The sequence below is a fragment of the Ambystoma mexicanum genome, chromosome 1q (assembly GCF_040938575.1).
Source record: "Ambystoma mexicanum isolate Mex_15411 chromosome 1q, UKY_AmexF1_1, whole genome shotgun sequence".
In the NCBI taxonomy this organism is placed as follows: domain Eukaryota; kingdom Metazoa; phylum Chordata; class Amphibia; order Caudata; family Ambystomatidae; genus Ambystoma; species Ambystoma mexicanum.
Genome location: NC_090922.1, coordinates 1326840862 through 1326985040, shown reverse-complemented (window position 1 = coordinate 1326985040; position 144179 = coordinate 1326840862). Strand labels below are relative to the sequence as shown.

Sequence of the window (144179 nt, the reverse complement as noted above, 5' to 3'; positions counted from 1 at the left end):
GTCATGGCATCTCTAACGATGTGTTTATTTACTGTTGAATGGTTCAGTCGAGTTCATCCATGCCGCAGGGGTCGGCTTGGGCAGGGCAGGCTGGTGGGCAGGCTGGTGGGCACATCCGTATGTTCCTGTACCAGGGTATTTGCTCGTCTGGTAGATAGGCAAACTCCTCTCGTGGCGGGTGTCTGGGCCGCGATCCTCTAGGCCAGGGACGTGAGGTAATTGGTGGGACTCTTTTGTCCCATTCTCCCACTTCAGTCCCCCCTCTGGTCGACTTGTCGACCACAAACATATCTTTTTCCCTATCTCCTCTTACTCTCCATATTTTAGTTACTCCCCCCAAGTGTCCATAGTGGTTGACATGGTCTTCAAATGACCAATACATATATACACAGGTTCCTCCAGGTGTGCAGTATACCCATTTCCCTACGTAGCTCCTTGGGTTTCTTGGGTTTTCGAGCTTCACAGATGGTGGGTCCAGGTGGTTGGTGATGATCTGTTTGCGCAGTTTTTCTCTTTCTTTTATTATTGTGTCTGTGTGCTGGCCATCATCTGTCGGCATCAAGGGGTGCATACCAACCATTTCGATCATTTCGTCTGTAGTGCGTGCGTTCCGGGCCTTCCAAAATCTTATTATGATCAGTGCAGCTCCAGCCAGTATTATGCATCCAACTATAATCTTCTGTCCGTCCGACAGCCAAGATGGCATCCATGACCATAACATTGAAAACCAGCTGTCATCCTCCTTCACTCCTTTACTTTCTTCCATCATTTTGGAGTTCATCTGGGCCAGTTCTGATACTGCGTCTGTCAGTGTACCATTGTCAGCATCGTTAGCAGGAATAAATGTGCAGCATGATTGTCCTATCTTTGCGCAAACTCCTCCTTCCATTGCTGTAAGGAGATCTAATACATATCTGTTCTGTAGTGCTACCATCTTTACTGCTCGCAGTTCCTCTTTTATTGCGTTGAATCCATTTACTGTAGAATTAATTGTCATCATCAGCTCCGATCAAGTTATCTGGAGCCATTTTGCGTTTGCGTAAGCTTGTAGTCCCGGATGTATTATTGACGAGAATAACATTGCTGCTCTGCTGAATAGTCTGTGTTCTGGTGGGATTGAAGTGAGTGCTGTTTCCGACCTTCCCCATAGGTAATTTCCTGTCAGAGGTTCTCCTTGTCTCTTCTTTCTATTCAGGACATTGTCGTGTTGTTGTTTTCATTCTCTGACCCCTTCTGAGGTTTTACAGATCTCTTCTTCCTCTTGTTTCCTTCATCCATTTTAGGGAAGTTCGCCATGTTCACATGTTTCTGGGGCACCACTAGTGATGGTACATTAACGTGTACCATTGTGCATATACCATTCCACAGAGGGGGTAGTGTGTGGTATGCCTTATTTCCACAGGCCCAGTAATGGTCCATTAATACTGCTGTTCCTGCTCCCCCCTCAGGTAACTCTATCACGCTTGCACAGTTGGTTTTGTATCCCACGTCCACTTCTCCTCTGTGCTGGTAGCATATCTTAGGTGCAGACAGCGGCAGTATGCTCATTGGGTCTTCATCCTTCTCCATCCACGTCAGCATGGGTACGTACTTGCCCCAGATTGTCCAACATCTGTTATTGTGTTCAACAATAGTTGTAATATTTTCTCTTGTTACCATGTTGCTGCCAATCACTCCTATGTCCCATTTGTTGTCCATGTACACCTTCCCTGTTATTGTTACCAGAGGTCTTTCCCAACATCCTTGTGTACCCGGAACTTCAGTGGCGTACCAGTCACATGGTAGGTATTGTAGGGTCACTTTCTTCGTTTCTCCCTTTTCAGGACCACTTGTCATGTATCGGAATGCTTCAGCATGCAAACTGCTCTTGTGGTAACTCAAATAAGTCTTGAGGAAGTTGTTTTCGTATGGATATGTGTCTCGCGTTTTCCACACCAGCCTCACCACCGTCCCTTGAAATCTCCCTCTCGTTTGAAATAGTGCCAGGTATATTATACATCGTGCTGTCTTTTCATCTATTTCCGTGGCAACGAATGTTCGAGAAGCGCTCATGGCGTATGGGATCAATGAGCAGACGTAGCAGCTGTCTTCTGTTGTCTGCTTACCTATTTGTGTCATGTGTTGGTACCACATGTTGTTCGAGACGTGTGCTGAATCTGTTATATAATTATCAACACCTTTATTGTCTGAGTATATGCTGCGTTTAACTCTATTTCCCTTATGTGGAGGCTTGCTAGTACCACCTGACGTAACACCTGTTGCAGCCGTGGGTGGGGGTACATTAGGTTTGGGTACAGCCAAAATATTGATAGCATAACCTTTCTGCCATACAGAGGCAGCCAGAAACCCAGTGATCATCAAAATCCCTATCATCTTTATTACAGAAGCTAGTCTCACCAGCATTTTGCTCTTACCTTGCTGCAGTCCGGCAGCTTATTCTTGCGACGTTAAAGTTGCCCGCCTGAAAATTCTCAATAAGCTTGTTATTAGTGTTAGTTGTTGTTTTCAAGCTCTCCCTATCAAGTAGTCGTTCAGTGCCCAGGCGAAGTGCTGTTCCCACGCCAATCTAAGCGATCTGTCTCTTAGGGCAGGTAAGTGTTGGTGAAGATGGGGCATTGATTGTTCTATGGCCAAGATAAATGCTGTGATGTAGTAGACACGTACCCTCCTTCTTTTTAGGTACTTTGGCCTTTTTATGTGATAGACAAATTGGTGTGATAGGGCTTCAGGGTAATTATCGTCTGAGGGTAGCATCTACTCCTGGGCAATGTACGCTGTTAGTTATCTGTTTTCTCAACAATACAATAATATGCGGTACCTGTATGTGCGAGAAAGAAAAAGAAAACATACAAGTGTTTATATGTGTATATGTGCAAGACAATGTCTTTCAATTGGGTGGTGGCTGTAGTGGGTAGGAGGTTTGTGGGCAGAGGGTTTTGGGGCTCAACTGGCGGAAGTCTCTTTACTCTTTGATCGTGTGACCATGGGGTGGGTGGTATGGGAATTACCAGTTTCTATTTCAGTAGTTGTCTCTGGGGAATCTGTGGGGTGGCAGGGTATGGAGACACTTAGGTCATCAGCTGTGGTAGAAGTCTCTTCCTCCGTGGGTGACGCTGTCGCTGTTCTTCCGATGGCCCTGTCGGTGACGCTAGGGCGGGTCTGGAGTTTGCAGATCTTCACGTCGTGTAGGTGATTCCAAGCACGTTTATCCTGCAACTTTACTGCTCTCGTAGATACCTCCTCCACCATGTGGGGGCCTGTGAAGCGCGGGCTGTTCCACTTCCTATTGAAATTGCGGAGTAGCACGTGGTCACCTTTAGCAATTTTGCACAGTTTTTCCTTTTCCAATTCTTTATCTGTGTCTTCTTGCTGATCATTCTTAGACCCGCCCCGCGTGCGCTCGAGCTGTTGAGACACAAACACTACACTAGTAATCAAAGAAGACACATATTGGTACATTTCATCACCAAGAACAGTTGCAGTGTTTTCATAGTCTGTGAATGCTCTTGATGTTGGCATTAGAGGAAGGCGCATTTGACGTCCGGTCACCACCTCGTGAGGAGTGAGGTGGTGGTCGGAGCCTGGTCTATTCCTCAGCTCAAATAGGGCTAGCGGAAGGCAATACAACCAACTCTTCTTTGTTGTTTGCTGTATCTTTGCAATTGCCTCCTTTAGTAGGCCATTCAGGCGTTCGCATATACCGTTGGCCTGTGGGTGGTATGCACATGCAAATTTATGCTTGATGTTCAGTAAGGATGTGATGTGCTGGAACATTTCATTAGCGAAATGCGGGCCGTTATCCGACCGCAGTACCTCGCACACTCCCCACCTGGGGAAAACCTCCCTCACCAGGAATTTAGCTGCTCTAAATGCATCTGGATGTGAGCAGGGACCTGCCTCAATCCACCTGGAGAATGGGCATACCACTACAATCATGTACCTATTACCTTGACATACGTTGATCATATCAACGTAAACAATATGGATGTGCAGGAAGGGTCCCTCTGGCCGGGGTATAGTACCTTTTATCACTTTCAGTGTGTGACCAGCCGTAAACTGTTGACATGTGAGACAATTGCTGATAAAATTTGTCACATGGGAATTTAACTCGGGACAGAACCAATCTTCCCTAATTCGTGCTGCAATAACTTCCTTGCCTGTGTGGGCTGGGTGGTGGAGTTGGCTCAGGGCGGTGTTCAATAGTGCCAATGGCATTACCATCTTTCCAGTGTTACCCTGACGCCATAGTGCGTCAGTTGGCGACATTGTACATCCTCTTTTTACCCATATTTCTTTTTCTGCCATTGGTGCAGCCGCTTGTAATTCCATTATCTGTGTGGCTGGGAGATGAGTGTACCCTTCTCTTATCAACATCTCTTTAGCTATCCCCCTCCCTCTCCCTCTCTCTGACTCTGGGGGGTTCCATATCTCACCAAAATATGCAGCATACTTCGCATGTGCGTCTGCTGCTGCATTTCCTTTTGAGATATGATCTTCTCCATTAGTGTGTGCGGTACATTTCACTAAAGCTAATTCTCGGGGGTCATTTATTACTTCAATTAATTCAGCTAATAAGAGAGCATGTTGCACTGGGGTGCCGTCAGCTCTCCTAAACCCTCTTCTCCTCCATTTTGTCAATCCTGAGTGGACAGTAGACGTGACATATGCGCTATCAGAATATAAAGTTACTCTTTTGTCAAAGCTTTCCTTCAACGCCAAGATCAGTGCAACCAATTCTGCTGCTTGAGCAGAGTAATGTTGTGGTAATTGTACGCATTTCACCGCCACACACACCAATTCCTCTGTCATTTTTATCACTGCTGCCCCAGTTCTCCTTATCCCATCACTCTGGTCTATTGTTGAAGACCCATCAATGAACAAGAGCTCTCCTCCATTTAGCGCATTCTCTTCAACTTTTCTAGTACATGAGTACATTTCGGTAGTCTGCGTACAATCATGTGCATAGTCGCCTTCCTCAATAACTTCCGCTATAAACCTTGCAGGATTAACTGTGCTGCATCTAACAATTGATAATTCTGGTCTAGATAAGATGATCTCATAACCTGACGCCCTCTGCGTGGTTAGTGTGGACTTAGGCTTGTTCAATATTGCAAATAGTGCATGTTCCACAAATAGTGTGGTTGGGCACCCCATTGTAATTGATGATGCTTTCTCTACCGCGAAGGCAGCTGCGGCGAGACCTTGTTCGCAAGGGAAATGACCTAACATAACAGGATCCAAGTGACCGCTGTAAAATGCTACTGGTTTGTATCCCATGCTTGTTTTTTGAGCCAACACTGCTTTCATTACTGCTGAGTCGCAATGTGAAAATATAAAGAATTGTCATTCATAATCTGGGGTGGCCAGTACCGGAGCAGTTGATATTGCATCTTTCAATTCATCAAAGGCCTCTCTCATTTCCATTGTCCACCCCAATTTTTTCTCCCCTTTGTTAGCTTCTCTTAATGCCTCAAGTAGGGGTCCAATGTATGAGCTGTAATCAAATACCCATGCTCTACAGTAGTTGCACAGTCCCAGGAACTGCTGCAGTTCCCTCACTGTTTGTGGCAATGGCGTGTTTGATATGGCCTGTGCTCTTTGTGGTGCAATCTTTCTTCCGTATTGGGATATGAGCTGACCAATGTATAGTACCTGTTCCTGACAGTACTGTAACTTTTCTTTGTCTACTTTGTAACCCTTTTCAGCCAATATTGTCAGCATCTTCAATGAGTCCTCTCTGCATTTTTTTTCGCTTGTGCTGCAAATTATTATATCGTCAACATACTGCAACACTGTGCTTTCCAATTCAATGTTTCCCAAGTCCATCTGTATTACTCTGTTGAAAATTGAGGGTGACTCGCAGTACCCTTGCGGCAACCTGGTGTGTTTCCATTTTGTGTTTCTGTACGTGAAGCTTGTCAGGTCTTGTGAATCTGGGTGCAGGGGTATTGAGAAAAAGGCATTTTTGAGGTCAATCACTGTAAATCGTGATGCCTCTGCTGGAATGCCACACAATATTGTGGCCGGGTTTGCTGGTATGGGGTATTCTGCTTCCACTATGTTGTTCAAGGGTCTGAGGTCCTGGATGAAATGCCAAGACCCTCCTTTAGCTTTACGCACTGGATATACGGCTGTGTTACATGGTGATTCTGATGGTACCAATATGCCATTATTTATAAGGGCCGTTATTGTTTCATATATGCCCTCATCTGCCTCTTTTGATAGTGGGTATTGCTTTACTCTAGGGAGTATTGCACCTTTTTTCAATTTTATTCTTACTCCCCCTATACTCTTTATGCACCCCACGTCATAGGGACTAGTAGTCCATAATGATGTTGGGACTTTTGCCATATCTTCCTCAAAGAAGGGAACTGGGGTGGATGTGGGTGCTTCAAGTGCCATTGCAATTTTCTGTGCCACTTGTTTGTATGTCACTCTTAGCCATATATCTACACTCATCATAAATACCATTTCACCTTCTTCCTTTTCTTCTGAAAAGAGCTCCTCGTCTGACACCTGGGTGAGCCTGCATCCCTCAGCTAGGGCTATCACTGCCCTCCATGCTTTTCCTTCCCTGTCTTGGGCATGTACTGCGATATAATCAGCAGTTGCTATAATGCTCTCCATGCTCAATGAAATCACCTTTCCTTCTGGTTCATTGTCTGTTGTTTCTGGTCTAAACAAATAGGCTGTTGGCCTCCTCCAGATCTTTCCTTCTATCCCTGGCATCCACACGAATGCCATGTCTGTTCCGTACTGGAACAGTTCGCCATCTACTGGCTCAGCCCTAATCACTGTCTGTCCACAGTATGCTTGCATAATTTGCCGTGCAGTGAGCATGTTTATTCCAGGAGTCGAACAAATTATGCCGTCCTCCGTAAAGGAGATCGTCATATTCAACCTGCTTATTATGTCTCTCCCAAGTATGTTTACTGTTGAGTCCCTTGAATATAAAAGCGGGACGGACATGTCATAATCCCCTATCAATAAGGGAATGCTATCAGTAAAGGGAACCAACCCCCTAGCCCCAGAGAATCCTTGGGTGTTCATGGCCTCACCTGACATCTTAAATTTACCTTCCCTTATGCAAGACCGGGTCGCCCCGGTGTCAACAAGGAATGATAATTTTTTGTCACCTATCGTTACCTCTATGCGTGGTTCCTCCGCACTATTAGGTGTTACCGACAGGATGGGACACACCAAGGCCGTCTGTGGGCTGTCCTATTGAGGGTATAATGATTGACCACTTCCTGTGTAAGGGTTGTGTCCCAGGACCGTCACCCTTCCCAGTTGTGTTTGTTGTAGTTGTGTATTGGTAGAGGTTATTTTATGGTCTTGAATTTGGGCAGGTTGCTGTACTTGCTGCACTTGAGGTTGTTGTGTTATCGCTACCTGTTGTTGTGGTAGTGAATATGTCTGTGGCTGCTGTTGTGTTACTAGTTGTTGCTGCACATCTCCCGGTTGCAGTGCCTGCTGTTGTTGGATGCCTGCTGTTCCCTTGTAGGCCCTTGTTGTCCCTGTTCTCCCCATGCTGGTGTACCAGGTCGCATTCTACATGTGCGTGACATGTGCCCTAGTAATCCGCAAATCCAACATACCGGTGGTTCCCTGGTCTGCCATGGAAAGCTCCCTGAATTGTCCTGGTATACTGGTTGCCCGGTGGGGTAGAAATTTCTGAATCCTCCCCCTTGCTGTTGTGTGTTATAGCCGTATCCCCTCCCCCTCATCATTCCTCCCCTTCCCCTGTTATAATTATAATATCCAGCTCCTGGCGTTGAGTATCCTCCTCCCATGTTAGTCGTGTATGGTTGGGGTGGTGGCAGCTGTTGTGCTACAATCTGTGATGATTGTATTTGGGAGGGATCTTGTGCAGTCACTGCTTGTGTGGGGTTTTGAGTCATTGTTGTAGGTGTAGTTATTAGTGCACCTTCCATCGTGTATTTAGTAAGTTTTTTCTGTACCAATTTAGCCTCTTCCGCTTTTCTATCCTCTTCCTTTTGTTTCATCTTTTCTTGTCATGTCCTACAATGATGTACTATCGTCAGTTGTATTTCTGGCCATGCTTTTGCTTCCATCCCTACTACCTTCTTCAGTTGTTTCTGCACTGCTTCTGGGGGCCCTTGTACTAGTATATGATAGAATATTGCTGGTGTTTTGTCCCATTGTTCTCTAGTTTCCATACGCCACTTCTCTTGAATTTCCTGGATATAATCAACAGGATCTTCGTTCTCACGCATCTTGCGTGATGTAATTGCTCCTATGTCTGATGTGTCTGGGTACTGTACCCTCAGCGCTTGCCATAATGCATGTCTGCAGTTTGCGAATGGTGCCCCATCGTGTGATGTGTTTGTTATTGTTACCCCGGGGAAGCCTGCTCTCTTCCAGATGTCATCTGCTGCATCCCCCAATATTGATATTAGGAGGCCCTTTACATCTCCTACTGCCAGTTTCTGTCCTGCGGTGTGTTTTTCCATTTCATATATCTATTTTCCCGCACCTCCACTTAATGATGGGAGCCTGCACTTTATATTTTCCTTGTCTGCATGCTTCCAAGGGACGTATTGTGGTCTAACCCCTCCCCTCTCGAGAAGTGGCATTAGGTTGTGTCCTGTTTTACCCCCTGGGTTCCCCAAAGTCGAGTCCGTGTACCCCTCCTCTTCTTCCGTGTCGTCTACATTGTCAATTGTGTCCATATTTCCCCTGCTCGTAACTGTTTCTCCTCCATCTCTACCCCTTCTTTTATCATTTCCTTTATTTGATGTGGGTGTGTGTATTCGTTCTTCCTGCCTGCGTCCAGGGAGATCTCTAAGCCTGCCTGCATAGGGTGTTAGTTCGTGAGGGGCGGGTGCGGGTGTAGGTGGGCATGTTGCACGGGATGAGTGTGGGGTGGTGGAGCATGTTGGACGGGATGATGAGGGTGTAGCTGCGCGTGTCTGCCTTCCCGCCATTCTTTGCTCTTCCCCCTCACTTCCCTCTAGTTCTTCCTTTCTCCTGCAGGCCCATGGTGATTCTCTATTTGTCCGGGTGATGTAAAATTTATCTAGGCTTTCCCTTTCACTATTTCTTCCTTCCTTTTCCATTCCTTCTTCTTCCTCACTACAAAAGTCATCCAGGATTGACAACCCCCAATCTGTCTTTTTCCCCCTAATCGTTACTGTTTTTAAGTCTATTAGATCCGTTCCTCCCGTTTCTTCTTTACCAATTGCTCCCCTTTGTGCTGATGTTGGTGCTACTTCTGTGTCTCTGCGTACATACCTCCTTACTTCACCCTCCCCTCTCCTATATTCTCTTTCCCCTTCTTTTTTCTCCGCTATTTCTCTACCAATTTCCTCTCTTTTCTTTATTAATTCCTCCATTACTTCACTACTCATCTTTTCCAATATCCTTTCCTCTTCTCTTTTCTTTTCCCATCTCTCTCTTTCCCGCACTAATATGCTCTCTATCATCCTCCCTTCTTCGTATTTCTTTGTTGTTTCTGATACTATTCTCCTTTTCCATACTTCCATTTCTTTTTCTTTCTCTTCTTCCTCTCTTTTCTTGTCACGCAGTGCCGCTCTTGATACTCTTTCTGCTACTGCCTTTACCCTTTCGGCTTCTCTCTTTCACTCCTCAGTTCGTTCCCTCATTTTTTCCAACTCATTCTTGCTTTCTTTCCTTTCCCGTGCTCTCTCTCATTCCTCTCTCTCAAGCTGCTTGATGAGTGCATTCTGCTCATCCCTTAATTCTGCTAATCGTTCCTCCAAAATCTCTTCCTTTTGTCGTAACAGCTCTTCCTCCTTCCTTTTTCCCTCTTCCCCTTTTATTTCACTCTTTCTGGTATTATCCTCGTCCATTTTCCTTGCTACCTCCTTCTCTTCTCCTGTTAATGAACCTCGTAATTTTAATAATACCTGCGCAGCTACCCACTCAACATGTCCTATTTCCGCGATCTGTTCTTCGCCAGTCCTCCCTTCCCCTGCGGGCTTCTTCGTACGAGCTGATCTCGTCGTACTAGCCTTCTCCCCTCCCGTGTGGCCACCTGTAGCTGTATATGGTGGCGGGCTGTATGCCGGGTTCGAGTACCCCTCAGCCGCCCTTAATTGTTCTCTTACTATTTCTGGTAGTTCTGTTAAAGGATATAACCCCCTCCCTCCTTTTTCACTACCTTCGCTAGGGGCATATCGTCGCTCTGTTCCTTTTTTATTTCCTTTTCGTTTAGGTTGTTACTCTTTTCTCCTCCCTCTTGTCCGTTCCCCGTGTTCTGTGCGCCTTCACTCTCTTTTTCCCCATTCTCTTCTTCCTCCTTAAGCTTCTTCTCTTCCGTTGTTTCCCCCATAGTGAACATTCCGTTTGGTCCTGGTCGGGACCCTTGGAACATCCTCCATAAGTTAAACACCTCCACGTGGTGTGTCAACTTCTTCCCCTTGTATGTGTTATGCAGATGGGTTAATAGTGAATGTTGGGTATATGGATCGAAACTGCCATTAGGCGGCCATGGTGTCGTCATTTTGTTGTCCGTCCCCTGTGTCCATTCTATACTGTATTTGATCAGTTTCTCCCTATGGGGTGACAGTGTTTTACATATATGCTGTAGCGGGGTAGTGAGGGTGTTCCCCCACCCTCCCGATCCTGTCCCGTATGACATAGTAGTACTTTACTTGTTATCCTAACCCTATGTGGTAGCGGTTATCTTGCTAACAGTGTACACTATACAATCTCAGATCTTTACCTGGCCCCGTAATTTTGGGGACTTGTGATCGTCCGCTAAAGAAAAATAGTAAGATATAGCATTTGCATTTGTATATTCTTTTCTTTCTTGTCTTCCTTCACCGAACACCTTTACGGCCCCTCTACGGCCGAGGCGCACGTAGCCCCCTGCGGCTGCGTGCCCTGTGTGACGTTCTTATACAGCCGTCCCACTTTGTTTTACCCCTCCTCCTCTTTCTTCACTTGTCATGGCCGGCGTTCTCCGTGCGCGGCCACGTCCCCCTCTTCACCTTGCCCCAATCTACTTGTTACCGTTTATTTTCGTCTCCACTCCCTTACCATTATTCTCTTCCACACCACTCTCCAAAAAATGCCTTGTGTTCGAGGTATCCTATGAAAGCCCTACTGGTGACGTCACCGATCTCTTCCAAAACTACTGGTAAGTTCTTTACATGTTTTTTAAAAGTACGAAATACGCTTGCAATCTAGCCCCGTTAACCCCACAGCTGTCCTCTTGTCACGCCTGGAACAAGGTAATCAACAATATAATCAGACTGCGCACGCTGCGTCGCCTCGCGTGTGATACGCCCCTCGACAGGAGGGCTTAACCAGCCAATTATCTTCCGTATTAGGCAACCAGCTAGCTACCGCCTACAGGGAAACGTCATCTATCTATCGAGTTTGCTGCTCGAACAATAGGGATCCTCATCTACTCATTGATCAATAATCACCAATTCGTAGGAAACCGCACACACACACACCCTTACAGGTGATCGCGACCTAGGCCAATCAGTGTCTACGAGCGGCCGCACGTGATGTTTTCGTGCTCCGCCCCCTCCTCTTTCGTAACGTAGTGGACTGCTCTCGCACTTGTCCAGCTACCATTCACTTCATCGTCAACACTAATTTATCAAACCTTCGCCGCGCACCTGTGTAACACCTCCCACCTCCCGTATTCTATTCCCTCGCCCTCCCTTACAATTTCACATTGCTTGTTGGGCGTGGCATACTCACCAAGTGCTCTTGATGCGGGGCCGCTCGACTGCGTGCACCGCTCCAAGCGGCTCGCCACCTCCCCTCGTCTGGACCACGTCTGGACACTCGCCAACCGCGGGCGGGATACTTCTCAACCGGCTCCCGAAGGCCAATATCCGGATTGCGCTGTCCGGTCTTCTCGCAGTTCGGCGATGGTCCTGTAGTCCTCAAAAGGGGGCAGCGGCAGAGGGGGCCGCGCCGCCGGGCCTCCTTGCAACGAGATCACTCGGAAAAATAAAATAAAAACCGATCTTAAACAGATCTCAGCAGTGCCTCCAACTTGTCGGGGGGGAAATTCTCCCGGGATCTGCTGGGCCGTCCGCGGACCCCCAGGCAGGGAGGCCCCAACTCCTCCCGCGTATCCCAAAAATGAGTATGAGGCACACGCAAGAAGCAAGGTGGTTCTGCTGTTTATTAAACACCGGCAGGGATGGGTCAAGGATCGTACGCGTCCGTCCTGACTCTCTCACAATTCGTGGGGCTCGCAGGCCCTTTTTACCTCAGTATGACGTGCTACTTGCGTCACCTGGGAAAGTTAGCAAAAAACCTATCGTCACTCTGGATTGGTTCCTCGAGTGGCAGGGTTAGTATAGCATACGTATAGAGAACGCTGTTAGTGGTTGAGGGTCAGTCAGGTGGTATACTTGGGTTGTCCCTTCTATTAGATACATGAAAAATTGTTACACGAAGACCCCTGATGATTGGCTAATGTTAATGGCGTCAGTGATAAGTGCCCCATGTTCTGATTGGTCCACTCGCGAGCCCCCCAGCCTGGGACCATCGTTGTTCCCAGCTCGCGGTGCACCTATCATTTGCAACAAAATGTAACTATGTGTTCATGCAGACAATGCGTGGATTTGTTCATATGCTCGAGAGCAGACTACTCCCACCGCTGCAGGTGTCCATTGAGTCATTTCATAGTTGTTGCCTGCGTCTCAAAACGTGGGACCCGGGCGCCTCCTCCCTCCTGGGTCTGGCACCCTGTCAGATTCGGCTTGGTCACGTGAGGAGAGACCGTGGTTGAGGCAGAATTCTGCACATTTAATGTTGCATTTTCCACTGTGTGTCTGGCTTAGTTTGCAGGTGTGACCTTGGCTTCGGCCTATGGTATGCGAGTTTGCAACATTGTTCCCTTGGCCGTCCGTTCCCGCCGGGCTCATTCTGCAGGGTCAGCAATTGTACTCTTGCTCGTTCAATGTTCGTGGAGGCTCTTGCTTGCGGCCTACTTGGGCCTGGTGCATAGGTGGGGATGTTTGATGCACGGCATTTTAAGTTACGGTATCATATTGCTTTATCCCCAGTATCATGTCTTCGTTATATTTCTCATTGTTATGCATGGGTTAGGAGAAGCGTCAGCAAGCATTTTAGATGTGTTCGTTGTGCATCTTGCATTTCTGCATTTTGAAAAACCTATGTGAAAAATAATAAAGATGCGCGTCAGTGGGTGTGTCCGTCACCTACGTCATAGCACTGAATATGTTCTTCGTGTGGATTGGTGTGGGAGTGTCCAGTGTGCATGTTTGCGCGGGTGTTCTGACAGTTGGCTAGGTCATCATGGCATCTCTAACGATGTGTTTATTTACTGTTGAATGGTTCAGTCGAGTTCATCCATGCCGCAGGTGTCGGCTTGGGCAGGGCAGGCTGGTGGGCAGGCTGGTGGGCACATCCGTATGTTCCTGTACCAGGGTATTTGGTTGTCTGGTAGATAGGCAAACTCCTCTCGTGGCGGGTGTTTGGGCCGCGATCCTCTAGGCCAGGGGCGAGAGGGGATTGGTGGGACTCTTTTGTCCCATTCTCGCACTTCACTTGTTTATAAGGGATTATTTCTTGCCAGCTGAGACCAAAGAGTTAATTCTGATTTCTGCGTGAAATAAACCATCACAGTAGGTGCTTGCTATGGATGCCAGCAAATTACACGTGTGTTACCCGTGAACGTTGCTAACCTTTGTCAGCACTCTGTAAGTTCCAAGTACGAGTATGGTCGTCCTTTTTGCATATACTTGCATAATAGCCTGGCAGTTAAGGGGTTAAGTGAAGTTCAGAGTTTGCACAAAGTCAGGTTTGTTGAGGCCAAGTGGCTGGTTCAACGTCTGCCAGTGATGTCACAGGTCTTTATCCTGTCAAGTTTATTTAATGAAGTACTATTAAATTGGGTGTGATAATAACCTCTTATTTGCATTGCTAAACATTGGCAAAAACTATGGTATAAAACACTACATTAAACAATCAGTGGCAAATTAAGCAGTCTTTGGAAATGAAACGGGTATGATTTTAATGTTTTTACTCCCTTCCCACGGCCTGTCCTACACATTTGCAAATCCAGCCCTATTGGCTTTTCTAAGACATATCATTGCTATTCTGTCCCTGAAGACCTTTCCTACTGCTTTCATTTTATAGTGTCTGGCAGATTACCAAGCTCCCTGTTAGCCCTGCAGCCTAATGTCTGTTTCCATTTCTTTTGCCAGCACCCATTATGCATGCTCCAGAAGACAGGCAGACCAATGAATCCTTGTTGATTGGATCCAACTCCAGGCGTCAGGGCTGGATTCAGGTTGGGTTTTCATGATACCCCTAATTAATATTCATGAGAAAAATTGCATATAATGAATCTAAATGTATGCACATTTTTCCTCATGCATATTAATGAGGGATATCCCGAAAACCCGTCAAGATCCTGGACCTCGAGGCCTGGAGTTGGACAACCCTGTTGTAAAGAATGCTATAGTTTCATACAATAGGGATTAAACTGAGATAACATGAGAGTTCTGAGAGCTGGGTAGTTTTGTAATAATACTGTACCACAGGATTACCTAAACCTTCACATCTTTCACAAATAGCGCTATGTTCAAATTGTTCTAATTTAGAACATCTTGCTCAGTCTAATAGCTTGTGCAACATATATTGTCATGCAAGCATTTGAAATAATGTATTCATTACTATTTAGCATCTATTTGACATGAAACATTTAAAAGCATACTGTTTAGTGACAGTACCCTACACCACTATACATTTAATTGCAAACTTTATCTTTTCCACGTCATGTGCCAGACATTTCCTTTCCATTCAAATCTCTGTGGTTTTAGCAACTAAACCCCCTGTATCCATTTTGTTTTGTCAACGGACAAGATCATTGTCTATGTTGGTCTGTCAAATGAGTGGCTCTAAATTTAGCCCTAATGTACATTGGGGTGGACTAATGAGGCAATATTATCCAAGGCAGTAGGCCTACCCTGCCTGTAATTGCCTGCTGCACAAGTAAAGAACCTGAGAGTAGTGAGTGTCCCTTAACATGGATGGTGATGTTGTAACTGGGCCGTTCGGCCAGCCCGAAGGGTAATATCACCATTAGCACCCGAATAGCTAGCACACAGGTGCTAAGGTATCGTTACATGATAAAAACAAGACCTTTTGCAGGTGTTTCTCAAGGATATGCACTTGTAAAGTTCCTTTTTTTGTTGATGACCAAGAAATCGTCAAATAAGAAAAGGGACTTAAAGGTACGGTGCCGCATGAGTTGAAGAACAGCACCAAAAGGTCTGTTTTTTACCTATAAAGAGTGAAGGGTGCCAAGGACCGGCGGAGACAGGGATGACTGAACAGCACATATGCTGCGTTGAACACAGGCTTATACCAGTGAATACAGCCCAGGTTCTGAGCTTCCTGATTGGATAGTGCCTCCCATCAGGTTGATAATAATCAACACATCTCTTATTGATCACTAGCAGTTGTACCCGTGCTAAAAAAAAAACAATTCAACACAGTTGTATTTATATTTTATACGCTTTACATTGTCTACGCCATAGAACCTACCCACATGACAAATGTCAGGTTTGTAACATATTGTGAAGTATGCTGAACATTTCGAACAGACACACACACATATCCACACATTTCCTTTATATAGAGAGAGATATAAAAAATGAGGTATCTGGCTTGCTGGATCAGCTCATTGCCTTACCTATGTGTGTACCCCTCTGCCAGATCCTCAGTGCGTGGGAACCTTGGTGCAGTCACGCAGCCTGACTGCACCTGTGTCAAACTATCTGTATGTTGCATTGCTACCTGATAAAGTGAGCCATATTTTGAACTATGCGTTTTACCTTAGCCAGGTGAAACATAGCGTACCTGAGTTATTTTAATTTCTTGAATGCCTGCCTTGGCCTGAATCAACTCCTCCATTGCTCACTGTACATGCTGGTGAGGTCTGGGTAGCAGCTAATCCTCCCAATGTTACATGTTACATAAACTGTTCCTCTCACCTCCCTTAATGTCCTCATGATCTCTGTAACTTAATGTTTTTCCTAATGGTCTTGGCAGGTCCCCTTGTACAAGACAAGATGAGGGCCCAAAGACCTATGCACTCTGACAATCAGGAACTTCTGAGTAAAACACTGCCGTCAGTAGGGTCTCTCTGATCTGCTTTCCCATGAACACCTTTGATGGTGTGCCAGCTGATGATTTTGGGACCACCAAAATGCTGACATTACTCCACCTTGCCACCCCTTCTTGATCTCCAATGCAGGCTACTGCTGTTCTGAGCTGCCAGTCATCCCTTGAACCGGCTCCTCCAGTGCTGGCATCCTGCCTTGGAGTTACCAATTCTCCCTCTATATGCATACATTTAAAATCTCGCATTGACTTATTTATTTTGGATTTAGAAAGCCGCCAACTGCAAAACAAAGTAAGTAACAGATTGGGGTGGAGGAGATAAGAAAAAGACGAGATAAAGAAGGCTGATTTTTCACAGGTCTAAGTAAATTCAGATCTGAGTAAATGCAGAGGAAGTGGGCCAAACAACAAGTTCAAGCTAAATTTAAACCCACACTAAGAGAAGCAGGATCCAGAAGCAGTCTAATGCATGGGATCAGTAGTTCATGATGGAGTTATTTCAATTAACTTTAACAAGTAGCATATCTCTAGCTTCACTGATATCTTTCAAGACTGCAGCAAAGATGAGGGTCACTTCTTGTTCACTCTCTCTAGTCTCCTCTGCGGGCAGATCAGGAGTGACAATGCTCGAAGTGGGACCCGTGTCGGAGCAACCAATGCTAGAGCATATTCTTCCACCATTCATCGTTTCTTACCCATTTTGCTCCACCTCAGTGGCGGCCCCCTTTCATGGGAGAATATGGTGCTCTTTCAAATTGAAAGAAAAGCAAAGAAAAATAGTTAAACAATGTCGTAGAGCTAGTACATGCTGATGAAAAGTGAGTTAAAACTAATGGCTGTGGGGGGGGGAAGGAGCAAATGGGATATTTCTTTGTGGTTCAGAGAAAACATTGGGACCACGGATATATAGATTCATAATATAAATACATATAGAATTGGAATATATTTTAACACACCAACCTGAAAACAAAAAATGACTTTGGCTACACTGACAAAAAATACTCTACCAATATTTCCACAAGGAATTCGCCAGGCAAACAAAGCAAGATCAACTGCTAATCATGAACAAGGGCTCTGTAGTTGCTGTTCGAGCATTATCATAACGCTACACTATAATAAATGTATTGTAAGCGATATTCAATCAACACTACAGCTAAGTCAATGGGCCTCATTACGACCCTGGCGGTAAGGGGTTAGCGCCATCGTTAGCTGCGCCGACCCCTTACCGCCAATCACGAGTTCCCTCTCCGCCATGGCGGATTTTACACCTGCTTCTAGCGGGTGTAAAAATCCATGGCGGTAAGGGAACTTGGTGTTAATTACGCCACCGTAATTTACGGTGGCGTAATTAACGCCTTCCCCACTCCCATTATGCCCTATGGGGCAAAAATGGGAATGGGGAAGGGTAAATGGGGATTGGGGATTTACCGCCCCGCCAAGGTCGGAATGGGGCGGTAAATCCCCTTACCGCCATGGTGTTAACGTAGTTAGCACCATGGCGGTAAAGTCACGGCCCTGGCGGTAACTTTCCGCCAGGGTCGTAATGAGGCCCAATGCCTAGTCTGGGATGCTGAGGAAAACCCTTATTGATGTATTTTTATATCCAGTTCAGTACTCTGGATGACAACCCTTGTATAACACCCCCCTCTTAGAATCCCCCTGACCCCACTGAGCCAAGAAGTAGGTTTGTTTTGCAAATTAAAAGGTTTATTTGAAAATGTAAACAATATATATATCACACTTCTATAAATAAATTGATAATGGATATTACACTTGTGAATATGAGCAGTAATCAGCAAGAGGTAACTATGAATAGGAACAGAAGAACAAGGTGGGAAAGAATGCTTTATATGGTTCAAGGAAACGCAAGGTGGAATAAAATGCAGTACAGAAATAACTTGTTATGATTTTAGCAAAAGGTAATTTGATCACTTTTTCTTTTGACAATTCACTCCCCCCCTATGCAATACCAGAAATGGAAGGGGAGCACACAGTCTTCAAGAATCCCAACAAATCACACTTTATAATGCAATACACAGTTCCAGTTCTCCCAGCAAACTTAGGGAAAACAGGGATGAGTTTTAAACACAGGCGAATTACTTTAATGTGGTTTGCAAGGAAGTGAATAGGTGCTAAAATTGCTTTCAATTCCCTCTAGAGGTTCAGGGTAGGTGATGGCTACTTTATATTAGTTCAGGCTCACTTTAACAATACTCTATGAATGATTAGCAGATTGCAAACGAATTTTAGCAAAGAGAAGCAAAAAGCTGCTGATTTCTACAGATGAAGAAATCGGGCCAAATCGCAAATCGCGGTAAATTTCGCGAGTGCGTGTCTCGCGATTACGGGAAAAATATAGGGATTAGGAAGTCGGTTCTGGGTTCGTTGGAAAGCCTAGATTCAAAGCTTTCAGATGAAATTTCGTTCCTAGCCCAAACGGTTCCAGAGATACGGCCGATTAAATAAAGGTAGTTTTTCGGATTTAAAGTAAACTGAAAATGACAGGTGACAGCTTGCAGCTGCAGAATTGACAGGTGACAGTTGTGCATCTTTAAAAATGACAGATGACACGATTTCTAGGAGGCAGTTCTACTTAGGTTAAAATAGTTTGGATTAGAATATTTTAACTAAGAGATTGGTTCTGCACAGTTCTGCTAGGTACTCACAATATAAATTTGAACTAGGCCTCATCACGGATCTGGTCAACACGTCCGGCTGCGGTTCTGTCTGCTCGGCGGGTCAATCAGGCACCGGTTCTGCTCACAGCGATCTGGGTCAGCTCTGCTCTGCTGGTCTAGCCTCTCTGGATTCTGGATGTAACACTGCTTTCTGGGCACTGCTATAGGTTCTTGCAAAAATTCTCGGCAAAATTCAAACAGCTTGCCCGGCTGTTGAATAGTTTGGTTGGTGTTGAGGCCTGCTGAAGAGGATTCAGCTGGTGGATTCAGGCATCTCTGCTACAAATTCTGGAGTTACTTTCTGCTACAGGTTCTGGAGATTGATGGATTTGAAGTCTGGATCTCTGGATAGGAAGTCGTCGGTCAGCATGCTCCGCAGCAAATGGAATTGAATGTCTCTACCTGTCCCAGCAGTCTCTTTTTATGTGTTTTGAAAATGGGTGTGTGCCTGGGCCTAGCTAAGCCTGCCCCTCTCTACTTGTCATTGGCCCAATTCTCCCCTCTCCCATGATTGGGGGAAGGAAATGGATTGTCATCATGATGAGGTCTGTTTATGGGTCAGAGGATCCTTCCCTGGTCAGTTTGCCCACAAATCTATATTTGATTCAAATACATCTTTCCCAGATACACAATTTGTTGAAATTACATGTACACATTATATATTCCTTATGGTCCATGCTTGTCCGCCTCTGATCTTCCTGGGGGCTTGCATTCAAAAATGACAACATTTTGCGCTTTTTAACTGGTTTTGCAATATCGGACATTTACCCAAAATTACACACATGTGCGCAAGGAGTATGGACATTAATTGATGAAGTGTCAGATTTTTAACATGCAGACATTTGGAGTAAAACCCTATTTTCCGCAAGCAACCCCCCAGAATACACCACAGGGTCCTAACGCCTCTTAAAATGTGCACCAAAAAATCACAAGAATAATGGTATTACTTATATAATTCTGACAAGTCCGTACTATGAATTATCCATTTTTTTAAAATTATGCCCTGGTCAAAAAGGGGTGTGGCTTCCCACATCACATGGTGGAATACTGGTTTATCCACTTCCCCCAAGCCAGCTTGTTCACAGAGGCACAGCTGCCCCCCAGTTTCTCCCAAGAGGAAGCTATTTTACGACGCCCCCAATCAATGTTCCCTCTAATTATTTTGCTCTATGTGCGGAACTGGTTTGCTGTTGTGTGCACATTATTTTCCATGTGCGCAACTGACTAATGAGGTAAGCCACTTTGAGAGCGTGCGTATGTAGTGAACTACCGTCACAGAAGAGAGTTTGGAAAGTAATTTCCTCTTCCCAGCCACTTCAATTCTTGACAAATCTTACAATCTTACTACACTTTTTACAAACACAAAGGCTAAAATAGAATATGTTATATGTGATTAAACAGAAAACTCAACCAGTCCAAGACTTCAACATCTGCCACAGTACCTTGCAAATGGTTTATGCCACTGCAAAATCACTCATGTGTACTACAAAACAAAAGTATATGTCGTCATAAACTGATGTGGCTGCCAAGAAATTCAGACAGGAGTTCAAGTGTCACTTAAATGAAGTAATTCAAGGGCCAGGAGAACATGCATCTAAAAATGTGTGTAATGATGAGAATTGCATCAGAATAGCTGCACCTCAGAATATGATGATCAAATATTCCTGTGCCTCTGCTTACTATCCACATTACGTTGTCCTTTGGGTATTGATAACACCAGCCTTACAGCTAAGAGACATATAGGCCATCCATTTTTACTCCCTAAATATGAAAATGTGCCCACCAAAAATGAGAAACAATGAACATTTTGTTTCATCAACCCACAAAGCTCCACTGATATTTTGTCGAATTGGTGACCAGTAGAGCAGTGGCATAGGAAGGAACTCTTCTAATATTAATGCCTGAACTCAACAGGAATTTTAAGGGGAAGAACATCTTTTAATAATCAGAAAGTATTCCTATTGGCAAAGCTAATCACTTTTTTACTCCCTGAAAAATCATTTGGCTCCAGGTAGGGAGCAAAATCTGATTAGAGCCTTGCTTGTAACCCCAACATAGAAAATGAAATGACAGGCGACATAAATATATAAGAATATCACATACATATGCCTTTTAAGTTAATGGCATCAATTCTTGAGAGATAAAACAGATTGATTCCCTTCATCTGTAAATGTGTATCCCTGTTCTGTAATTCTTTGTTATGAGTTAAATAAGATGCAGGTAGATGCTAGAGACGATACAGAGTGCATGGTTATATTGAAAAGACCTTAGCAGTCAAGCATAGAAAGAAAACGAAGGTGCTGTTGTCTAGACGGGTACTAGAATTTCCTATCCTTTAGCAAACGAGCAACACATTTCCTTCAGTGTACTGCCGAAACTTCTGACTTGGTTTTTTTAATTTGCTGCTTTGATCATCACCCGCAAGAAGTGATGACCTGTGTTCTTCCACTCTTACCCTTCCCAAGCCCCTGTGGTTGCCTACAATACTAGTTGATAGAGCACTGTAAAACGTGAGGGATTGTAGTAGTAAGCACTCACTGGGATATTTACAGAGCCACAATACTTTGCAAGCAAGGCATATTTAATGCCTCAACATATTACGTGCATTTTAAGAATGCCATGACTCTGCATGTACGCAATTATTTTGCAGCGCATACAAGATTGTTTGCAACATACCCCACACTGATATCATTGTGTAGGATTACACAGTGCTCAATGAAACAGTTTTTTGCATAGCAGCGAGTTACCATATAATGTATGATGGTCTATGCCCAAAGGAACTCTGAACACTTGGAAACGAGGCAGATTGTGTAAAATCATTCTCCTGTCTGACTATCCGGTGCCCTGATAATATGGACGGGTAATCCCAGGCATAGATCATACCAATTATCCCTTGTTGGCAAAGTAAATTATATTGCAATGTAGCTCTCTACTTATAGGGTAATGTTATTAATGCTAAAGTAGGAGCCGCTGAGCGTCACATTTGTCTTCTAAAAATCCTTATAGGGCAAATTCATATTTGAGTTTTATAATGTGTTCACTAGCAAGGGCGCGGCTTCAAAGCACTTGCGTCACATATGTACAAAGAAGAGGAAGTATGGGATAAGGTTACACATCGAGGTGGCCTGCTTATTTACAGTCAGTATCCAATATTTTAGCTGGTAGTTAGATTGTATCATGCTTTTGGTAAGACACAATGGCCCTCATCACGACCCTGGCGGAAAGGGGTTTACGCCGGCGTAATGCATGGCGTACCTTTCCGCCTGACTACGAGTTCCCGTAGCGCCATGGCGATTTTTACGGCTGCTTTTTGCAGCCGGAAAAATCCATGGCGCTACGGGACTTGTTGTTAATTACGCCACCGTAATTTACGGTGGCGTAATTAACGTCTTCCCCACTCCCATTATACCCTATGGGGCAAAAATGGGAATGGGGAAGGGTAAATGGGGATTGGGGACTTACCGCCCCGCCAAGGTCGGAATGGGGCGGTAAGTCCGCCAACCCCCATGGCGGAGTTGGCAGCTTTGCGCCATGGACCATGGTGCAAATTGCACCATGGTTCTCCGCCAGGGTCGTAATGAGGGCCAATGAGTAACAGAAATTCTGGCACTTGAACGTTATTCCTGTTATTCATATCATTCATATTACAACAAACATAAAACCATATCATATCAAGTGGATGTAGGTACACATCTGCTAACCTTTCTCAGAGCCAAGAGAGGAGGAGTCAAGGTTGTCCGGTACTATCTTAATGTGCTCTGGGGCAGAAGTTAGAGTCATAAGGTCAAATCGTGGTAGAATCAAGCTTAGGAGTCATAGGTGGGGAGGGAACATTATGGTTAATGTGTGCAGGCGTATCTTGGTTAGAATCTTCTGTTAATGGAGCCAGTTTTTCATATTAGTTTTTAACCTCATGTGTGTATTTTGCTTTTAGGGATTTTAGGTGTTTATTGTCACCCTTGCATAGTAGCGTAATGCAAATTAGCAGAATATCAAGACTAGTTGCTTATTTTAAGAGAAAGCTCATTTCAATTAATTGCTGTGGCTTGTGCTTTATTACATATTTTTGAATATCTGAGAATTGTCTGTGTGCGCTGCTAAAAATCTTCTGAGTGGCACCCAGAAGGAAGCTGGGCAAGCGCACATGCGCACAGCTTAGAAGGAACACTGCCCCCAATATAACATTTGCCTGAGTCAAGGAAGTTGCATTGTTCGGTCCCTTCCAGTTCCCAGGTGCTCCACCCCTAATCTAATCAGAGAGGCGTCAACTCCTTTTGGCAAGGGGCAGCAGGATGCAGCTAGGCCTGGGAAGAGTGGCTGTTGATCCAGTTTCAACTCCTGTCGGGGGTAGTTGTCAGGCAGAATTCAGTTTCATTAAGCCAGGTTTCAGCTAAATGTCACTTTTTGTTCCCAGTTTTCTACATTCAAATCAAACTGACAATTTTAACCTATACATTAAATAATTACTTCCTTCAAGTCATTTCAGAATATAGTTTTACATTGTATCCACCTCTTAGCAAGTCTTTCCTTGGTCTGGTTTTGTTTCATTTGTTCAGTTTTACACAAAAGTCTGGTGGTTTTAAAACGCCGGCTTTCTGATAGTGGTGAGTACTGGTAATGCAACCATTTTTGGGATTAAGAAAATGAATTCCCCACAGTTCTGAGTTGCTTTTGGTAATCAGCATTGCCATTCCAAATGGTTTCAGGCTACTGTGTGTGTAGCCCAATGGTGGTTTTAGGCAGTGCCCTCCTGTGCTCACAGCATAGGCAAAAATGGGTGGCAGTCTATTCTTCATGTTTTCCCTGTGCACTCTCTGGGGAGTTCTGGCCATCATGATGTTTTCCATGCCAGTACTGCACAGTTTTATGGTAGGGCTTGGATGTATGGGTAAAAACATCCCACAAGATCCAACTACAACATCGACTTGTGTACTGAATGGCTTCTATGGGTTTAACACAAGAGAATTGAATATAACAATAGCACCCAAACTGGCGGGCTGGATCGGGTGGTAACAGCCCTGGTCGAAGTTGGCCCCAGCAAGAATTTACCACCCGATCTGATGGGCCGCATTGAGTGTTATTGCTATTGGCACCCTAGGTTTCAATTCTAAAACTTGGGGTGCTAAGAGCAATCTATTTTGTTTGAATTAATGGGACGTCTTTTGGCGTCCTCTTCATTTAAGCAAAATTCTTACTTAAGATGGCCTCTGTGGAGCTGGAGGACGGGGCTCCACATGGATCCCCTATTCCATTTCCATTTCGGACGGCAGGGACACAGAGCTGCAGCAGCGGTGGTAGCCAAGGAATCAGGAAAGTAGGGTAGGAGTTGGAAGGGACCAGAGATCCAAGGGCAAGCGAGGGGAGGGTTGTGGGAAGATGTCAGGGTGGGGAAGCAGCCATCAGGTTGCTTGGAAGGGGGTTGAGATTGCTGGATTCAGCCTACAATCTGAGCAACCTGATTGGTTAGCTCCTGCGCCCTGGGTGCTAATATGCCATTCACCAATGATTATAAGGCTGCAATGAATTGATTCTCTATGTGTGCATTACTTTTCTTTCCTCCCCATGGAAAACAAGATCTCAGACACATTGCTTGACCATCATCACAAGGATATGATGTATGAATACTTCCTTCTCCCATTATCCATTAGGCCAAGTAGGCACTGGTCTATGGGCACCACACCTTTTGGAGGCCTGCTACAAACAGATCAAAATAAAATGGTGTCGACATTGAAAAACGTATTAGGAGATCATTTGCGAGGCGGAGGGCTGACATTTTGACTGCCTAGGGATCTCCACAGTGTTCAATCCGGCCCTGTTCCCATTGCTGAACGTGGTTGTGCCCCCCATCCCTGGCCCACCCTTTGGATACCTCACTCCTGCACTTCTCCCTCCCCCCGCACGTGACACTTGCACGGTAGGTTTGTCACAGGCCAATATAACCATTATTTTTGTTTTTGTACTTCTCTTTTCCTATACACCCCCAACCCCCTACTTTTGTCTTGTGGTGCCTGGAAACACCTGTGTACAGGTGCCATACAAATGCCCAATAAATAAAACGTTCTCTCCTCATTGCAGAACACAAGAGTTCACAATATACTCCTTTCACAACAATCACAAAGATACATTGTTTTGAGGGTTCTATGTGATATTTCTGTATATTGAAGGCCAAACACAAACATTTGGATAATCTTTCATTGCAGAAATGTCTTTTTCCGATGTAATCCACCGAATCATTCTGCCAGCTGATACCCCAACCACCCCTACCCTCAACCTCTCCCACACTAGCAGGATTTCCCGTTTATCTGCGAGGGGGCATGGGGTTTCAACCCAAAGCTTTGCTTTTTCCCTGCAGCCACTCCATTCCCCAACATAAATATCCCCTCTCCAACCCCCCGCACACACTCAAACATACTTACACCATTCGCTCCCTGCCCCTCCCTTCATTTTAGCATACAGTCACCCACCCCACCCCCTCCATACTTTACATACACAAAAACATACATACATGCATACATTTGTGCACACTCGTGAGCAGTCTTTCTAAATCGATTGTTTTTTCGACATTCAAAAAAATAATTGTTCACCCTAACAGTTTTTAGAGTCTCTATCTCCCAGTACCGACTTTTTTCTACCCCCCTCATTGATCTCAAGAGTTAAGTGTCAGCTGTGCTTTCTTGGGATCACAAGGTAGCACTGCAATAGACAGTTCCTTCTCCAAGTGCTGATTGTTTCCATTTCCTAAACATCAATGCAAGAGATAGGAATATACGATTTGCCCAAGATCACAATAATAATAATAATAATAATAATAATAATAATAATAATAATAATAATATTAATAATAATTTTGGCACTTATATAGCGCTACAAACCCTCAGGTATCTGAGCGCGGCTTATTATTACCCACAGTGTGTGGTACGCACTTCTCCCTAAGGCACGACTTTCTAAAGTTAATATCAGTCATCCCTCTTTAACACCATTTTATTGTAACTCCTGACATACCATGCTTTAAATTCACTATTAAATTACTTTTGTATGGAGGGAAATGGTTGCTGTACCGTAAAGCCACCGCCATGCATTGTTACCTGTTTAGGGTGGCTTTATGGTCAATCCATAGAAAAAGATGCATCGAAAAGACAATACATTGAAAATAAATGCATCAACATTCTATGTTTAACGTTAAAAGTACATATCCATCAAAACTTTTCCATCAAATGGATATGTACTTTTAAATGTAGAAGATAGCATTTTGATGCTTTTATTTTCTACGTTCAAACGTTACATGGAGCTGTCCTGTGCTGACATTTCGGCACTGCCCAGCTCCTGTAACGTTTTATCTTTTTTTTGTATGTTGGGGGTTTCCCCCCTACGCTCCCAACCTCCACACCCACTCCCCCTAACCCTAACCCAACCCTAACTCTTACGCCTAACCCTAATTCTAACCCTTGCCCTAACCCTAATTCTAACCCTCGCCCTAATCCCATTCCTAAATCTAACCCTTGCCCTAACCATAAACCTAATTCTAATCCTTGTCCTGACCCTACAATCCATCGAAATCCATTGCATTTTATTCTAAGGAAAGGCATTTCGATGGAAATGATTGTCCTTGAATAACATTCGATGGAACTGACTTCGATGGCTTTGCACTTCATGAAAAGACCAGATACCTTTACGGTGCAATCCACACCCTCACCCCCACCCCCCACCCGAAAATGACCAGGGCAGAGGGGAAGTGCCAAATTGTTATTTCTCTACCCCGGGGCACTGCCGCCACTAAGGCCGACACTGCTCTTGAGAAGAAGTGGCACCTACATGCAATCACCAAAAATGTTCTCTTAGAATATAATTCAGATATTAAATCACGGCAATGCATTGTTACGTTATATGTCATTGCTCTAAAACACATACATCAATAATGTGGTCTTCTATCAAATAAGGCAGTGATTAATTCACTTTAATATGTTAATACATGATGCTGCGGATGAAATATGGCACACCACAGACACTGAATAAAAAGGCAGCATGTAAAAATAACATTGTCATGCATGCTGCACCATTCCAAGATGGCGCTGCTACGATGGTGTTTTAGATAAGGATACGATGGACCAATAAAAGACACTCTCTGCATCATGGAGACTGTGATTGTTGTAGTTGTTGCACCCTGTTTATTATATTATAAACTGGAAAAGAACGTCAATCTATGAAGCAGCAGGGAAACAAAAAAAGCTCTTCAAAACCACATTGGAAAGCTCTCACCCCAACTTACACTAGCTTCTGCTTTTGCCAGAGACACAAGCAGAGCATACACCACGATGCACTCTTTCTGCATCACACAGAAGCTTATTGAACAGAAGGGCCAGCTATGTAATGTCAGGGAGGCAAAGCTTTCTCTAGCAAGACCTAAGACCACATGACTATTTTTATATAAAAGACTGCATTTTAGAAGGTTCTTGAAAGTTTTGAGAGTAGTATTGGGAAAGTGGACTGCGTTAGATGCAGGAAGGAAGGCGCCCAATGTGTTTTACTGAACTGGACATATGTAAAACGCTTTTGCTGAGATAGAATTGTACACAGCGTGTGAACTGTCTCTGACTTGGCACTTGTCTGCCGCTTTCAAGTGGCTGGACACTTACCTGTGAATGATGGGTGTCGATGCATTTGCAATGGTGGTTTCTTGGACGACAGCCTGCGCCTTCGATGACAGGCCATTAATGGCGCTGTCCGTCAGCTGCAGCAATCACTGGCGGAATACACGGAGCAAACAGTGAAGCTGTGTCATCTAATTGCAAAAGCCTGACATAAAGTATAGTATTTAACTCCAATTATACCGCACCACAATTACAACAATCAGTACATTTTTCGAGGACAGCACTGATCTTGAGACAGAGATGATCCTAGGAGGTGAGTACCGCGTGCCTAGGAGGCGGTGAGTACCACGGGCTGTTCTTGAATTCTGCCACTGGGTTTCTTTTTCGACGGACAGGTCCTCTTTTCCCATCTTATCCCTCTCAGCAAAGGTCAACAGGCTTCAGAACACTTGTCATCCCTGAATATCCCTGGCATCGAAATTGTTTCATACAATTGCCAGCGCTGTTTTACCTGTACAGATTTCCAATGTGCTTTGATAAACCAGAACACAGTAAAATTACCTTGTCCCTGTCCCAAGGGGAAAAAAAAGAAAAAGCATAAGGAAAGTAATTACCCAATCTCTTAAATTCGTGTATCTAAAGTCAACGTATTTTACAAGTATATGTCATAACTTAAAAACAAAAAGTTTAGATACTGAAAGAAGACAAATGCTAACGAACCCACAGATGAACAATATATGCTGAAACTACAAACCTGAACTACAAATCATTATAAACCAAAATATCAAAAAATAATTTTATTAAATCTTAGATCGACACCTAATTACATTTGATAAAAACTCTAAAAACAATCTGATCACACAGTTTTGACAAGTTGATGAAATGCGCTGACCTCAACACAATATCTTAAATCAATTATAATGCTTTTACAAAAAGTGTGGTTAGTACATGCATGTGTGTTTCTTGCATGATAAGATTCTTACACAGAAGCAGAGCACTACTGTTCATATGACAAAACTCTGGCAAAGGGAAAGCTATTAGGGAAAACCTTAAGCAATAGTGATGGTTGACATATGTTTCAGCTATAGGCAAAATAAAGGATCAGACATGATCACCAAGTGTCTGTCTTTGCTGGTGTAACCGTCTTCAGGACAGGTAGAACAATAAAGATGTAATACATTTGTAACGACTCCTTTGAGGATGTTCATGCTTGTTTCAAATTTCAGCCCACTATAAATAAACATGCAAAACATAATATCAAAACATAATTAAAAAAATATTCAGCAAACAAATCGTTCAAGCGTTAGAATTCATTATATCAGTGGGATTTCAATGATTTTTAACACCGCATTTTCTGACATATACTCATCTTAGACACCAACCTTAATAGCTGTGAAACATGAATGAGAGAAAAATCTCAGAATTTTAAGAGATCAATTCTCCTATCGCCACAAGGGGAAAGGCACACATTTCTGCGTTAGTTCTCTGTTGTGAGTTATTGTGGTTTTATCTATCAAAGAAATGTTATCTATGAGAGAAATACTCAATCTTTAGCTTACCTATTCGCCCAAAAGTATTGGTATGTACCAGGAGGTATGGACCTTCATCCTCAGTTATTGCAGATAATTATTGAAAAGTGATGGGTTGAGGATCTCTTTATCTATAGTTAAAAATATATAATCACGGTTCCTTCTTAGTAAGATCTACATACACGACTATCATAGTCTGTCTACTGTTATTACATCATCTTGCGGAACTTTAGCGTGGTTCAGAATTTCAATAAAGAATTTTACTAATACCTCTAAAGATTGCAATATCCCAAATGAATGGATCTGACAGTGCCCGTGTCTTTTTAGTAACCAATATATACAGAGGCAACCGTATCGGAGAGGAACTTCCTGGATGTAATTCTTTTTGGCCTTGGTCTTGTGTCAACAAAATAAACGACAAAAGAAGGAGAGTGACTTAACATCTGTAGAATGTGCCTAAATTCAGATTTTAAATACAAAGTGCTGCGTTTACCTTTCGAAAATGTTATATGCGAAAAAGGAGAAAGAAAACGTGATGCTATATTACACAGTCTCTTCAGAATCCTTCTTTCCGGTTAGGGAAACAGAGAAAAGGAGATACATTGGGCCATCTGCCTCAGTATACTTATGTCGCCCGCAGCCACCTGAAATATGTGTGCCAGGGGATGATGAAAAAACTACAAAGAGGGGAGACGGGAAGACCGGAACATATTCATGTTTAGTGCCCTTATAAGTAATTGTTTTGCAAAAAAAGTCCCCTCTTACTAAATAGAAATAACTCCCAGGAGTGCTTACCTCCTTAATCCTGTTCTTTCTTCTTTTCATACCGTAGCCATCTGCCGGCGAGGACCTGTTCCGCGGCAAAACAAAGTTTGTTTTAACTTACTACGAAGACCGGAAATGGTTACAGTGCGGTGCGTCACGTAAATGACTAGACCGCTGGGTTCTGAATTCTCATCTGGATCACGCTGTATCGCTACAGTTGCCTTGTTTTTTAGGGGGCTGTTGTTAAGGATTTCTATTCTATTATCCCACGGCATGATGTACTGTCGTGGATCAACATGTTGTCCCAACATGGACTCCCAGAGAAGACTATAGAGAGAAATTACGTGACAGAAACATATGACACCTCTGTGTGTCGTGTGCATGATCTTAGTCTTGAAACAAAAGACGGAAAAAATATAATAATAAATGATAAAAAGTCTTTGTACAATCTAGAAATAACCTATCCATCAGGAATTTATGGTGAGCATGCAAGTGAGAGCTGTTGTCAATGAAAATAAAACAAATGAAGCAGCCAGCAAAGGAATATTTGTCGAAATTATTATATTTCAGAAAAAAAACATTTGTTAGACATTGATAATTAATAATTAAATGTGTTCATAGTCAGCATGAGTTAATTATTGGAGGCACAATATTTAATTAATCAAATAATCCATTAAGTTAATTATAGTTCCCTTTATGATTTCAAATTTTACAGGTGGAGAGATACTAATCTCTTGATGAAATAACTAAAATGGAGCTGTAATGAAGCTACTAAGCATGAAATGGTCATAGGAATAATGACCATTCGACTGCCGTGTTTAAGTCTTGATTCACTGTTTTTAGGTTATGAATCCATTTTTGTTCACTCTTGGTCAGGGCTAGATCCCTGTTGCCACCCTGAGATGGTTGAGGAACAATTTGGATAACAAACCCAAAGGGGGTCTGCTGACTCATTATTCACCTATATAAATGCAATTTCCGTCAAAGGTCATTAAGAAGATAATTTCCCAAAAATTTAATTTAACAAAGGGGACCACTCACATTTGCGCTGAAACTGTCCACCACTATCACAACTGTGGTCTCATGCACAATCTTGAATTCTGTCCAGCTTGACAAAAGACCCACTAATTCCCCAGAAATGTCCACGGCGTCCAGCAAGATCCACTGGCCCTAAAACATCCAGAGCCAAATTGAGCACCCCACCGGGCGAGTTGACTTTGATCACAGGCTGAGAACCAGCAACCATACATTTACCCAAACTTTCATATTCAATAAACTTACTCAAATATTTCTCAATTTCCCTGTCAAACCCAGTGCCACCAGTATTCCGCCCTTAGCAGCCCTTTTGTCTTCCACACTCCTATATGCCATTCATGGGCTATCTGAATTCATTTGTGTCACACAGACGTAGGCACTATCACTTGGTCCCACCTGTACAACAAACCACCTTCCACACATAGTTCTGATCGATATTCCTAATACTACTTTTCTTCCTCACCAAGCATCCTCTTGTCTGGCCAACCATTTCTCACACATTCTTTGACCCTTCACATTACTTCTTCCTTTCACAATGCCTACATCCACTCATCCCTTGTAATGATCCCCTCAACAAAGACCATGGGCCCTCATTACGAGTCCGGCGGTAACCGAGGCGGTAAAACCACCTTGTTACTTCCGGACTCGTATTACCATATCGCCTCTGTGATTCCCGGAATTACCGGGGCATTACAACCCCTGTGTCCCAGGAATTCCAGAGGCAGAATGGTGTAAATCCCCATTCCCATTAATGGGAATGGGGTTCATGGAAACACCTGCACCATCTCGTGATGGTGCCGGTGTTTCCTCGTCCGCCTGCAGGCGGGCGATGGTAAACCCGCCAGGTCAGGGAACGCCACCTCCCGCCTGCAGGACTCGGGATCGGGCGGTCCGGATCTAACAGTGGTGGCGGGTTCACTGCCACTGTTATTTCTGGACCGGCCAACCTGTAATGAGGCCCCATGTCTGTCAGATCTGGCTTAGTTCCTTCCTCTTTTCCCCCTTATCTCGATAAATGATCTGCCATCTGCCAGAATGTTCTCTTTCCCAGGTATGACTTCCATTACAAATGTGGCCACCCAACTCGCAATCCTCCTAAATACTTTGCCCAAAACTTTGGACTCAAAAATCTCCTTTAAAGGTTTATTGTCAGTCAAAATTCGGCACCCAACACGTTTTTGAACTTCTCGACAGCCCAATGACATTCCAGGGCCTCCTTTTCTAAGACTGAATAATTCTTCTATGCACCCCTCAAAACTCTTGATGCATGCGTAACAATTTCTTCTCCCTTCTCACCATTACTCTGTGACAAAACAGCTCCTATTCCATTGTCAATGGCATCAATGATAGACTTCTTGTGGGTATCATATTGGCCCAGGGCCTTCGCCATGTTGATCTCCCTTTTGACCACGTTAAATTCTTCCTAAAACTCCCACTCACATTCCACACCTTTTAGTCTAATAGTGACCTCAGTCTTACCACCTTGTCAGTGAAATTTCGTACAAACTTCGGATAGAGCTCTATCATTCCCAAAAAAGATCTAAATTATCCCTTACCTTTAGAAGTCGTCACCTTTTTTCCAAACGCAGTCATACTAATTGTCACAGAAGTGCTTACTGTCCTCATGTTGGGTTGCTGGCATCCTCGCACCTCACTTCCCCTTGCGCAAGATTGTCCCTGCTCTGTTCAGAGACGTCCATGATCCGTTAGTGTCCTGGTAGCCAGGCAACTAGACCGCCCTCACGTGAATCAGCAATGTGCCCAGACGCTGTTCAGACATCATCAGTATCGACTTGCTTGAAGACGAAGAGGCCTCTCCCGGCCTCTGACATCTGAAGACACACTCCGGACGAGGTTAGACCACTGTGGCACTGTGGATATCGGGCTGCTCTCAGCCTGATCTGCACAGCACTCCTTCTGCTGTAGCGCTCCCACTCACAGCTCTCATCCCATCCTCATCACCAATGAAATTAAGAGGGACCTCATGTTCTCAGTAAGTTTCTTTGGTGATTTATTTTCCAATTAAGCTCCGAACCCCAGTTCCTCACGACCATCAGCTCCTTCATCCAGCATCAACTGGCTCCTCTAGAGCTCCTTCATGCATACAAATTCCAAACCTTCCATGTTACCATGAAGCAATGCACAACAATTTCCTTCACAAATGCAAGGGACTCCTATTGGATCAGATGGCTTATTACATCGGCAAAAAGCAGGTGTATTCCAAAGGAATCCATTGTAAATGCTACCTACCATTTGTAAATTAAAAGCAGTGTTTATTTGTACTGCAAAGTGCAAAAACAAATGCATACAGGCAATTGAACCTGCATTTAAACCTTTGTATTGCACTTTGCAGTGCAAATGAGAAGAATTGCACGGAAGGGATGTGTTCCCATATACGTACAAAAATAGTTGGTCCACTCCATGCAACTTACATGGATTAAAAAAAAAATGCCCTTTTTATCGCATTTGTTTTACACTTCCAGTTTTTATTTTCTAAGACCTGAAACTATACAAGTCAGGTGTAAATGGAAAGGCATAAGCCTTTATGCCAGCCTTTTACATCGCAGGTCATTTGCATTTTATTTGAAGGTGGAGAAGCGGGACAAGGCAGATATAATGTCTTCAAATAGTTCATGTATTTTTATGCTGGCATGAAACCAATGGATTCCTATGGAAGCTGTTTGCATTCAGCACCTGCTAAAAGCAGGCACATGCAATATCGATCCATTGTAACGGCCGCCTGCAATGCAAATTTGCAGGCAGCATTTCTATTTACATAATGGAGTTTAAAAGCAAGGATTATAGGTTAATGTGCCTGTATTTACGATTTCATTTTGCACTCTGCTGTGCAAAAGTAAAAACTGGCATGCAGAGGACTAAACATCACATAGGGGCTAATGCTTGTGGTCGCCTCCATTGAATGTGCATGTGTTTGTACCATGATCTCATTTGTGCTACACTAATTGTGGATACAGTCTGATCATTTTGCTTGGCAGGCAGCATTTATAATGGATTCCTATCGTATTGTTGGAAGAAGTAGCTTATTTCTTCAACTTTGCACATTTTATTGTTTTTAATATGTACCTTCAGCTATGCACCATCAGACCTACTACTGTAGTGGCTTGTTAGCTCAATGTATTCATTTCTAGATGCAAATGAAGGCTGCTACACACGTTTGTAATTACGCACTTTACATAAGGAATCACAGCTTGAATCCTATTTTGTTACATAATTTATGCACAGACACCAACTCACATGAAACATCTATTGTAAGGTACACATGCAAAACAACCTTTGATTTGGTATTGCATTAAAAACATATACGATTTGTTAGATTCCTGCGTTCATTGATTATTTCAACGATATATAAAAAACGTTTGTTTTTCAACTTTCTCTGGCCCTCCCACGCACATATATCACTGGATGGCACATTATAATCTAACCCTCTGCGATAAAGGTAAAATCTCCCACTTGAAAATTAGATCCAGCTTACTTCATTAACCTTGTGGTACCATAAAAGTTACTGAAATACTGCTTTATGTCAAATCTGACACATTGCCAATGATTCTGCACAAGGTATTTCATTTGTGTATCTCTTTTTTTATGCTCACCATCCAAATAATTTCTTGTCTCTTTGTATCTTAAATAGGCTGTCTCGCCCTTGGGCTTTTTCTTCCCCCACACTTTAGGCCAGCAATCTAATTTTCTGCAACTAGGTAGGACTCAGCTCGTCCTTGCCAGACCAAGGCCCCTCTGCCAAATATTGAATCCTCCCCAGTCACAGCCGTCAGTAAACTCCAACTCCCAGCACAGACGTCAGCCAGTTCTGACTCCAAACACCAACTTCATAACTCATCCTTTTTTCCTCTAATTCAACTGCCTTCATTCATCCACACCCCTCGGTTTATTTTCTTTAAATTTCACCATCTTCTTCATATGATGTCACCTCTCTCCATATCACATGCCAGCTTGTGTAATTATAACGCTCACCTGGCATCCACAGGGATGTCACTCAGCCTGTTCTGACCTCTTACGACCTCAAACCCTTCCCTGGAGTCTACTCGACTGGAGACTGGGCCTTGTTTTCTTGGAAAGTGTGCTATCCGTCCTGCTTTCAGCGCAGGGGCGCGTTGATTGATGCAGGCTCGTTGCTGCCTAGTTACTTCACTGGCAAGAGTCTGACAGGTAAGTATAATGAGTCTTTTGCACAGTTCTTTAACTTCGTTCCTTTCCTTCCTTAGATGATGGCTGGCGTCCGGGGATGGCGACTTGCTGCTGAGATGAGTAGCACTGAAGGTGAGTGAGAGCGCGGAGCGCGATGCGACCCTTTCGTATTTGTATTGAACTGAGTTCTTTTTCTGTGTCTTTTAGGTGCCGCAATGTTTTCAGCGTGGATGCCGGTTATGAAGAAGAAATGCGGTGAGTAAGCGCGGTATGCAGCGCCTCTAGATGCTTCCACGCTAACCTGGAGTGTCTTTTCTTTTCCCTCTTGCAGATGGATGAGAAGTTCCAGAGACAGAGTTCCCCCAGAGCGGCTGGGATTCAGGTAATTGTTTGAAGCTCGTACAGTCTTTAAAAATAAGCGAAGATTTGCTGAATGCTTACTAATGCCCTTTTTTTTGTTCTTTACCCTTTTCCTTAGGAAGCGGCGTGCCGGGAAGGGAATGACACCGCCAAAGATGCCCGCAGAACAGAAGGAGCGATGAATGATGGGCAGAAGCGCCGCAAGGTAAGGCTGTTCCTAATGGTGTTCTTGTTCTTGCAGGAGCTGAGCACAGAAGAACGATGCAGGCCTACTGGAGACCGATTCGAACACGGTGAGTATCACGCTGCAGGTGCAGAAAACACAAAGCATGTTTCTCAGCCTGGGCATGGCTTAAATAGTCTCTGGGTATTCCAGGTGTCTCTGGGCTGAACCACACCCAAAGGACTAGACTGCACATGCAGTTCTGGGAACCGAAATATGTGGGGGCATCCATCTTGTCCCCATCAATGCACTACAATTCCAATCCCCAATGTTATCCTATGGGAGTGAGTGAGTCTGGTGCCACAAAAGCCAAGTCTGACTCCAAGTGGGTCTTTGGAGGGATGGAGAGGCCCTTGAGGGCCATGTAGGGGATTGTGGCCTGGCTCCAGCCTGACATATTGGAGGGCTGGGGACATGAGGGGCAGAAATCATGACCCATTTGAACAAGATTCCGTTTGCCTCAATCTCATGCTGCTCTTGGAATAATGTTACTTTTACATCCCTTTTTCATCCCTTTCATTTACTTCCCTTCCCTCCTATGCTAACTTACATGAACAATAATTGGTTTCTTTCAAGGCCAATCTCACTTCTGCTACATGCTCAGCCCACTATGAATCTTTTTCTTCATGAAGCACTGTTGTTCTCATTTGGTTTTACTTGGTTTTTTTCTGAATCAATCTATGATTTATGCACCTGCGGCTATGCTAGCATTTGAGTGGCCTATGTCAATCTAACCAAACTCTACTCACCTCCCAACTCTAAATGTTAATGTAAAATGTAAATGCACCTAATATACACATTCTTTATCTCATACATTCTCTAACATTCACCCCTTTTCTGTGGAGGACACTGATCAAAATATGGGGACTCTGCAGAACACATTGCAAGAACACACTGGGCCTCATTACAACTCCGCCGGTCTGGAAACATTGGCACCGGTAAGCTTGCCGGTACCGTTGTTTCCGGACCAGCAAACTACGAGTTCTGTGAGCGGGTGCCTTTCAGCATGCCAGGTGTGACCTGGCGGACGGAACAGCACCTGCTCGCAGACCTTGACGGATGAATCCATCCTCCCCATTCCCATTTGAGTCCAATTGGACTCAAATGGGAATGGGGAGTAATATTTTCCGGCGCCTGGGAATGGGCAATTACCGGGTCCGCTGGGGCTGGAATGCCGGTAATTGCCCATTCATGACCCCCGCCAACCTCGTAAATACCCCCACTGTACTGCAATGACCTTACTACAAATGATCCATGACACAAGGTGTGTAACTGTATAATGCTCTACACATGTACTGACCAAAGCCCATGCTTGATTAATTTACCATGCACCAATACCTCAGGTTTTGGATTTCTTATTGACACCTCACATCCTTCCGTGTTGATCTCCCTGTAATCCACATACAGCATTTGTTGCATCAGGTATCAATGGTTTTCCAGGGAATATGCAATTTTGCTCCATGAACTTCACACAAGTATTTTTGGAATTAGGTACAAACCCATCTCCCATGTCTGAAATGCCACAATTTCAGGAGTAACAATTGGTATGTATTTATCATTTTGCCAGAAGCCTACATTATTTAAAATTTTGGTGTGATATATCAATTTTGGGGTGATATATGGAATGCTCAATAAAAATCCAATCTCCATTCGCTCTTTATCAATGTGCAGGGGACTCACACTTCCTATCTCAAATGCATTCTTTTTTCTTGTTTTGGTTCCATTTCCCAGCTGGTTATCCATGCCATCATTTGTTGGATGATGTCAGATGATCCAAAATAAAAGGATTAACACCATGAGAGGTGACTTCACAGTGTTCCAATAGATATTAACTAACAGCCAACCCTGAGAGTCAGCTGTAGACTTTATCCCCGCTCTAACTGAAAGCTCGTTAGAAAACAGGAGTGAGTTAACAAATGTTGCATTTCTAGACAGTATACACAGACCTCCCACAGGGCGTCCCACAATTCCACAAGAAGCTAACTCGTGATAAGAGAAGAAACCATCAATGTTGAAGACATATTTAACACAAGTTTCCTGCCAAAAAAATTAATTAGAAGAACCAAACACATTGCTTTTCATGGGATCATTGAGGAAGGAAGTAAAACCCCTCGAAATTCAGGAAAATATTTTTACATGCAGATTGGTTAGAGGCTCTTCTCAGCTAGTCAAAGTTTCATAAATATCTGAGCAACCAGTTCAGGGATGAGGTATGAAGCTGTTGATATTGTTGAGGCCGCCTTCACCTTCCCACAGTAACATTCACACCACTCTGTTCTGGAGTTCTGTCCTCACTGGGGTTTTGAGTAGCACCCATTTATTTCTGTTTTTTACTTAAGAAGTCTTCCTTTCCCATGCCCCCTTGCCCCTTCTTCCTAGTTGTAACAGATTTTTGACTACGAGAGTCAAGAATATTTCGAAAAAAGCCATTTATGCTGCCTGTAAGAGTCGATTTTTTAGACCCATAACTACCTTTAGCTTTTAAGTTGGGTACCTCAACAGGTTCAGCACACTTTACTGTAAGAGAAGGCTGTTGTAACTTACGCTTCTTTTTCTTTTTCGTCTTTCCATTAGTCTTCTTCCCAGGAATGTATTTGTGTTTATCACTCAATGTACTAGGTGGCGGTTCCGAGATTGCATCCAACGAACCTCCTACACCTTGAGCGGGAGTCTCAGACTCCACCATTTGGGCCAATATAGTAAATTCTTCTATAGTAGATATAGATAAGGGAGTGTCCTCAAAACCCATATTCCCTGGCGCATTTGGTGGGAACTCGAAATAACTGCAACATGCCCCATGAGCACGAGTATCTTACTTCACCGATTTTTGCGCTGAGTGAAGCCATCTCCACTCTGGCACCCTCCCACTGAGCAGCCAGTTGAACTATTTTCGCATCGTGATTTGCTGATAAGAGACGGAAATTCGCCACGGTCTCGTTTGTAAAGTCATTCACTGCAGACTTTAGCACTACCAGCGAGATTTAGGTCAATTCTAGGTCCTTGGTAATCTCCAGTATCCCAGAATCAGGAAGAGTAATAAAAGTTTTGTGAATAAGAGCAGCCACACTTCTGAGAGCCCACCGAGGAATTACTTTTGGAAGAAATCCTTTGCCTGCTACTTGGGTCAAAGGAAAACTCCCACAGTCTCCAAATAGCACACCACGATGGCAGAGGCAAAGGTCGCACCGAGCACACCAGGTATTAAGAAAGACGATTATGTACTTTCAAAGATCAATGTGTGACACAGCTTATTCAAGTCCAAAAGGCCTTTTCTTTCAATAGTGAAAAAGAAGTTTGTAGCTCATCCAGCAACCTATTCTTCCAAGCCGTCTGAGCCAAAGACAGCAAAAGGCAGACACCTCTGCAGACAACTCCGTGAACGCACTGCGTCAGGCTGGAGTGTTTGTAGTAGCGGAGGTGAAGTGAGCTCCTCCTCCTTCCTTCACTTAGGCAGGGAAAACAGACTTGCTGCACAAACGGAAACTCCAAGCACCAAATATAAAGGCAGCAAAAGGTAGACACCTCTGCAGACAACTCCCCCGCCAATAAAATGCACCAGTTTCACCCATTATTTTAAAGATTTTCTTGAAGAGAGAAGACCCCCGAGCTTCCCTTTATTGGTTTGAGCGGCCTCGCTACAGTTGGCTCTGGCATATTTGTGGGAAATATTTTGCTCCCCTCCAATTAAAAAATTCACCATCTGCCACTGGTAGCAGGGCTGCCACATCTTTTGCAAATAGATGTGAAATTAAACCATGATACTGCTCATAAAGGGGGACTTGTATTACGTTGATTAAGATCATTTCTGAGCCCCTGTTACAAGGAAAAAGCTGCAGTGCATGAGTGTGGCAATTAGGAAAAGTAGAAGGTGAAACTGCCATCCACCACGGATTAGGACCATGGATCCTTGGTGAGGAAAGATCATTGAGCCATATTATCCACTACAGTGATAGATGGGACTTCAGCAGACAAACACTGATATTGCTAGTCTTCAGAGGAAGAGGAAGCAGGGTAAAAGAATCAATTCACAATATACCTGTTCTGCTTGCTTCAATGTCCGTTAGATGATCTAACCTGATGATGGGCTGATCGTTGCTTTAAAAACACAATCATTCAGTGAATGATTTAGACATGTCATGCCTTTGTTGACCAGATATGGAATAAAAACATTTTGTGGGTTGCTTTTTATGCACTGTTAAATCCTACAGGAACTGTGACAAAGTAGTGACAGAGAGATAGGGTCTGTGACAAAGGAGTGATGGACAGAAAGACTGATGATGGAGTTACCAGCAGAGCGAGTGATGAGTGAGGGGCTGTGACAATGGACTGACAGACAGAAGGAATTTGATGAGAAAATGACTGAGAGGGACTGTGACAAGGAAGTAGGTGGTGAGGAAGTGACCAACAGAATGATTATGAAGAAGGCATGCAAACTAGGACAGAGGGACTGAGTGGGAGATCTACGACTGAGCCCTTAACCTCTATCAAACACCAAACTATAGCTAGCTGTGCAGCTGAAAATTAAAATACTTCACTCTGCCCACTGAACAGACAATATGCAGAGGCTCAAGACCTCATCAGTCACTCTGAGTCTTCATTTGAGATAGATGGCTTTCCACTTCCATGAGATGAAGAGTGCCAACAATCTGGCACTTAAAGGTTCAACACATATCTTCATGTGTCAGGCAATATAGATATAATGGATAAATTAGCCTTCACATCTATTTTATTTATTTATTTTATTTATTTAATTTATAGAACGTGCAACAACCCATAGGCATTGAGGCACTGTTACCATTAACCAGTTACTTGCATATACATGGGGAAAGAAAAAAACATAGAAGAACAAGCATTTAGTAGGTAGGGCATTGCAAAGGAGAGTAATATGTGATGGAATGGTTTAAGTAAACAACCAGGTTTTCAAGGATTTCCGGAAAGCCCATTAGGAGGCCTCCACTCTCAAGAAGGAGAGAGGGAGTTCCATTGACCGACTGCGATGAATAACAAGCTGGAACTTCCTGCTTTCATGATTCTTTCTTTGGGCTGTCAGAGGCGATAAGTGTACATCGATTTGGTGGGTCAAGATGACTGCGCTTTTCTAAAGTTTCTGAGAGAGGTAGGGGGGTGCTGTGTTCATCAGGTGTTTGTGAGAGATGGACATGGTCTTGGAGATGATCCGTTTGTGGATAGGCAGCTAGTGGGCTGCTTTTTCTTGCTGCAGAGATGTGAGCCTGGTTGGGAATGTTGAGAGCTGCTTAGAGTGTTTTGTTTTGAATGATTCGAAGCTTCAGAATGTTTTGGGATGAAGTACATGTGAATAGGATATTACAATAATCCAGCCGCACGCTGATGACAGATCTTGCTATGTTGAGGCAACTGTCAGGGGATAGGAAGGGTCTGGCAGCATTTATCAGCTTAGAAGTGTAGGCTGTGGAGGAGGCGATTGTGTTCACTTAGCCCGTCATAAAGAGGGTGTAATCTAGGTAGAGACACAGTGTCCTAACTGATGAAGGGATGGGGGATCATGGTGTCATCAATTTTAAAGGCTGTATATTGGTGGGAGATCTTGTTGAGCATTGTGGGAAGACCAATTAACACGATTTCAGTTGTATCCTCATTTAGAGGTTGTTGGCTACCATCCATGATTGAATGGTGTTGTAGGCGTGTCAAGGTTGTTTGAGTGATCTGTGTTATTGCCAGAGATGAGTAGGAGGATTTGTGTATCTTCTGCATAGTTGGTATAGGCTATGTTGAGGGAATCGAGGATGTCTAAGAGGGGTCTTGTGAAAATGTTGTATAGTGTGCGTGATATGCATGATACTTGGGGAATCCTGCAAAGGATAGGTGCAGTTGGGGCATTGGCGTTGTCAGAGAACACTTTCATGACCCTTCCTTTTAAAAAGAAAGCGGTCCATGCTGTGGCTTATTAAAGAAGTTGGCTCAGGTAGTGAGGGGATGGAAGAGGATTTTGTGATCTACCAGGTCAAATGCTGCTGCTAGAACGAGGAGGAGGGCTGGCTTTCCCATGTCTCTGAGTTCATTAATTTGATTGGAGGTGTGCAGATTCTGTACCATGGCCTGGGTGGAAGCCTGATTGGTGCATTCAAAGAATGTGATTAGTTTCCAGGTAGTTTTGGATCTAGGCTTACCTTGATATTCAGTTTAGTTTGGAGTAGGCACAGATTGAGAAGCCAACTGCAGCTTGACATCCAGCTTTCAAAATCTGAGAGTTGGAGCTGGGACTTACAGCTTGAAACAAAGATTGGTTCCCTTTATTGCAGTGGGTGAAACCCCATGGGCCTGCGGCCTCTTTCCCAGGGAAGTGTGGGACGCCAACCAGAAATGGGGGGGAAAAGAAATGTATTTTTTTTTTATATAAAGGGAGGAAAGAAAAAAAACAGAGTGAGATAGGACATCCATGTTTGTGCATATCCCATCCTTCCATGGACCCCATCACACATGATCAGTGTGACAGGGCCAGGCTTAGGATCTGTGGGAGTTTTTGATCCAGGAAAAAGACACCCTGGAAGCGTGCTCTCTATCCCTTTCCAGAGAGCATGCTTCCAAGGTATTTGAATCCAGTCACAGGAATGAAATGGGGCTGTGATTATATCAGGTAAGGAGGGGAACCTTGGGGGTGTTTGTGGAAAGGGTGGGGGAGCGCTTGGGTTATTTTTGGATCAGGTGGGGGCCCTTGGATTGTTTTTGGAGCAGGTGGGGGAACCCTTTTATTGTTTCTGGAGAGGATGGGGTCCTTGGGACAATGCAGGGAGTGGAGTGTGGTGGGAAGGAGCGGGGTGGGTCACCCCTGGCAAGGGGTGGCTCATCCATGATAGGTGAGGGGCCATCGAACCCAGTGGTCTTCTCAACCCGTATGGAGGAGCCGAGAAGCCAGCACACTGAAACACTGAGCGCTCTTTAAACCCCTCTTGATTGATTTGGTCTCCCTCACTACACTCGGCCTCTATGGCATATCTGGCGGAAATCTATACGGCCCTCCACTGGCCCTGGCACTATGCTGAGACCATGATGAGAGGAGCCCGGGCACTGTGGTGGAAGCAGAATGAGGGAGTGGGAATGGGATAGTGATGGGAGCAGGGTGAGGAGAGCCCAGGAACTTTGGTGGGAGCAGGGTGGGGAGAACTCAGGGTCTGTGGTGGGGTGGGGAGGGCCCATGGACTGGGCTAGAGTGGGATGAGGAGGCCCAGAGACTGTTTTGGGAGCTGGTGGGGGAGCCCAGGGACCATACTGGGAGTAGGGTGTGTTGCTGGCGCGCAATAGTTCACAGACATTTGAACTTATTGTTCAGTTGGCATTTTTGGGGGGTCCAACCTGCCCACATTTTGCTCGGGGGGCACAGGACAAAAAGGTTTGAAGACCACTGCTTTACTGAGTTCCTTGTGGGAAGTGGGGTAAGTGCCCACCACTGACATGTGCCAATCTTGGATGTGCCACTACTCCTCACCCTAAAGGACAAGAACGCGGGCCTGGCACCCTTCCTCCTCACGATGCTTACATGTGACATTTTACCTCACCAACAACCCATACCTGGCATCCTGCCTCAACCCACCCACAATACAAGTCTCACCCTTTGCTTTTTGTGCCTCCACCCACAGCATCGGTCCCATAACAGGCTTCCTTTATCTGCACAACACAAGCCACATACCTAGCATCATGCATCCTGCTCCTAAAACACAAACCTCGCTCCTAGCTCCCCACACCACAACCCCAACATCCATTCATAACGTGTACATCTCATGCAAAATAAAATTATGCATATTATAATAACATGCCAGTACAACACTTCTGAAAATGCATTAAAACAAGGAAACCATAAGGAAACATTTATTTTGAAGAAATGTGCAATATAAAGTAGGATCTGAACCTGTCATGGCAGACTAAGTGCCTCATCTGGAGATGAGCGGAGCAGTAAAAATGTGGCAGCAATGCTTTTACCTTTGCATTACTCCTCGGCCCAATCCTGAGTTTGGGTGGAAAGTGTGAGGTTATAGCTGGAGGTTAAAACCTCCCTTCCACGCCCATTTTCCGTGCTATTATCGCTGAGAAACCCCATAGAGTCCCATGGACTCCTAATAAATGAGGATTAATAGCGCACTGCAACTCAGGATAGGAGCAAATTGCACCAGACCGAGTTGCGGTAACGCTAATAGCATTTGGGGGCATGCCAGCGCATTTACTGCCGGCATACCACCCAACGTGGGCCTCATCCCGTGTTGGGTGGTATCCCGGTGCTAATTGCCACCCAACACAATTAGCGTTACCACAACTCGTCCGGCACAATTTGCGCCAGATCTCTGGTTGCGGGGGCAGTAAGGACCCAATGAGGTTCGGGGGCGCTAGTACCAATAGCGGTAATAGCGCCAATGGTAATATCACTGAAAATGGCTTTAGGGCCGGTGTATTCACCTCCAGCTCAGAGCAGGAGTTGAATGTGCTGGAACGCGGGAGTGGGTGGAGCGGTACATGCGGCTGTAATAGCGTTTCCGCTGCATTTTCCCACTCTGCCCAACTCATGAGGAGGACAGTCTTTTATTTGGCCATCAAGAAAATGAAAGCACAGGAATCACGAGAATTCAATAATGCAACATTACCTAAGCTAAGGCACAAATCTTTAAAAAATTGTGGGCGCAATCATTGACGAAAGCAATGGAAAGTGGCATCACATAAAATGAACACATGAAAGTGAAATATGCAAATTATCATTTGGCCTTCCCTGATTGAATAAAGTGAGGGTGGATATCTTTACAAAATGGTCACACAGGACTCTTTAAAGGAGGGGTGCATCAGAAGTAATCTGTGGCACACCGTTTCATATGGTGTCATTCACACACCCATTTTCCCAGGTAATATTACTTTTTTGGTAATATTAGTGGCAAATGGCATCTTAACATATAGCACAAACCATCCCCCAAAACGGTAGGAACATTAGGCATACAGGAGGACCATTAAGTATACAGGGTACTGACCTGTTAACTTTCACTCCAGTTCTGAGATTTCAAAGGGCCTGTGGGGCAAAAGACATGCACACCAATTTAGCATAGATTGACATCATCAGAAGATACATCACCAACCGGCACATTACAAGGAGGTCTTCCCTTTTTGACACTCTTTGGGTAAGATCAGAAACTGTGAACTGAACCCAATCTGTATTTTTAAGCAAATCACCCACATATTTTCCCAACTTTATTTCACATAAATGTGTGCTAATGTTTTGGTTCAATAAGCTGCAATAAAAGTTGATAGCATGCATTCGAAATTACACAAGGAACACATAATCTACCTTGAAAATGTATCCATCATCTCAGAAACATGTACTTCTAAATGGCTACATCTTAATGCTCTGCTCACAACGAGCGAGAAGTTAAGCAGCTGTTTAACAATGATTAATCCCCCTCACCAACCCAAGGAGGGCAGTATTATTTATTACATGTTTACTTCTGACACCACAGCAGCAAAGAAAAACGTTAACAATAAATAGGTTTGTTCAACTGAAGAATCCCCAAACCAACATGCAGTTCAGGTCATGCCCTGCTGGTAACCAATTGGCAGAGGCACACCCCCATATAAGTCCATTCCTCAAACATCAACTAATTTTCTGCAGCTGCATTACACCAGACGCCAACCCAGAAGACTAAATGCTGTAGCATATAGACGTGATCCACGACCAACTCTGAGGACCTCGCTTACCACGGCATCATAGAACGATTATCTTCTTGACTGGACCACCTCACCCCTAAGCAAAACATATAAAGGATGGTTCGGCAGCACAATATCCTCGTCCTTGTATTTAATAGAATCTAAACCCCCTCTCATGTTAGTGAAGGGGATTAACCATTCTATGTCAAGACAGGAGGCTTCATATTATGCAAGTTTAAAACCCTTGCATCACATTAATTGCAACATGATCAATATGTTTGTGGCAAAATGTTTTGAACATGGACTCTCTGGACCAATCAGCTGCCTTCAAAATTTTCTCTAGACTTCCACCCAGGAAAGCGACTTTAGAGGCCATAGCACCCCTAACCTAATGGGGCCCGAAAGAAGAAGTGTCAACTGCTGCTTCTTTCCTAACCCACCTGGCTATCATGGCTGGGGACACCAGTTTGTGGGGTTTCCTATAAGAAATAGGCAGCTGACAGGTATTAGGAGGCCGAAGCTCCACTGTCTTTAACTCAAAACAGTTTAATCATTACACCACACATAGTTTTGGATTCTTAGGAAAAGCAGGTGATGTAGATAGAGTCCTGCGAAAGTCGCTAGCAGCACCAGGAAGATCTGAAGGTTTCCAAATCATAAGGGAAAGATGCGCCTGATAGACCAGCTCATGAGGGAGACCTGTCAGGTCCATTAGAAGCTGAGGGTAGAGAGGGAGAAGATTAGCAATATCCACAGCCAACTCCAACAGGGCTGGAGAGCACACCTGAGAAGGCCAAAAGGGAAACACCAACACCAACGCTAGCGTCACAGCCTGTCTGCGCACTTGAACTAGGACCCTGGCTATCATGGCAAAGAGGGGAAAGACGTAGGATAAGGGAACCGAGCAATCCTGGAGGAAAGCCTCGGTTGCTAACGCACTTGGATCTGGCCTCCATCTGTAGAAATGGGGAACCTGACAGTTGAGTCTCAAGGCAAAGAGGTCCACTTGAATCGGACCCCAGACGGACAAGATCTTGGCAAATAGAGCTTTGTCCAACATCCAATCGCTCCTGTCCTGGAGATCTCTGGAATTCCAGTTTAACACTGCATTGTTGACCCCTGGAAGATACTCCACCTTCAATAAAATGTCCCTGGAAAGGCAAACATGCCAGAACTCTCTCGCCAAATCTGCTAGGGCCTTGGAACAAGTTTTGCCCAGATGGTTTATGTACCAAACTGCTGAAATATTGTCCATCCGAAGAAGGGCGCAGTAATTCCCCTGATCCGTGAGAAGACTCTTGACATCAAAGGAGCCCGCTAACATCTCCAGACAGTTGATATGCAGCCTCTTCTCTAAACTCAACCACTTTCCGCCCGTGGACACCTGTCCTATCTTGGCGCCCCAGCCTGCTCTGCTGGCATCTGACTCCAGAATGACATCCGGAGTGGGCCCAAAGATCACTCTGCCATTCCAGGCATCCATATTCCTAAGCCACCAAACGAGTTCCAACCTGGCCTCAGGAGACAGAACCACTAACTGAGAGTAAGATAGACTTTTGAGAAGATGCTTGCCCTTGAGCCGTTGCAATGCCCTGTAATGGAGGGGAGCCGGAAAGATGGCTTGAATGGAGGCTGACAACATTCTCACAACCCCTGCTAGCTGTCTGAGGGAGACCTTCCCTTTCTTGAGGAGGAGGCAGATTTCAATCCTTATTTTGGAGAGCCTGCAGTCTGGAAGGAGGAGAATGCACTGCTTGGAATCTATATTGAAGCCCAGAAATTGGATACATTGTGTGGACTGGAATATGGACTTCTTCGCATTTATAACAAAGCCTAATGCTTGTAACAGAGACACTGTTAAACCCAGATGAGTCTGAAGAATCTGAAAACTCTTAGCTAGAAGGAGCATGTCGTCCAGCTAAATGATTATACGGATCCCTTTGGAGCTGAGGTGAGCCATCACCAGCTTCATTAGTTTGGTGAAGCACCATGGGGCTGACAAGAGGCCAAACGGAAGGGAGGCAAACTTCAAAGTGCGAGATCCCTGATGGGGACGAAAGACTAGGACTACCAAGCATGCATCTTTGAGGTCTATCTCGACCATCCAATCCGCCGGGATAAGGGTATCCCTGAGGAGATGAATTCCCTCCATCTTGAAGTGTTGATATACTACAAATTAGTTGAGGGCTCGCAAGTTTACGACTGGGCAAAAACCCTTCTCAGACTTCAGGACTAGAAATATTGTGCTCAAAAACTGGGATGTTCTGAAGGAGGATGGAACCACTGCCCCCTTGAAAATGAGGTCCCGGACCTCTGCATCTATATTAATTTCTGCTTGGCCTTGGAGAACACGAGGGGAAGAGGAACACAGAGAGTTGACAAAGAGGGGGAAAACATTTATTTGAAAACCCCTCGCTGTTTGCAACACCCAGGGATCTGAAGCGAGTGCCTCCCACTGAGGAACAAACCTGGCCAACCTGCCCCCTAAACCTTTGTGGGAAGAAACATTTAAAACATGGTGCATTACCTAGAGCTGTTCTTGCTGTACCAGCACCTATGCTGGCATGTCCAGTGGGATCCCCTCTGGGGGTAGAACTCAATCTGGGCTCCCCGAACAGAGGAGGAATTGTGTGCATCTCTGGATGCATACTGTCGGTGATGGGTAAAGCCCTAGGGGAAACGGCCAGCGGAGCGGGCTCTACCTGTTCCGGCCCTGTCAAAATGTTTTGGGGCAAAAACCTTTTTCATGTTGACCTGTGCCTTATCCAAGGCAGTGCAGGTATGTAGATAAGCTGACAGGTCCTTGATAAATCAATCGCCAAACAAATTATGCTGGGCCTTAGGACCTGCTTCCCCTTCCACCATATCTGCTAATTTGGAGTCCAGGTGCATAAGGAGAGACTTACGCCACTCCTTAGAAACAGCAGCGTTGGTATTGCTGAGCAGGCAAACTGCCTTCTGCACCCTGCCCCGCAGGGTTTGCAAATCTACAGGGGAATTTGATAAGGCGGCCCCTTCAGCCAACTCAACAATCTGCTCAAGGGCCCTAAGACATCCAATAACGTATCCTGGCAGCTCCTCCAGGCCTTATCATTCCCCTTCTTGGACTGTTCGATGTCTGGGGTAAGGGTTCCTTTGTCTGGGACCATTGGTCTGGGACACTCAGAATGCAGCTTGTTCCTATCCTCTTTGTGTAAAGGACGTCTAACCTAATGGTTCAAAATGGCACTCTGAGGGGTGTCATTCTGCTGACATTGGATGTTGAATAAGGGACGGTTGTTATAGTCTAACAATGGCCCCTGGGATAGACCTACAGGTCCCCCTTTTTCTTACATCTTTTACGAGAAGGGTCAGAATCCTCTGAATTGTCCTCAGAAGACATGGGAGCTGAAGGGGCACTAAAGGGAAGCTGAGAATGACATGGCCAGATGGGGGCTGACTAGGACTGAAAGGAACCCTCTTTGACCAATTTACGCTTTTGAACCCTTCCCTGGGGAGGAACTTCACTGGAAGAGCTAGATGGACTGAGTTATCCTTCCAAATGTTTAGATGTCTCGGAACACTAACGGGGTACATGCACAGGCACCAAAGAACCCTCCTCAGACGGAGGATGAAAGTCAGCAATCTTATTTACGAGCCTATCAAAGGCTGAGGCCAATGTGGAATTAAGGTCCTGAAGGGCAGAGACTAGATCATTTTGAATAACTTGAGACACAAAAGGCTGGGAAGGAAGGGCTACCTCCCCTGAACCTTTATTAAGAGTGTCATCCCCAACCTCTCACTTTTCTTCGAAGGTCTAACTTGTGTAGTGGCATCAGCTGAAGAAAAAAAAAACACAATTATGGGAAGAAAGGAAAATAAATAAAAAGAGGCCACTAAGTAGTGAAAACAAACACTTTAACAGAAAACACTGTGTAACCCAGCCTTGCAGGCAGGGTTTAATACGTGTAGAGAAATAAAACTCAGCACGAAGCACTGGTGCTGACACACACGCCGAGCAGGCATTATTTAAAAGTGCTTCCTTGTAAGGGTTAAGACAGACAACTTTATGCCCACAGCGCCCCTCCAATCACAGCTCAGCTGAAAGCTTGGAAGCCAAGCATGCCGGGGAAAAGAAAAAGAACACCCATGTGTTTTAAATATCAGATGGGGCCTGAACGCCGAGCAGGCCTCATACAGACGAAGCCCATTTGACAATGGGAGGGGCTGACTTCCCCACACAAACAGACACGCTTGCCGAGCAGGCCGTGTGTGAAAAGTAAACAGAGTGCTCGGCTCTGAGGAAATGGAATGCAGGGGGCCGGCGTTCGTGCTAATGTGACCGTTGGAGGCTGAAGGGTGAATACATTAAAGCAGTTGTCGCACATAGAAAACAAAAACTTTAGTGTAAATGAGGGACAAACGAGCCTGCAGCCATGTAACTACACGCTTACTGTAACAGAAGAAACAAAGTTTCTACACTGGAAAACACTGATAGCAACAAAGTACACAAGTGAATACAAATGTACTTGGCTTGTGGTGTCAGCAGCAAAGAAAGAGGAGTTGATATTTGAGGAATGGACTTACATGGGGTGGGTCGCTCCCTATTGGTTACCTGCATGGCAAAAGCTGACCTCCATGTTGGTTTAGGGATTCTTCCCTTGGATTTTATTAGTACTATTTCAGTTTCAGTTATTTATTGTTAAAGTTTTTCTTTCCTGCTGTGGTGTCAGAAATAAATATTTAATGCAGAATATGAAGCCGCCTGTCTTGACATAGAATTGGGGGACATATCCCAAGAAAGTGTGAGTTACGAGCTCTCCAAAGCACACATATTTTTTTCATAGTCACAGCATATCGTTTTTCATAGTCATGACATAGCAGATCTTTAAAAGCTATTTCTGTCGCGTTCTTATCTAGCTGAGTGCTTTAGTATCTTACCTTTTGATCTGAAGTCCAGTGTTCGAGTCCTGTCTTCTCCTGGAAAACCAGACTAATGGAACATTGCATCTTTTCTGTAAATAGAGTGTGAGGAGCCCGGCTGCTCTCATTCATCATGCTGTCAGAGGAATACAAGCCCATTCCTTTCGACTACGGCTGCTTCTGGTTAATAGAGAGGAGGGGAAGCTAGATGGCCTTAACTGCAGCACAATATAACTAAGGTAAAAAGATGTATTCATTGACTTTACAGAAACAGTCACACAATATAAAATACACGTTTTTGTCAACTATTTCAGGATGCATTGTATTTTTTAAACTGATTCCTTTTGCTCATCTGAATCATTGTGTCCTCAAATATGACAGGGAGCGTTTAATCAATTTACACTGGAACATGTACTTTGTTTTACCTTCTACCCAAGCCACTGGTGAATTTTGTTAGCAAGCTCTTGATATGTGTTTTCATTTTGTCCTGCTAAAATCGAATAAAGCTTTGCCTACTGGCTGCTTTGTGTCATCATTAGCTGTGTGCGCTACCCTCTGTCACCATCCCATCCCTTGTGGACCCCACTCCACTCCACCCCCATCCTCTGTGTGCCTCCGTGCTTCAGACTGGTAAACCCCCCTCACCACCACTGTATCCAATTATTTTGGTATCTCCTATCTTCTCTAACTGCTTCACTATATCCTATCCGCCTCCTATCACTAAATCTGGCCGGAAGAAACTTCAGAAGGACATATTGGGGTCCAACCCAGGCCTTCCTATTGCAGACAACTACGTCATGGCTTCCGCCAGAGAGACTCTTGCTCACATCCTCTTCTTCGTTAATGCACCTGAACTATGGACTCGCTACATGGTCAGCTTTCTCTCTCCTATCGCCTCTTCTCCCATTAATGGTGGCACTCACTGGGAAGTTCTCCTCCCCTCTTCACCATCTCCAGAGTCATCATTAATGTCTATTTCAATGGAAGTATAATGGTTCAGGGTCCTCAACCCAATCTTCTTCTCTTTGACAGGCTCCTCCCTCGCCTCTCTAACCTTACCTCTCCCTCCGGCCAGGATCCCTTGCCTTCTGTTCCTTCCTCCTCCTCTGCACAGGCCACCTTTTCAACTGTGCCTTCCTCCTCCTCTGCACATGCCCCCTTGCCAACTGTGCCCTCTTCCTCCCCTTCACAGACTCCCTTGCCCACTGTTCCCTCATTGTCCACTGCACAGACTCCCTTGCCCACTGTGCCTTCCTCCTCCATACAGGCGCCCTTAATTTGCCATACTGTCCTGGCTCACTTGTCATCCTTGGCTCCTTAGCAATCCTCCACTATCCTTCTCGCCCTCTTGCCACCCTCGGGGGGTCCACTGTCCCCTGCACCCCTCCGAGGAAGACCTTAAAAAATGGCAAGCTGCTCCACATTGCTCTGCCGTCTAACATCAGCAACTTCCTCAAACTCATGGATCTTGATGTGCTCACCCTCATGGAGACATGGTTCAAGGATAGCTCCATCACAAGCTTTGACACACTCCTCCCTGAAGGTTACAAAATCCTTTCTGCGCCCAGGCCCAGGAAGACAGGTGGGGAAGTTCCGTTTATGTTCTCAGAATGGATATCTGTGTCCATCAGCCCTACTCAGGCCTACTCCTCCTTCGAATGCCTAGTTTGCATACTCTCACTCTCTCCTAAATCTTCTCTACTTATGGCCACCTTCTATCAGCCACCAGGGCAGTCCACTCTCTTCCTCTCAGAATGGGCTGACCATGCCTCCTCTCTACTTTCCTCCTCTTCTCAACCCCTCCTGATGGGTGATTTTAACATTCATCTGGACTCTCCTGACTTCTCAGGTCCTTTCCAAAACCTTTGTGACTCTCACTCCCTCTCTTTCCTACCCTCTGGCTCCACGCACAACACAGGCCACACTTTGGATGCTCTCATCTCTACTGACATCCCTCTCTACCCCAGTCACTACCTCTCTCACTTGGACTGACCACTCTCTTCTCTCAGCATACCTGAAACTCAACTCTCCTCTTGCAATGGCACGCCCGGCAAAGCCACTCGGCTTCAGAGTCACCAGACCCATGAAAAAGTGAGAGCGGCTGCCTTTGCCTGCACCTACTCTCCTCCTCCCATTCTGGCAGCTGACTCCCACCCTGACAAAGCCCACTTTAACTTCAATCTCTCTATCACCACCACTCTTGATACTTTTGCCCCTGTCATGACGGTCCGACTGAAGCCTTCCAAAAAATGCAACTTGTTGTACAACTCCGATCTGGCTGCCCTTAAACGCAAATGTAGGGCAGCTGAGCGGAAATGGAATTCATCGGGTGAACCATCTGACAAACAGGCCTGCAACCTCCTTCAAAGGCAATATCAACTCTGCATCCACTCCAAATAAGAGTCTTTATTCAAGTGCGCATCTCTGCGGCATCAAGCAACAAGGCCAAACTTTTCAAAGTCTGTAAGGAACTGGCCAATCCTACAGCAGCCTCTTCTTCTGTCACACCCATCCAGGACCTTTGCTTGTCCCAGGCTGCACACTTAATCACAAAAACCCAAGGCATCCTTCCTCCCTCTCTTCCACACCATAGCACTCACCAACATCGGAGCCTCCCTTTGCCCCCCTCCACTCCCCTTCTCTTCTCTCTCACCCGTCACACCCGATGAGGTCTCGAGACAAGTCTGGTCTATGAAGGCTTCATCCAAACAGGTGGAACCCTGCCCCTACAGAACCCATTAAGGACAATATTGACTCCCTCGCCCCAGCCTTGGCTGATCTCTGCAATATCGTCTTTTCCACAGTATTTTTCCAAACTGCTCTTAGACACTCCCTTGTGCACCCTCTGCTCAAAAAACCCTCTGCCGACCCCTCCATTCAGGCAAACTTCCACCTTATCTCTATCACTCCTTCCTGGGGGAAATCCTAGAGAAGTTGGCTATCTCTCAGCTGCCCCTCCACACTGAATCTATTGGTTGCTTCCACGACCATCAGTCTGGCTTTAGAGCATCCAGAGGCTCAGAAACCGCTCTTCTGTAAACCTGTGAAGACCTGCTCTCAAACCTCGGCACTAACACTTCCTCTGTCCTCATTCTCCTTGACCTTTCCTCTTCCTGTGACATGGTTAACCACAACATCCTGATCGCACATCTCTGTGACACCCTGGGAATCACAGGTCAGGCACTAGCATGGTTAACCTCCTATCTCTCTGACTGCCCATCCCAGGTGGTACTCAGAGCCTTTCACTCGACTATCACTCTCTCAACCTGTGGCATTCCCCAGGGATCTAACCTATCCCTCTTGTTCTTCAAAGTCTAGATGGCTGCCTTGGCGTGTGTGATTGCCCCTTTCTGCGGATGACATGCAACTAAACTTCAAGCTATCCTCAGCCACCTCTTCCACCTCGCTCATATCTGACTGTCGGTCCGAAATTCAGTCATGGGGTGCTGCAAACAACCTCTGCCTCAACACCAGTAAGACTGAGATAATTTGCATTGGGACTCCTGCTCCCGCTTTCCCACTCTCACTCTGGCCCGCCTCTTTTGGTCCTGCGCCCGCATCCACCTGCGAGGTAAAAAACCTTGGGGTCATCTTCGACTCCTGTGTTGCTCTGTCTCGTCTTGCTTCCAAGTCGAACGCTTTTCCCCTGAGATATCCTCCCAAGACAATAGCCTCCCTGCCATCCTCCATCTTGAGCCTGATCTTCTTAAGTTCCGGAAACTCCTCAAGACTTTCCTCTTCTACTCTTCCTTCTCTCCCGCTCTACCCTGCTAACCTACCTCTCTGCTCTTTCCCTCTCCCCTTCCTTTTCCTCACAGCTGGCTGACTGGCTGCCTGGTGTACCGCAGAGTCTCACAGGTCCCAGGCAACCTCACCAGGCCTCTCTCTCAATTGCCCCAGGGCCGTGCACTCACCCCACCCTCACTCCTTTTGAGAAATGACTGATGAGAGTGGCTCTCTCTGCACTGACTCCACCGACTGGGGGCACTTGGACCTCCCCCTCCCTGTATCCATCTGTGCACTTGCACCATCCGTATGCACTGTGCCGGAAGATCGTCTGTCTGATCATCCTAATTGCACTTGGTAAAACTGCAGAGTCGCCTCCGGGCCTATTTGCTGTGTCTCAACTGTAATTGTATTATATACACCTACTCTGCCTGTGCAGACTATTACCGTCTCAGAATTTGTAGGGCTCTGATTCAACTGTTGTTTTTCACACGTTCCCACCCTACATGAGCGCTTTGAGACACTTGCCTTTTACATAACCATTACCATATCTGATTATATCATTGTTTAAAATGAAATAACTATGTTAATGCGGCTTTCCAAAACGTTTTACATGGCAGCCTATCAACAGTGAACTGCAAAATGACAAATCCACTACTTCAGGTTTTCAATTGAAAAAGGTTTGGCAAATGGAAACATGGAAGTGTGTTTGGGTTAAACTGTGGGCATATTATTTATATATTTATTTATTTGTTGTTGCATTTATTTACAGCGCACTCAACCCAGAGGCATCTAGGTGCTAGTTATAGAAAGTGCATTGCACGTTTATTTCATATGTGCAGTAATGGTACGGGGGGGCCAAATCAGATGTGCAATAAGCATAGAGTACAAAATCCGTCAGTGTATACATTCTGGAAAAGCCTTGCCTCATAGTACTGGGGGCTACTTCAGGCTGCAGACAAGCAAGAGAGACATAATTGGTGTAAATATGTCATTTGAGAGAGGCTCACTTCATAGGCATAGTGAGGTAGGTAGCAGTCAAGAAACCAGTGCAGCGCAGGCTGATAAGTCATACAAAATACAAAATGCAGGGCGAAGCTGAAAAGGCATAGCCGGGTAGGTTGAGGTTATCGTACATATGCTGTGCAAGGCTAAATCAAGCAGAGGAAAATAGTTAAAATTACAGGAGTAGCACGAGGTAGATGCAACATGCAAGCGGCAAGTGCAGCGCAAAGCAGAGTCTGGGAAGAAGTGTGCACAATACATCGAATGGAACAGTAGAGCTGGTCCTGATGGTCATATTGGGATATGGTAATGGATCAGGAAACCACACCAGTGGCCTAGCGCTGCATCAGGCGTAGAAGGCAAGAGAAAGTCTCCAGGGATCGGTGCAGCAGGTCATGCTCGCGTTGACCCACTGGGACAGCTCACCAGGGCTGGATTCCTCCGTTTCCTGGACCTTGTTCCGACCCCCTTCTCCACAGAACCCCCTATACCCCAGTCGTCCTCCATGCCATCTTCCCACCCATGTGTCACCTGGGTGCCCTGTGGAGCTGCCTCCGACCGTGCGGCCAGGCTGGTGGCCAACAGATCCCTGCCACAGTCGGGAGTCGGACGTCCAGCAGGGGTGGCCACGTCAACGACTGCACCCCAGCTGGAGGAGGATGTGCAGGCACCATCGGACAGGGCACATGGACAGCAGCAGCTGCAGCAGCAGGAGGCTGTAGGTGGGAGCCACGATAGCTCGGGGCCTTCAACATCGGAGGGGCAGGCATCGGCCGGAGGGCAGGAGGACCCTGGACGGGAAGTGTCTTCCGTGTGGCAGCGGTTGGGCCACGCCATAGATGCGGAGCGGCGGCAGGCAGAAGAGGCGCAGCTCACGATGGTCAGGGCGGAGAACTCCATGCGGAGGGCCCTGAGGCGGGCCGAGTGCCTCGAGGCAATCCGCAGGGAGTTGGAGGTGAACATGCCGGCGTCCCTGCGGACCCTCGGGGCCATGGAACAGGACCGCCTCCGGGACATAGATGAGGAGTTCGATGATGCCCTGGCCCGGAACAACACTAAGTGAGCCGCTGGACTGACCCACCGCCATTGTATATAGTTATTTAGTGATAGGTTTCCTTTGCAGTTTATTTTTCTTTGGAGTCGACGGACACTGCTCCACCTTTTGTATATAGTTCCATTTTAGGTTTTTTGGTAGGTTTCATTTCTTCTCTTGGGATGATGGACCCTGAATACTTTGTACATAGTTGGGCTTTGGATTAGGATATTTTTTTAACTATGAATATTTTTTGCCATGGAGCAATGGTTTTCTATTTCTTTTTTACCTTCATTTACTTTTCATGGACTTGAACTTTGGAAGATATTTTTTCGTATTGGCATTTGTTGATTTCATTTTGAAAAGAGACAGCCTGCTTAATTTTTTAATTATTTTACTTGTGTATTTTGGTTGATTTTGATAGCCATTGCTGTTGTTTTTAATACATTATTTTGATTTTTTCATTCTTCAATGTGTGGTTTCATCTCATTGTTTTCATGCATGTCATGATATGGGTTTTCAGGTTCCCTTGCAACCATTGTGTGTGTGTGAGACAGATGTGTTGATTTACATTGTTTCCATTGGAGTAGTATCATGGGCACATGTAATACTTGGTTGTGTCTTTGGGCTGTGGTGGCTGGCCATGAGGCACATGCTTGAAGATTGTCAGGGCCTGTGGGCAGGGGGACATGAGTGGGGGCCTGGTGGAGGTTGCCCCTGGTGGCGGGGGGGGTGGGGGTGGTGGTAGACATGGGTGGGGGCCTGGTGGAGGGTGCCCCTGCACTGCTGGGGGGTGGGGGTGGTGGGAGACATGAGTGGGGGCCTGGTGGAGGGTGCCCCTGCACTGCTGGGGGGTGGGGGTGGTGGGAGACATGAGTGGGGGCCTGGTGGAGGCTGCCCCTGCACTGCTGGGGGGTGGGGGTGGTGGGAGACAGGAGTGGGGGCCTGGTGGAGGGTGCCCCTGCACTGCTGGGGGGTGGGGGTGGTGGGAGACATGGGTGGGGGCCTGGTGGAGGCTGCCCCTGGTGGCGGGGGGGTGGGGGTGATAGGGGACATGAGTGGGGGCCTGGTGGAGGCTGCCCCTGCACTGCTGGGGGGTGGGGGTGGTGGGAGACATGAGTGGGGGCCTGGTGGAGGGTGCCCCTGCACTGCTGGGGGGTGGGGGTGGTGGGAGACATGGGTGGGGGCCTGGTGGAGGCTGCCCCTGGTGGCAGGGGGGTGGGGGTGATAGGGGACATGAGTGTGGGCCTGGTGGAGGCTGCCCCTGAACTGCTGGGGGGTGGGGGTGGTGGGAGACATGAGTGGGGGCCTGGTGGAGGGTGCCCCTGCACTGCTGGGGGGTGGGGGTGGTGGGAGACATGGGTGGGGGCCTGGTGGAGGCTGCCCCTGGTGGCGGGGGGGTGGGGGTGATAGGGGACATGAGTGGGGGCCTGGTGGAGGCTGCCCCTGCACTTCCGGCGGGGCTGGTGGGAGACATGGTGGGAGACATGGGTGGGGGCCTGGTGGAGGGTGCCCCTGGTGGCTGGGGGTGGGGGTGGTGGGATACATGGGTGGGGGCCTGGTGGAGGGTGCCCCTGCACTGCTGGGGGGTGGGGGTGGTGGGAGACATGAGTGGGGGCCTGGTGGAGGGTGCCCCTGCACTGCTGGGGGGTGGGGGTGGTGGGAGACATGGGTGGGGGCCTGGTGGAGGCTGCCCCTGGTGGCGGGGGGGGGGGTGGGGGTGATAGGGGACATGAGTGGGGGCCTGGTGGAGGCTGCCCCTACACTGCTGGGGGGTGGGGGTGGTGGGAGACTTGAGTGGGGGCCTGGTGGAGGGCGCCCCTGCACTGCTGGGGGGTGGGGGTGGTGGGAGACATGGGTGGGGGCCTGGTGAAGGCTGCCCCTGGTGGCGGGGGGGTGGGGGTGATAGGGGACATGAGTGGGGGCCTGGTGGAGGCTGTCTCTGCACTGCTGGGGGGTGGGGGTGGTGGGAGACATGAGTGGGGGCCTGGTGGAGGGTGCCCCTGCACTGCTGGGGGGTGGGGGTGGTGGGAGACATGGGTGGGGGCCTGGTGGAGGCTGCCCCTGGTGGCGGGGGGGTGGGGGTGATAGGGGATATGAGTGGGGGCCAGGTGGAGGCTGCCCCTGCAATGCTGGGGGGGTGGTGGGAGACATGGGTGGGGGCCTGGTGGAGGGTGCCCCTGGTGGCTGGGGGTTGGGGGTGGTGGGATACATGGGTGGGGGCCTGGTGGAGGGTGCCCCTGCACTGCTGGGGGTGGGGGTGGTGGGAGACATGAGTGGGGGCCTGGTGGAGGCTGCCCCTGATGGCTGGGGGGTGGGGGTGGTGGGAGAAATGAGTGGGGGCCTGGTGGAGGGTGTCCCTGCACTGCTGGGGGGTGGGGGTGGTGGGAGACATGGGTGGGGGCCTGGTGGAGGGTGCCCCTGGTGGCTGGGGGGTGGGGGTGGTGGCATACATGGGTGGGGGCCAGGTGGAGGGTGCCCCTGCACTGCTGGGGGGTGGGGGTGGTGGGAGACATGAGTGGGGGCCTGGTGGAGGCTGTCCCTGGTGGCTGGGGGGTGGGGGTGGTGGGAGACATGAGTGGGGGCCTGGTGGAGGGTGCCCCTGCACTGCTGGGGGGTGGGGGTGGTGGGAGACATGGGTGGGGGCCTGGTGGAGGGTGCCCCTGGTGGCTGGGGGGTGGGGGTGGTGGGATACATGGGTGGGGGCCTGGTGGAGGGTGCCCCTGGTGGCTGGGGGGTGGGGGTGGTGGGAGACATGAGTGGGGGCCTGGTGGAGGCTGCCCCTGGACTGCTGGGGGTTGGGGGTGGTGGGAGACATGAGTGGGGGCCTGGTGGAGGGTGCCCCTGCACTGCTGGGGGGTGGGGGTGGTGGGAGACATGGGTGGGGGCCTGGTGGAGGGTGCCCACGGTGGCTGGGGGGTGGGGGTGGTGGGAGACATGGGTGGGAGCCTGGTGGAGGCTGCCCCTGCACTGCTGGGGGGTGGGGGTGGTGGGAGACATGGGTGGGGGCCTGGTGGAGGGTGCCCCTGCACTGCTGGGTGGTGGGGTGGTGGGAGACATGAGTGGGGGCCTGGTGGAGGGTGCCCCTGGTGGCTGGGGGGTGGGGGTGGTGGGAGACATGAGTGGGGGCCTGGTGGAGGCTGCCCCTGGTGGCTGGGGGGTGGGGGTGGTGGTAGACATGAGTGGGGGCCTGGTGGAGGGTGCCCCTGGTGGCTGGGGGGTGGGGGTGGTGGGAGACATGGGTGGGGGCCTGGTGGAGGGTGCCCCTGGTGGCTGGGGGGTGGGGGTGGTGGGAGACATGGGTGGGGGCCTGGTGGAGGGTGCCCCTGGTGGCTGGGGGGTGGGGGTGGTGGGAGACATGGGTGGGGGCCTGGTGGAGGCTGCCCCTGGTGGCGGGGGCGTGGGGGTGATAGGGGACATGAGTGGGGGCCTGGTGGAGGCTGCCCCTGCACTGCTGGGGGTGGGGGTGGTGGGAGACATGAGTGGGGGCCTGGTGGAGGGTGCCCCTGCACTGCTGGGGGGTGGGGGTGGTGGGAGACATGAGTGGGGGCCTGGTGGAGGCTGCCCCTGCACTGCTGGGGGGTGGGGGTGGTGGGAGACATGAGTGGGGGCCTGGTGGTGGCTGCCCCTGGTGGCGGGGGGGTGATAGGGGACATGAGTGGGGGCCTGGTGGAGGCTGCCCCTGCACTGCTGGGGGGTGGGGGTGGTGGGAGACATGGGTGGGGGCCTGGTGGAGGGTGCCCCTGGTGGCTGGGGGGTGGGGGTAGTGGGATACATGGGTGGGGGCCTGGTGGAGGCTGCCCCTGCACTGCTGGGGGTGGGGGTGCAGGGGGACATAAGCAGGTGTGCAGGGTAGTCCCCTGTTTTGTGGGCTGCCTGCAGGGGCCGTGGAGGGTGTACAGGGAACACCTGTGAGGACCCACCCAGCCTAATCGCGTGTGTAACTTCCCACGCACCCCTGTAATACACGTACCAAGCCAAATCGCGTGTGATAATTCCCGCGCACCCCTGTAATACACGTACCTGGCCAAATCGCATGGGAGAATTCCTGCGCACCCCTGTAATACACGTACCCAGCCGAATCGCGTGTAATACTTCCCGTGTACCCCTGTAATACACGTACCCAGCCAAATCGCGTGTGATAATTCCCGCGTACCCCTGTGATACACGTGCCCTGGCTAATCGCGTGTAAAACTTCACGCGTACCCCTGTAATACACGTACCCTGGCCAATCGCGTGTTAAACTTCCCGCGTACCCCTGTAATACACGTACCCTGGCTAATCGCCTGTATAACTTCACACGTACCCCTGATATGCACGTTACCCGCTTTGCGTTCCTTGTTTGGCAGCCCTGTAAACTGGTCCAGGGTTAGCGCAGCCCTTTGCGATGATTTTGCGATTTTGATGGCTTTTCCTTGCGCGAGGGCGTTCTTGGGGGCGTTACTGGCGCTGCTGCAGGGTCGCTGCGATACTCTGCGCCACGGCTGGTTTGGGAGCCTAAAATCCATGAATACGCTGTGCGCGGAAATCGGTTTTAGCGCACCTGCCTGGCGCAGACAATCGCACGCGGACACTCTGCGCCAGCCGCTTGCGACACTTTTCTGCGAAATTCTATGAATTACCCTGCAATTCTCCTATCGCCACAAGGGGAAAGACACACATTTCTGTGTTAGTTCTCTGTTGTGAGTTATTGTGGTTTTTTATCTATCAAAGAAATGTTATCTATGAGAGAAATACTCAATCTTTAGCTTACCTATTCGCCCAAAAGTATTGTTATGTACCAGGAGGTATGGACCTTCATCCCCAGTTATTGCAGATAATTATTGAAAAGTGATGGGTTGAGGATCTCTTTACCTATAGTTAAAAATATATAATCACGGTTCCTTCTTAGTAAGATCTACATACACGACTATCATAGTCTGTGTACTGTTATTACATCATCTTGCGGAACTTTAGCGTGGTTCAGAATTTCAATAAAGAATTTTACTAATACCTCTAAAGATTGCAATATCCCAAATGAATGGATCTGACAGTGCCCGTGTCTTTTTAGTAACCAATATATACGGAGGCAAACGTATCGGAGAGGAACTTCCTGGATGTAATTCTTTTTGGCCTTGGTCTTGTTTCAACAAAATAAACGACAAAAGAAGGATAGTGACTTAACATCTGTACAATGTGCCTAAATTCAGATTTTAAATACAAAGTGCTGCGTTTACCTTTCGAAAATGTTATATGCGAAAAAGGAGAAAGAAAACGTGATGCTATATTACAAGGTCTCTTCAGAATCCTTCTTTCCGGTTAGGGAAACAGAGAAAAGGAGATACATTGGGCCATCTGCCTCAGTATACTTATGTCGCCCGCAGCCACCAGAAATATGTATGCGGGGGATGATGAAAAAACTACAAAGAGGGGAGACGGGAAGACCGGAACATATTCATGTTTAGTGCCCTTATAAGTAATTGTTTTGCAAAAAAGTCCCCTCTTACTAAATAGAAATAACTCCCAGGAGTGCTTACCTCCTTAATCCTGTTCTTTCTTCTTTTCATACCGTAGCCATCTGCCGGCGAGGACCTGTTCCGCGGCACAACAAAGTTTGTTTTAACTTACTACGAAGACCGGAAATGGTTACAGTGCAGTGCGTCACGTAAATGACTAGACCGCTGGGTTCTGAATTCTCATCTGGATCACGCTGTATCGCTACAGTTGCCTTGTTTTTTAGGGGGCTGTTCCTAAGGATTTCTATTCTATTATCCCACGGCATGATGTACTGTCGTGGATCAACCTGTTGTCCCAACATGGACTCCCAGAGAAGACTATAGAGAGAAATTACGTGACAGAAACATATGACACATCTGTGTGTCGTGTGCATGATCTTAGTCTTGAAACAAAAGACGGAAAAAATATAATAATAAATGATAAAAAGTCTTTGTACAATCTAGAAATAACCTATCCATCAGGAATTTATGGTGAGCATGCAAGTGAGAGCTGTTGTCAATGAAAATAAAACAAATGAAGCAGCCAGCAAAGGAATATTTGTCGAAATTATTCTATTTCAGAAAAAACCTTTGTTAGACATTGATAATTAATAATTAAATGTGTTCATAGTCAGCATGAGTTAATTATTGGAGGCACAATATTTAATTAATCAAATAATACATTAAGTTAATTATAGTTCCCTTTATCATTTCAAATTTTACAGGTGGAGAGATACTAATCTCTTGATGAAATAACTAAAATGGAGCTGTAATGAAGCTACTAAGCATGAAATGGTCATAGGAATAACGACCATTCGACTGCCGTGTTTAAGTCTTGATTTGCTGTTTTTAGGTTATGAATCCATTTTTGTTCACTCTTGGTCAGGGCTAGATCCCTGTTGCCACCCTGAGATGGTTGAGGAACAATTTGGATAACAAACCCAAAGGGGGTCTGCTGACTCATTATTCACCTGTATAAATGCAATTTCCATCAAAGGTCATTAAGGAGATAATTTCCCAAAAATTTAATTTAACAAAGAGGACCACTCACATTTGCGCTGAAACGGTCCACCACTATCACAACTGTGGTCTAATGCACAATCTTGAATTCTGTCCAGCTTGACAAAAGACCCACTAATTCCCCAGAAATGTCCACGGCGTCCAGCAAGATCCACTGGCCCTAAAACATCCAGAGCCAAATTGCACCACCCCACCGGGCGAGTTGACTTTGATCACAGGCTGAGAACCAGCAACCATACATTTACCCAAACTTTCATATTCAATAAACTTACTCAAATATTTCTCAATTTCCCTGTCAAACCCAGTGCCACCAGTATTCCGCCCTTAGCAGCCCTTTTGTCTTCGACACTCCTATATGCCATTCATGGGCTATTTGAATTCATTTGTGTCACACAGACGTAGGCACTATCACTTGGTCCCACCTGTACAACAAACCACCTTCCACACATAGTTCTGATCGATATTCCTAATACTACTTTTCTTCATCACCAAGCATTCTCTTGTCTGGCCAACCATTTCTCACACATTCTATGACCCTTCACATTACTTCTTCCTTTCACAATGCCTACATCCACTCATCCCTTGTAATGATACCCTCAACAAAGACCATGGGCCCTCATTACGAGTCCGGCGGTAACCGAGGCGGTAAAACCACCTGGTTACTGCTGGACTCGTATTACCATTCCGCCTCTGTGATTCCCGGAATTACCGGGGCATTACAACCCCGGTGTCCCAGGAATTCCGGAGGCGGAATGGTGTAAATACCCATTCCCATTAATGGGAATGGGGTTCATGGAAACACCTGCACCATCTCGTGATGGTGCCGGTGTTTCCTCGTCCGCCTGCAGGTGGGCGATGGTAAACCCGCCAGGTCAGGGAACGCCACCTCCCGCCTGCAGGACTCGGGATCGGGCGGTCCGGAATTAACAGTGGCGGCGGGTTCACTGCCACTGTTATTTCTGGACCGCCCGACCTGTAATGAGGCCCCATGTCTGTCAGATCTGGCTTAGTTCCTTCCTCTTTTCCCCCTAATCTCGATAAATGATCTGCCATCTGTCAGAATGTTCTCTTTCCCAGGTATGACTTCCATTACAAATGTGGCCACCCAACTCGCAATCCTCCTAAATACTGTGCCCAAAACTTTGGACTCAAAAATCTCCTTTAAAGGTTTATGGTCAGTCAAAATTCGGCACCCAACACGTTTTTGAACTTCTCGACAGCCCAATGACATTCCAGGGCCTCCTTTTCTAAGACTGAATAATTCTTCTATGCACCCCTCAAAACTCTTGATGCATGGGTAACAATTTCTTCTCCCTTCTCACCATTACTCTGTGACAAAACAGCTCCTATTCCATTGTCAATGGCATCAATGATAGACTTCTTGTGGGTATCATATTGGCCCAGGGCCTTCGCCATGTTGATCTCCCTTTTGACCACGTTAAATTCTTCCTAAAACTCCCACTCACATTCCACACCTTTTAGTCTAATAGTGACCTCAGTCTTACCACCTTGTCAGCGAAATTTCGTACAAACTTCGGATAGAGCTCTATCATTCCCAAAAAAGATCTAAATTATCCCTTACCTTTAGAAGTCGTCACCTTTTTTCCAAACGCAGTCATACTAATTGTCACAGAAGTGCTTACTGTCCTCATGTTGGGTTGCTGGCGTCCTCGCACCTCACTTCCCCTTGCGCAAGATTGTCCCTGCTCTGTTCAGAGACGTCCATGATCCGTTAGTGTCCTGGTAGCCAAGCAACTAGACCGCCCTCACGTGAATCAGCAATGTGCCCAGACGCTGTTCAGACATCATCAGTATCGACTTGCTTGAAGACGAAGAGGCCTCTCCCGGCCTCTGACATCTGAAGACACACTCCGGACGAGGTTAGACCACTGTGGCACTGTGGATATCGGGCTGCTCTCAGCCTGATCTGCACAGCACTCCTTCTGCTGTAGCGCTCCCACTCACAGCTCTCATCCCATCCTCATCACCAATGAAATTAAGAGGGACCTCATGTTCTCAGTAAGTTTCTTTGGTGATTTATTTTCCAATTAAGCTCCGAACCCCAGCTCCTCATGACCATCAGCTCCTTCATCCAGCATCAACTGGCTCCTCTAGAGGTCCTTCATGCATACAAATTCCAAACCTTCCATGTTACCATGAAGCAATGCACAACAATTTCCTTCACAAATGCAAGGGACTCCTATTGGATCAGATGGCTTATTACATCGGCAAAAAGCAGGTGTATTCCAAAGGAATCCATTGTAAATGCTACCTACCATTTGTAAATTAAAAGCAGTGTTTATTTGTACTGCAAAGTGCAAAAACAAATGCATACAGGCAATTGAACCTGCATTTAAACCTTTGTATTGCACTTTGCTGTGCAAATGAGAAGAATTGCACGGAAGGGATGTGTTCCCATATAAGTACAAAAATAGTTGGTCCACTCCATGCAACTTACATGGATTAAAAAAAAAATGCCCTTTTTATCGCATTTGTTTTACACTTCCAGTTTTTATTTTCTAAGACCTGAAACTATACAAGTCAGGTGTAAATGGAAAGGCATAAGCCTTTATTCCAGCCTTTTACATCGCAGGTCATTTGCATTTTATTTGAAGGTGGAGAAGCGTGACAAGGCAGAAATAATGTCTTCAAATACTTCATGTATTTTTATGCTGGCATGAAACCAATGGATTCCTATGGAAGCTGTTTGCATTCAGCACCTGCTAAAAGCAGGCACATGCAATATCGATCCATTGTAACTTCCGCCAGCAATGCAAATTTGCAGGCAGCATTTCGATTTACATAATGGAGTTTAAAAGCAAGGATTATAGGTTAATGTGCCTGTATTTACGATTTCATTTTGCACTCTGCTGTGCAAAAGTAAAAACTGGCATGCAGAGGACTAAACATCACATAGGGGCTAATGCTTGTGGTCGCCTCCATTGAATGTGCATGTGTTTGTACCATGATCTCATTTGTGCTACACTAATTGTGGATACAGTCTGATCATTTTGCTTGGCAGGCAGCATTTATAATGGATTCCTATCGTATTGTTGGAAGAAGTAGCTTATTTCTTCAACTTTGCACATTTTATTGTTTTTAATCTGTACCTTCAGCTATGCACCATCAGACCTACTACTGTAGTGGCTTGTTAGCTCAATGTATTCATTTCTAGATGCAAATGAAGGCTGCTACACACGTTTGTAATTACGCACTTTACATAAGGAATCACAGCTTGAATCCTATGTTGTTACATAACTTATGCACAGACACCAACTCACATGAAACATCTATTGTAAGGTACACATGCAAAACAACCTTTGATTTGGTATTGCATTAAAAACATATACGATTTGTTAGATTCCTGCGTTCATTGATTATTTCAACGATATATAAAAAACGTTTGTTTTTCAACTTTCTCTGGCCCTCCCACGCACATATATCACTGGATGGCACATTGTAATCTAACCCTCTGCGATAAAGGTAAAATCTCCCACTTGAAAATTAGATCCAGCTTACTTCATTAACCTTGTGGTACCATAAAAGTTACTGAAATACTGCTTTGTGTCAAATCTGACACCTTGCCAATGATTCTGCACAAGGTATTTCATTTGTGTATCTCTTTTTTTATGCTCACCATCCAAATAATTTCTTGTCTCTTTGTATCTTAAATAGGCCGTCTCGCCCTTGGGCTTTTTCTTCCCCCACACTTTAGGCCAGCAATCTAATTTTGTGCAACTAGGTAGGACTCAGCTCGTCCTTGCCAGACCAAGGCCCCTCTGCCAAATATTGAATCCTCCCCAGTCACAGCCGTCAGTAAACTCCAACTCCCAGCACAGACGTCAGCCAGTTCTGACTCCAAACACCAACTTCATAACTCATCCTTTTTTCCTCTAACTCAACTGCCTTCATTCATCCACACCCCTCGGTTTATTTTCTTTACATTTCACCATCTTCTTCATATGATGTCATCTCTCTCCATATCACATGCCAGCTTGTGTAATTATAACGCTCACCTGGCATCCACAGGGATGTCACTCAGCCTGTTCTGACCTCTTACGACCTCAAACCCTTCCCTGGAGTCTACTCGACTGGAGACTGGGCCTTGTTTTCTTGGAAAGTGTGCTATCCGTCCTGCTTTCAGCGCAGGGGCGCGTTGATTGATGCAGGCTCGTTGCTGCCTAGTTACTTCACTGGCAAGAGTCCGACAGGTAAGTATAATGAGTCTTTTGCACAGTTCTTTAACTTCGTTCCTTTCCTTCCTTAGATGATGGCTGGCGTCCGGGGATGGCGACGTGCTGCTGAGATGAGTAGCACTGAAGGTGAGTGAGAGCGCGGAGCGCGATGCGACCCTTTCGTATTTGTATTGAACTGAGTTCTTTTTCTGTGTCTTTTAGGTGCCGCAATGTTTTCAGCGTGGATGCCGGTTATGAAGAAGAAATGCGGTGAGTAAGCGCGGTATGCAGCGCCTCTAGATGCTTCCACGCTAACCTGCAGTGTCTTTTCTTTTCCCTCTTGCAGATGGATGAGAAGTTCCAGAGACAGAGTTCCCCCAGAGCGGCTGGGATTCAGGTAAGTGTTTGAAGCTCGTACAGTCTTTAAAAATAAGCGAAGATTTGCTGAATGCTTACTAATGCCCTTTTTTTTGTTCTTTTCCCTTTTCCTTAGGAAGCGGCGTGCCGGGATGGGAATGACACCGCCAAAGATGCCCGCAGAACAGAAGGAGCGATGAATGATGGGCAGAAGCGCCGCAAGGTAAGGCTGTTCCTAATGGTGTTCTTGTTCTTGCAGGAGCTGAGCACAGAAGAACGATGCAGGCCTACTGGAGACCGATCCGAACACGGTGAGTATCACGCTGCAGGTGCAGAAAACACAAAGCATGTTTCTCAGCCTGGGCATGGCTTAAATAGTCTCTGGGTATTCCAGGTGTCTCTGGGCTGAACCACACCCAAAAGACTAGACTGCACATGCAGTTCTGGGAACCGAAATATGTGGGGGCATCCATCTTGTCCCCATCAATGCACTACAATTCCAATCCCCAATGTTATCCTATGGGAGTGAGTGAGTCTGGTGCCACAAAAGCCAAGTCTGACTCCAAGTGGGTCTTTGGAGGGATGGAGAGGCCCTTGAGGGCCATGTAGGGGATTGTGGCCTGGCTCCAGCCTGACATATTGGAGGGCTGGGGACATGAGGGGCAGAAATCATGACCCATTTGAACAAGATTCCGTTTGCCTCAATCTCATGCTGCTCTTGGAATAATGTTACTTTTACATCCCTTTTTCATCCCTTTCATTTACTTCCCTTCCCTCCTATGCTAACTTACATGAACAATAATTGGTTTCTTTCAAGGCCAATCTCACTTCTGCTACATGCTCAGCCCACTATGAATCTTTTTCTTCATGGAGCACTGTTGTTCTCATTTGGTTTTACTTGGGTTTTTTTCTGAATCAATCTATGATTTATGCACCTGCGGCTATGCTAGCATTTGAGTGGCCTATGTCAATCTAACCAAACTCTACTCACCTCCCAACTCTAAATGTTAATGTAAAATGTTAATGCACCTAATATACACATTCTTTATCTCATACATTCTCTAACATTCACCCCTTTTCTGTGGAGGACACTGATCAAAATATGGGGACTCTGCAGAACACATTGCAAGAACACACTGGGCCTCATTACAACTCCGCCGGTCTGGAAACATTGGCACCGGTAAGCTTGCCGGTACCGTTGTTTCCGGACCAGCAAACTACAAGTTCTGCGAGCGGGTGCCTTTCAGCATGCCAGGTGTGACTTGGCGGACGGAACAGCACCCGCTCGCAGACCTTGACGGATGCATCCGTCCTCCCCATTCCCATTTGAGTCCAATTGGACTCAAATGGGAATGGGGAGTAATATTTTCCGGCGCCTGGGAATGCACAATTACCGGGTCCGCTGGGGCTGTAATGCCGGTAATTGCCCATTCATGACCTCCGCCAACCTCGTAAATACCCCCACTGTACTGCAATGACCTTACTACAAAAGATCATGACACATGGTGTGTAACTGTATAATGCTCTACACATGTACTGACCAACCGCCCATGCTTGATTAATTTACCATGCACCAATACCTCAGGTTTTGGATTTCTTATTGACACCTCACATCCTTCCGTCTTGATCTACCTGTAATCCACATACAGCATTTGTTGCATCAGGTATCAATGGTTTTCCAGGGAATATGCAATTTTGCTCCATGAACTTCACACAAATATTTTTGGAATTAGGTACAAACCCATCTCCCATGTCTGAAATGCCACAATTTCAGGAGTAACAATTGGTATGTATTTATCATTTTGCCAGAAGCCTACATTATTTAAAATTTTGGTGTGATATATCAATTTTGGGGTGATATATGGAATGCTCAATAAAAATCCAATCTCCATTCGCTCTTTATCAATGTGCAGGGGACTCACACTTCCTATCTCAAATGCATTCTTTTTTCTTGTTTTGGTTCCATTTCCCAGCTGGTTATCCATGCCATCATTTGTTGGATGATGTCAGATGATCCAAAATAAAAGGATTAACACCATGAGAGGTGACTTCACAGTGTTCCAATAGATATTAACTAACAGCCAACCCTGAGAGTCAGCTGTAGACTTCATCCCCGCTCTAACTGAAAGCTCGTTAGAAAACAGGAGTGAGTTAACAAATGTTGCATTTCTAGACAGTATACACAGACCTCCCACAGGGCGTCCCACAATTCCACAAGTAGCTAACTCGTGATAAGAGGAGAAACCATCAATGTTGAAGACATATTTGACACAAGTTTCCTGCCAAAAAAATTAATTAAAAGAACCAAACACATTGCATTTCATGGGATCATTGAGGAAGGAAGTAAAACCCCTCGAAATTCAGGAAAATATTTTTACATGCAGATTGGTTAGAGGCTCTTCTCAGCTAGTCAAAGTTCCATAAATATCTGAGCAACCAGTTCAGGGATGAGGTATGAAGCTGTTGATATTGTTGAGGCCGCCTTCACCTTCCCACAGTAACATTCACACCACTCTGTTCTGGAGTTCTGTCCTCACTGGGGTTTTGAGTAGCACACATTTATTTCTGTTTTTTACTTAAGAAGTCTTCCTTTCCCACGCCCCTTTGCCCCTTCTTCCTAGTTGTAACAGATTTTTGACTACGAGAGTCAAGAAGATTTCGAAAAAAGCCATTTATGCTGCCTGTAAGAGTCGATTTTGTAGACCCATAGCTACCGTTAGCTTTTAAGTTGGGTACCTCAACAGGTTCAGCACACTTTACTGTAAGAGAAGGCTGTTGTACCTTACGCTTCTTTTTCTTTTTCGTCTTTCCATTAGTCTTCTTCCCAGGAATGTATTTGTGTTTATCACTCAATGTACTAGGTGGCGGTTCCGAGATTGCATCCAACGAACCTCCTACACCTTGAGCAGGAGTCTCAGACTCCACCATTTGGGCCAGTCTGGTAAATTCTTCTATAGTAGATACAGATAAGGGAGTGTCCTCAAAACCCATATTCCCTGGCGCATTTGGTGGGACCTCGAAATAACTGCAACATGCCCCATGAGCACGAGTATCTTACTTCACCGATTTTTGCGCTGAGTGAAGCCATCTCCACTCTGGCACCCTCCCACTGTGCAGCCAGTTGAACTATTTTTGCATCCTGATTTGCTGATAAGAGACGGAAATTCGCCACGGTCTCGTTTGTAAAGTCATTCACTGCAGACTTTAGCACTACCAGCGAGATTTAGGTCAATTCTAGGTCCTTGGTAATCTCAGTATCCCAGAATCAGGAAGAGTAATACAAGTTTTGTGAATAAGAGCAGCCACACTTCTGAGAGCCCACCGAGGAATTACTTTTGGAAGAAATCCTTTGCCTGCTACTTGGGTCAAAGGAAAACTCCCACAGTCTCCAAATAGCACACCACGATGGCAGAGGCAAAGGTCGCACCGAGCACACCAGGTATTAAGAAAGACGATTATGTACTTTCAAAGATCAATGTGTGACACAGCTTATTCAAGTCCAAAAGGCCTTTTCTTTCAATAGTGAAAAAGAAGTTCGTAGCTCATCCAGCAACCTATTCTTCCAAGCCGTCTGAGCCAAAGACAGCAAAAGGCAGACACCTCTGCAGACAACTCCGTGAACGCACTGCGTCAGGCTGGAGTGTTTGTAGTAGCGGAGGTGAAGTGAGCTCCTCCTCCTTCCTTCACTTAGGCAGGGAAAACAGACTTGCTGAACAAACGGAAACTCCAAGCACCAAATATAAAGGCAGCAAAAGGCAGACACCTCTGCAGACAACTCCCCCGCCAATAAAATGCACCAGTTTCACCCATTATTTTAAAGATTTTCTTGAAGAGAGAAGACCCCCAAGCTCCCCTTTATTGGTTTGAGCAGCCTCGCTACAGTTGGCTCTGGCATAATTGTGGGAAATATTTTGCTCCCCTCCAATTAAAAAAATCACCATCTGCCACTGGTAGCAGGGCTGCCACATCTTTTGCAAATAGATGTGAAATTAAACCATGATACTGCTCATAAAGTGGGACTTGTATTACTTTGATTTGATTTCTGAGCCTCTGTTACAAGGAAAAAGCTGCAGTGCATGAGTGTGGCAATTAGGAAAAGTAGAAGGTGAAACTGCCATCCACCACAGATTAGGACCATGGATCCTTGGTGAGGAAATATCATTGAGCCATATTATCCACTACAGTGATAGATGGGACTTCAGCAGACAAACACTGATATTGCTAGTCTTCAGAGGAAGAGGAAGCAGGGTAAACGAATCCATTCACAATATACCTGTTCTGCTTGCTTCAATGTCCGTTAGATGATCTAACCTGATGGTGGGTTGATCGTTGCTTTAAAAACACAATCATTCAGTGAATGATTTAGACATGTCATGCCTTTGTTGACCAGATATGGAATAAAAACATTTTGTGGGTTGCTTTTTATGCACTGTTAAATCCTACAGGAACTGTGACAAAGTAGTGACAGAGAGATAGGGTCTGTGACAAAGGAGTGATGGACAGAAAGACTGATGATGGAGTTACCAGCAGAGCGAGTGATAAGTGAGGGGCTGTGACAATGGACTGACAGACAGAAGGAATTTGATGAGAAAATGACTGAGAGGGACTGTGACAAGGAAGTAGGTGGTGAGGAAGTGACCAACAGAATGATTATGAAGAAGGCATGCAAACTAGGACAGAGGGACTGAGTGGGAGATCTACGACTGAGCCCTTAACCTCTATCAAACACCAAACTATAGCTAGCTTTGCAGCTGAAAATTAAAATACTTCACTCTGCCCACTGAACAGACAATATGCAGAGGCTCAAGACCTCATCAGTCACTCTGAGCCTTCATTTGAGATAGATGGCTTTCCACTTCCATGAGATGAAGAGTGCCAACAATCTGGCACTTAAAGGTTCAACACATATCTTCATGTGTCAGGCAATATAGATATAATGGATAAATTAGCCTTCACATCTATTTTATTTATTTATTTTATTTATTTAATTTATAGAACGTGCAACAACCCATAGGCGTTGAGGCACTGTTACCATTAACCAGTTACTTGCATATACATGGGGAAAGAAAAAAACATAGAAGAACAAGCATTTAGTAGGTAGGGCATTGCAAAGGAGAGTAATATGTGATGGAATGGTTTAAGTAAACAACCAGGTTTTCAAGGATTTCCGGAAAGCCCATTAGGAGGCCTCCACTCTCAAGAAGGAGAGAGGGAGTTCCATTGACCGACTGCGATGAATAACAAGCTGGAACTTCCTGCTTTCATGATTCTTTCTTTGGGCTGTCAGAGGCGATACGTGTACATCGATTTGGTGGGTCAAGATGACTGCGCTTTTCTAAAGTTTCTGAGAGAGGTAGGGGGGTGCTGTGTTCATCAGGTGTTTGTGAGAGATGGACATGGTCTTGGAGATGATCCGTTTGTGGATAGGCAGCTAGTGGGCTGCTTTTTCTTGCTGCAGAGATGTGAGCCTGGTTGGGAATGTTGAGAGCTGCTTAGAGTGTTTTGTTTTGAATGATTCGAAGCTTCAGAATGTTTTGGGATGAAGTACATGTGAATAGGATATTACAATAATCCAGCCGCACGCTGATGACAGATCTTGCTATGTTGAGGCAACTGTCAGGGGATAGGAAGGGTCTGGCAGCATTTATCAGCTTAGAAGTGTAGGCTGTGGAGGAGGCGATTGTGTTCACTTAGCCCGTCATAAAGAGGGTGTAATCTAGGTAGAGACACAGTGTCCTAACTGATGAAGGGATGGGGGATCATGGTGTCATCAATTTTAAAGGCTGTATATTGGTGGGAGATCTTGTTGAGCATTGTGGGAAGACCAATTAACACGATTTCAGTTGTATCCTCATTTAGAGGTTGTTGGCTGCCATCCATGATTGAATGGTGTTGTAGGCGTGTCAAGGTTGTTTGAGTGATCTGTGTTATTGCCAGAGATGAGTAGGAGGATTTGTGTATCTTCTGCATAGTTGGTATAGGCTATGTTGAGGGAATCGAGGATGTCTAAGAGGGGTCTTGTGAAAATGTTGTATAGTGTGCGTGATATGCATGATACTTGGGGAATCCTGCAAAGGATAGGTGCAGTTGGGGCATTGGCGTTGTCAGAGAACACTTTCATGACCCTTCCTTTTAAAAAGAAAGCGGTCCATGCTGTGGCTTATTAAAGAAGTTGGCTCAGGTAGTGAGGGGATGGAAGAGGATTTTGTGATCTACCAGGTCAAATGCTGCTGCTAGAACGAGGAGGAGGGCTGGCTTTCCCATGTCTCTGAGTTCATTAATTTGATTGGAGGTGTGCAGATTCTGTACCATGGCCTGGGTGGAAGCCTGATTGGCGCATTCAAAGAATGTGATTAGTTTCCAGGTAGTTTTGGATCTAGGCTTACCTTGATATTCAGTTTAGTTTGGAGTAGGCACAGATTGAGAAGCCAACTGCAGCTTGACATCCAGCTTTCAAAATCTGAGAGTTGGAGCTGGGACTTACAGCTTGAAACAAAGATTGGTTCCCTTTATTGCAGTGGGTGAAACCCCATGGGCCTGCGGCCTCTTTCCCAGGGAAGTGTGGGACGCCAACCAGAAATGGGGGGGAAAAGAAATGTATTTTTTTTTTATATAAAGGGAGGAAAGAAAAAAAACAGAGTGAGATAGGACATCCATGTTTGTGCATATCCCATCCTTCCATGGACCCCATCACACATGATCAGTGTGACAGGGCCAGGCTTAGGATCTGTGGGAGTTTTTGATCCAGGAAAAAGACACCCTGGAAGCGTGCTCTCTATCCCTTTCCAGAGAGCATGCTTCCAAGGTATTTGAATCCAGTCACAGGAATGAAATGGGGCTGTGATTATATCAGGTAAGGAGGGGAACCTTGGGGGTGTTTGTGGAAAGGGTGGGGGAGCGCTTGGGTTATTTTTGGATCAGGTGGGGGCCCTTGGATTGTTTTTGGAGCAGGTGGGGGAACCCTTTTATTGTTTCTGGAGAGGATGGGGTCCTTGGGACAATGCAGGGAGTGGAGTGTGGTGGGAAGGAGCGGGGTGGGTCACCCCTGGCAAGGGGTGGCTCATCCATGATAGGTGAGGGGCCATCGAACCCAGTGGTCTTCTCAACCCGTATGGAGGAGCCGAGAAGCCAGCACACTGAAACACTGAGCGCTCTTTAAACCCCTCTTGATTGATTTGGTCTCCCTCACTACACTCGGCCTCTATGGCATATCTGGCGGAAATCTATACGGCCCTCCACTGGCCCTGGCACTATGCTGAGACCATGATGAGAGGAGCCCGGGCACTGTGGTGGAAGCAGAATGAGGGAGTGGGAATGGGATAGTGATGGGAGCAGGGTGAGGAGAGCCCAGGAACTTTGGTGGGAGCAGGGTGGGGAGAACTCAGGGTCTGTGGTGGGGTGGGGAGGGCCCATGGACTGGGCTAGAGTGGGATGAGGAGGCCCAGAGACTGTTTTGGGAGCTGGTGGGGGAGCCCAGGGACCATACTGGGAGTAGGGTGTGTTGCTGGCGCGCAATAGTTCACAGACATTTGAACTTATTGTTCAGTTGGCATTTTTGGGGGGTCCAACCTGCCCACATTTTGCTCGGGGGGCACAGGACAAAAAGGTTTGAAGACCACTGCTTTACTGAGTTCCTTGTGGGAAGTGGGGTAAGTGCCCACCACTGACATGTGCCAATCTTGGATGTGCCACTATTCCTCACCCTAAAGGACAAGAACGCGGGCCTGGCACCCTTCCTCCTCACGATGCTTACATGTGACATTTTACCTCACCAACAACCCATACCTGGCATCCTGCCTCAACCCACCCACAATACAAGTCTCACCCTTTGCTTTTTGTGCCTCCACCCACAGCATCGGTCCCATAACAGGCTTCCTTTATCTGCACAACACAAGCCACATACCTAGCATCATGCATCCTGCTCCTAAAACACAAACCTCGCTCCTAGCTCCCCACACCACAACCCCAACATCCATTCATAACGTGTACATCTCATGCAAAATAAAATTATGCATATTATAATAACATGCCAGTACAACACTTCTGAAAATGCATTAAAACAAGGAAACCATAAGGAAACATTTATTTTGAAGAAATGTGCAATATAAAGTAGGATCTGAACCTGTCATGGCAGACTAAGTGCCTCATCTGGAGATGAGCGGAGCAGTAAAAATGTGGCAGCAATGCTTTTACCTTTGCATTACTCCTCCGCCCAATCCTGAGTTTGGGTGGAAAGTGTGAGGTTATAGCTGGAGGTTAAAACCTCCCTTCCACGCCCATTTTCCGTGCTATTATCGCTGAGAAACCCCATAGAGTCCCATGGACTCCTAATAAATGAGGATTAATAGCGCACTGCAACTCAGGATAGGAGCAAATTGCACCAGACCGAGTTGCGGTAACGCTAATAGCATTTGGGGGCATGCCAGCGCATTTACTGCCGGCATACCACCCAACGTGGGCCTCATCCCGTGTTGGGTGGTATCCCGGTGCTAATTGCCACCCAACACAATTAGCGTTACCACAACTCGTCCGGCACAATTTGCGCCAGATCTCTGGTTGCGGGGGCAGTAAGGACCCAATGAGGTTCGGGGGCGCTAGTACCAATAGCGGTAATAGCGCCAATGGTAATATCACTGAAAATGGCTTTAGGGCCGGTGTATTCACCTCCAGCTCAGAGCAGGAGTTGAATGTGCTGGAACGCGGGAGTGGGTGGAGCGGTACATGCGGCTGTAATAGCGTTTCCGCTGCATTTTCCCGCTCTGCCCAACTCATGAGGAGGACAGTCTTTTATTTGGCCATCAAGAAAATGAAAGCACAGGCATCACGAGAATTCAATAATGCAACATTACCTAAGCTAAGGCACAAATCTTTAAAAAATTGTGGGCGCAATCATTGACGAAAGCAATGGAAAGTGGCATCACATAAAATGAACACATGAAAGTGAAATATGCAAATTATCATTTGGCCTTCCCTGATTGAATAAAGTGAGGGTGGATATCTTTACAAAATGGTCACACAGGACTCTTTAAAGGAGGGGTGCATCAGAAGTAATCTGTGGCACACCGTTTCATATGGTGTCATTCACACACCCATTTTCCCAGGTAATATTACTTTTTTGGTAATATTAGTGGCAAATGGCATCTTAACATATAGCACAAACCATCCCCCAAAACGGTAGGAACATTAGGCATACAGGAGGACCATTAAGTATACAGGGTACTGACCTGTTAACTTTCACTCCAGTTCTGAGATTTCAAAGGGCCTGTGGGGCAAAAGACATGCACACCAATTTAGCATAGATTGACATCATCAGAAGATACATCACCAACCGGCACATTACAAGGAGGTCTTCCCTTTTTGACACTCTTTGGGTAAGATCAGAAACTGTGAACTGAACCCAATCTGTATTTTTAAGCAAATCACCCACATATTTTCCCAACTTTATTTCACATAAATGTGTGCTAATGTTTTGGTTCAATAAGCTGCAATAAAAGTTGATAGCATGCATTCGAAATTACACAAGGAACACATAATCTACCTTGAAAATGTATCCATCATCTCAGAAACATGTACTTCTAAATGGCTACATCTTAATGCTCTGCTCACAACGAGCGAGAAGTTAAGCAGCTGTTTAACAATGATTAATCCCCCTCACCAACCCAAGGAGGGGAGTATTATTTATTACATGTTTACTTCTGACACCACAGCAGCAAAGAAAAACGTTAACAATAAATAGGTTTGTTCAACTGAAGAATCCCCAAACCAACATGCAGTTCAGGTCATGCCCTGCTGGTAACCAATTGGCAGAGGCACACCCCCATATAAGTCCATTCCTCAAACATCAACTAATTTTCTGCAGCTGCATTACACCAGACGCCAACCCAGAAGACTAAATGCTGTAGCATATAGACGTGATCCACGACCAACTCTGAGGACCTCGCTTACCACGGCATCATAGAACGATTATCTTCTTGACTGGACCACCTCACCCCTAAGCAAAACATATAAAGGATGGTTCGGCAGCACAATATCCTCGTCCTTGTATTTAATAGAATCTAAACCCCCTCTCATGTTAGTGAAGGGGATTAACCATTCTATGTCAAGACAGGAGGCTTCATATTATGCAAGTTTAAAACCCTTGCATCACATTAATTGCAACATGATCAATATGTTTGTGGCAAAATGTTTTGAACATGGACTCTCTGGACCAATCAGCTGCCTTCAAAATTTTCTCTAGACTTCCACCCAGGAAAGCGACTTTAGAGGCCATAGCACCCCTAACCTAATGGGGCCCGAAAGAAGAAGTGTCAACTGCTGCTTCTTTCCTAACCCACCTGGCTATCATGGCTGGGGACACCAGTTTGTGGGGTTTCCTATAAGAAATAGGCAGCTGACAGGTATTAGGAGGCCGAAGCTCCACTGTCTTTAACTCAAAACAGTTTAATCATTACACCACACATAGTTTTGGATTCTTAGGAAAAGCAGGTGATGTAGATAGAGTCCTGCGAAAGTCGCTAGCAGCACCAGGAAGATCTGAAAGTTTCCAAATCATAAGGGAAAGATGCGCCTGATAGACCAGCTCATGAGGGAGACCTGTCAGGTCCATTAGAAGCTGAGGGTAGAGAGGGAGAAGATTAGCAATATCCACAGCCAACTCCAACAGGGCTGGAGAGCACACCTGAGAAGGCCAAAAGGGAAACACCAACACCAACGCTAGCGTCACAGCCTGTCTGCGCACTTGAACTAGGACCCTGGCTATCATGGCAAAGAGGGGAAAGACGTAGGATAAGGGAACCGAGCAATCCTGGAGGAAAGCCTCGGTTGCTAACGCACTTGGATCTGGCCTCCATCTGTAGAAATGGGGAACCTGACAGTTGAGTCTCAAGGCAAAGAGGTCCACTTGAATCGGACCCCAGACGGACAAGATCTTGGCAAATAGAGCTTTGTCCAACATCCAATCGCTCCTGTCCTGGAGATTTCTGGAATTCCAGTTTAACACTGCATTGTTGACCCCTGGAAGATACTCCACCTTCAATAAAATGTCCCTGGAAAGGCAAACATGCCAGAACTCTCTCGCCAAATCTGCTAGGGCCTTGGAACAAGTTTTGCCCAGATGGTTTATGTACCAAACTGCTGAAATATTGTCCATCCGAAGAAGGGCGCAGTAATTCCCCTGATCCGTGAGAAGACTCTTGACATCAAAGGAGCCCGCTAACATCTCCAGACAGTTGATATGCAGCCTCTTCTCTAAACTCAACCACTTTCCGCCCGTGGACACCTGTCCTATCTTGGCGCCCCAGCCTGCTCTGCTGGCATCTGACTCCAGAATGACATCCGGAGTGGGCCCAAAGATCACTCTGCCATTCCAGGCATCCATATTCCTAAGCCACCAAACGAGTTCCAACCTGGCCTCAGGAGACAGAACCACTAACTGAGAGTAAGATAGACTTTTGAGAAGATGCTTGCCCTTGAGCCGTTGCAATGCCCTGTAATGGAGGGGAGCCGGAAAGATGGCTTGAATGGAGGCTGACAACATTCTCACAACCCCTGCTAGCTGTCTGAGGGAGACCTTCCCTTTCTTGAGGAGGAGGCAGATTTCAATCCTTATTTTGGAGAGCCTGCAGTCTGGAAGGAGGAGAATACACTGCTTGGAATCTATATTGAAGCCCAGAAATTGGATACATTGTGTGGACTGGAATATGGACTTCTTCGCATTTATAACAAAGCCTAATGCTTGTAACAGAGACACTGTTAAACCCAGATGAGTCTGAAGAATCTGAAAACTCTTAGCTAGAAGGAGCATGTCGTCCAGCTAAATGATTATACGGATCCCTTTGGAGCTGAGGTGAGCCATCACCAGCTTCATTAGTTTGGTGAAGCACCATGGGGCTGACAAGAGGCCAAACGGAAGGGAGGCAAACTTCAAAGTGCGAGATCCCTGATGGGGACGAAAGACTAGGACTACCAAGCATGCATCTTTGAGGTCTATCTCGACCATCCAATCCGCCGGGATAAGGGTATCCCTGAGGAGATGAATTCCCTCCATCTTGAAGTGTTGATATACTACAAATTAGTTGAGGGCTCGCAAGTTTACGACTGGGCAAAAACCCTTCTCAGACTTCAGGACTAGAAATATTGTGCTCAAAAACTGGGATGTTCTGAAGGAGGATGGAACCACTGCCCCCTTGAAAATGAGGTCCCGGACCTCTGCATCTATATTAATTTCTGCTTGGCCTTGGAGAACACGAGGGGAAGAGGAACACAGAGAGTTGACAAAGAGGGGGAAAACATTTATTTGAAAACCCCTTGCTGTTTGCAACACCCAGGGATCTGAAGCGAGTGCCTCCCACTGAGGAACAAACCTGGCCAACCTGCCCCCTAAACCTTTGTGGGAAGAAACATTTAAAACATGGTGCATTACCTAGAGCTGTTCTTGCTGTACCAGCACCTATGCTGGCATGTCCAGTGGGATCCCCTCTGGGGGTAGAACTCAATCTGGGCTCCCCGAACAGAGGAGGAATTGTGTGCATCTCTGGATGCATACTGTCGGTGATGGGTAAAGCCCTAGGGGAAACGGCCAGCGGAGCGGGCTCTACCTGTTCCGGCCCTGTCAAAATGTTTTGGGGCAAAAACCTTTTTCATGTTGACCTGTGCCTTATCCAAGGCAGTGCAGGTATGTAGATAAGCTGACAGGTCCTTGATAAATCAATCGCCAAACAAATTATGCTGGGCCTTAGGACCTGCTTCCCCTTCCACCATATCTGCTAATTTGGAGTCCAGGTGCATAAGGAGAGACTTACGCCACTCCTTAGAAACAGCAGCGTTGGTATTGCTGAGCAGGCAAACTGCCTTCTGCACCCTGCCCCGCAGGGTTTGCAAATCTACAGGGGAATTTGATAAGGCGGCCCCTTCAGCCAACTCAACAATCTGCTCAAGGGCCCTAAGACATCCAATAACGTATCCTGGCAGCTCCTCCAGGCCTTATCATTCCCTTTCTTGGACTGTTCGATGTCTGGGGTAAGGGTTCCTTTGTCTGGGACCATTGGTCTGGGACACTCAGAATGCAGCTTGTTCCTATCCTCTTTGTGTAAAGGACGTCTAACCTAATGGTTCAAAATGGCACTCTGAGGGGTGTCATTCTGCTGACATTGGATGTTGAATAAGGGACGGTTGTTATAGTCTAACAATGGCCCCTGGGATAGACCTACAGGTCCCCCTTTTTCTTACATCTTTTACGAGAAGGGTCAGAATCCTCTGAATTGTCCTCAGAAGACATGGGAGCTGAAGGGGCACTAAAGGGAAGCTGAGAATGACATGGCCAGATGGGGGCTGACTAGGACTGAAAGGAACCCTCTTTGACCAATTTACGCTTTTGAACCCTTCCCTGGGGAGGAACTTCACTGGAAGAGCTAGATGGACTGAGTTATCCTTCCAAATGTTTAGATGTCTCGGAACACTAACGGGGTACATGCACAGGCACCAAAGAACCCTCCTCAGACGGAGGATGAAAGTCAGCAATCTTATTTACGAGCCTATCAAAGGCTGAGGCCAATGTGGAATTAAGGTCCTGAAGGGCAGAGACTAGATCATTTTGAATAACTTGAGACACAAAAGGCTGGGAAGGAAGGGCTACCTCCCCTGAACCTTTATTAAGAGTGTCATCCCCAACCTCTCACTTTTCTTCGAAGGTCTAACTTGTGTAGTGGCATCAGCTGAAGAAAAAAAAAACACAATTATGGGAAGAAAGGAAAATAAATAAAAAGAGGCCACTAAGTAGTGAAAACAAACACTTTAACAGAAAACACTGTGTAACCCAGCCTTGCAGGCAGGGTTTAATACGTGTAGAGAAATAAAACTCAGCACGAAGCACTGGTGCTGACACACACGCCGAGCAGGCATTATTTAAAAGTGCTTCCTTGTAAGGGTTAAGACAGACAACTTTATGCCCACAGCGCCCCTCCAATCACAGCCCAGCTGAAAGCTTGGAAGCCAAGCATGCCGGGGAAAAGAAAAAGAACACCCATGTGTTTTAAATATCAGATGGGGCCTGAACGCCGAGCAGGCCTCATACAGACGAAGCCCATTTGACAATGGGAGGGGCTGACTTCCCCACACAAACAGACACGCTTGCCGAGCAGGCCGTGTGTGAAAAGTAAACAGAGTGCTCGGCTCTGAGGAAATGGAATGCAGGGGGCCGGCGTTCGTGCTAATGTGACCGTTGGAGGCTGAAGGGTGAATACATTAAAGCAGTTGTCGCACATAGAAAACAAAAACTTTAGTGTAAATGAGGGACAAACGAGCCTGCAGCCATGTAACTACACGCTTACTGTAACAGAAGAAACAAAGTTTCTACACTGGAAAACACTGATAGCAACAAAGTACACAAGTGAATACAAATGTACTTGGCTTGTGGTGTCAGCAGCAAAGAAAGAGGAGTTGATATTTGAGGAATGGACTTACATGGGGTGGGTCGCTCCCTATTGGTTACCTGCATGGCAAAAGCTGACCTCCATGTTGGTTTAGGGATTCTTCCCTTGGATTTTATTAGTACTATTTCAGTTTCAGTTATTTATTGTTAAAGTTTTTCTTTCCTGCTGTGGTGTCAGAAATAAATATTTAATGCAGAATATGAAGCCGCCTTTCTTGACATAGAATTGGGGGACATATCCCAAGAAAGTGTGAGTTACGAGCTCTCCAAAGCACACATATTTTTTTCATAGTCACAGCATATCGTTTTTCATAGTCATGACATAGCAGATCTTTAAAAGCTATTTCTGTCGCGTTCTTATCTAGCTGAGTGCTTTAGTATCTTACCTTTTGATCTGAAGTCCAGTGTTCGAGTCCTGTCTTCTCCTGGAAAACCAGACTAATGGAACATTGCATCTTTTCTGTAAATAGAGTGTGAGGAGCCCGGCTGCTCTCATTCATCATGCTGTCAGAGGAATACAAGCCCATTCCTTTCGACTACGGCTGCTTCTGGTTAATAGAGAGGAGGGGAAGCTAGATGGCCTTAACTGCAGCACAATATAACTAAGGTAAAAAGATGTATTCATTGACTTTACAGAAACAGTCACACAATATAAAATACACGTTTTTGTCAACTATTTCAGGATGCATTGTATTTTTTAAACTGATTCCTTTTGCTCATCTGAATCATTGTGTCCTCAAATATGACAGGGAGCGTTTAATCAATTTACACTGGAACATGTACTTTGTTTTACCTTCTACCCAAGCCACTGGTGAATTTTGTTAGCAAGCTCTTGATATGTGTTTTCATTTTGTCCTGCTAAAATCGAATAAAGCTTTGCCTACTGGCTGCTTTGTGTCATCATTAGCTGTGTGCGCTACCCTCTGTCACCATCCCATCCCTTGTGGACCCCACTCCACTCCACCCCCATCCTCTGTGTGCCTCCGTGCTTCAGACTGGTAAACCCCCCTCACCACCACTGTATCCAATTATTTTGGTATCTCCTATCTTCTCTAACTGCTTCACTATATCCTATCCGCCTCCTATCACTAAATCTGGCCGGAAGAAACTTCAGAAGGACATATTGGGGTCCAACCCAGGCCTTCCTATTGCAGACAACTACGTCATGGCTTCCGCCAGAGAGACTCTTGCTCACATCCTCTTCTTCGTTAATGCATCTGAACTATGGACTCGCTACATGGTCAGCTTTCTCTCTCCTATCGCCTCTTCTCCCATTAATGGTGGCACTCACTGGGAAGTTCTCCTCCCCTCTTCACCATCTCCAGAGTCATCATTAATGTCTATTTCAATGGAAGTATAATGGTTCAGGGTCCTCAACCCAATCTTCTTCTCTTTGACAGGCTCCTCCCTCGCCTCTCTAACCTTACCTCTCCCTCCGGCCAGGATCCCTTGCCTTCTGTTCCTTCCTCCTCCTCTGCACAGGCCACCTTTTCAACTGTGCCTTCCTCCTCCTCTGCACATGCCCCCTTGCCAACTGTGCCCTCTTCCTCCCCTTCACAGACTCCCTTGCCCACTGTTCCCTCATTGTCCACTGCACAGACTCCCTTGCCCATTGTGCCTTCCTCCTCCATACAGGCGCCCTTAATTTGCCATACTGTCCTGGCTCACTTGTCATCCTTGGCTCCTTAGCAATCCTCCACTATCCTTCTCGCCCTCTTGCCACCCTCGGGGGGTCCACTGTCCCCTGCACCCCTCCGAGGAAGACCTTAAAAAATGGCAAGCTGCTCCACATTGCTCTGCCGTCTAACATCAGCAACTTCCTCAAACTCATGGATCTTGATGTGCTCACCCTCATGGAGACATGGTTCAAGGATAGCTCCATCACAAGCTTTGACACACTCCTCCCTGAAGGTTACAAAATCCTCTCTGCGCCCAGGCCCAGGAAGACAGGTGGGGAAGTTCCGTTTATGTTCTCAGAATGGATATCTGTGTCCATCAGCCCTACTCAGGCCTACTCCTCCTTCGAATGCCTAGTTTGCATACTCTCACTCTCTCCTAAATCTTCTCTACTTATGGCCACCTTCTATCAGCCACCAGGGCAGTCCACTCTCTTCCTCTCAGAATGGGCTGACCATGCCTCCTCTCTACTTTCCTCCTCTTCTCAACCCCTCCTGATGGGTGATTTTAACATTCATCTGGACTCTCCTGACTTCTCAGGTCCTTTCCAAAACCTTTGTGACTCTCACTCCCTCTCTTTCCTACCCTCTGGCTCCACGCACAACAGAGGCCACACTTTGGATGCTCTCATCTCTACTGACATCCCTCTCTACCCCAGTCACTACCTCTCTCACTTGGACTGACCACTCTCTTCTCTCAGCATACCTGAAACTCAACTCTCCTCTTGCAATGGCACGCCCGGCAAAGCCACTCGGCTTCAGAGTCACCAGACCCATGAAAAAGTGAGAGCGGCTGCCTTTGCCTGCACCTACTCTCCTCCTCCCATTCTGGCAGCTGACTCCCACCCTGACAAAGCCCACTTTAACTTCAATCTCTCTATCACCACCACTCTTGATACTTTTTCCCCTGTCATGACGGTCCGACTGAAGCCTTGCAAAAAATGCAACTTGTTGTACAACTCCGATCTGGCTGCCCTTAAACGCAAATGTAGGGCAGCTGAGCGGAAATGGAATTCATCGGGTGAACCATCTGACAAACAGGCCTGCAACCTCCTTCAAAGGCAATATCAACTCTGCATCCACTCCAAATAAGAGTCTTTATTCAAGTGCGCATCTCTGCGGCATCAAGCAACAAGGCCAAACTTTTCAAAGTCTGTAAGGAACTGGCCAATCCTACAGCAGCCTCTTCTTCTGTCACACCCATCCAGGACCTTTGCTTGTCCCAGGCTGCACACTTAATCACAAAAACCCAAGGCATCCTTCCTCCCTCTCTTCCACACCATAGCACTCACCAACATCGGAGCCTCCCTTTGCCCCCCTCCACTCCCCTTCTCTTCTCTCTCACCCGTCACACCCGATGAGGTCTCGAGACAAGTCTGGTCTATGAAGGCTTCATCCAAACAGGTGGAACCCTGCCCCTACAGAACCCATTAAGGACAATATTGACTCCCTCGCCCCAGCCTTGGCTGATCTCTGCAATATCGTCTTTTCCACAGTATTTTTCCAAACTGCTCTTAGACACTCCCTTGTGCACCCTCTGCTCAAGAAACCCTCTGCCGACCCCTCCATTCAGGCAAACTTCCACCTTATCTCTATCACTCCTTTCCTGGGGGAAATCCTAGAGAAGTTGGCTATCTCTCAGCTGCCCCTCCACACTGAATCTATTGGTTGCTTCCACGACCATCAGTCTGGCTTTAGAGCATCCAGAGGCTCAGAAACCGCTCTTCTGTAAACCTGTGAAGACCTGCTCTCAAACCTCGGCACTAACACTTCCTCTGTCCTCATTCTCCTTGACCTTTCCTCTTCCTGTGACATGGTTAACCACAACATCCTGATCGCACATCTCTGTGACACCCTGGGAATCACAGGTCAGGCACTAGCATGGTTAACCTCCTATCTCTCTGACTGCCCATCCCAGGTGGTACTCAGAGCCTTTCACTCGACTATCACTCTCTCAACCTGTGGCATTCCCCAGGGATCTAACCTATCCCTCTTGTTCTTCAAAGTCTAGATGGCTGCCTTGGCGTGTGTGATTGCCCCTTTCTGCGGATGACATGCAACTAAACTTCAAGCTATCCTCAGCCACCTCTTCCACCTCGCTCATATCTGACTGTCGGTCCGAAATTCAGTCATGGGGTGCTGCAAACAACCTCTGCCTCAACACCAGTAAGACTGAGATAATTTGCATTGGGACTCCTGCTCCCGCTTTCCCACTCTCACTCTGGCCCGCCTCTTTTGGTCCTGCGCCCGCATCCACCTGCGAGGTAAAAAACCTTGGGGTCATCTTCGACTCCTGTGTTGCTCTGTCTCGTCTTGCTTCCAAGTCGAACGCTTTTCCCCTGAGATATCCTCCCAAGACAATAGCCTCCCTGCCATCCTCCATCTTGAGCCTGATCTTCTTAAGTTCCGGAAACTCCTCAAGACTTTCCTCTTCTACTCTTCCTTCTCTCCCGCTCTACCCTGCTAACCTACCTCTCTGCTCTTTCCCTCTCCCCTTCCTTTTCCTCACAGCTGGCTGACTGGCTGCCTGGTGTACCGCAGAGTCTCACAGGTCCCAGGCAACCTCACCAGGCCTCTCTCTCAATTGCCCCAGGGCCGTGCACTCACCCCACCCTCACTCCTTTTGAGAAATGACTGATGAGAGTGGCTCTCTCTGCACTGACTCCACCGACTGGGGGCACTTGGACCTCCCCCTCCCTGTATCCATCTGTGCACTTGCACCATCCGTATGCACTGTGCCGGAAGATCGTCTGTCTGATCCTCCTAATTGCACTTGGTAAAACTGCAGAGTCGCCTCCGGGCCTGTTTGCTGTGTCTCAACTGTAATTGTATTATATACACCTACTCTGCCTGTGCAGACTATTACCGTCTCAGAATTTGTAGGGCTCTGATTCAACTGTTGTTTTTCACACGTTCCCACCCTACATGAGCGCTTTGAGACACTTGCCTTTTACATAACCATTACCATATCTGATTATATCATTGTTTAAAATGAAATAACTATGTTAATGCGGCTTTCCAAAACGTTTTACATGGCAGCCTATCAACAGTGAACTGCAAAATGACAAATCCACTACTTCAGGTTTTCAATTGAAAAAGGTTTGGCAAATGGAAACATGGAAGTGTGTTTGGGTTAAACTGTGGGCATATTATTTATATATTTATTTATTTGTTGTTGCATTTATTTACAGCGCACTCAACCCAGAGGCATCTAGGTGCTAGTTATAGAAAGTGCATTGCACGTTTATTTCATATGTGCAGTAATGGTACGGGGGGGCCAAATCAGATGTGCAATAAGCATAGAGTACAAAATCCGTCAGTGTATACATTCTGGAAAAGCCTTGCCTCATAGTACTGGGGGCTACTTCAGGCTGCAGACAAGCAAGAGAGACATAATTGGTGTAAATATGTCATTTGAGAGAGGCTCACTTCATAGGCATAGTGAGGTAGGTAGCAGTCAAGAAACCAGTGCAGCGCAGGCTGATAAGTCATACAAAATACAAAATGCAGGGCGAAGCTGAAAAGGCATAGCCGGGTAGGTTGAGGTTATCGTACATATGCTGTGCAAGGCTAAATCAAGCAGAGGAAAATAGTTAAAATTACAGGAGTAGCACGAGGTAGATGCAACATGCAAGCGGCAAGTGCAGCGCAAAGCAGAGTCTGGGAAGAAGTGTGCACAATACATCGAATGGAACAGTAGAGCTGGTCCTGATGGTCATATTGGGATATGGTAATGGATCAGGAAACCACACCAGTGGCCTAGCGCTGCATCAGGCGTAGAAGGCAAGAGAAAGTCTCCAGGGATCGGTGCAGCAGGTCATGCTCACATCCAGTAAATGGTGGGGATACTAAGCATAGTCTGTGTAAATGTATTGATGTCGCCTTGCTCCCGCAGGGATGTGCACAAGGGCATGGGGGTCATAGAGCATGCCATTAGGAGTACACAGGGCGAAAGAGGACATGAATAGGGTAGTGATCAACAGGTCAGACATATGTGCGGAGAGGTAAAGATGAGCGACACTGTTGTGCTGCACTGGACAAGGTAGTAGTGAAAGTGGTGAGCATCAGGAAGAGGCTTACCTTTGATGCAGTAGGGCAATAGAATGTAAAAGAGGATGGCAGATCATCATAGATGCGTCTCACGGGTTGTGATTGTTGTTAGGACCTTTCTATGCCGGACAGGGCCAGACAGGGGTCTCAGCCCCCGGCCTTAGATGTAGGCCTTTGATAGGGGCCGGCCTCACCTGCCGGCTCCCTGGAGGCAGCCCCATCTGTATGTAGGGCAGCAAATCAAAAACAGGCAAGGGCGAGCAATCCAGCAGGCCCACATCAGGAGCGAAGTGTGTTGTCAGATCGGCATCCATCTTTAAAGGGTAATCTTGCAGTGGTAATCAAACAAAGATCATCTGGGCTTACCTCCCACATGGATCGCACAGAGCGGGGCTCCAGAAGGCACTCCTGTGCCTTGATCTTATTGCAGCAGGGCCAGACAGGGGGGTCAGCCCCTGGCCTTAGAAGTAGGCCTTGGAAGGGGCCGACACAGCTTTTGAATGCTGCTTGCTGCCTTAGATGAATGGGGCATTGGAAATCACACCTGACCTAGTTTATTGACCAAAACAAAATGGACTTTAGCACAATGGGCCCGGTTACAAGGTCAGCAGTGTGTTCAAAAGTGGGGGTAATTCCGTTGCCACTATTATTTTGTGGTAACAGACTTTCTGCCATTTTTACTGCACTGCAAAGTTCCATGTTTAGAACTTGACATGGACGATTTAGCTGCAGCAAAAATTGTAAAATCTTCAATATAAGGCCAACAATCTTAAGAAACACCATGACAGAATTACTGTTTGCAGTAATGGAGCCAAAATTCCCATGGGGACCTGCGGATTCAAAAAATGAGGGTTAACATTGCCTTCTGACTGTATGAAATCCTGTGGTAATTCCACATAACCAAGTGGTTGTAATGATAGAGAAATGTACAGTAAATCTATAATCCAGAGTGCAGCTAAAATATTTAGCCTAGGTAAATTTTAGCCTGCAACCATTACATTGTACTAGGTGCATTTATTTAGCAAATGGATTGAACCTAGCCATGCCCTGAATTCATCATCTCCAAACTTAGCTGCAGCTATGCAACCAAGAAATCAGCCAGGATACGTGGGTATGTATCAGAATCCACGCTCTTCAGATCTAGCCGAAGGCACTGCCACCCACCCACACATATCCACTATCAGACACTACTCTACGAGACATTGAACAACACCCCTGCCATTAGAACGCAGCTATCCACAATGAAAATGCATTCTAGCTGCACACATAATGACCCTCCTACCTCTCAGCACCTGTCCACTAAAAGCACCACTCTAACACACATTGCACAATCACCTCTATCATAAGAAAGCAGCTATTGCCCACGATAAAATGTGGTCTAGATGCAGACATAATGTTTCTCCTGCTCTCAGACTCGCCTTAGACTACCTCTCAACACCCATTCGCTACATGCACTACCCTAAAACACATTGAATTGCATAACACACCTGCCATTAAAATGTAGCTATCCCCTACAATAGAATTCGGTCTAGCTGCACACATAAGCGTTTTCTCCTACTCTCACATACTTTCCAGACTACCTCTCAGCAGCCGTCCACCACATGCACTACACGAAGACACACTGCATAACACCTTTGCCATACAAAATGCAGCCATTCCCATGATGAAACTCAGTCTAGCTGCACACATAATGCCTCTCCTGCTCTCAAATGCTCCCGGTACTTTGTCTCAGCACCCATCCTCTTCCCCACATCGGTGGCTAGCAAGGACTTGGTCACCCCTACTTACCTTTATATTGGCTAAAATGCACAAACATGTTCTAAACCACTCTGACAGATTTCCCATAGCTAGACTTCTGTCCCCCCGAGAGAATTCAACCTGCAGCACTTTGGGGACATACCAATGGTGAACGGTGCTATACAAATGACAATAACATTACAACATTGCATTACATGTTCAACTGAATTGTTGGCAAATTCGTTATGATGGGAAATTACTTTTTAAGCGGGTTTAGGTTGGCCTCCCCAACAATAGGTATAGTTTCAGTATTCTAGGGGACTGGCTTGGGCCTTGGTTCAGCGTTATCTGCAGAGTAACATGCAAAACAGAGTAATATAAAGTCATTGTGCAATTGTAACAGAAGATACATTGAATATGTTTTGGTCAGCACTGTATGCCATACCAAAGCAGTTCAGGATGCTAAATCCGAGCATGCTGAATACCTGTGTCATCGAATTAGATGCCACACTCTTTCCGTGCCTTAGGTATATACTGTTACCTTGTATCTTCCATCTAGTGGTATAATGATTGCCACTGTTTTCCTGCACTCCTGTTCACTGCTCAAAGCCTACAGCTACAGGAGCAGAACAGTAATGAGGAGTGAATAGACAGGTGAGGATCTAAGCAAGTCAAGTGGAGGGAAGCAGTGGGTGTGAGGGTGTCAAGCCATGGTGGAATATTAAAAATAAGTGCTCCTGAAGACTGCAGAGCCTGCAGGTAAACACAGCATGCTCTACTTGTTTCAATGGCTGGTTCTGGGGTTGGAAGGAATGAAGGTGGCCCAGGTGTAAGACAATGATAATCATTAATAATTAGATCAGGTGGCAGTTGGCACCGAAGGTTAAAACATGCCAAATGACCCTCTGCCAAATAGCATGCAGTGGCAGCCTGTGTAGTGGCCGTGTTGGCATAAGAGGGGGTGATGAAGCTCTACTCTTAATGGTAGATAGAGATGTTTCACATGTGACTCAAGACCACTAATAATAATAATCATATCAGGCCTAGCGACGAGGCTCATTATATAAGGGCACTGCGAAGGAGAAACTACCCACAGATAGCCCAGTGAATGAACACTGGCATGCCATACATAGACTGACGCCACTCCCATCCACTCACACTCACACACACACACACACACACACACACACACACGTGTCTTTGTGCCGATCTATGAAATCTCTAAATCTGGCGGCCATCTATCTGGTGGGACCATACATACCTGCTTTACAATGTCACTTAGCAAAATTGCTCTGTGCATGAAGCACACATTGAGTAGTTGCTGAGCGGTCATACAAAATGCAATGCATGAAGACTCTACCCTGCCTGGGTGATAGTTACTGTTATCTTAGGGTGTGCAGGCTTAGCAGCAGGCTGGACAATGGGGAACCTGTAATGGAACTTGTCCCTCGGGCCATATCCTGCCTACACCTCTGGATACACCATTTGCTGCTCCCTTCCTTGGACCATCCAGAAAAACAGAAGTGGTTCTGGCAGTGTTGGCATATATATTTCTACCGCTGTTCAGTGCCAGGGATGAGATGTTCCATCTCTGGGGCATCCAATTGCAGACTCTTTGCAGAGAACTTACTGTGCAGCCGTGCCCAAATCAGTAATCTTGCAGAGCCCATTCCTTGTCAGGGCAGCATAATTCGGCTTTTTTACTTTGCTGCGATGTGCATTGCTCGTGTCACAGCCAGACAGATGTGCATGAGCACATAATAAATATAATCCCTAACAAACTCTGTGTGCAAACATATGCTACAGAAATGTTGTTGCTATTCAAAGTTACCTTGCACAAGGGGCACATGATTATTCAGTCACAAATATAAATGATTTGACATTAGCTCAGAAATGTAAGTAGATTCATTTAGTAGATGTGTATCATATTAAATAAAAGACAAATATTCCATCTCTTAAAACCACACCTTTCCATGAGTATTTTTTTTAACAGCCATACCAGTGCACATTTTAAGAACAATCAAACCAATGAAGTGGGGTAAGGGGTTCCTTCTATTGTCAATGTGAGCACTAAGGGACCCTCAGGGAGCACTGGCATGATCTGGTGGAGAACATGCAGTTTTTGAGGGACACTGCTGATGACGAGGGACGACTGTGAAGGACTGAGTTCCCATTGGACAGGGTTTAGAAATGTATCAAACACTAATTCTTAGTTATATATGTTTGATTTGACTTTGCTAATGGTTACATTATAAAAAGATATATTTTTAATTTGGTAGACCATGTGACTGCACTCATAAATCAACATTGTAAAGCGCTACAGCCATAAGCAGTAAGCTGTATGCATTCCCTTTGTTATGGCATGCTTGATGGTGAAGACATTTTCATTGCAGGGGATATTGTGATTTGTATAAAGTCAATCTTCTGAATAGCTTTAATGCCGCAGGCATATATTTATGTTTGAATTATTGATGAAGCAGAAAGTCATTCAAACAAAAGCAGCACTCATGGTGAAGCATGACAATCCAATTGCTGAGTACTTTGCAAACTGGATAGAGGAGGTGAGAAATGAGAATAAAAACCAATGGCAAAAAGAACAGAGTATGTGCTAACTAGACATATGAGGAGGAGCCCAGCACCTGCCTTGGGGTGGATAAGTAATTCAAAAAAGGTAGCAGGTGCTCCTCTCCAGAGAGAACATGGCATGATAACCTGTTCTGAGATGAGAGTTTGCAGCACACGGTTTTTGCTCACTGTACCGTTCACAAATGGGAAATATCCTTTGCATATCAGTCTTTGTCCCGCCCACATGGGCAGTCCAGCACCGAAACGCTATGGCAATTCCTCTCTGAACTAAAGTACTAACAGCAACCCCATACAAGTGTTTCAGCCTTGTTGGGCATCATCAGTTAGGTGAAGCTGTGCCTCTCTGAGCACAGTGAGCAGGGAGTCCACGTCTGGTTGCCCCCAGGTAACTTAGGGTGACCAACCCCAAGTTCCTTACAAATATTTCAAAAAAGGTAGCAGGCGCTCCTTTCCAGAAAGAACATGGCATGATAAACTGTTCTGAGATGAGAGTATGCAGCACACGCTTTTTTCTCACTGTACCTTTCACAGATGGGAAATATCCATTTGCATATCAGTCTTTGTTCCGCCCACATGGGGTGGATAAGTAAGAGGGAGCCCAGAACCAACCAGCACATGTGTGTACAGAGAAGGACACTAGCACCACACAGGGGTGGGTAGCAGCAGTTTTTCCTATTAAGGGGACAAAAGCATGTGCTCCTACCAGATGCCCTGGTCCCAGAGTTTGACAGTAAGGTTTGGTTACATATGTCTCCACTATCAATCACAGTGCTGAAATCCTGTGTGACGATTTAGAACATGTATGTAACTAAGCAAGTGACGTGGTTCCTGGAGATCAAGAATGGGAGAGAATTGTGCACAGGGTATTGGGAGAAAAGCAAGGTATTAATGGCCTTAAAGGAGAGGTGGTATCTCAAGGATCTGTGGCAAGCAGGTGTAGAAACAGGCTGCAAGGACAGCTAGGCGATACCCTTAAGACTGTGCCTTGTAATGATGCATCAATGCATCATGGAGTAAGTCAGTGAAGGAAACAAGGAGAGACCTGAGCACTATACACTCCAGAGTACTCCTACATCCAACCAGCATACACATGAACTCCCACCTTTCAACAGTAATAGCCGCTCAAAATCTCTAGTCACAGTGATTACCAGACACACCTCCTACCAGACAATGCCAGAAGGCAGTCTAATGATCTGTTATGTTCAGATTATGTTTGCTATGTGTCTTTGGTATTGCACCAAACAACCACTGTAGTGGCCTCAGAGCCCCAAGCGTTGCCCAGGTGTTGGCATATTCAAATCCCTCCCGGGATACCCAGACCTTAGTCTGTGGGGGGAAAAGAAGCAATGAAAAGTAAGGGGATGGGAAAGAGGGAATAGGCAAAACAGACAAACTGAGAGGAAGAAATGCGCAGAGGGTAAGAATGCTCTTTGCTATCCTGGGCGCATGTAAATCCTGCTAGTGTCACCGTCGATATATTTTGCAGGAAGAAATGCTGTGTCCCAAGTGTTTGGAATGAATTGACCTGTGTTTAAGGCCGAGGCGTCAGGCAATACTGAAATGATAAATGGAAAGATGTTTTGATGTATTATGGGCAAGCACAGTGTTTGGTATGGCTACAACACTGAATCACTGCTGGGAAACCTGATCATACCATAAACTGTGCCGAAAACTACATTCCCGTGACTTATGCTAAACCGTTTTTCTTAGTAATAAGTAAAAATAAGAAACCAGTATTGTGAACAGGAAAGTGCCACTCAAATCTTTTGCTTGAACTGGATCCATTGATGGACCGGAAGTTTCTTCCTAAATTCTGAAACAGACTTTTTCCATGATAGGAAAACGACTACACGTACTGCTGCATTTTGCGCCATTGCAAAGCGCTGCAGCTGGTATTTAAGACATCCTACCAGGAGGCCATTGCAATAGTCCAGCCCGACATTGGCAAGTGAGCCCACACCGAGGGAGAAGTGGTTTCAGCATTTTCAGATGGAAATGTACTGATTTAACCATCTGATTGACAGGCCGATTATACCCCAGATTAGACTGCCAGATGCACCCTAAATTCTTAACTGACTCTGTGCATTTTAGATATTTCCATATATTGAGGGGCATGAAACCATTTGGAGGATGGTTTCTAGTTTCTTCTTAGAGCGAAAGATAATTATTTCTGTCTTATTGGGGTTGAGTTGGAGATTATTATCCAACACTCATGCCTGAATTGCCTCTGCACATTTCAAGATGTTTTCCACTGTCTCTACCGGTTGTCTTCGGCTAACATATATCTGCATATTTTCTGTGTATGAATGATACTGCAGATTGAATTGGGCAAAGGTTTTTAGTACAGGGCAGATGTAAAGATTAAATAGCACCGGTGACAGAGAGGAACCCTGAGGACCTCCACAGGTAATGGTCAACATTTCTGATAGAAAAAGGCCCATTTTGACATGTTGCCTTCGATCAGTCAGGAAGGAATCAAACCATCTCTGTGCTTCTTCGGAGACGTGTGCCACTTCGATTAATCTGGCATTGAAAATATTAAAGTCAACTGTGTTGAACGCTGCCGACAGGTCTAGCATGATGAGCATACTGACATCACCATTATCTGCATTTTCAGGTATGTCGTCCCATACCTTAAGCCATGCTGTCTCAATCCCATGTCCCAGCCTAAAGCCGAACTGGAGTGTATCTAGAATATAATTGCCTTCAAGATACTTCTGGAGTTGCGTAGTCACAACCTTTTCTTAAGTCTTAGTAGGCCACACTAACCCAGCGATAGGGTTATAATTAGCCAAAATGTTTGCATCCAAACTGGGATTTTTCAGTAGTGGCGTAAGATATGATTTCTTTAGATCCTGTGACACACAGCCCTGAGCCAGCAATGCGTTCACAAAGCTTTGAAATGATCTGCTCAGGACTTATGAGTGTTGTTTTGCTAGGTATGCTGGTATAGGATTGTAACTAAGATTAGTGGGTTTTAAAGCACCAATACATTTCTCAATGGTTTCCTTTCTCACTGGGGAAAAATTAAAGTCCATATTCAGAGTGTTCTCCCCGGCCTCATGGGCAGAGTGAATCGGGCAAGGTTCACAGGTGAGTTGACTGTCAATATTCAGTCTAATCTGTTCGATCTTGTCAAAGAAATAAATATTAAAATGATTAGCCATCTTCACACTCGGATGCAGACAAGTATTAATACAATGGATATTCTGTAGGTTTCTGATAACTTTAAATAGTTCTTTTGGTCTATTTTGTGTTAAATTAATCTGTTTTTGTAAACTTTTTGACTTTGCCTTTTTAATCTCCTCTTTATAATACTTTAAGGCTAACTTGACAATTATAAGATCTTCTCTAGTATGGGTCGGACACCATTTCTTTTTTCGGCCTTCCAATAGTGTATTTGATGTTTTTTCAGAGTCTCACTGAACCATTGGTTCCCTTTTTATAGGAGCAAAAAGATCGCAATTTGCTTGTAGCTTTTGTATCAGGCGTGTGTATTCTACTGCGCCTTCTGACTTGTCATACTGTTCTGAAATGTGTAACATCAGATTAGCATCTGAGATTCGGTCCTGATCTTTTTTTTCATGTCTATTGATATTGATATTTTATTTGTATCGTGCTCGTACACAAGTGTTTCAGAGCACGACAAGGCAAGGTGGGGGAACAAAGGAGAACAAAAACAATGGGCCTCATTACACGGATGGCGGTGAACCATGGCGCTAGAAGCGCCATGGTTCATGCCGGTAAAATACCGGCACCGCCTTGGTGGAAAGGGGAATTACCGCCCTATTCCAAGGTTGGCGGGGCGGTAATTCCCCCTTCCACCATTGCCCTTCCCCATTCCCATTTTTGCCCCATAGGGCTCTATGGGAATGGGGAAGGCGCTAATTATGGTACCGCAAATTGCGGTACCGTAATTAGCTCCCTGGTCCCTTTGCGGGTTGGATTTTTAACGCCTTCAAAAAGCAGGCATTAAATTCCCCAACCCGCAAAGGGACCTCGTAGTAAGGCGGTAAGGATTTACCGGTACCGGTAAACCCTTACCGCCATCCGTGTAATGAGGCCCATTGATCTTACTAGGCCCAGTGACATTGAGAACGCGCAAGTGAATGGGAGAGGAAGAAGGTGAAAGTGCATGGGGGAGGAGGAAAAGTGCTGAGCAAGGAGAAAATAAATAAATAAAACATAAATAAATAAATAAAAACAACACGCAGTGATAGTGCAGCCAGCAAGGGGCAAGTGCTAGGTATAAGGCAGCAGGCAGGGTGTGCCAGAGAAGTGCAGAAGAAACAGGTGGGGGGACAGTAGGGTTACAGATAGAGGCCCTAGTGTAAGGGATTGCCAGGAGGCAGTGCAGATAGGTGGCAGGGTGAGCAGGTACCTGGGCCCGAGAATCAGAGGGTGACCAGGGGCACGAAGAAGAGACAGAACAGATCAGCAGGGGCGGAGAGAAGGCCGAAGCAAAGAGGATTGTCCTGAGGTGCTTCCAGAACCAGAGATGGTTTACCTCAAGTTTAAGAGTGACAGGGAGGTTGTTCCAGAGGAAGGACCCGATAATCTATGGTAGGTGGTGTTTTGCTTCTATCTACATTATTCATTACCATCCACTTAAACTGGACCATAGAGTAATCGGACCAGCTAACTTGCTCAGTAGCAACGTTATTTAAATTGAATCCTCTAGGTATTATAGGATCCAAGCAGTGTCCATTTACATGAGTGCATAGGTCCGATAGGAGACCAAGGTTGTGTGAGTCCAGGAGACTTGTGAGCTGTAGACAGTCTGCATTTTCTGGCTCCTTGTACCAGATGTTAAGGTCTCCCAAAACAGCAATGTTTGGCTAATTGCTTGCCTCCACCCCAGATAAGTATCCATAGCCTTTAGGAACGTGCTAGCTGGACCCGGAGTTCTATAGCATAAAATAATTTTAAAAGACGCATTTGATGAGAATTGACAAGAGCATGCTAATACATGTGAAACATCATCCCATTTCAGGGTACAGGTATTTAGCAAATAAATACTATCTGTATAGAAAAGGCAACCCCACTTCCCCTCTTTCCCTCTCTGTTGAACCATTTAGTAAGATAGTTAGTAGATGTCAATGTATGAAAATGTGGCTGACATGTGTCCGTAAACTAGGTTTCTGTGATCATCATAAGATCAATATCATGTGCTTGAATTAAATCATTTATAGAAACAGCATTTTTTATAGCTGACTGGGTGTTAATACGTGCTAATTTAAAGCACTTGTCGGCTGATGTCGCAGTAGGCAGGTTGTCAGCTGGCTCTGCCCACATAATCCTTGCCTCTATGATTTTGTTCAGGGTGCGAAGGGACATAGAACCATGGTTAGTGTCCTTAACTGCGAGCAAAGCTTCTGGCGAGTAGGAGTAACACATACTGTGAGGTAGAATCAAGACCAATAAAAGTATACAAATGGCTAGCCCACCTCTTCGTGCTGGTGTCCAGACAAGGCTTCAGTGTACACACACGTATGCCACGGACCGCCACAGACCAGCTCGACTCAGTCGCGCCGGCGCTGTTGAGCCCGTTGGATCAGAAATAGCCTGAAGGACTACAATTAACCCTGGGAAATGTAGTTCGAAAAGTAGCAACTTCACTTCAGATGGAGTCTGAATAATGTTCCACTGCCTATTAAAATGCTTTTAGCAAGTTCCCAACAATATTCGCACCAATAACACACTTAAGACTCAATTTATGTTAAAAAATATATTTCAATAATAAAACAACTGCAGTCTTCCTAAAAATGCTATTGTTCTAAATTCAAAATGGCAATATTTTTGCTAAGCAGAAAACAGTTTTGAGTGAGCTAAGTCACATAAAGGTGGCGTGCAATTAAAGTAATCATCTTCCAAACCATAACTATATCAGTCCTTAAAATTTGCTCATGTGCCTTTTATTTTTTTCCTGTCTGTTTTGTCCCTGGTCTATGTCACATTCTTTATTTTACACCCTCATAAAATGGCTCACCACTTGTTTTTACCTTTGTGCTATTGTACAGTCACCCTTTGGGGAAATACCTTTGTTGCCTGTAAATATGTTACTGTAAGTCATTTCTGATCAAAACCGACATCCCTATTATTTAAATAAAAACAAATAGAAATGTTCCCTATATATTCTGCATGACGCCTTCATAAATGCCATACACACAATTCATCCAAATTCACCCTATTGAGGAACTTGTTCTCCCTTTTGGACAAATTCTTTCTAACAAGCACACTTCTCGACCAAAATCTTGAAATGAAAATGAAGGGGTTGTACTAGGCCATGTCCTAACAGCTACACAATGACCACTTCCATTAACTGTTCACCTTTTCTTACATCATATCCCCTGTTCAGCATTCAGGTGGGGTGTAATATTAACATACTGATTCCATGGCGCATTAGTCCAGCCATCTTAGTCTATTTTAGCCAGCTCATCCCAAAAGTACACTAAGCGCTGTTGTTACCTTAAACATACTTTTTAAGAACACAATTCTAACAGTTATTTTTTTGTGCAGGTCATGGGAACCCTACACATATTCTTTAATTTGTCCTACTGCTTGTCTCCATCAATACAAGAAAGCTATTATACTGCTCAAGGCTCTGAATCTGCAGTCCAACATCAGTCACTCTCTTGGTTGGTCACCCACCAGTCTACAGAATCACAGAGCCCATTTATAAAATGCATGATTTGATGCAGGCACTTTGCTTACATGTAATTAATGGAATCCAGGCAAGACCTCCGAAAATATGTCCCACTCTCCATGGTTTGTGCATGCTATATGGCTGCCTGTATAGTGTCTGTGATCTGAATTCAAATCTCAGGTGACCTTTTCATTTATATGGTCCATTCCTCCTTTAGTAGCCCAACTCCTCCAGCTGTATGCATGCTTCTCGTTATATACTAGGTTCCACCTAATCTCTCTCACTGTTGGTCACTGTAACACCCCATCTCAGGAATGTTGCATGTTGTCAGGCCACAGGAAGTATATGTAAATCCACAGTATTTTCTGTGTATATGATGCAATCCTCTGCAATAGCTGACCTATCTCATGCTCCACCTGCATGTTCACCCCTGCAAACTAGCAGCCAGTCTATCACCTTAAGAGTTAATCTTTGCAGGACATCCATCTCACATAAAAACAGAACTAGCACTGAGCACTAACCTAAATGAAAGTACACATGCAAAGATGTTGGGGAAGGACATGAGAGACGTCATCAGCAGAAGACGATAATAAATGAGAGCATATAGAGAGTTTGAAATTGCTGAGAGCTATTTAGCTCCTGGTTAGAGGCAGGGGTCACGGTTGGCATGACACCAACAGCTACCAGGAGCTACCTTTGCAGAATTGTCATTTGGGGGACACCCTGCAACCCCTAAGGTTTCCCTTGTTACCCCTGGGATCGCCATAGCTACTCCTATTTTTATTTTATTTTTTTAAATGGAAGCTCCTGGGCTGTGGCCAGAGGCATGTGGCTCTTTGTTTCTGGGGTGGCTGGCTTTCTTGTTCAGGCCTCTTTAAAAAAAAAAACAGGGTGTTCCACAAGTGTAACACTTTGAGCCGTGACCTAAATAAGAAATAATAGGAATAACGAATAGTCTTTCTGGAATTCTATATAATAATTCCTAGACTAGACTTGTTAAAGGTTCATTTCAACCGCGCTTCAGGGTTCCATGTGATATTTTTGCCGCACAAATATCGCCATACAAAATTTCACCATATTTTTGTGGCGAAAATAACACATGGAACCTGCGGGGGACACCCCCGCAACCCCCCGCACCTAATATTTTCGACACCAAAAATATTGCCTATGGCCGTTCCCGACTACCATATGTACGGCGATATTTTTGGTGGTGAAAATATTACCTGATACCCGCTTCAGGGGGTGAGTCACTGATTTAGTCTGATTTTGTCTGTTCTTAAATACCTCAAATTGACGATGCAGACAAAAACTATATGTATTTTGCTTTTCACAAGTTGCATTTATAGCATGTTTTATTCTGCCGTCATCTCTGTTACGATCATCTCAAGACATTCCATCTCGGTGTCCTCCGACACTTGATAAAATCCTTGTGCCTAACAGCTTGTGTAGAGTGCAAAAATGTTTGAGCATAGCACATCAAGTGGCCCTTGATTTCATGGTGGAGGCGCTCGCATTGAGCAGCCAGCCAGACTGTACCAATTGTTCTCGTCTTGCTTTCTTCAAATCAGAGGCATAGAGAAGGAGCTTGCTGTGAGCCGTTAGCCACACTGAGCTAATGGTTCTCTTATTTCTTCAAATCAGAGGCATAGTGAGGACACTCACTGTGAGCCGTTAGCCACACTGAGCTAATGGTTCTCTTATTTCTTCAAATCAGAGGCATAGTGAGGACACTCGCTGTGAGCGGTTAGCCACACTGAGCTAATGGTTCTCTTATTTCTTCAAATCAGAGGCATAGTGAGGACACTCGCTGTGAGCGGTTAGCCACACTGAGCTAATGGTTCTCTTATTTCTTCAAATCAGAGGCATAGTGAGGACACTCGCTGTGAGCGGTTAGCCACACCGAGCTAATGGTTCTCTTATTTCTTCAAATCAGAGGCATAGTGAAGGCGCACACTCTGAGTAATCAGCCACACTCTGCTAATAGTTCTCTTCTTGTCTTCTTTAAATCAGAGACATGGTGAAGGCACTCACTGTGAGCAGACAGCCACACTGTGCTAATGGCTCTCTTCTTGCGTTCTTCAAATCAGAGGCATAGTGAAGGCACTCGCTGTGAGCGATCAGCCACACTGTGACAATGATTCTCTTTTCTCTTTATTCAAATCAGAGGCACAGCAAAGACTCTTGACATGAGTGGTCAGACACACTGTGCTAATGGTACTTTCTTGCTTTCTTTAATTCAGAGGCATGGTAAGGCTCTTGCAGTGAGTGCTCAGCCACACCATGCTAATAGTTCTATTCTTGCCTGTTTCAAATCAGAGGGCTAGTGAAGGCGCTCACAGTGAGCCACACTGTGCTAATGGTACTAATGGTACTCTTTTTTTACTTTCTTCAAATCAGAGGCATAGTGAAGGCTCTTGCGGTGAGTGGTCAGCCACACCCTTCTAATAGTTCTATTCTTGCCTGTTTCAAATCAGGGGCATAGTGAAGGTGCTCACTTTTAGTGGGCAGCCACGCTGTGATAGTGTTACTCTTTTTTCTTATTGAAATCGGAGGCAGAGCGATGGTGCTTGACGTGCGTGGTCAGCCACACTGTGCTAAAGGTTCTCTTCTTTCTTTCTTTATATCAGAGGCATAGTGAAGGAGCTCGCATAGAGCGGCTAGCCAGACTGTGCTAATGGTTCTCATCGTGCTTTCTTCAAATCAGTGGCCTAGTGAAGGAGCTTGCTGTGAGCAGTCAGCCACACTGTGATAATGGTTATCTTCTTATATTCTTTAAATCAGAGGCATAGCAAAGGCGCTTGCTTTGAGCGGCCAGCCAGACTGTGCTAATGCTTCTCTTTTTTCTTTATTGAAATCATAGGCATTGCGATGGTGCCTAACAAGCGTGGTCACTAATGGTAATTTGCTTGCTTTATTTAATTCAGAGGTATAGTAAGGCTCTCACGGTGAGTGATCAGCTATACCCTGCTAATAGTTCTATTCTTTCCTGTTTCAAATCAGAGACATAGTGAAGGCGCTCGTGTGAGTGGTCAGACAAATTGTCAACTGGTTCTCTTCTTTGTTTCTTTAAATCAGAGGCATAGTGATGGTGCTTGATGTGCATGGTCAGTCACACTGTGCTAGTGGTAATCTTCTTGCTTTCTTTAAATCAGAAGCATAGTGAAGGTGTTCACTGTTAGTGGTGATACACACTCTGCTACTGGTTCTTTTCTTGCCTTATTTACAACAGAGGCCTCGTGAAGAATTCACTGTGAGCGGTCAGCCAGATTGTGCTTATGCTACTCTTCTTGCCTTTTCACTAATCAGGGGCATAGGGAACATGTACGCTGATAGCGGTCAGCCATAGTCTACCAAGGGGTTCTCTTTTTGATTTATTTGAATCAGAGGCATAGAGAAGGTGCTCCCTGTGACCAGGCAGCCACACTCTTCAAATTATTCTCTTCTTCCTTTGTTTGAAACAGAGGTCTAAAGAAGGCACCTACTGTGAGTGGCCAGCTACACTGTGCTAATGGTTCTCTTCTTGCTTTCTTTAACTCGGAGGCATAGTGAAGGCACTCACTATGGGCGGTCCACCACAGTCAATGTTTCTCTTCTTGCTTTCTTTAAATCAGAGGCATAGCGAAGACGCTCACTGTGAGCAGTCAGTCACACTCTGCTAATGGGTCTCTTCTTGCTTTCTTTAAATCTGATGCATAGTGAACATGCTTGGTGTGAGCGGCCAGCCACACTGTGCAAATGGTTCTCTTCTTGCTTTTTTTCAATCAGAGGCATAGTATAGGCATCCTCTGTGAGCAGTCATTCACTCTGTTAGTGGTTCTCTTCTTTTTTCTTTTTTTCAATCAGAGACATACTGGAGGTGCATGTTGTGAGCGGTTAGTCACAATTTGCTAATGGTTGTCCTATTGACTTCTTTGAAACCGAGGAATACACGTTAGCCTCATTCCAATTGTTTTCTTGCTTTCTTCAAATCAGAATCATTGTGGTGGTGCACAATCTGAATAGTCAACACCTCTGTGTTAAGGGTTCTATTTGTGCTTTCTATGATCAGTGACATTGCAGAACTGACGGCTCTTAGCCGTCGGCCTGCTGTGGTAATGGTTCTCTTGTTGATTTCTTCAAATAGGAGGTATGGTGGAGGTCCAGCTCCACAAAGTCTGCACAACTACATTTGTTGCTCTATTCTTGGTTTCTTCAAATGAGAGGTACATATTCTCTTAGTGAACACTCTACAAATGGTTCCCATGCTTTCTTTGAATCAGAATATGGAACTCGCTCTGTTCAGGTTTAAGGCTGGTATGATATCATCCTCTTGGGAGGGGGCCTTAAAACTGAAAGGATGTTTGTAAGTTTGTCTAGTGTTATGGTTGGTGACCTGTGCAAAGGGATGGTGAGGATGTCAATGCGAGACACAGTGTCATCAATCTGGCTTCAGATAGGTTTTGATTTGTTTTTGAAGGAGTCATTGATTGTGTTAGATCTTGCTATAGATGTGGCATTGTGAGAACTGTTAGGGGGCTGAAGCACAGCTTGATGGCCTTGTAGAGAGTTTTACTCTTGTTGGAAACTCTGGCTAAGATTGTTGTGTAGTGATGTATTTAGGCTGTGATGTTGAGGGCACTTTTTGCATATTGATTGGAAAGTTTGTATAGTAGCAAAATCTTCCAGTCACTTGGATTTTCTCCATATCTTTTCTTGCTGGTGGATTGGGTGTTTATTTTCTGAGCTCATGTGTGTACACAGGTGAACACTGCTTTGTTTTATTGGTTCATCGGTTCAGTGTTGTATGGTTATTAGGTGCAGTGGTATTTGTGGTATGTGTGTGTATGTGCCTCTGTGTGTGTTAGATTATCATTGCGTGTGTGCTTGAGCTTGCCAAGCACGGTGTTGATATTAGATGATATTGGATGATGGGGCTGAAGGCAGATGTCAGGATGGTGAGGTATTCTTCACAATATGATGCTAAAATGTCTGATGCACAGGCTGAATGTGCTGGAGCTGGATGGATATGTTGAGTTCAGTTTAACTTTAGAGGTGGGAGAAAAATTCGTAAGAAGAAGAGTGAATGGAAGGATTAGATTGCATCTCTTGCATGGAGGGAGGTAGCAGCCAGGTTGCCCTTAGAAAACCTGCACCTTTAGCTACCCTAGCCAACAGAAAAAGAAAGTCTACCCTGATGGATTCTCCATATTTAATTAAAAATGTGTGATTAACTTTGTTACTCACATTTGAAACTGTGTGTTGCTGAACTATGAGTCTGGGCAACAGCAAATATAGTAGTTTTGTGCATACTCTTGTCTCGTCTCTTGTGTTTGCCTTCTCCTTCCATCTCCTTTTAGCCCAACCACACAGTATTTCACACCTCTAACCTTTGTTTCCTAAGTACATTTACATTTCTGTAAAATGGTATGCATCAGACCATTTTCCACAGTTTTTAAGTTTATTGTTTGTTCAGTTAAATTCAAATGTATATGTAAACGCCCATCATAAACTAATCATAAACTATGCTGTATTGCTGTATATATATATATATATATATATATATATATATATATATATATATATATATATATATATATATATATATATATATGTGTGTGTGTGTGATGTATACGTGTTTTTCTTACTGAAATGTAACAACAAATAATTTATTTGAAAATCTGGTATTTATGTCACACATTTCTAATTCATGTCAAGGGTAGCTGCCTTAAAGAGGTGCCCTAAGTGACGACATTGTATCTCTTCTCTGAGAACAAAAACAAAAAGTGGCTTGAATAGGACCCACACATTTCAGCATGCCATGCCAGCTGCATCATTTCTGTTAGGTTTCTCTGCACAATCAAGAGCAACATTCAGATAATAAACAGGTGTAGCCTATCAGCCCTTCTAGCATCAACAATAGATAATCATCAACAGAGATGCTGCTTTTCTCTCCACTCTATGGATCTCACCAGGTAAAAAGTTGCTCCATTTGTATGGTACCTGGACTCTGGGCCATAAGTACTTGTACTGGACTGAGAGTGACTGAACATATACATATATATATATATATATATTACATGGATGCGGTAGCGTCAATGTAGTTATGGTTAAGTTGGTGTTTCCATAGGGAGAGCACTTTTTGTGTGTTTTATAACTTCGCTCCCTCTGGACGGATCCTCACCAAACTTTACAAATAAAGTATATGGCCCACTCTGAATATCTTTGCAAAGTTTGGAGAGGTTTGGTCCAGGGGGGACAAAGCTATAGGGGGGGTCCCAAAACGTTTGTTTTTTTCCTATAGACATAATGGGAAAAAACTTTGCGCATGGCTACAGCCCGAACCGCTGGACGGATTTACACCAAATTTGCGGCAGGAGCGGCGGCTTGGTCCCGAAAGCGTGCTTTTGCAAATTTGGTGTAAATCCGCCCAGTAGTTTTTAAAAAAATGACCAAAATGTAAGGCAAAAAAATGTGTGATATCTGTGTTCGCTTCGCGGACGGACTTCCCTGTTCGCTCCGTGGACAGCACCCCGATTGGCCCATGGGCTTGCGTTATGTCCACGGACATGCAACGTGTTCACTGATTGGACAGCGTGGGGCGTGGAGCGCATCAGATTTTCTGTGGCGCCCGCCATCTTGTATTCGCTGTCGACCGCGTACAGCGCGATGAAACTTGGATTAAAAATTGTATTTAGTGGAGTGTGTTGGTGTGTAAGAGTGTTTGGGGAGGGTGGGGGAGTATGAGATAGGTTCAATGTTTTTTTTTATGTGCTATACGCTTTTGTTGTGTTAGATTTTTCCACGGAGAACACGGCTGTTCTGACATTTTGTAAATAAACTAAATGGTGGGGTGTTCAGAGGACGGACTATGTGTCATTTTTGTTTGCAAAGAAGTTAAAATTGAGCTAAAAACACTTGCGATGTATTTAGATGTTTGTAAATACACAAACTGGGGGTGTCCTGAGGACGCTGTCCGTATTGTAATCTGTCAAGTTGAATGTGTTCTAAGAACACTTGCGGTGTCCCGAAATGGTTGCAATTACACAAAATGGGGGTGTTCTGAGAACGTTGTTTGCATTGTTCGTTGTCAGGTTGAAAGTGTTCTACGAACCCTCCTTTTGTCCGCTGATAGAACAATTTCCTATGGGCGTCCACCGACTTTTTGTCCACTAAAGAAACGATAAATCCGGCTGGTGTGCGCCGACATTATGTGATAATCCTATGACTGGCGCTATTGACCTGGCTGACTTGCTTTTGCAACACTATATCATATCTCCTGCCCCTAAGCCTGACATTATGAAAGCATTCATATTCCCCGCCTCTCTCCGTGACGTTACAGGGTGCGTCATCAAATGCGCCCAGTCGTCTCCAGTCCTATGCGACTTTACACAGAACCCGGAAGACAACACACATTATGTCACAACACAGCGCGCCACAATTCGGAATATTAAACTGTGATTTAAAAGCAAACAGCAAGATTGTAAATTTTGTAAAGTACATTTATTTGACATCAAATGTTTAGAGAATATTCAGCGATTTGCATTTGTCTTTGTTGTCGATCCGCAAAAGTTCATGTTGAGCCATGCGATGTTCCTTTGCGGTACAGAGGGTGTTAGATCTGCTTAGAACACAGTGCGCCACAATTCGGAATATGAAACTGTGGTTTAAAAGTAAACAGCAGGATTGTACATTTGGTAAAGTACATTTATTTCACATGAAATGTTTAGTGAATATTCAGCGATTTGATTTTGTCTCTGCTGTCGATCAGCAAAAGTTTATTTTGAGCCACGCGCTGTTCCTTTGCGGTAGATAGGCTGTTGGTTTATGATAAAAGCAGTAAATGGTCTCACTGATAATCGGAAGGTTGCTCCAACAACGATGCATTAGACCACCATAATGGTTGGTATGTTGCTTCTAGCCGTTAGTACTGCGTAAGGGCATATTGGTCCTTGGCGATTGTCCCATAAAATGGTGAGGGTCATGAAGTTGCTTACATGGAGCTGCACCTGGCAGTTGAAAAATCCATCGGCTGGAGTCTGAAAATCGTGACATTGACAAAATGGGGCAACATACCTGTTTTAAAAACATAAATTAGTCTCACCAGCCGATCTTTATTAAAAATATTCATGTTATTTATTAGGGCATGAAACTATTTGCTAGCGAAGATAGTGCAACGGAGTTTGTTAATAACAAAATAATTACTGGCATCAATATTCTCATTATTACAGAAGAACATACCAGCTCTAAGCATGAAGGCACACATGCCTCGGTTGATGACACACCTAGCAATGTTTTGCTGAGGACAAAAAACGGAACTATTGTCCCATATTGCCTAGGTAGTAATCCAGAAAAAATTACTTTCGCATTTGGAAGGATCTTCATTACGGCTTGAACCAAGCGTTGCAAATCAGCCAACAAAGTAGGGGCACTGACGTTGCCCAAATGGAAAGCACCATAGTGCAAAACTACCACATGCGGACTGTTCATCGTGGCCATATCCTCACAAACTTGTACAATTCCCTGTACATTGCAATCAGGCACAGTGCCCTACACCACCTCCACTCCTTTCACATCAAAGTTCTTTGCAACATGCCTGCATTGAGCGTACTGTTGTAAACCATGCACAAACATATCTCCGAGCACCAACACCCTGACTTTCTCCACTTCTACCATCTTCACTACACACAGTCTCTTTCAACACAAATCCACAACCTCGACATCTGATTGGCTGATCCGTACAGTCTTCTTTCCATGTTGGATTTCCTGGAAAAATCCGGATGTAGCACGCCCTGTCCACGAACAGCCGTGGTGTCCGCGGACGGCGTCCACTTTACTCTCTGTGCCATTCCCTCATTGCATACAGCTAAGCAATCACACAATACGAATAACGTCCTCGGAACACCCCCATTTTGTGAATTTTCGAACATTTCAGGACAATTATCATTTCATTATTCAACATATTAACATTACAAATATTATACTTTCATCTTGTACTCTGCACACAATGCTATGTTTCTCCATTAGTAGATCAGTATACTAGATAGAATCCCATAATACAATGCTATTTATATCAATGAATCGTTCAAAGCACTAATAACGGTATGATATTTATTGCAATATCCTTGACACTTTTTTCGCAACATTATAATAAAAATCCCTAGTACATAAAGCTGTATTGTGTTTTGACCTTGACAGACAGAGATTGTGATGAAAGACTTCTCTTGAAGGAGTGTTGCTAAAACGTAAGAGAAGATAAGGATGACATTTCTGAAATGAAACCACTTTTATATATTATATCGCTATGCGAAAGATGGTTCGCACACGCAGAGTCGTATTTTGGGACTGCACTACTCGTAGACAATGGAAATTGCAATTGTACTGTAAGTAACCCTTTAGATTATTTTATACCAAATATAATTACAATAGCGTAGCATTAAAGACCGCTCAAGTTGAACTTGTTTGTTGAAAGTGGCATAATGTTTTCTACCGCGCACTATCACCGCCGAATTGATCCCCTGTCGTTTAGAGGGCTCTGAAAAAGGCAGACAACACAGGGTGGGTTGAAAGAAATAATTTAACCGGTCTATAGGAGGTCAAGCGCTCTACTCGCTGTGCCACTTCACTGTAGCCTGTCAAGTGGCACAGCGAGTACAACGCTCGCTTTCACATCCGTGCACACCTTGCTAACGCAAGTTCGAATCCCGGCAAGGCCAAACTCAGCCTTTCATCCTTCCGTGGTCGATAAATGAGCACCACACACCATGTTTAATAGTAAGCACCGCTTAGATACCTCACAGTTGTTAGCGCTATATGAATGGGAAAATATTAATTATTTTATTATTAACATACTCCGTTGCACTATCTTCGATAGCAAATTGTTTCAGGCCCTAATAAATAAAATGATGATTTTTAATGAAGATCGGCTGGTGAGACTAATTTATGTTTTTTAAAACAGGTATGTTGCCCCATTTTGCCAATGTCACGATTTTCAGACTCCAGCGGATGGATTTTTCAACTGCCAGGTGCAGCTCCATGTACGCAACTTCATGACCCTCACCATTTTATGGGACAATCGCCAAGGACCAATATGCCCTTACGCAGTACTAGCGGCTACAAACAACATACCAACCAATAGGGTGGTCTAATGGCTCGTTGTTGGAGCAACCTTCCGATTATCAGAGCGACCATTTACTGCTTTTATCATAAACCAACAGCCTATCTACCGCAAAGGAACAAGGCGTGGCTCAAAATAAACTTTTGCTGATCGACAGCAGAGACAATAGCAAATCGCTGAATATTCACTAAACATTTCATGTGAAATAAATGTACTTTACCAAATGTACAATCCTGCTGTTTACTTTTAAACCACAGTTTCATATTCCGAATTGTGGCGCACTGAGTTGTAAGCTGATCTAACACCCTCTGTACCGCAAAGGAACATTGCGTGCCTCAACATGAACTTTTGCGGACCGACAACAAAGACAAATGCAAATTGCTGAATATTCTCTAAACATTTGATGTCAAATAAATGTACTTTACAAAATTTACAATCTTGCTGTTTGCTTTTAAATCACTGTTTCATATTCCGAATTGTGGCGCGCTGTGTTGTGACATAATATGTGTTGTCTTCCGGGTTCTGTGTAAAGTCACTTAGGACTGCAGAGGACTGGGCACGTTTGATGACGCACCCTGAAACGTCACGGAGAGAGGCGGGGAATATGAATGCTTTGATAATATCAGGCTTAGGGGCGGGAGATATGATTTAGTGTCGCAAAAGCAAGTCAGCCAGGTCAATAGCGCCAGTCATAGGATTATCACATAATGTCGGCGCACACCAGCCGGATTGATCGTTTCTTTAGTGGACAAGAAGTCGGTGGACGCCCATAGGAAATTGTACTATTAGCGGACAAAAGGAGTGGTCTTAAAACACTTTCACCCTGACAACGAACAATACAAACAACTTTCTTAGAACACCCCCATTTTGTGTAATTGCAACCATTTCGGGACACCGCGAGTGTTCTTAGAACACATTCAACTAGACAGATTACAATACGAACAGCGTCCTGAGGACACCCCCAATTTGTGTATTTACGAACAATTAAGTACGCCGCGAGTGTTCCTAGCTCATTTTTACCTTACTTGCGAACAAAAATGACACATAGTCCGTCCTCTAAACACCCCACCATTTAGTTTATTTACAAAATGTCAGAACAGCCGTGTTCTCCGCGGACAAATCGAACGCAACAAAAACATCTAGCACATAAAGAAACAAAACATTGAACCTATCTCATACTCCCCCACCCTCCCCAAACACTCTTACACATCAACACACGGCACTAAATACAATTTTTTATCCACGTTTCACCGCGCTGTACTCGGTCGACGGCGAATACAAGATGGCGGGCGCCACAGAAAATCTGATGCGTTCCACGCCCCTCGCCGTCCAATCAGCGAACATGTTGCATGTCCGCGGACATGACGCAAGGCCATGTGCCAATCGGGGTGCTGTCCGTGGAGCGAACAGGGAAGTCTGTCCGCGAAGCGAACACAGATATCACTAATTTTTTTGCCTTACGTTTTGGTCATTTTATAAAAAACTACTAGACGGATTTACACCAAATTTGCAAAAGCATGCTTTCAGGACCAAGCCCCCGCTCCTGCCGCAAATTTGGTGTAAATCCGTCCAGCAGTTTGGCCTGTGGCCGTGCGCAACGTTTTTTCCTATTATGTCTATAGGAAAAAACACAAGTTTTGGGACCCCCCCTATAACTTTCCCCCCCCTGGACGAATCCTCACCAAACTTTGCAAAAGAATTCAGAGTGGGCCATATACTTTTTTTGCAAGGTTCGGTGAGGATTCGTCCAGAGGGAGCGAAGTTATAAGCCACCCAAAAAATGCTCTTCCCATGGAAACACCAACTTAACCATAACTACATGGACGCTACATATATATATATATATATATATATATATATATATATATATATATATATATATATATATATATATATATATATATATATATATATATATATATATATACCTTTGATTAGCTCAGACTCTTGTTCATATATTTTCACATACATTCAAGAACAAGATCTCTGACTGGAGCCTAAAAGTAAAGCACCACTCCATGAGATGGGTTAGGCCTGAACTGGTTCTACTGTTTGAGAGTGGCACCAGTTCACTTTGTTCAATTCAGACTCTTATTGTGGTTTTTGGGTAGAAATTACCTAAAGAGGATATGATATTATTTGTAGCCAAACTCACTCTGGAGAAGTTTCATTTTGTATGCACTTACTCATTGGTGCATTCTGTTCTTCATGCGAGGTCAGCTCAATGTGACCCAGGATGCTCTGCACGGAGAAGACGGATGCTGCCTGATTTCATCTTCATTAGTGAGGCACATCAGAATTTTGTGTTACAAAAAAGAAACATTTGACATTACATAGACTTGCTCAGTATCGCACTCAATGGCTTCTTTAATCTGTGTGAGATGATTCTTGTAGGTACCTAGTCTCTATCTTGAAGGATAGAATTGCATGTTGATCTGAAGATTAACCCTGAGTATTTGTATAATATTTTTTATTTTTTATTTGTGTATAATCTCTACAGATTTTTTAACAAAATACCAAAGTGGCAGAAACAGTCCTGCGCGCTTGAAAGTCGAAGGTGATAAAAGGTTAGTCTGAAGATGCCAGTGGAACATTGATTTAGGTCTGCGACGGTAGGATCATGTTGAAGATATGTTGCATGATGTTTATTGTGGCTAACTGCCATGTCTGTTTGTCGCCGTCTAGCAGTTTGTTCCAACAGGATTCTTCGTCTTGAAGTGTAAAATTTAAAAAAAATGTCTTTCAGGTAGGTAAACCGAATGTCTTTCGTCGCAGGACAGTTCAGGAGTAGATGACAAATAGTTTCTTTTGCGGTGGCAGATTTGAAAATTCAACAGCAGTTGGATGAAGATAATTGTCTGATAGCTAGGATTTCGTTTGTTTCTAGAAGGTTCAGACGGGTTTTTAAGAAATAGTTTCGCGCCGACCTGTTCGGGAACAGTTTCAAGTAAGGTTGAATAGAATCCAGTTTCTTAGAAAAGGGAGGAAGGTGGCTAGTGAGTTTATATTTGGCTGCAGTTTCGTTGCTGTTAATCCAATCCAGCTCTCTGATCTTTTTGATGACTCTAACTGGGTTAGTGATAAGCTCTTCCGTGTTGCATGCTACTGAATCTAAGATTGTCAGGTTCTTGGTTTCCCATCTAGACAGCATTTGACAGGTGCCAAGCCGGATTTCCTCACTTATCAGATGGTAAGCGTAAGGGGAATCTTTCTGTATACATTTCTGGTATAACAAGACGCTGTTACAGTCTGTAGTTGTTTTTAGAGATGAAAGGGTGAGTTCACGTCTAATTAATGTTATCGGAGTTGAGTCCAAGAGTTGATCTCCAGAAAATTGCTACAAGTTTTGGCCACAGTTCTGGAGGGAGGTTCGGCATTGCATCCACGCCATAGGTCAAAGATGGTATGACCTTCTTTTTATAGAAGTCTCGCACAGGGATGATTGAAAATCTGCCAAATTTGATGTCAATGGCTTTTCCTTGGGTAGCCAGTTTAGTCGTTTTTGCATACAGGGCCTCTTGCATCGCTTTTTCTTTGGGCGTGCAGTCTAATATAACACCAAGGTACTTAAAGCTGGTGACTCTCTCGATTGTAGTCGAGCCCAATTTAAGGGGGATTTTAGCTTTCTTTTTTGCAGACTTCTCGATGACCATCATTTTTGTTTTTCATTCGTTAATTTCCAAGTTGTCTGCCATCATATATTGTTGCAGATTAGTAAGTTGGCGTTGTAGGCCTGTTGGAGTGTTATCCAAAAGGATTAGGTCGTCAGCGTAGAGAAGGCGACTGATCAGGTCGCCTCCAAGTTTTGGAGTAAAATCTTGTACCACTTTTTCTGTTTCCTGAAAATCACCTAAATAGGACCAAAACAAGGCTGGGCCCAAAGGGCAGCCCTGTTTAACACCTCTGGCCGTTGTTATTTCTTCTGATAGAGCCCCTTGTTGATTGAGTCGTACCCGCATGGACGTATTATAGTAGAGAGCTTTGATTGGGTGAAGTATGTCAGGTGGACATTTCCATAGAGCGAGTTTCTGCCACAATCTGGCGCGATCTACTTTGTCAAGGTCGACAAAGGTGATGAATAAACGTGGTCGGCCCTCCAAGATTTTACTTTTGAGTGAACTCAGTATTAAGATGTTAGCGTTTGTGCCCAGGTTCTTTTTGAAGCCAGTTTGCAGTTTGTCTTGGCAGGGTGCTTTATTGGCCCAAGTGGTAAAATGTTTTAGGAGAAGAGACCTGAACAGTGTGCCTATGGGGTCGAGAAGGGCAATGGGGAGATAGTTGACTGGATCTGCCCTGTTTCCTTTTTTGTAGATAGGCACTACGTTTGCACATGTCCACGATGGTGGAATGGACTTAGTGGAGGAACAACGTCTGAAGATTTGGCTCAGAAGAGATGACCAGGCTTCAGGGTGTGATTTCAGATCGAGGTTCGTAATACCATCAGGGCCTGGAGCACGTGATGGTTTCAATTTTTTGATTAAGTCTTGGATATCTTCAATGTTGTCCAAACGAATCCAAGGAGTATCGCTGTTACTCATAATAGGATCTATGGTTGTGGGGCTCTTGAAGAGAGTTTCGAAATAGACTTCCCAAGCCGATTGACCAATTCTGTTTAGTTGGCATGGACGGGCACCTGGTGTAGTTGAATGGAGCAGGGACCAAAAGTCTCTGGCGTGGTTGCCAGTAATGGCCTTGAGGATATCTTCAGCGTCTTGTTGATAAAGCTTGTGTCGATGGCCCCTCAGCCAGGATGTGTAAGTTTTTACGGCTGCTTTAATGATGACGGAAGACTGTTGAAAATCTAGTTTCCGTGCCTATCTTTTTGTTTTTCTCAGCTCTCTCTTTTTTCCAGCGATCAGTTTGTTGTAAATGTGTTTTTGGTCTGACGTTGTTGACTTCTTTTTTCTCTGTGGGACTCTAAAGATGGTCAGTAGTGGGGTATAGTCCACGTCCGTCCTAGGTGGTTGATTACTACCATCTTTATATAAAGCTGTTATGGAGGTTATGGCCTTTTCAGTCATCCTGAGTCTTGTTCCCTGCGAGGTAACTTCAATGTTTGCACTCCTGGTTTGATTAATCGGGGGGCTCAAAGTCCAAGTTGTTTCTAGGAGGTTGTGATCACTTTCCAGTGTTTTGACCACCTTGTATGAAGTGATATGCAGTAGTAAAGAGCGTGACACAAAGATTTGGTCAATTGTTGAATTTGAGTTCGCTCTTTCCCAAGTTGGTAAACTGTTTGGATCGAAGAGGACTTGATCCAAGTTGTCAAATGATCTGGATTTCATCAGGTTTTGCCATTTAATTGGTCTCTGGTCAGTTGGTAGTTTTTTCGGTTTGGTCACCTTTGCATTGGCAGGAGGTTGGCAGGTAATGTTAAGGTCTCCACATAGAACTACGTGGTCCGGTTGATACATGACTTGGGCCCGGTCAAATTCTTGTTCGATCATGCTGATGAATTTAGAGCATTCAATGGTGGCGGGGTTCCAATAGATTGTGCTGATTATTAATGTCTTCGTCGATGTTTTATTCGTTTTTTCATCCCTTGTTAGCCAATTTAGTTTTACCATCAGCATGAAGAGATTTTCCTTCAGTTGTTGTATTTCGGTTAAGCCTCGTCCACTGCGGATTGCGATGAGAAGGCCCGCTGTTGGGCGGCCTGAAGGGCCATTCTTGGCCAACACTGTATTGATCTCGTAACCATCGAGGATTGGAGGACGAAGAAGCCATGTCTCTTGTAGGCAGATGATATCATAGTCATTCACGTTTATGGAACCAGGTGCTGTCAAGTGAAGAAATCCTTGTGTGTTCCATGAGCACATTTTTATTTGATCTTGGTCGTTGGAATTCAGAATGTCGCTTGTGTGGCTCTAGATCTTGGTCTTGAGTGGCTATTTTTGTTGATTTGACTTTAAGGCTCTTGGCAGCCATGACCAAAAAGAGTGCAGTGACGAACTTGGAGGAAGAGTTGCTACCTCAGAACAAAGATCGTTCTGAACTTTCCTTTGAATTTTCAAGTCTTCTTTTGGGTGTTTGGATCTGGCAAGTGGGTCGGGGACTTTTATGATCTTGTGCGCTGATTTTAGAGGGTTGTCAGGACTTTTTGAAGACTGTATTATTTCTTGTTTCTGGGCAGCTTTGTTGGAACTTACTTTAGGATCCAAAGTGGTAATGAAGGTGAATTTCTTTGGTGAAGAACAAAGCTTTTGGAGAGGTATGCCAGAATGGTCAGTTGCTTTTGCGTGCTCATGAGGGTCTTTGTGTTCCCGATGATTGCGTGATTTAATTTTCCTCGAGGATTCAGTGAGGTCATAGCCCATTATTAATAGTTCATCCAGAGCAGATTTTAGAATGTTATTTGTTGTTAGTGACGCTATGTACAGATGTGAAATCGCCTTAGAACCTTGATGACTTGGGTCGACAATCTGGAGGTCGGCTGATTTCACTGAGCGTAGTTTCGGGATGTAGCAAAATAAGTCAATAACTGATCTTCTGTTTAGTATCACTTCATCGTGGTTCCCAGGAAACTGCTCTAGTTTTAATATCCATCGAATTTGAGGTTTCGTATGGTAGTTGTTGGTTTTCGATTTGTAGGTCGTCCTCGGAGCTTGCTTTGTGAAGTCTCTTGTTGGAGGTTTCTCTTGCTGAGCTTTTGAGCGATGGATCCGGGGGCTACTGTCTGTTCTATCTTCCTGTCCCAATGATAGCCTATTTGAGCGGCTGCCTCGCTTATTTCTCTCTTATTTCTCTCTAACACGTGTTTCGAGCTGAACTGGCTCTTCACCTGAGGCTTGTATTTGGAGTATACATTTCATGCAGAGGTGGCATAAATATGCCTGTAATTAGGTCAGCTCTAATGCTTCGCGGATGCGGAACGGTCAGGTAGCGTTGGAATAGCAGCAAAAGATAGGCCCGAGCCTGATGTTTTATGCCTCCTCTGCATGAAATGTATCCTCTATATACAAGCCTCAGATGAAGAGCCAGTTCACGTGTCAGGCTGTTTTTGATTACCCTGAATAAAGCTCACACCGCATTTCAATAGTTGCACTTCTTTGGCGCAGTGTGTTCGGGAATTTCTGTTCTTTACCTGTGAACATAGTTTAGAATCCATGATTTCACTATTATTTACAAGCCAATCATTTGCTGTAATGAGTTTTTTTTATATTAGTAGGATTCTGGTAAAGCGGTTGAATAGAAGAACCCAACTGGAGCAAAATTACAGCCCCATCCTTAAGCGGTGCATTCATAAAACCCTCTGAATCATTCTTTCCCAATAAACTATACAGACTCTCTTTGGGGGACGTGTCACATGTTCTAAGAAGTGAAAGTCGTTTCCACTGCATGATACTGCTTAAGAATTGCAGTTCCATCTCGTACCTTATGACTTGGAAGGGAACGCATTTCGGTGCAGAAAAAAGAACCCCTCTCCAACCAAGACCTTCCACAACTTTTAGATAATGAAGGATCCACAGAGGGTAGAACTCCAGGCCATAACATAGCCTTGGTACAACTTTCATTAGATATAACTCCCTACAGGGTATCATAGTAAAATTAGCCTCATCTGTCTGGCAGGGGCAACTGATTGTATTTTCAGGCAGTTCTGATAGAAATGTTTGGAATTGGTACCAGAAATGGAAAACCCAAGAGATTGCAGAATGCTTTTACTGTCTAGGACCGTATTCTCCCATTTCCATCTGTACTTAGAGTGGGTCCAAGAACCCTTACCAAGTTGCAAAATCACTGTTTCAGGAGGATTCATTTTTAACTCGAGCCCCTTCATGTAGCTGCCAAATTCATTTATCAATCTAAGGAGCCTGATCGGGGTACAATCCATCAGGAAAAAGTCTGCAGGATACGGTACCCACTCCATTCTAAGGGCAGCCAAATTTGTAGAGAGGAATCCAGACGAGTCGTGAGCTTTACCTGCAACTGCTACATACAAGTTGAACCACGTTGGACCTTAAATGCACCCCTGACGAATCCCATTCTGTGTAAGGATACCTGTAGACATTAGACCAACAGAGTTCAATCTAACCTTCATCTTTGTGTTTGCATGAAGGTGAATAAGAATGCTTAGTAAACTCCTGGGAAGGCCAGGGTCCATTAGCTTTTGCCACAGAAGAGCTCTGTTAACCGTGTCAAAAGCCATGGATAAGTCCATGGATGCAAGAAAAACAGGCTGCGCATTACAGCGCCAGTCATTCCTCTTTGTTAGCAGGAGACCCCGCCATCCGTACCCACGTTTCTTCTGAAGCCAATCTGTCTCTTGTCTAATATGTTAGTACTGTCACACCAGCTCTGTAAATGCTCTGGTACAATGGAACCGAAGATCTTGGAATCGACGTCCATTAGAGCAATCAGTGTATGATTCATAGAACAGAGCCGCCTGACTAGGTGAAATTGGATTCAGTGAAATCTACGGTATTGACGGTTGGCATTGCCAATGCCTATTTTTCATTTGCATTCATTGTAGTAAGGCACAGATCACCTTTTCCTCAAATGTATCTTGTGCATTTCTTGGGGGCTGTGCAGCAGATCGAAAAATGCACTGGCCAGACACCTTGCAGAATACTCCTGACACTAATGTATGACAGTCTCCCAGAACCCACGTTGGTGCTGGCAGCACATTACATGGCGACGTGCCCTTAACAGGTAAATAGAAAGGGCCTGTCACTGTGAAATGCAAACAAAAAAAGAATAGCATTTCTGCCCGTGGTGTAGGGATGAAATGTAAGTGAGATAGCAGTTCCACTTCAGAAAATATACATGACAAGATCAGGATTAATCCTGCCATTCAATGTCTGTCCCCTTGCCCCAGTTCAGAACAGGTGCAAAGGGATGTCTTTGTTTTCTGTGCATTTTAAAATGCATATCATTTTTGGGTACCGAATGCATACCAAATGCACTTTAAAATGCAGAAAAAGGCACCCTGTAATACAGGGAATAGAAGGGGGTATTTGAATGGGCGCGTCATAGGGATAGGTCGCATCTTTACTTGGTACAAATCATGAGATGCAGCAGCACATCCCAACATTTGTGCCAAAAAAGGTTTTGAACACGATGACCGGGTCCTTTAAGACAAGGTAACAGTGTCTGAGATAGATGAGGATGCAGATCATATTCATACATCAATAATCAGACCGACTCAGGAAGTTGGCAAAATGAAGGCTGTTTTAATAACGAGTCTTTGAAATAAGGAGTACAACGGACATCAACGGATGTCGCACAGCACGAGCTCAACGCATTTCATGAGAAACATTATTTTTATAGCCAAAATTCATCATAAGTGACATCATACTACGTGACAAATAGAAAAACCTACTAGAGTTGGTTTGTGGGGAAAATATATAAATACTTTCTATGGGATACAGGGACACGATTGGGTCTCTAAGATTAGGTGGACAACTAAGCCCACCCTAAGTGCAAGTCATCTTCTGTGTCAGACTAATACACAACATGGCTTCTCAAACTACATGGCACCTTAATATGTGGTCCTCTACAACTGGTCGGCACGCTTGTACCCTTCTGGAATATTCCACTCGCTAGCAGCATGCAATCTAGTAACCTAGGTGGTGCGGGGGTGGCCTCGTTATGCCTCCCCGCCCAATTAGCCCAACATTCATCATCACTCCTGTGGTAAGCCATTTAATTAAATCTGTTTGAACGTGGCCTTGCAGAGGCTCACTGTGCCTTACAATAAAAGGGAGAGAAGAAATGGTCTTATCTTCTGGTCTCGGTGTAGCTCACCCAAAAGTCTATTTTCATCTGACCATGTGACTGGAGACCATGTTTTTGAGCTCCTTGTATTTAATACTATTAAATAAAGAAATCTTTGCACTTCCAGAGGTTTTTCATTACATCTCAAGCAGGAGCCTAGCTTGCTTCTCACATCCATGTATCTCGAGCACATGGCCATGCTCTCAGCGGCCCCAACTCTTGACACTGGGCCAGACGAGCCTGTCTCGAATCTTCATCGCCGTCAGCTATTCTTATTCTGCTACGCCACACTTCCAGCCCTTTCATTCACAGGGTCCAAGTTTGCTAAAATGCATTGTGGAACATCCAGATTCTATACATTCCTATATATCTATATAGGCCATGTAGTTATGGATAAGTTGCTGTTTCCATAGGAAGAGCACTTTTTGGGCGGCTTATAACTTCATTCCCCCTGGACGAATCCTCACCAAACTTTGCAAAAAAAGTATATGGCCCACTCTGAATTTTATTGCAAAGTTTGGTGAGGATTCATCCAGGGGGGGAAAAGTTATAGGGGAGGTCCCAAAATTTCTTTTCCCATAGACTGAACGGGAAACATTTTTTGCTGGCGCCTACAGCCCAAACTGCTGGGTGGATTTTCACCAAATTTGGACCAGGAGCAGCGGCTTGGTCCGCAAAGTGTGCTTTTGCAAATTTGGTGAAAATCCGCCCAGTAGTTTGTTTTACAAATGACCAAAAAGTAGGTAAAAAAAAATGAGTGATATCTGTGTTCGCTTCGTGGACACACTTCCTGTTCGCTCCATGGACAGGACAGGGATTGGGCAAGCGGGTTGCGTCGTGTCCGCGGACATGTTACGTGCTTTCCCATTGGCTGCACTGCAGCGTGCAGTGCATCGTATTTTCAAGACGCCTGCCATCTTTGTGTGTGGTTTGGGGTGAGAGCCTGGCTAGTAAGTGTCTTCCTTCCATTCCCCCCACCCCCGCTCATGCCCTTGTCTTCCTCCCATTCCCCCAGTCCCCGCTCATGTCCGTGTCTCCTTCCTGTCCCCCCCACCCCCGTGTCTCCCCTGTTCCTCTAGCCCCCGTTCACGCCATCGACATGGCACACGGTGGCCTGCGGAGGGCCGAGGAGCGGGATCTGCCACCTGCACAGTTAGCTCAGGCCCCGTGTCTCCCCTGTTCCTCCCACCCCGCTCATGTCTCTGCTCATCCCCCGTGTCTCCCTCACAATCCCCCCACCCCCCGTTTCATGCCCCGTGTCTCCCCTGTCCCCCCACCCCCCGCTCATGCCCTGTGTGTCTCTCCCCTTGGCCCCACCCCCCACTCATGCCCTGTGTGTCTCTTGTCTTCCTCCCCACCCCCCGCTCATGCCCCGTGTGTCTCCCCTTCCCCCCACCCCCCACATATGCCCCGTGTGTCTCTACCCTCCCCCCCACCCCCCGCTCATGCCCCGTGTGTCTCCCCTTCCCCCCCACCCCCTGCTCATGCCCCGTGTGTCTCTACCCTTCCCCCCACCCCCTCTCATGCCCCGTGTGTCTCCCCTTCCCCCCACCCCCCGCTCATGCCCGGTGTGTCTCTCCCCTTCCGCCCCACCTCCCGCTCATGCCCCTTGTGTCTCTCCCTCCCCTTCCCCCCCACCCCGCGCTCATGCCCCGTGTGTCTCTCCCCTCCCCCCGACCCCCCGCTCATGCCCCGTGTGTCTCTCCCCTCCCCCACCCCCCGCTGATGCCCCGTGTGTCTCTCCCCTCCCCCCCACCCCCCGCTCATGCCCCGTGTGTCTCTCCCCTCCCCCCACCACCGGCTCATGCCCCGTGTGTCTCTCGCCTTCCCCCTCACCCCCCGCTCATGCCCCGTGTGTCTCTCCCCGCCCACCCCCCGCTCATGCCCCGTGTCTCTCCCATTCCCCCCACCCCCGCTCATGCCCCGTGTGTCTCTCCCCTTCCCCCCACCCCCGCTCATGCCCTGTGTGTCTCCCCTTCCCCTCCACCCCTGCTCATGCCCCGTGTGTCTCTCCCCTCCCCCCACCCCCTGCTCATGCACCGTGTCTCTCCCCTCCCCCACACCCCCGCTCATGCCCCGTGTCTCTCCCATTCCCCCACACCCCCGCTCATGCCCCGTGTGTCTCTCCCCTTCCCCCCACCCCCGCTCATGCCCTGTGTCTCCCTCCTTTCCCCCCCACCCCCCACTCATGTCCCGTGTCTCCCTCCTTTCCCACCCCCACCACCGCTCATGCCCCATGTGTGCCCTGTTCCCCCCACCCCCCTCATGCCCAATGTGTGCCCTGTTTCCCCCCCACCCCCCGCTCATGCTCTGTGTCTCCCCTGTTCCCCCCCTCCCCGCTGATGCTCTGTGTGTTCCTCCCGTTCCCCCCACCCACCGCTCATGCCCCGTGTGTGCCCTGTTCCCCCCACGCTCATGCCCCGTGTGTGCCCTGTTCCCCCCCACCCCCCTCATGCCCCGTGTGTGCCCTGTTTCCCCCAACCCCCGCTCATGCCCCATGTCTCCCTGCTTTCCCCCCACCCCCCGCTCATGCCCCGTGTCTCCGTTCTTCCTCCCCCCTCCCCCACTCATGCCCTGTGTCTCCCTTCTTCCCCCCACCCCCCGCTCATGCCCCGTGTCTTCCTTCTTCCCCTCCCACCACCCGCTCATGCCCCGTGTCTCCCTTCTTCCCCCCACCCCCCGCTCATGCCCTGTGTCTTCCTCTTCCCCCACCACCCCCCGCTCATGCCCCGTGTCTCCCTTATTCCCCCCACACCCGCTCATGCCCCGTGTCTCCCTTCTTCCCCCACCCCCCCGCTCATGCCCTGTGTCTTCCTCTTCCCCCACCACCCCCCGCTCATGACCTTGTATCCCTTCTTCCCCCCCACCCCCGTTCATGCCCTGTGTCTCCCTTCTTCCCCCCCAACCCCCGCTCATGCCCCGTGTCTGTCCTGATGGAACAGGGCATGCATGGGGCATGAGCGGTGGTGGGGGTCCCACGCTCATGCCCCGTATCTCCCTTCTTCCCCCCCACCCCCCATTCATGCCCTGTGTCTCCTTCTTCCCCCCACCCCCCGCTCATGCCAGGTGTCTCCCTTCTCCCCCCACCCCCTGCTCATGCCCCGTGTCTCCCTTCTTCCCCCCCACCCCCTGCTCATGCCCCGTGTGTCTCTCCCCTTCCCCCACCCCCCTCTCATGCCCCGTGTGTCTCCCCTTCCCCTATCCCCCGCTCATGCCCTGTGTGTCTCTCCCCTTCCCCCCACCTCCTGCTCATACCCCGTGTGTCTCCCCCTCCCCTTCTCCCCACCCCGCGCTCATGCCCCGTGTGTCTCTCCCCTCCCCCCCAACCCTGCTCATGCCCCGTGTGTCTCTCCTGTCCCCCCACCCCCCGCTCATGCCCCGTGTGTCTCTTACCCTCCCCCCACCCCCCGCTCATGCCCCGTGTGTCTCTCCCCTCCCCTCACCCCCCGCTCATGCCCCGTGTGTCTCTGCCCTCCCCCCCACCCCCCGCTGATGCTCTGTGTGTCTCTCTCCTCCCCCACACCCCCCGCTCATGCCCCGTGTCTCTCCCCTCCCCCCCACCCCCCGCTCATGCCCCGTGTCTCTCCCATTCCCCCCCACCTCCGCTCATGCCCCGTGTGTCTCTCCCCTTCCCCCATCCCCGCTCATGCCCTGTGTGTCTCCCCTTCCCCTCCACCCCTGCTCATGCCCCGTGTGTCTCTCTCCTCCCCCCACCCCCCGCTCATGCACCGTGTCTCTCCCCTCCCCCCCACCCCCCGCTCATGCCCGGTGTCTCTCCCATTCCCCACCACCCCCGCTCATGCACCGTGTCTCCCTCCTTTCCCCCCCACCCCCCACTCATGTCCCGTGTCTCCCTCCTTTCCCACCCCCACCCCCCGCTCATGCCCCGTGTGTGCCCTGTTCCCCCCACCCCCCTCATGCCTCATGTGTGCCCTGTTTCCCCCCCACCCCCCCGCTCCTGCTCTGTGTCTCCCCTGTTCCCCCCTCCCCACTGATGCTCTGTGTGTTCCTCCCGTTCCCCCCACCCACCGCTCATGCCCCGTGTGTGCCCTGTTCCCCCCTACGCTCATGCCCCGTGTGTGCCCTGTTCCCCCCCACCCCCCTCATGCTCCGTGTCTCCCTTGTTTTCCCCCACCCCCCGCTCATGCCCCGTGTCTCCCTCCTTTCCCCCCACCCCCCGCTCATGCCCCGTGTGTCTCTTACCCTCCCCCCACCCCCCGCTCATGCCCCGTGTGTCTCTCCCCTCCCCCACCTCCCGCTCATGCCCCGTGTGTCTCTGCCCTTCCCCCCACCCCCCGCTGATGCTCCGTGTGTTTCCTCCCCTCCCCCCCACCCCCCGCTCATGCCCCGTGTCTCTCCCCTCCCCCCCACCCCCGCTCATGCCCTGTGTCTCTCCCATTCCCCCCACCCCCGCTCATGCCCTGTGTGTCTCTCCCCTTCCCCCCACCCCCGCTCATGCCCTGTGTCTCCCTCCTTTCCCCCCCACCCCCCACTCATGTCCCGTGTCTCCCTCCTTTCCCACCCCCACCCCCTGCTCATGCCCCGTGTGTGCCCTGTTCCCCCCCACCCCCCTCATGCCCCATGTGTGCCCTGTTTCCCCCCCACACCCCCGCTCATGCCTTGTGTCTCCCCTGTTCCCCCCTCCCCGCTGATGCTCCGTGTGTTCCTCCCCTTCCCCCCACCCCCTGCTCATGCCCCGTGTGTGCCCTGTTCCCCCACCACGCTCATGCCCCGTGTGTGCCCTGTTCCCCCCACCCCCCACAAGCCCCGTGTTTGCGCTGTTTCCCCCCCACCCCCCGCTCATGCCCCGTGTCTCCCTTGTTTTTCCCCCACCCCCCGCTCATGCCCCGTGTCTCCCTCCTTTCCCCCCCACCCCCCGCTCATGCCCCGTGTCTCCCTTCTTCCCTCCCCAATACCCGCTCATGCCCTGTGTCTCCCTTGTTCCCCCCACCCCCCGCTCATGCCCCGTGTCTTCCTTCTTGCCCTCCCACCCCCCGCTCATGCCCCTTGTCACCCTTCTTCTCCCCCACCCCCCGCTCATGCCCCGTGTCTTCCCCTTCCCCCACCACCCCCCGCTCATGCCCCGTGTCTCCCTTCTTCCCTCCCCAATACCCGCTCATGCCCTGTGTCTCCCTTCTTCCCCCCACCCCCCGCTCATGCCCCGTGTCTTCCTTCCTGCCCTCCCATCCCCCGCTCATGCCCCTTGTCACCCTTCTTCTCCCCCACCCCCCGCTCATGCCCTGTGTCTTCCCCTTCCCCCACCACCCCCCGCTCATGCCCCGTGTCTCCCTTCTTCCCCCCCACCCCCCCGCTCATGCCCCGTGTCTTCCTTCTTCCCCCCACCCCCGTTCATGCCCCGTGTCTCCCTTCTTCCCCCCGCCCCCCACTCATGCCCGTTGTCTCCCTTCTTCCCCCCCACCCCTTGCTCATGCCCCGTGTCTCCCTTCTTCCCCCCACCCCCCGCGTGTCTCCCTTCTTCCCCCCCACCCCCCGTTCATGCCCCGTGTCTCCCTTCTTCCCCCCACCCCCCGTTCATGCCCCGTGTCTCCCTTCTTCCCTGCCTACCCCCCGCTCATGCCCTGTGTCTCCCTTCTTTCCCCCCACCCCCCGCTTATGCCCCGTGTCTTCCTTCTTCCCCTCCCACCCCCCACTCATGCCCCGTGTCTCTGTTCTTCCCCCCTACCCCCCGCTCATGCCCCGTGTCTTCCCCCACTAACCCCCGCTCATGCCCCGTGTCTCCCTTCTTCCCCCCACCCCCCGCTCATGCCCCGTGTCTTCCTTCTCCCCCACCCCCTGCTCATGACCGTGTATCCCTTCTTCCCCCCCACCCCCCGTTCATGCCCCGTGTCTCCCTTCTTCCCCCCTGTTAGGCGGAAGCCTGTGCAGTTCCCTCTGGGACCACTGCAAAAGATTTAGGACTACAGGTGTTTGGCAGTAAACCCACTTGGTAGCAGTCTGTACCACACAGATTCACTTGGTAGCTGTGGCTGAGCAGTCAGACTTCCCTCAAGAAGAGTTAGGCAGTATGTGGAGTATACAAAATAGGGCAATTTACACAGTAGAACAAGCAAACACGGAACAGAGCTTGGGTCTAAAGATATATAGGTATTTATTTATAACAACACATCTATGAAAAACACTCTGGCACTAATACGGCAAACAACTTCAATCACAATTACTATAAGTAAATCAATCCCCCTAACAATAGTTCGACAAGTGTAGGTTCAACGGCACCACTTATTTGCAGACAGAGGTGAATGCTTTAACCTAGATGGCACTCTAGTATTCGTTAGGACGGGAGGGAAAAGGCAGGGTATGAAATCAACTCGGTACCAACACTTTTACGAACAAATGCAAGGCAAGTAAGGCAGGGTCTACTGTAGATCGCAAAGTTCAGAAGCCAGGCCCACTCGGAGAGAGGCAAGGCGATATGTCCCAACAAGTATCACAGTGGAAATGCACTTCAAGTCTTTGTCGCAAATTGTTATCGAAAGATTGGACCAGTTCAGAACAGAAAGTTAAGAAAGCTTGGAGGCGACCCAATGGAGAGGCGAGGATTAAGAAACCTCACGCTAACCGCCAAAAAGGGAAGCCAAGCGGACACGGTACCTTGTATGTGGAGATACAGCTCCGGCGGGGGCAGTTGTTCCTGGTGGTGGGTGCAAGTTGGGGCTTTACCCCCTGCTCATGCCCTGTGTCTCTCCTGTTCACCCCCACCCCCGCTCATGCTCTGTGTTTGTCTCCCTCCTTTTCCCCCCCACTCATGGCCGGAGTCTCCCCTGTTCACCCCCATCCCACGCCGATGCCCGTGTCTCCCTTCTTCCACCCCACCCCCCGGTCATGCCCTGTGTCTCCCTTCTTTCCACCCCCCGCTCATGCCCCGTGTCTCCCTTCTTTCCCCCCACACCCTGCTCATGCCCCGTGTCTCCCTTCTTTCCACCTCCCGCTGATGCCCCGTGTCTCCCTTCTTTCCGCCCTACCCCCCGCTCATGCCCCGTGTCACCCTTCTTCCCCCCCGCCCCCCGCTCATGGCCCTTGTCTCCCTTCTCCCCCCACCCCTTGCTCATGCCCCGTGTCTCCCTTCTTTCCCCGTTCATGCCCCCTGTCTCCCATATTTCCCCCCACCCCGCGCTCATTTACCGCGTCTCCCTTCTTCCCCCACCCCCCGCTCATGCCCCGTGTCTCCCTTCTTCTCCCCCACCTCCCGCTCATGCCCCGTGTCTCCCTTCCTCCCCCACCACCCGCTCATGCCCCGTGTCTGTCCTGTTCCCCCCACCCCATGCTCATGCCCCGTGTCTCCCTCCTGTACCCCCCACCCCCGCTCTTGCCCCGTGTCTCCCTCCTATACCCCCACCCCCCGCTCATGCCCCGTGGCTCCCTTCTGCCCCCCACCCTCCCGCTCATGCCTGTGTCTTCCTTCTTTCCCGCCCACCCCCTGCTCATGCACCGTGACTCCGTTCTCCCCCCACCCCCTCTCATGCCCCGTGTCTCCCTTCTCTCCCCCACCCCCTGCTCATGCCCCATGTTTCCCTTCTTTCCACCCCCACCCCCGCTCATGCCCCGTGTCTTCCTTTTCCCCACCCCCACTCATGCCCCGTGCCTTCCTTCTTTCCCCCCCACCTCCCTGCTCATGCCCCGTGTCTCCCTTCTCCCCCCCACCACCCGCTCATGCCACGTGTCTCCCTTCTTCCCCCCACCCCCGCTCATGCCCTGTGTCTCCATTCTTCCCCCAACCCCCTGCTCATGCCCCGTGTCTCCCGTCTTCCCCTCCTCCCCCTGCTCAGGCCCCATGTCTCCCTCCTGTACCCCCCACCCCTCGCTCATGCCCCGTGTCTCCCTTCTTCCCCACCACCCCCCGCTCATGCCCCGTGTCTTCCTTTTTTACCCCGCCCACCCCCCGCTCATGCCCCGTGTCTTCCTTCTCACCCCCACCCCCAGCTCATGCCCCGTGTCTTCCTTCTTTCCCCCGCCAACCCCCCGCTCATGCCCCGTGTCTTCCTTCTTACCCCCCGCCCCCCGCTCATGCCCTGTGTCTCCATTCTTACCCCCCCACCCCCTGCTCATGCCCCGTGTCTCCCTTCTTCCCACCCCCACCCCCGCTCATGCCCCGTGTCTCCCTTCTCCCCCCATCCTCGCTCATGCCCTGTGTCTCCCTTCTTCACCCCCAACCCCCCGCTCATGCCCCGTGTCTCCCTTCTTCCCCCCACCCCCCGCTCATGCCCCGCGTCTCCCTTCTTCCACCCACCCCCGCTCATGCCCCTTGTCTTCCTTCTTTCCCCCCACCCACCGCTCATGCCCATGTCTCCCTTTTTCCCCCCACCCCCCCGCTCATGCCCCGTGTAACCCTTCTTCCCCCCCGCTCTTGGCCCCTGTCTCACTTCTTTCCACCGACCCCTCGCCCCCTCTCCTGCCCCGTGTCTCCCTTCTTATCCCCCCACCCCCTGCTCATGCCCCGTGTCTCCCTTCTTTCCCCCCAGCCCCGCTCATGCCCCGTGTCTCCCTTCTTCCCACCCCACTCCCCGCTCATGCCCTGTGTCTCACTTCTTCCCACCCCACCTCCCGCTCATGCCCTGTGTCTCCCTTCTTCCCCCCACTCATGCCCCGTGTCTCCCTTCTTTCCCCCCACCCTTCGCTCATGCCCGTGTGTGCCCTGATCCCCCCCACGCTCATGCCCCGTGTGTGCCCTGTTCCCCCCCACCCCCCTCATGCCCCGTGTGTGCCCTGTTTCCCCCCACCCCCTGCTCATGCTCCGTGTCTCCCTTGTTTTCCCCCACCCCCCGCTCATGCCCCGTGTCTCCCTCCTTTCCCCCCACCCCCGCTCATGCCCCGTGTCTCCCTTCTTCCTCCCCCATCCCCCACTCATGCCCTGTGTCTCCCTTCTTCCCCCCACCCCCCGCTCATGCCCCGTGTCTCCCTTCTTTCCCCCCACTCATGCCCAGTGTCTCCCTTCTTTCCCCCCACCCTTCGCTCATGCCCGTGTGTGCCCTGTTCCCCCCCACGCTCATGCCCCGTGTGTGCCCTTTTCCCCACCACCCCCCTCATGCCCCGTGTGTGCCCTGTTTCCCCCACCCCCTGCTCATGCTCCGTGTCTCCCTTGTTTTCCCCCACCCCCCGCTCATGCCCCGTGTCTCCCTCCTTTCCCCCCACCCCCCGCTCATGCCCCGTGTCTCCCTTCTTCCTCCCCCATCCCCCACTCATGCCCTGTGTCTCCCTTCTTCCCCCCACCCCCGCTCATGCCCTGTGTCTTCCTTCTTCCCCTCCCACCCCCCGCTCATTCCCTGTGTCTCCCTTCTTCCCCCCACCCCCCCGCTCATGCCCTGTGTCTTCCTCTTCCCCCACCACCCCCCGCTCATGCCCCGTGTCTCCCTTCTTCCCCCCACCCCCCCCGCTCATGCCCCGTGTCTTCCTTCTCCCCCCACCCCCCGCTCATGACCTTGTATCCCTTCTTCCCCCCCACCCCCGTTCATGCCCCGTGTCTCCCATCTCCCCCCCACCCCCCGCTCATGCCCCGTGTCACCCTTCTTCCCCCCCACCCCCTGCTCATGCCCCGTGTGTCTCTCCCCTTCCCCCACCCCCCTCTCATGCCCCGTGTGTCTCCTCTTCCCCCTACCCCCCGCTCATGCCCCGTGTGTCTCTCCCCTTCCCCCCACCTCCTGCCCATGCCCCGTGTGTCTCCCCCTCCCCCCCACCCCGCGCTCATGCCCTGTGTGTCTCTCCCCTCCCCCCCAACCCCGCTCATGCCCCGTGTGTCTCTGTCGTCCCCCCACCCCCCGCTCATGCCCCGTGTGTCTCTTACCCTCCCCCCACCCCCCGCTCATGCCCCGTGTGTCTCTCCCCTCCCCCCGCTCATGCCCCGTGTGTCTCTGCCCTTCCCCCCACCCCCCGCTGATGCTCCGTGTGTCTCTCCCCTCCCCCCCACCCCCCGCTCATGCCCCGTGTCTCTCCCCTCCCCCCCACCCTCTGCTCATGCCCCGTGTCTCTCCCATTCCCCCCCACCCCCGCTCATGCCCTGTGTGTCTCTCCCCTTCCCCCCACCCCCGCTCATGCCCTGGGTCTCCCTCCTTTCCCCCCCACCCCCCACTCATGTCCCGTGCCTCTCTCTTTTCCCACCCCCACCCCCTGCTCATGCCCCGTGTGTGCCCTGTTCCCCCCACCCCCCTCATGCCCCATGTGTGCCCTGTTTCCCCCCACCCCCCGCTCATGCCCCGTGTCTTCCTTGTTTTTCCCCCACCCCCCGCTCATGCCCCGTGTCTCCCTCCTTTCCCCCCCACCCCCCGCTCATGCCCCCTGTCTCCCTTCTTCCCTCCCCAATACCCGCTCATGCCCTGTGTCTCCCTTCTTCCCCCCACCCCCCGCTCATGCCCCGTGTCTTCCTTCTTGCCCTCCCACCCCCCGCACATGCCCCTTTTCACCCTTCTTCTCCCCCACCCCCCGCTCATGCCCCGTGTCTTCCCCTTCCCCCACCACCCCCCGCTCATGCCCCGTGTCTCCCTTCTTCTCCCCCACCCCCCCGCTCATGCCCCGTGTCTTCCTTCTTCCCCCCACCCCCGTTCATGCCCCGTGTCTCCCTTCTTCCCCCCGCCCCCCACTCATGCCCCATGTCTCCCTTCTTCCACCCCATCCCTTGCTCATGCCCCGTGTCTCCCTTCATCCCCCCACCCCCTGCTCATGCCACGTGTCTCCCTTCTTCCCCCCCACCCCCCGTTCATGCCCCGTTTCTCCCTTGTTTCCCCCCACCCCCCGCTCATACCCCGTGTCTCCCTTCTTCCCTACCTACCCCCCGCTCATGCCCTGTGTCTCCCTTCTTTCCCCCCACCCCCCGCTCATGCCCCGTGTCTTCCTTCTTCCCCTCCCACCCCCCACTCATGCCCTGTGTCTCCGTTCTTCCCCCCTACCACCCGCTCATGCCCCGTGTCTTCCCCTTCCCCCACCAACCCCCGCTCATGCCCTGTGTCGCCCTTCTTCCCCCCACCCCCCGCTCATGCCCCGTGTCTTCCTTCTCCCCCCATCCCCTGCTCATGACCATGTATCCCTTCTTTCCCCCCACCCCCCGTTCATGCCCTGTGTCTCCCTTCTTCCCCCCTGTTAGGCGGAAACCTATGCAGTTCCCTCTGGGACCACTGCAAAAGATTTAGGACTACAGGTGTTTGGCAGTAAACCCACTTGGTAGCAGTCTGTACCACACGGATTCACTTGGTAGCTGTGGCTGAGCAGTCAGACTTCCCTCAAGAAGAGTTAGGCAGTATGTGGAGTATACAAAATAGGGCAATTTACACAGTAGAACAAGCAAACACGGAACAGAGCTTGGGTCTAAAGATATATAGGTATTTATTTATAACAACACATCTATGAAAAACACTGGCACTAATACGGCAAACAACTTCAATCACAATTACTATAAGTAAATCAATCCCCCTAACAATAGTTCGACAAGTCTAGGTTCAACGGCACCACTTATTTGCAGACAGAGGTGAATGCTTTAACCTAGATGGCACTCTAGTATTCGTTAGGACGGGAGAGAAAAGGCAGGGTATGAAATCAACTCGGTACCAACACTTTTACGAACAAATGCAAGGCAAGTAAGGCAGGGTCTACTGTAGATCGCAAAGTTCAGAAGCCAGGCCCACTCGGAGAGAGGCAAGGCGATATGTCCCAACAAGTATCACAGTGGAAATGCACTTCAAGTCTTTGTCGCAAATTGTTATCGAAAGATTGGACCAGTTCAGAACAGAAAGTTAAGAAAGCTTGGAGGCGACCCAATGGAGAGGCGAGGATTAAGAAACCTCACGCTAACCGTCAAAAAGGGAAGCCAGGCGGACACGGTACCTTGTATGTGGAGAGACAGCTCCGGCGGGGGCAGTTGTTCCTGGTGGTGGGTGCAAGTCGGGGCTTTACCCCCTGCTCATGCCCTGTGTCTCTCCTGTTCACCCCCACCCCCGCTCATGCTCTGTGTTTGTCTCCCTCCTTTTCCCCCCCACTCATGGCCGGAGTCTCCCCTGTTCACCCCCATCCCCCGCCGATGCCCGTGTCTCCCTTCTTCCACCCCACCCCTGCTCATGCCCTGTGTCTCCCTTCTTTCCCGCTCATGCCCTGTGTCTCCCTTCTTTCCCCCCACACCCTGCTCATGCCCCGTGTCTCCCTTCTTTCCACCCCCCGCTGATGCCCCGTGTCTCCCTTCTTTCCACCCTACCCCCCGCTCATACCCCGTGTCTCCCTTCTTCCCCCCCGCCCCCCGCTCATGCCCCGTGTCTCCCTTCTTCCCCCCCACCCCTTGCTCATGCCCCGTGTCTTCCTTCTTTCCCCGCTCATGCCCCGTGTCTCCCATCTTTCCCCCCCACCCCCCGCTCATGCCCCGTGTCTCCCTTCTTCCCCCCACCCCCCGCTCATGCCCCGTGTCTGTCCTGTTCCCCCCACCCCACGCTCATGCCCCGTGTCTCCCTCCTGTACCCCCCACCCCCGCTCTTGCCCTGTGTCTCCCTCCTGTACCCCCCACCCCCCGCTCATGCCCCGTGGCTCCCTTCTGCCCCCCACCCTCCCACTCATGCCCCGTGTCTTCCTTCTTTCCCGCCCACCCCCTGCTCATGCACCATGTCTCCGTTCTCCCCCCCACCCCCTCTCATGCCCCGTGTCTCCCTTCTCTCCCCCACCCCCCGCTCATGCCCCATGCCTTCCTTCTTCCCCCCCACCCCCGCTCATGCCCCGTGTCTCCCTTCTTCCCCCCACCACCCGCTCATGCCGCGTGTCTCCCTTCTTCCCCCCACCCCCGCTCATGCCCTGTGTCTCCATTCTTCCCCCCACCCCCTGCTCATGCCCCGTGTCTCCCGTCTTCCCCCCACCCCCTGCTCAGGCCCCATGTCTCCCTCCTGTACCCCCCAACCCCCGCTCATGCCCCGTGTCTCCCTTCTTTCCCCCCACCCCTCGCTCATGCCCCGTGTCTCCCTTCTTTCCCCCCACCCCCGCTCATGCCCCGTGTATTCCTTTTTTCCCACGCCCACCCCCCGCTCATGCCCCGTGTCTTCCTTCTCCCCCCCACTCCCCGCTCATGCCCCGTGTCTTCCTTCTTTCCCCCGCCAACCCCGCGCTCATGCCCCGTGTCTTCCTTCTTAACCCCCGCCCCCCGCTCATGCCCTGTGTCTCCATTCTTACCCCCCCACCCCCTGCTCATGCCCCGTGTCTCCCTTCTCCCCCCATCCTCGCTCATGCCCTGTGTCTCCCTTCTTCACCCCCAACCCCCCGCTCATCCCCCGTGTCTCCCTTCTTCCCCCCACCCCCCGCTCATGCCCCGTGTCTCCCTTCTTCCCCCCACCCCCGCCTTATGCCCCTTGTCTTCCTTCTTTCCCCCCACCCACCGCTCATGCCCATGTCTCCCTTTTTCCCCCACCCCCCCGCTCATGCCCCGTGTCACCCTTCTTCCCCTCCGCTCTTGGCCCCTGTCTCACTTCTTTCCACCGACCCCTCGCCCCCTCTCCTGCCCCGTGTCTCCCTTCTTACCCCCTAACCCCCTGCTCATGCCCCGTGTCTCCCTTCTTTCCCCCCAGCCCCGCTCATGCCCCGTGTCTCCCTTCTTCCCACCCCACTCCCCGCTCATGCCCTGTGTCTCCCTTCTTCCCACCCCACCTCCCGCTCATGCCCCGTGTCTCCCTTCTTTCCCCCGACTCATGCCTCGTGTCTCCCTTCTTTACCCCCACCGCCCGCTCTTTCCCCGTGTCTCCCTTCTTCCCCCCCACCCCTCGCTCATGCCCCGTGTCTCTCTTCTTTCCCCCCAACCCCCGCTCATGCCCTGTGTCTTCCTCCCCCCACCCCCCGCTCATGCAAAGTGTCTCCCTTCTTTCCTCCCCCACCCCCACTCATGCCCCGTGTACATGGGGCATAAGTGGGGGTGGGGGCCCACCTTGCCCTACCCCCGCTCATGCTCCATGTTTGTCTCCCTACTTTTCCCCCCCGCTCATGGCCCGTGCCTCCCCTGTTCACCCCACCCCCTGCCCATGCCCGTGTCTCCCTTCTTCCCTCCTAACCCCATTCATGTCCTGTGTCTCCCTTCTTTCCCACTCATGCCCCTTGTCTCCCTTCTTTCCACCCCCCGCTCATGCCCCGTGCCTCCCTTCTTTCCTCCCGCCCCCTGCTCATGCCCCGTGTCTCCCTTCTTTCCACCACCCGCTCATGCCCCGTGTCTCCCTTCTTTCCCCCCATACCCTGCTCATGCCCCGTGTCTCCCTTCTTCCCCCCACCCCCCGCTCATGCCCTGTGTCTCCCTTCTTTCCACCCCCTGCTCATGCCCCGTGTCTCCCTTCTCCCCGCCACCCCCGCTTATGCCCCGTGTCTCCCTTCTTTCCCCCCAACCCCCCACTCATGCCCCGTGTCTCCCTTCTCCCCCCACCGCCCGCTCATGCCCCGTGTCTCCCTTCTTTCCACCCCCCGCTCATGACCCGTGTCTCCCTTCTTTCCTCCCGACCCCCTGCTCATGCCCCGTGTCTCCCTTCTTTCCACCCCCCGCTCATCCCCCGTGCCGTTCTTCTTTCCCCCCCACCCCCACTCATGCCCCGTGTCTCCCTTCTTTCCACCCTCCGCTCATGACCCGTGTCTCCCTTCTTTCCTCCCGACCCCCTGCTCATGCCCCGTGTCTCCCTTCTTTCCACCCCCGCTCATGCCCCATGTCTCCCTTCTTTCCCCCACCCCCTGCTCATGCCCCATGTCTCCCTTCTTTCCACCCCCTGCTCATGCCCCGTGTCTCCCTTCTTTCCCCCACCCCCGCTTATGCCCGTGTATCCCTTCTTTCCCCCCTACCCCCCGCTCATGCCCCGTGTCTTCCTTTTCCCCACCCCGCTCATGCCCCGTGTCTTCCTTCTTCCCCCCACCCCCTGCTCATGCCACGTGTCTCCCTTCTTCCCCCACCACCCGCTCATGCCCCGTGTCTCCCTTCTTCCCCCTACCCCACGCTCATGCCCAGTGTCTCCCTTCTTCTCCCCCACCTCCCGCTCATGCCCCGTGTCTCCCTTCCTCCCCCACCACCCGCTCATGCCCCGTGTCTGTCCTGTTCCCCCCACCCCCCGCTCATGCCCCATGTCTCCCTCCTGTACCCCCCACCCCCGCTCTTGCCCCGTGTCCCCCTCCTGTACCCCCCACCCCCCGCTCATGCCCCGTGGCTCCCTTCTTTCCCGCCCACCCCCTGCTCATGCACCGTGTCTCTGTTCTTCCCCCCCACCCCCGCTCATGCCCCGTGTCTCCCTTCTCCCCCCACCCCCCGCTCATGCCCCATGTCTCCCTTCTTTCCACCCCCACCCCCCGCTCATGCCCCGTGTCTTCCTTTTCCCCAACCCTGCTCATGCCCCGTGCCGTTCTTCTTTCCCCCCCACCCCCACTCATGCCCCGTGTCTCCCTTCTTCCCCCCACCACCCGTTCATGCCGCGTTTCTCCCTTCTTCCCCCCACCCCCGCTCATGCCCCGTCTCTCCCTTCTTCCCCCCACCCCCCGCTCATGCCCCGTGTCTCCCTCCTGTACCCCCCACCCCCCGCTCATGCCCCGTGTCTCCCTTCTTTCCCCCCCACCCCCCGCTCATGCCAAGTGTCTCCCTTCTTTCCCCCCCACCCTGCGCTCATGCCCCGTGTCTCCCTTGTTCGCCCCCACCCCCGCTCATGCTCCGTGTCTCCCTTCTTCCCCCCCACCCCCCGCTTATGCCCCGTGTCTTCCTTCTTTCCCCCGCCCACCCCTCGCTCATGCCCCGTGTCTTCCTTCTTCCCCCCCACCCCCTGCTCATGCCCTGTGTCTCCATTCTTACCCCCCCACCCCCTGCTCATTCCCTGTGTATCCCTTCTTTCCACCCCCACACCCCGCTCATGCCCCATTTCTCCCTTCTCCCCCATCCCCACTCATGCCCTGTGTCTCTCTTCTTCCCCCCCAACCCCCCGCTCATGCCCCGTGTCTCCCTTCTTCCCCCCACCCCCCGCTCATGCCCCGTGTCTCCCTTCTTCCCCCCCACCCCCGCTTATGCCCCTTGTCTTCCTTCTTTCCCCCACCCACCGCTCATACCCGTGTCACCCTTCTTCCCCCCCGCTCTTGGCCCCTGTCTCACTTCTTTCCACCGACCCCCCGCCCCCTCTCCTGCCCCGTGTCTCCCTTCTTACCCCCCTGCCCCCTGCTCATGCTCCGTGTCTCCCTTCTTCCCCCACCTCCCGCTCATGCCCCGTGTCTCCCTTCTTCCCACCCCACTCCCCGCTCATGCCCTGTGTCTCCCTTCTTCCCACCCCACCCCCCGCTCATGCCCAGTGTCTCCCTTCTTTCCCCACACTCATGCCCCACGTCTCCCTTCTTTCCCCCCACCCCCCGCTCATGCCCCGTGTCTCCCTTCTTTCCACCCCCCGCTCATGCCCCGTGTCTCCCTTCTTTCCCCCGCTCATGCCCCATGTCTCCCATCTTTCCCCCCACCCCCGCTCATCTCATGCCCCTTGTCTCCCTTCTTCCCCCCAATCCCCGCTCATGCCCGTGTCTCCCTTCTTCTCCCCCACCTCCCGCTCATGCCCCGTGTCTCCCTTCCTCCCCCACCCCCGCTCTTGCCCCGTGTCTCCCTCCTATACCCCCCACCCCCGCTCATGCCCCGTGGCTCCCTTCTGCCCCCCCACCCTCCCGCTCATGCCCCGTGTCTTCCTTCTTTTCCACCCACCCCCTGCTCATGCACCGTGTCTCCGTTCTCCCCCCCACCTCCGCTCATGCCCTGTGTCTCCCTTCTCCCCCCCACCCCCAGCTCATGCCCCGTGTCTCCCTTCTTTCCTGCTCATGCCCCGTGTCTCCCCTCTTTCTCTTTCCACCCCCCGCTCATGCCCCGTGTTTCCCTTCTTTCCACCCCCACCCCCCGCTCATGCCCCGTGACTTCCTTTTCCCCACCCCCACTCATGCCCCGTGCCTTCCTTCTTTCCCCCCCACCCAGCTCATGCCCCGTGTCTCCCTTCTTCCCCCCACCACCCGCTCATGCCGCGTGTCTCCCTTCTTCCCCCCACCCCCGCTCATGCCCTGTGTCTCCATTCTTCCCCCCCACCCCTGCTCATGCCCCGTGTCTCCCGTCTTCCCCCCACCCCCTGCTCAGGCCCCATGTCTCCCTCCTGTACCCCCCAACCCCCGCTCATGCCCCGTGTCTCCCTTCTTTCCCCCCACCCCTCGCTCATGCCCCGTGTCCCCCTTCTTCCCCCCCACCCCCCGCTCATGCCCCGTGTCTTCCTTTTTTCCCCCGCCCACCCCCCGCTCATGCCCCGTGTCTTCCTTCTTCCCCCCCACCCCCCGCTCATGCCCCGTGTCTTCCTTCTTTTCTCGCCAACCCCCCGCTCATGCCCCGTGTCTTCCTTCTTCCCCCCGCCCCCCGCTCATGCCCTGTTTCTCCATTCTTACCCCCCCACCCCCTGCTCATGCCCCGTGTCTCCCTTCTTTCCACCCCCACCCCCCGTTCATGCCCCGTGTCTCCCTTCTCCACCCATCCTCGCTCATGCCATGTGTCTCCCTTCTTCACCCCCAACCCCCCGCTCATGCCCCGTGTCTCCCTTCTTCCCCTTACCCCCCGCTCATGCCCCGTGTCTCCCTTCTTCCCCCCACCCCCGCTCATGCCCCTTGTCTTCCTTCTTTCCCCCCACCCACCGCTCATGCCCATGTCTCCCTTTTTCCCCCCACTCCCCCGCTCATGCCCCGTGTCACCCTTCTTCCCCCCCGCTCTTGGCCCCTGTCTCACTTCTTTCCACCGACCCCTCGCCCCCTCTCCTGCCCCGTGTCTCCCTTCTTACCCCCCCACCCCCTGCTCATGCCCTGTGTCTCCCTTCTTTCCCCCCAGCCCCGCTCATGCCCCGTGTCTCCCTTCTTCCCACCCCACTCCCCGCTCATGCCCTGTGTCTCCCTTCTTCCAACCCCACCTCCCACTCATGCCCCGTGTGTCCCTTCTTTCCCCCCACTCATGCCCCGTGTCTCCCTTCTTTCCCCGCACCCTCCGCTCATGCCCCGTGTGTGCCCTGTTCCCCCCCATGCTCATGCCCCGTGTGTGCCCTGTTGCCCCCACCCCCCTCATGCCCCGTGTGTGCCCTGTTTCCCCCCACCCCCCGCTCATGCTCCGTGTCTCCCTTGTTTACCCCCACCCCCCGCTCATGCCCCGTGTCTCCCTCCTTTCCCCCCACCCCCGCTCATGCCCCGTGTCTCCCTTCTTCCTCCCCCATCCCCCACTCATGCCCTGTGTCTCCCTTCTTCCCCCCACCCCCCGCTCATGCCCCGTGTCTTCCTTCTTCCCCTCCCACCCCCCGCTCATTCCCCGTGTCTCCCTTCTTCCCCCCGCCTCCCTACTCATGCCCTGTGTCTTCCTCTTCCCCCACCACCCCCCGCTCATGCCCCGTGTCTCCCTTCTTCCCCCCACCCCCCCGCTCATGCCCCGTGTCTTCCTTCTCCCCCCACCCGCCGCTCATGACCTTGTATCCCTTCTTCCCCCCACCCCCGTTCATGCCCAGTGTCTCCCTTCTCCCCCCCACCCCCCGCTCATGCCCCGTGTCTCCCTTCTTCCCCGCCACCCCCTGCTCATGCCCCGTGTGTCTCTCCCCTTCCCCCACCCCCCTCTCATGCCCCGTGTGTCTCCCCTTCCTCCTACCCCCCGCTCATGCCCCGTGTGTCTCTCCCCTTCCCCCCACCTCCTGCTCATGCCCCGTGTGTCTCCCGCTCCCCCCACCCCGCGCTCATGCCCCGTGTGTCTCTCCCCTCCCCCCAACCCCGCTCATGCCCCGTGTGTCTCTCCCGTCCCCCCACCCCCCGCTCATGCCCCGTGTTTCTCTTACCCTCCCCCCCAGCCCCCGCTCATGCCCCGTGTGTCTCTCCCCTCCCCCACCCCCCGCTCATGCCCCGTGTCTCCCTTCTTTCCCCCCACTCATGCCCCATGTCTCCCTTCTTCCCACCCCACTCCCCGCTCATGCCCTGTTTCTCCCTTCTTCCCACCCCACCTCCCGCTCATGCCCCGTGTCTCCCTTCTTTCCCCCCACTCATGCCCCGTGTCTCCCTTCTTTCCCCCCACCCTCCGCTCATGCCCCGTGTGTGCCCTGTTCCCCCCCACACTCATGCCCCGTGTGTGCCCTGTTCCCCCCACCCCTCTCATGCCCCTTGTGTGCCCTGTTTCCCCCCACCCCCCTCGATCATGCCCCGTGTCTCCCTTCTTCCTCCCCCATCCCCCACTCATGCCCTGTGTCTCCCTTCTTCCCCCCACCCCCGGCTCATGCCCCGTGTCTTCCTTCTTCCCCTCCCACCCACCGCTCATTCCCCGTGTCTCCCTTCTTCCCCCCGCCCCCCCACTCATGCCCTGTGTCTTCCTCTTCTCCCACCACCCCCCGCTCATGCCCCGTGTCTCACTTCTTCCCCCCACCCCCCCGCTCATGCCCCGTGTCTTCCTTCTCCCCCCACCCGCCGCTCATGATCTTGTATCCCTTCTTCCCCCCCACCCCCGTTCATGCCCCGTGTCTCCCTTCTCCCCCCACCCCCCGCTCATGCCCCGTGTCTCCCTTCTTCCCCGCCACCCCCTGCTCATGCCCCGTGTGTCTCTCCCCTTCCCCCACCCCCCTCTCATGCCCCGTGTGTTTCCCCTTCCCCCTACCCCCCGCTCATGCCCCGTGTGTCTCTCCCCTTCCCCCCACCTCCTGCTCATGCCCCGTGTGTCTCCCCCTCCCCTTCCCCCCCACCCCGCGCTCATGCCCCGTGTGTCTCTCCCCTCCCCCCCAACCCCGCTCATGCCCCGTGTGTCTCTCCCGTCCCCCCACCCCCCGCTCATGCCCCGTGTGTCTATCACCCTCCCCTCCAGCCCCTGCTCATGCCCCGTGTGTCTCTCCCCTCCCCCACCCCACGCTCATGCCCCGTGTGTCTCTGCCCTTCCCCCCCACCCCCCGCTGATGCTCTGTGTGTCTCTCCCCTCCCCACCACCCCCCGCTCATGCCCCGTGTCTCTCCCCTCCCCCCATCCCCCGCTCATGCCCCGTGTCTCTCCCATTCCTCCCCACCCCCGCTCATGCCCTGTGTGTCTCTCCCCTTCCCCCCACCCCCGCTCATGCCCTGTGTCTCCCTCCTTTCCCCCCCACCCCCCACTCATGCCCTGTGTCTCCCTCCTTTCCCCCCCACCCCCCACTCATGTCCCATGTCTCCCTCCTTTCCCACCCCCACCCCCTGCTCATGCCCCGTGTGTGCCCTGTTTCCCCCCCATCCCCCCGCTCATGCCGTGTGTCTCCCCTGTTCCCCCCTCTGATGCTCCGTGTGTTCCTCCCCTTCCCCCCACCCCCTGCTCATGCCCCGTGTGTGCCCTGTTCCCCCCCCACGCTCATGCCCCGTGTGTGCCCTGTTCCCCCCACCCCCCACAAGCCCCGTGTTTGCCCTGTTTCCCCCCCACCCCCGCTCATGCCCCGTGTCTCCCTTGTTTTTCCCCCACCCCCCGCTCATGCCCCGTGTCTCCCTCCTTTCCCCCCCACCCCCCGCTCCTGCCCCGTGTCTCCCTTCTTCCCTCCCCAATACCCGCTCATGCCCTGTGTCTCCCTTCTTCCCCCCACCCCCCGCTCATGCCCCGTGTCTTCCTTCTTGCCCTCCCACCCCCCGCTTATGCCCCTTGTCACCCTTCTTCTCCCCCACCCCCCGCTCATGCCCCGTGTCTTCCCCTTCCCCCACCACCCCCCGCTCATGCCCCGTGTCTCCCTTCTTCCCCCCACCCCCCCGCTCATGCCCCGTGTCTTCCTTCTTCCCCCCACCCCTGTTCATGCCCCGTGTCTCCCTTCTTCCCCCCGCCCCCCACTCATGCCCCGTGTCTCCCTTCTTCCCCCCCACCCCTTGCTCATGCCCCGTGTCTCCCTTCTTCCCCCCACCCCCCGCTCATGCCACGTGTCTCCCTTCTCTCCCCCCCACCCCCCGTTCATGCCCCGTGTCTCCCTTGTTTCCCCCCACCCCCCGCTCATACCCCGTGTCTCCCTTCTTCCCTGCCTACCCCCCGCTCATGCACTGTGTCTCCCTTCTTTCCCCCCACCCCCCGCTCATGCCCCGTGTCTTCCTTCTTCCCCTCCCACCCCCCACTCATGCCCCGTGTCTCTGTTCTTCCCCCCTACCCCCGCTCATGCCCCGTGTCTTCCCCTTCCCCCACCAACCCCCGCTCATGCCCCGTGTCTCCCTTCTTCCCCCCACCCCCCGCTCATGCCCCGTGTCTTCCTTTTCCCCCCACCCCCTGCTCATGACCGTGTATCCCTTCTTCCCCCCACCCCCCGTTCATGCCCCGTGTCTCCCTTCTTCCCCCCTGTTAGGCGGACACCTGTGCAGTTCCCTCTGGGACCACTGCAAAAGATTTAGGACTACAGGTGTTTGGCAGTAAACCCACTTGGTAGCAGTCTGTACCACACAGATTCACTTGGTAGCTGTGGCTGAGCAGTCAGACTTCCCTCAAGAAGAGTTAGGCAGTATGTGGAGTATACAAAATAGGGCAATTTACACAGTAGAACAAGCAAACACGGAACAGAGCTTGGGTCTAAAGATATATAGGTATTTATTTATAACAACACATCTATGAAAAACACTCTGGCACTAATACGGCAAACAACTTCAATCACAATTATTATAAGTAAATCAATCCCCCTAACAATAGTTCGACAAGTCTAGGTCCAACGGCACCATTTATTTGCAGACAGAGTTGAATGCTTTAACCTAGATGGCACTCTAGTATTCGTTAGGACGGGAGAGAAAAGGCAGGGTATGAAATCAACTCGGTACCAACACTTTTACGAACAATTGCAAGGCAAGTAAGGCAGGGTCTACTGTAGATCGCAAAGTTCAGAAGCCAGGCCCACTCGGAGAGAGGCAAGGCGATATGTCCCAACAAGTATCACAGTGGAAATGCACTTCAAGTCTTTGTCGCAAATTGTTATCGATAGATTGGACCAGTTCAGAACAGAAAGTTAAGAAAGCTTGGAGGCGACCCAATGGAGAGGCGAGGATTAAGAAACCTCACGCTAACCGTCAAAAAGGGAAGCCAGGAGGACACGGTACCTTGTATGTGGAGAGACAGCTCCGGCGGGGGCAGTTGTTCCTGGTGTTGGGTGCAAGTCGGGGCTTTACCCCCTGCTCATGCCCTGTGTCTCTCCTGTTCACGCCCACCCCCGCTCATGCTCTGTGTTTGTCTCCCTCCTTTTCCCCCCCACTCATGGCCGGAGTCTCCCCTGTTCACCCCCATCCCCCGCCGATGCCCGTGTCTCCCTTCTTCCACCCCACCCCCGCTCATGCTCTGTGTCTCCCTTCTTTCCCACTCATGCCCCGTGTCTCCCTTCTTTCCACTCCCCGCTCATGCCCCGTGTCTCCCTTCCTTCCCCCACACCCTGCTCATGCCCCGTGTCTCCCTTCTTTCCACCCCCCGCTGATGCCCTGTGTGTCCCTTCTTGCCCCCCTAACCCCCGCTCATGCCCCGTGTCTCCCTTCTTCCCCCCCGCCCCCCGCTCATGCCCTGTGTCTCCCTTCTTCCCCCCCACCCCTTGCTCGTGCCCCGTGTCTCCCTTCTTTCCCCGCTCATGCCCCGTGTCTCCCATCTTTCCCCCCCACCCCCCGCTCATGACCCGTGTCTCCTTTCTTCCCCCCACCCCCCGCTCATGCCCCGTGTCTCCCTTCTTCTCCCCACCTCCCGCTCATGCCCCGTGTCTCCCTTCCTGCCCCACCACCCGCTCATGCCCCGTGTCTGTCCTGTTCCCCCCACCCCCCGCTCATGCCCCGTGTCTCCCTCCTGTACCCCCCACCCCCGCTCTTGCCCCGTGTCTCCCTCCTGTACCCCCCACCCCCCGCTCATGCCCCGTGGCTCCCTTCTGCCCCCACCCTCCCGCTCATGCCCCGTGTCTCCCTTCTTCCCCCCTGTTAGGCGGACACCTGTGCAGTTCCCTCTGGGACCACTGCAAAAGATTTAGGACTACAGGTGTTTGGCAGTAAACCCACTTGGTAGCAGTCTGTACCACACAGATTCACTTGGTAGCTGTGGCTGAGCAGTCAGACTTCCCTCAAGAAGAGTTAGGCAGTATGTGGAGTATACAAAATAGGGCAATTTACACAGTAGAACAAGCAAACAGGGAACAGAGCTTGGGTCTAAAGATATATAGGTATTTATTTATAACAACACATCTATGAAAAACACTCTGGCACTAATACGGCAAACAACTTCAATCACAATTATTATAAGTAAATCAATCCCCCTAACAATAGTTCGACAAGTCTAGGTCCAACGGCACCATTTATTTGCAGACAGAGTTGAATGCTTTAACCTAGATGGCACTCTAGTATTCGTTAGGACGGGAGAGAAAAGGCAGGGTATGAAATCAACTCGGTACCAACAATTTTACGAACAAATGCAAGGCAAGTAAGGCAGGGTCTACTGTAGATCGCAAAGTTCAGAAGCCAGGCCCACTCGGAGAGAGGCAAGGCGATATGTCCCAACAAGTATCACAGTGGAAATGCACTTCAAGTCTTTGTCGCAAATTGTTATCGAAAGATTGGACCAGTTCAGAACAGAAAGTTAAGAAAGCTTGGAGGCGACCCAATGGAGAGGCGAGGATTAAGAAACCTCACGCTAACCGTCAAAAAGGGAAGCCAGGCGGACATGGTACCTTGTATGTGGAGAGACAGCTCCGGCGGGGGCAGTTGTTCCTGGTGGTGGGTGCAAGTCGGGGCTTTACCCCCTGCTCATGCCCTGTGTCTCTCCTGTTCACCCCCACCCCCGCTCATGCTCTGTGTTGTCTCCCTCCTTTTCCCCCCCACTCATGGCCGGAGTCTCCCCTGTTCACCCCCATCCCCCGCCGATGCCCGTGTCTCACATCTTCCACCCCACCCCCCGCTCATGCCCTGTGTCTCCCTTCTTTCCCGCTCATGCCCCGTGTCTCCCTTCTTTCCACCCCCCGCTCATGCCCCGTGTCTCCTTTCTTTCCCCCCACACCCTGCTCATGCCCCGTGTCTCCCTTCTTTCCACCCCCGCTGATGCCCCGTGTCTCCCTTCTTTCCCCCCTACCCCCTGCTCATGGCCCGTGTCTCCCTTCTTCCCCCCCGCCCCCCGCTCATGCCCCGTGTCTCCCTTCTTCCCCCCCACCCCTTGCTCATGCCCCGTGTCTCCCTTCTTTCCCCGCTCATGCCCCGTGTCTCCCATCTTTTACCCCCACCCCCCGCTCATGCCCCGTGTCTCCCTTCTTCCCCCCACGCCCCGCTCATGCCCCGTGTCTCCCTTCTTCTCCCCCACCTCCCGCTCATGCCCCGTGTCTCCCTTCCTCCCCCACCACCCGCTCATGCCCCGTGTCTGTCCTGTTCCCCCCACCCCCCGCTCATGCCCCGTGTCTCCCTCCTGTACCCCCCATCCCCGCTCTTGCCCCGTGTCTCCCTCCTGTACCCCCCACCCCCTGCTCATGCCCCGTGGCTCCCTTCTGCCACCCACCCTCCCGCTCATGCCCCGTGTCTTCCTTCTTTCCCGCCCACCCCCTGCTCATGCACCGTGTCTCCGTTCTCCCCCCCACCCCCTCTCATGCCCCGTGTCTCCCTTCTCTCCCCCACCCCCCGCTCATGCCCCATGTTTCCCTTCTTTCGACCCCCACCCCCCGCTCAAGCCCCGTGTCTTCCTTTTCCCCACCCCCACTCATGCCCCGTGGCTCCCTTCTGCCCCCCACCCTCCCGCTCATGCCCCGTGTCTTCCTTCTTTCCCGCCCACCCCCTGCTCATGCACCGTGTCTCTGTTCTCCCCCCACCCCCTCTCATGCCCCGTGTCTCCCTTCTCTCCCCCACCCCCCGCTCATGCCCCATGTTTCCCTTCTTTCGACCCCCACCCCCCGCTCAAGCCCCGTGTCTTCCTTTTCCCCACCCCCACTCATGCCGCGTGTCTCACTTCTTCCCCCACCCCCGCTCATGCCCTGTGTCTCCCTTCTTCCCCCCACCCCCTGCTCATGCCCCGTGTCTCCCGTCTTCCCCCCCACCCCCTGCTCAGGCCCCATGTCTCCCTCCTGTACCCCCCAACCCCCTGCTCATGCCCCGTGTCTCCCTTCTTTCCCCCCACCCCTCGCTCATGCCCCATGTCTCCCTTCTCCCCCCCACCCCCCGCTCATGCCCCGTGTCTTCCTTTTTTCCCCCGCCCACCCCCCGCTCATGCCCCGTGTCTTCCTTCTTCTCCCCTACCCCCCGCTCATGCCCCGTGTCTTCCTTCTTTCCCCCGCTAACCCCCCGCTCATGCCCCGTGTCTTCCTTCTTACCCCCCACCCCCCGCTCATGCCCTGTGTCTCCATTCTTACCCCCCACCCCCTGCTCATGCCCCGTGTCTCCCTTCTTCCCAACCCCACCCCCCGCTCATGCCCCGTGTCTCCCTTCTCCCCCCATCCTCGCTCATGCCCTGTGTCTCCCTTCTTCACCCCAACCCCCCGCTCATGCCCCGTGGCTCCCTTCTTCCCCCCACCCCCCGCTCATGCCCCGTGTTTCCCTTCTTCCCCCCACCCCCGCTCATGCCCCTTGTCTTCCTTCTTTCCCCCCACCCACCGCTCATGCCCATGTCTCCCTTTTTCCCCCACCCCCCTGCTCATGCCCCATGTCACCCTTCTTCCCCCCACTCTTGGCCCCTGTCTCACTTCTTTCCACCGACCCCTCGCCCCCTCTCCTGCCCCGTGTCTCCCTTCTTACCCCCCCACCCCCTGCTCATGCCCCGTGTCTCCCTTCTTTCCCCCCAGCCCCGCTCATGCCCCGTGTCTCCCTTCTTCCCACCCCACTCCCTGCTCATGCCCTGTGTCTCCCTTCTTCCCACCCCACCTCCTGCTCATGCCCCGTGTTTCCCTTCTTTCCCCCCACTCATGCCCCGTGTCTCCCTTCTTTCCCCCCACCCTCCGCTCATGCCCCGTGTGTGCCCTGTTCCCCCCCACACTCATGCCCCGTGTGTGCCCTGTTCCCCCCCACCCCCCTCATGCCCCGTGTGTGCCCTGTTTCCCCCCACCCCCTGCTCATGCTCCGTGTCTCCCTTGTTTTCCCCCACCCCCCGCTCATGCCCCGTGTCTCCCTCCTTTCCCCCCACCCCCGCTCATGCCCCGTGTCTCCCTTCTTCCTCCCCCATCCCCCACTCATGCCCTGTGTCTCCCTTCTTCCCCCCACCCCCCGCTCATGCCCTGTGTCTTCCTTCTTCCCCTCCCACCCCCCGCTCATTCCCCGTGTCTCCCTTCATCCCCCCACCCCCCCGCTCATGCCCTGTGTCTTCCTCTTCCCCCACCACCCTCCGCTCATGACCCGTGTCTCCCTTCTTCCCCCCCACCCCCCCGCTCATGCCCCGTGTCTTCCTTCTCCCCCCACCCCCGCTCATGACCTTGTATCCCTTCTTCCCCCCCACCCCCGTTCATGCCCCGTGTCTCCCTTCTCCCCCCCACCCCCCGCTCATGCCCCGTGTCTCCCTTCTTCCCCACCACCCCCTGCTCATGCCCCGTGTGTCTCTCCC

The 144179-nt window shown here is 48.7% G+C and overlaps 1 long non-coding RNA gene across 4 annotated transcripts; it reads right to left on the bottom strand.

Moving 5' to 3' along the window:
* Nucleotides 1-28158: 28158 nt before the first annotated feature.
* On the bottom strand, nt 28159-81827 carry LOC138547073 (uncharacterized). 4 transcript variants are annotated; one of them, XR_011290992.1, is made up of 8 exons: nt 81616-81827; nt 76026-76063; nt 61292-61346; nt 50030-50245; nt 44440-44477; nt 29701-29755; nt 28936-29036; nt 28159-28606 (listed from the first exon to the last, which is right to left on the bottom strand). It is a non-coding gene; the product is annotated as an uncharacterized lncRNA (long non-coding RNA). The 4 variants fall into 4 exon arrangements; XR_011290989.1 differs by lacking the exon at nt 28936-29036; XR_011290990.1 differs by lacking the exon at nt 28936-29036 and having other exon boundaries at nt 50030-50191.
* Nucleotides 81828-144179: the final 62352 nt, after the last annotated feature.